The sequence below is a fragment of the Calliphora vicina genome, chromosome 1 (assembly GCF_958450345.1).
Source record: "Calliphora vicina chromosome 1, idCalVici1.1, whole genome shotgun sequence".
Lineage (NCBI taxonomy): Eukaryota > Metazoa > Arthropoda > Insecta > Diptera > Calliphoridae > Calliphora > Calliphora vicina.
This window is the reverse complement of record NC_088780.1, coordinates 123,549,976-123,655,313: the sequence shown is the minus strand read 5'-3', so window position 1 is coordinate 123,655,313 and position 105,338 is coordinate 123,549,976. Positions and strand designations below refer to the sequence as shown.

Below are 105,338 nucleotides of genomic sequence, written 5' to 3'. Positions count from 1 at the left end.
AAAATGTAAAGAAAAACTAAACTTAAGCTTTGAAATGATTGGAATATTATTCACTTACTATTAGAGCGTTCAAGCAAGAAGGTCGTTGTAGTTAATTTAGCTTTTAGTATTTGAATACAACAATAAAAAAAATACAATAAAGGAACTTAATCCTTACTCACACACAATAAACCAAATAAATGTTAATAAAAAGTAGAAAAATAAACTGTAATTAAAGTTTTGAATAAACTCTTTTTGCTATATATACAAATTTTAAACTAAAATATTTAAATAATTTAAAAAAAAACAGCAGAATAAAAATTTAAAAAAGGTGTTATTAAACAAAGAAACAAACCAACAAAAAAAAAACTAATAACTAATCTGTTATATATCAAAACTGATTAAGAAAAAAGTGTCTCTGAAATTAATATCAATTCAAAATGCAACCCCTTAAACGTTTTACACAGTGTGGCAGTTTGACCATGTTATTTGGGGTTTTCATTATTTTGTTTGGCGTCAGTTCAACAGCTTTAACCACATTTGGCAAATCCAGCAATAATCCACCACCCACACCCGGTCCGATTGGTAAGTTTAAGTCTAACTTCCAGTGTGTATGCCGTGGAATAAAATGAATTCTTCTCTTTACCTTCATTATTATTGATGTTTTATTTATTTTTCTTTTGGAGAGAGGGCCTTTTAAGCCAAAAAATTAGGCGTTTTGTGAACAGACATGACTGGCGAAATCTTTAATTTTTTTTTCAAGAAAAAACTCGTTAATATTAATTGAATGTGTTTAATTCATTATTTACATTGGATTGTGTGAAAAAAGTGTGCAATTTGAGGATTTTTTTTTTGTTGATTTTTGTTTATGTATGTCATTGTTGGTTTATAAAAATAATACAGAATTGTCTGATCATTATTTATTTTAAGGCTATAAACAGTGGGTTATTATAAAGAAACTAATAATAGAAATTGAAAATTAATACAAATAATTTAGTACGACCATTAATATTATAATTAGTCAAATGCGTTTCACATATATATTAAAGTTGTGAAAAAGCTACGTGGGCTACATTCACAACCGTTAAAAGTTTAAATAAACTTTAAATATTGGGTGTATAACTTAAAAATGCGTATCTTTTGAACGCGGTTTATATTCTCACTTAGTTATTGCTTTACTTCATTTATTTTAAGTAAAGCAATAACCGATTTTTACTCTTTGCGGTTGGGTGGTTAGTTTACTAACCACATTTTCTATAGTCTTTGAAACATAGTTTATTGTCTTCTATTGCCATTTTGCTAAACAATTATATTTTTTAAAGTCATCATTTATGATTTTTTGCAAAACTTTGCCGTATGGGTGCTCAGGTTAGATAAATATATTAATTTGAAAATATTGTAAAAATCAGTTTTTTTAAGAGACTTGCGTTCTATAAAAAAGCACAGAGTGTTTATTGTTCATCGAATTCAGTGTTACTTTGTTATTTTGGTTGTTTGGTCAGAAAATTTAGTCAAAAATACTCGATTTCAAAAAAATTTATAAGAAACAAAATTTTTTATCTTAGGTATTTTTAATGCCAACCGCCACGGTGCACACTGTGGTAAATCACAAATCTAGCTGGACAAAATTAAAAAATAAATGTCTGGCAACATTCCTTCTGATCATTTAATGAGCTTCTCAATACAATAGGGAACTGTAATTCATGTTTTGTTTTTTTGGTTTTTAGCTCCGATTAGGAAAAACTAAGCTTTAAAGTCAGTTGTTGTCAACAGGTACATAAAGATTTCAAAGAGAAGTGTATTTTTTGTGTGACTTTGGTTTATGATTAAAAAGGCTACGGTGATTTTATTGTCATAATTTTTTTATATTATTATTAAGCCCTATTTCAAGGAAATATGCAACAATTTTCATTTAATTATTTCCATTATAACTATTAAATAAAATAATTTTTTGTGAGAAGATCAGAAATTGGAAAAAATAAAATATTTCCTTTTTTCAAGTAGAGTTAAAGTTAAAGTTATTCCGCATAGTTCCGCTGTAAAACTATATTTGTGTTAATCTGTCAAGTATTCACTTTAAGGTAAATCAAAAACATATTGAGCATTTATAAAATATTTCCTTTTTTCAAGTAGAGTTAAAGCTGTTTATTCCGGATAGTTCCGGTATAAAACTATATTTGAATTAATCTTTCAATTGTTCACTTCAAGGTAAATCAAAAACATCTTGCGCATTCTTGCGACCGCCATAAATTTTTTTCACTTTTCCAGTATGACTTCTACTTTTTCACATATTCACCATAGGCTTTGGTGAGCACACCGATTGCTCACCAAAGCCTATGGTGAATATGTTTCAATGGTTTCAAAGTGCGACAGAAGATTTATGCGGTTCAGATGTAGTGATTTTGACACTGAAAACAAAGATCGCCCAGGCCAGACAAACAATTTTGAAGACCAAGAATTGTACGCATTACTCCATGAAGATAGTTGTAAATCTTTACAAGAGCGTGCATAATCATTGGTAGCTACTCAAGCAGCAATTTCGAAATGTTTGCGAACAGCAGGATTCACCCAACAGCAGGGAAATTCGGTATCATATGAATTAAAGCCGAAAGACCTTGAAAGGCTATTTTGCAAGTCCGAAATAATACTTGAACGCTATAAAAAAAAAACAATTTTTGCACCGAATTATTACTTGCGATGAAAATTTTATCCATTGCGATAACTCAAAGCAGAAGATATCGTATGTGGCCCACCAGTCGAATCGACACCAAAGCCAAATATCCATGGCACTAAGGTAATTCTCTGTATTTGGTGGTAGCAAAATGGCCCTATATATTATGAGCTGCTGAAATCTGACCAGACCATCTCAGGGATCCTGTACCTAACGCAACTAATTCGTTTGAAGCGAGCATTAGCCGAAAAATGCCCAGAATATGCGGCCAGACATGAAACCGTTATATTCCATCATGACAACGCTCGTCCACATTATGCAATACCTGTTAAAAACTATTTAGAATGAAGTGGTTGGGAAGTTTTGTCTCACCCGCTTTATAGTCCAGACCGTGGCCCGTTCGACTACTATTTGTTTCGATCTATGCAGAACGGTCTCTCTTGGATACGCTTCACTTTGGAACAGAGTATCCGATATTGGCTTGATTCGTTCTTGGCCTCAATAGATGAGCAGTTCTTTTGTCTCTGAATCCATATGTTGCCGGAAATATAGGAAAAGGTCATAGCTAACAATGGCCATTATATTGAATTAATTTATATTGTACAGATGTTTCAAAATAAAAGCTAAAACGCAATATAATAAAAGACTTCCTTAGACCAACATATTTTGAATACTTTAATTCAGGATGAAATTACTGTTATCATTGAAATACCGTTGCCGAAATAACTGCATTTACCGTTATTGCTGAAATACCGTTACCGAAATAATCCATGTTAGGGCTACCTCTGATTTCGAATCCGTAGCCAACCTTGAATAAAAGCAAAAAAAAAGTAAATCGAGTAAAAGATATTGCGGAGTATTGTAGAAAATGTGAAAGGTATCCTCTTCTCCCTTGACATATTATATAAAGATTTTGCAATTTTTTTACTAATTGTGACAATCAAGATTGGCTTCCGTTACCACTAAGTTACCATTACCTCTATAATACACTTTCAGCACAACCACCGTCATCGCAAAACTACCATTATCGATATAACTGCAATTACCGTTACCGATATACTCGTAAATACCGTTACCGAAATTGCAGAAATAATTTGATATAATGAATCTATGTACTATATAAATATATAAAGGATTTATGGTCCGATCGTCATAGATGGTATGACTTCTGTATATATAAAACTCATTTGTGTTAAATATTATTTAGTTGGTGTCGTTTTCGGAAGTGGGCTTTATATCGGAGAAGTCATGATTTTTGTAGTGTGAGTTTCATTTGGATCTAGTGACTTTTGTTACCTCGCTTACAATTGATCGTTAATTCCCTTACCCTACTACATCTAAGAAGCGCTATTTTCAAAGTGGAAGTAAAAATTCTTTTCGGTCACTTTGTTTCTTAGATATTTCGAAAAATATGTTAAATTTTTATAGAGAACCCATCATATTAACATTTTTTTAAGTTAATTTTTTTCCGATTCAATTAATCGGGTTTCTGGTTTAATCGGTTAATCGAGCAAATAATTAGTCGGGTTTAGATTTATTTGGTTAATTAAAAATTATTCGATTAACCGAATAATTTCTATTTTAATTTTAAATTGAAAATACAACAACGAATTTTGTGTACAAAAACATCAAAAACAGCAAATAAGGTATTTGAGATAATTTTTGTAAACATATCGCCTATTTGCTGCAACAACGTCATAACTCAAAATCCATGTTTTTTGAACTGAGTAATATAACCTTTCATATAGTTTTATAAGTTTTCAAAAAGTCAATTATTTTTTCTGTTAGAGTGTTTTTTGTTGTAAACATCAAAATTAAAATTCATGTTTTCTCGTATATTTGATAAGTTAAAATTTGGATTAAATACAAATTAGAAAGATATTAATATTTACTATTTATATTTCTGAAATCGCATGATTTGTTGAAAATTTATTTAAGAAATTGTAAAATGTCATAAAACATTCAAAGACGTTTTTCTCGAAACGACTTTTTTTGAATTATGACGCTGTTGCAGTAAATGAGTTGTTTAGGGTTTTAGTGAGATCTTCTGAAATAATTTGTTTATAAAAAGAATATAATTTAAACGATTTTTTTCTTTAGATTTAATAAAACTTTTCTTGGAAAAAAACTCTTTCGCTAATTGTATATGTTGGAGAAATCAAAAGCATGATAAAGAATATTGTTTTAGATTTTGATTAATTTAATAGTTTCGTTTAGTTATGATAAAAGTCTCATTTCAAAAAAAAAGTTTCGTCTATACATGTAAATATAAACAAAGTTTCAAATACATGTAAATTAAATATGTCAGTTGTTATACATACTCACTAATCATGTTTATTGGATGTTCAAAAAATATCTAATTTTAATTTGAAATTTGTATTTGAATTTAAAGGGAAAAATAAATAAAAACAAATTTTTTAAAGTCCAAAAAAAGGAATTTCGTTTAATCGGTTAATCGACACAAATTAATCGGTTTATTTGTTATTTGAAAATCGAAAATCGAACAGTTAACCGTCCAAAATTAATCGGTTAACCGATTAACGGTTAATCGATTGAATACCCTAGTATGTATGTATATTTTACCAAACAATTTGTATCCCTGCTATTACTAATGTAAAATGTACCAAAACTACTCATTACTTGCCAACAGAAATAAATATTTTTAAATTAAAAAACATATTGTTTTCAAACGATAAAATAATAGTTTTTTATTATCTATTTTCTTTAGTAAAAGACAAGACAAACAAATATTGGTATCATTTAGAGTTATAACAATTGTGCAAACAAGATCTTGCAACAATATGTTTGTAACAGTTGTTGTGTATTATGCAGTTCAGTAATAAAATAAGTTTAGTGTTTAGCATCTCACAAGAGGCTCAATGGTCTAGGGGTATGATTCTCGCTTTGGGTGCGAGAGGTCCCGGGTTCAAATCCCGGTTGAGCCCAATTTTTTTTTTTTATAAAAATGATTTGATATACTAATTAAAATAATGTGGCACATATTTTATTAGTTTATTTGAAATATTTATGCTGAATTGTTGGATTTGTTAGATTTACAGTTTTTAGTTTTAATTATATCAAAATATAGTAGGTATTTTTCGGTATGAATTAAAGCTAGCATAACTTTTAAATGAAACAACGTATGTTAACATTTTATACATGAAATTAAAGGTAATTTATTAAGCTTTTAAAAAAATATAACTATAGGTTTATGTATCTTTATTGCGAATAAATTTTGAGGCTTTTCTTTTTATAACTCCCATTAATAGCTTCACAACTTTTTTTCCCACTTCTACCGTTATTCCGTTTACTGTAGCTGCACTCTTCTTCAATTTACGTTTAACAATTGCCAAATATATCTCGATTGGACGAAGATTTGGGCAATTTGTTTAATTGATGTTTAATTTGACTCTTCAAACCGCAGCTGCGGATTGCCTTTAAAACTAAACATAATGACTTGCAATTCATTGTAGAATAACGGTAGGTTTGTTGTTAAAAACATACAGTTGGTAAACCAAATAATAGCACCACTATGACACTTTTTTTATTTTTCCAAAAACAAAAAATTAGTGTAATAAGGCCGGGTAACTTATCAAAATTTTAAATATAGTTTAGGCATAATCAATGCCCTTAGTATTTTTACAAATGTTGATATTTAATACATAGCTTAGCATGTCCCATATATTACAAATTTTGTATTTCTCTTGGAATTGTTATAGTAATTTTTTTTTTAAGCAATTTGAAGTAAAAATTACAACAAAAAAAATCCGAAAAATAAAATTGTTTCGCAAAAGAGCTTTAATGGAAAGCACATGTTTAAAGGATTTGATTTTTATTATTTCGATCATAAAGTTTAACGAAAAGCAAATATTTTAAATAAAATGGATCGTGAAAAAGACTCCATTGCGGAGAAATGCGAAATAATCAAAAAACTAATATCGGATGTTAAATCTTATAGAGAAGTTGGTCGATGGGTTGGGTTTTCTAACAAAATGATTCACAACGCAATTTATTATAAAGAAAATACTGAAAAACGTAGAAGAAAACGAGTTCTGAACCCCCCTTCACGCCAAAAGATTGATCCGCGAGAGCAAAAGGGATCGCACATGTCTCAGAGAACATAATTTAAAAGCGTGCATTCCAAGAAAGGCCCCTCTTTTAAATGCAAGACATATCGCCAAGCGCATGAAGTTCCCAATGAAACATCAAAATTGGCCAGTCCAAAAGTGGAAGAATATTTTATGGACAGATGAGAGTAAATTTGTCATGTTTGGTGGGGAAGGTTCTGGCTTATACGTCAGACGTCCTCAAAACTCGAATACAATCCAAAATATACAACAAAAACCATTAAACATGTAGAAGGTTTTTTTTGGGTGTGGTGCTATTTTTTTTCGCAACTGTATGTAAATCTTTTTCCATTTTGATAACAGGGGGCGTTGTTATGATTACTACAGTGCGTACCGATTTTAATTGGCCACTTCTTTAATTATGCAAATCAATTTTATTTGTATTTTCGGTTCAACAACATTACAAGTAGATATATAATAATGACTTTCTCTTCAAAAAAGTTATACAGTGGTCGACATAAGTCTACGTACGACCACAATTTTTGCCACTTTATGAGAGAAAACCCGGTAAATAATAAAATAATAATGCAGTTTTGTTTGAAATCTATTTTTATTGCTATGCACCAAAAAAAATTTGTTGCAATGTAAACTTGCAAAATTATGCATAAAAAACAGCATGTCCTGTTATTTTAATATTAACAGATAAGCAATGCAATTTATTAAGCCTACAGTTCAAAAAATATTCAGTAACCACTGGTAGAGTTAAAAACAAGCTGCGAAGTTGTCGCCCAAAGAAACTACATCGTAGAGATGTAATCTTCATTTTAAAAGAAATCAACAAAAACCCAAAAGTAAATACCACAAAATTGGCCAAAGAACTCGCAACAAGATCAGCAGATATTGTTTATTCACGAACAGTTCAAAGAACTTTAAATAATAATGGTAATTAAAGCAGAAATCCTCGTAAATTAGCGAACGGATCGCAAACTTCGTTTGGAATTCGCCCAAAAGCACTTTGAAAATGACATGCAATTCTGGAAGCGAGTTTTTTTCACTGATGAGTTGAAGTATAACATATTTGGAAGTGTTGGGAGAGATAAAGTATGGCGCAAAACAAATACAGCAATGGATCCGAAAAACTTACTTGCTACAGCTAGGCATGGTGGTGGCAGTGTGATGGTTTGGAGTACTGTCGCTGCTTCTGGAGTGGGTAAGTTAGTGATTATTGAGGGTAATATGGATCGTTATCAGTACAAATCCATTTTGGAACAAAATTTGAGAGCATCAGTTGATATTTTAACTCTTGGTTAAAGTTGGATATTTCAGCAAGATAACGATCCGAAACATACGTTTCAAACTGTCAAAGATTGGCTACTCTACCATGCCCTACGACAATTGTACACACCACCTCAAAGCCCGGACTTAAATGTTATTGAGCGCGTGTGGGAAATTCTACAACGGAAGATCTGAAAACATCAATGTTAAAGGAGAAGCTTCCAGAAGAATGGCAAAATATAACGTCCGCAGAACTGGAAAATTTAGTTACTTCGATGCCCAGACGCTTGTATATGCCCGTGGTGGCCCAACGAAATATTGAATTTAATGAAAATTTGTATTCGCGGAAAAATGTTTATTTAGTGTACAGATCGTATGTAGACTTTTGTCAACATATTTTTTTAATTTTTTGTGAATAACAGTTTAAATTAATTATAAATTTAGCGATATTTTTATTACGTAGACTTTAGTCGGTCACTGTACATATAAATCAATATTGTCCTCATATTAATAAAATAATTTGAATAAATTAATATTTTGTATGACTTAATTGGATTACAATTATATACCTGTGTAATTATTTTTGTTTGTGATTCTTTGATTCGTATTTGATTACAATGTAAATATTGTCATTATTAATAATGGTATGTCAATAAAATGACACACTAAACATATGTATATTTCAAATAACCAAGAAGTATTTTAATAAAACTAACAGACATAAATATTAAAGATATTAAATCTTGGCAAGGTTATTTATGTTTGCTTACAGTTTTGTCACTTGTAACCTTTAATTTATAACTCATTATATATTTTACAAAGAATGTATGTCATTACAAATTATTAAAAATGCTACTTTTGTATAGATAATTAAATGGGAAAGCCAATTCCTTTGTAATTGTTGTAATTAGTTTAAGGTCCCATAGTTAACACAAATCAATCATATTATTACAATAATAAATAGTTAATGATTACAAGTAGATCATTTCAACTCAACTAGTTGATAAACATACATATGTTTCCGTTTGAACTGCCACTGTGCAAGATTACAAAAATAAAAAATTAATATTTTTTTATAAATAGAACGAATTGTTCAATTTGAATTTTTTTTTTGAGATAAGATCTACATATTATATTACTGCATGAAATGCTTTTAAATTTAATTGATTGTTTAATATGTATAAATAATTAGCTTTAATAAGCGGGGAATTGTTTTAAAGTTTTGAAAAAAAATTAACCCATATGTTTATTACAAAAATCATGGATAGAAAACCTTTTTCTGTACCAACATCAACTAAATTCACAACCAAGCAATAACTTAGTAATAATTACTTGCAATTATATCTACATATTCTTTGTATTACATAGAAGTAGGCTAATAATGATTTATTTCAATATAATTCTGATTTAGTTAAAAATATTTTCCGCATCAACAAGTACGAAAGTATAGTCGATCAAGACGACCAATATGATACAAATACGTTGTTCTCTTAAAATTTTAGTAATTTATTTACGTGAGTGAGACTGGGAAATGGGCCTTATATGGGGGCTATGACCAGTTATGTACCGATCGTCATGAAAATAGCTCATGTAATTTATTTCTATATGAAAACTTTTTCTGTTAATTTTTTGGCTCGTTAAAGTGATTTTCGGAAGTGGGCCTTGTATGGGAGCTTTGACCAATTACGGACTGATCGCCATGAAAGAGTTTTATGCATCTTAAAGTAAGTTTTGGAAATGGGCCTTACATACAATTAAGCTGTGATTTATTTGTATACTAGTTGACCGCCCAGGCTTTGCCCGGTAGCTATTTACTAATGTTAGTTCTTCAAGTTTCACCAACCCACATACACCTGCCTGTTCTTATTTATTTGCAAATAAAATATCTAAATTTGTACTGCATACTTTAGGGAGCTTTTTTATTACAGTTGACTGGACTCAAAAAAAAATTCCGAGTTTTTATCGGAATTTTTGATTTTTTTTCTTTACAAACCATATCCTGAAAATTTCGAATCGAATAAACAAAAATCAGCCAAATCGCTCCAGCCGTTCTCACGTGATGCCATTACATACATGGACCATGGACCAAGATTTTTTTTAAATTTTTAGCTTTTATTTTGAAACATTTGTACAATATGAATTTGTTCAAAGTATTGGGAATTGTTAGCTATGACCTTTTCCCATCTCTCTGGCAACAACATCATAACTCAAAATCCGGGTGTTTTTAACTGAGTAATACAAAATATGCGCCGTCTTTCATATAGTTTTATAAGTTTTTAAAATAGTCAATTATTTTTTCTATGAGAGTGTTTTTTTGTTGTAAACGTCAAAATGAAAATCCATATTTTCTCGTATATTTGACAAGTAAAAATTTGGGTTAAATAGTAATATCTACTATTTAAATCAGGTTTTATTTCTGAAATCGCATGATTTGTTGAAAATTTACATATATAAGAAATAGTAAAATGTCATAAAAACTTCAAAGTCGTTTTTCTCGAAACGACTTTTTTTGAATTATGACATTGTTGCAGCAAATGAGCGATATGGATTCCAAGCCAAAAGAACTGCTCATCTTTTGAGGCCAAGAACGAATCAAGCCAATATCGGATAATCTTTTCCAAAGTGAAGCGTATCCCACAGAGGTCGTTCTGCATCTATCGATACAAATAGCAGTCGGACGAGGCATGGTCTGCACTATAAAGTGGGTGAGGCAAAACTTCCCAACCACTTCATTCTAAGTACTTTTTAATAGGTATTGCAACATGTGGCCGAGCGATTTCGGTCAATACTCGCTTCAAATGAATCAGTTAAGCTCGGTGCAGGTTCCCTGATTGAAATCAGCTCATAATAGATAGAACGCTTTTGCTCCCACCAAATGCAGATAATTGAATTGAATAATAATTGAACGCCATGGATATTTGTAGTAGGTGTGGATTCGACTCGATGGCCGGGCTTCACATACGATCTCTTACGCTTCGGTTTATCATAATGGTGCACAAATGGTTGTCTTTTGTAGGCTTCAAGCATTATTTCGGACATGCAAAATCGTATTTCAAGGTATCTCGGCTTCAATTAGTATGGTACCCAATTTCCCTGCTTTTGGATGAAAAAACAACTTAAAATCAATAAAAACAATATTGAATCAATAAGAAACATTAATGAAAGTCTAGCAATGTTGAAATTTTTTATTTCAATATGGAAAAATATTAATTTAAATTTGAAAATTATGGATTTATCATATTTGTGTATGGGTAATAGAAATAATATGACACGTTCTTATTTTTAAGTTGCAGTTTTTCCCTTAGTGCTCTTGTCGAGTTTTAAAACAATCTTCATGGAGTAATGCCTCCAATTCTTGGTCTTTAAACTTTTTTGAACGTTTAAACCGATGGAACACATTCACCATAAGCTTTGGTGCTTCTTCAAATTAAAGAAGTTAAGCAATACTTACCGCAAATTCTTTGTTGTTTACACTATAATGTTCAATAACTAAGTGAGAATAAATGACAGAATGGCAAAAAGACATATGTCAAATATGCAAAAATAAGCTATAAAAAGCAAAATATGCATTAACAAATAGATGGCAAAATAATTAGTTATCGAATTAAAATATTATTTCAATTTTATCTACTTTAAATTTACAGTAAAAGGACGTGAATGCAACACACACGACGACTGTGCAGCGATAGAAAGATCAAGTTGTGTAAAAGATCCGGATGATTTAAAGCTGAGATGTTTGTGCGGTGATGATACACCACCCAATAATGGCCTATGTGCAGATGTTTTAAAGGGTAAGTTCACAATACGCAGAATCGGTGTTTATTAACAAAAGAAATAAAATAAAATAAATAAATTTGTTGTATTTGTTTAATGCACAACGTAGGTAAAGAATCTAGTTGCATCTGTTAAATTACGTCAAGTTGTGAATATACAATGATTTTGTTTGTTATGTTCTTCAGAAATGTGCTAATTATGTGTAGTAGCATTAGTGCATTTTTAAAATACTTGTACTTAAATATACATACATATGTAACTACATATTAGTAGTATGCAGTTTGTGTAGTTGCATTTATCACAATTTTGTATACACTGAAAATAATTAGAGATAATTTTATATAGTTAAACAACCAGAGTTGGCCTGATGATCTTAAGTTACTATCAGAGCAGACGTCTCAAGGCTCCAAAGTAGTTCAAATCGCTTATGAGTGAAATTAAGATTCATGTATATTTTAGACACGATTTAAAAGATTCTAATATGCATCTACTAGTTGAAGGCTAAATAAGTTATCTTAACAGATCGTCATATCACGAAAACTACAGTAAGACTTGTATCACTGACTTTTCCAGGTGTAATAAAAAGGCATTAAATGTTGTAAATGATAATTAAACAAGACTTTTGTTTATTTGTTTTTGCATAGAATATATTATAACAGAAAAACGTAGTTTTGTCAAAGGAGGCTGGCTACATTTTAATGTAGTTCTAATTTTAGTTTACATTATGTTCAAATAAGCACATATGAATAGACATATACACTGGTGCATATTCCTATAAACGCACTTAATTTGTTTCTGTATTTTTGTTATATCTTTGTTGTTCTCATCCAAATGCAAAATTTAACTTTTTTAATGAGAGACAACATAACGGTACTTTTTGAAAGTAAACAAGTTTTTTTCTTATTCTTGTTGTTTGCCTTAATTATGCGATCAAATCTTCTTGGTGCTATTTTAAGTCGAAGATTCGTATAAACGCAGACGTGAAATTTGTTTTTAAAAATGTTACCAAAAATAAAATATTATCAATTTTAGTTTTTTTTTTTCAACCAAAGAAACATTTCTAATAGTAACATCTCAATTTACTGCAACTTTTTCTATTTGAATCAATAAATTGCATCACTTTTAAAGATGCCCAAGGGAACTTTTTTGTCCGATCAAGAAAAGATTCAAATAAAATTTTTTCACGACCAAGGATGTTCCAATAGAGAAATTGGACGTAAAATCGATCGTTCGGAAAGTGTGGTGCGAAATTTCTTGAAGAAAGGTCAAAATTATGGGGTTCGCAAACCTACAAAGGGAAATACAAAACTAACAAGAAGACAACTTAATCTAATAAAACAAGAAGCAACCCGCAACAAATTGAATTCCACACAAATAAAGAATAATAAATTGAATCTTCCAGTGACTTCCAAACACGTTGCACACATTTTACGAAACTATGAAAACATAAAATGGAAAAAGCCGAAATGTAAACCAATGCTAAAAAAACACCATAAAGAAAACCGTCTAAAATTCGCAAGAAAATGTATGAAATGGACAGATGAGTGGAAAAAAGTAATTTTCTCTGACGAAAAAAAATAAATTTAGACGGTCCTGACTCATACTCATGCTATTGGCACGATTTGAGATCAAACGATGTTTGGATGTCAAAACGTAATTTCGTTGGTAGCAGTGTTATAGTTTGGTCAGCGTTTTCTGCAGTTGGCAAGTCGAAAATATGTTTTGTTCCGACAAAAATGAATAGTGCAATTTATAACGAACTGTTGGAAGATGCTCTTCTCTCATTTATGGATGAAAAAATGGATGAAGATTGCATATTCCAACAAGATAATGCTGCAATCCATGTTTTTAAGCAATCGAAATCTTGGTTTAATGAACATACCCTTCCTCTGTTGGACTGGCCGGCTTGTAGCCCAGAATAAAAGCATAATGACTGTGACAGAGCTGAAACTAAGAATTAAACAAGTCTGGGAGGAAATTGATTCCAATCTGCTTAAAAAATTAGTGGAATCATTGCCAGACCGTATTTTTGAAACAATCCATAACAAAGGATCAAAGGATCCATAACAAAGGACACACATTATTAATAATGCTACAGTGGCCCATAAATTAAAGTGCGTTTATAGGAAAATACCATTAAAAATGGCTATTAATCTCGAAATTTAAGTAAAAAAAATAAATAAAGCACACTACTTCTTAACAAAAAAAGAGAAGTAACACTCAGGCAATTAATATGCCTATATATATTTGTGTTACTTTCTTTGGAAAGGGGTTAGACTGTAGAAGAAAAGGTGGTGAAAGGAGGAAAAAAGCTTTTTAATAGACAACTCTGCAATTGCGCGTTATATTTGTTATTAGTTTGGTGGCGTTTTAGTGTTATACCACCGAAGGAGGGCGCTGTGATAAATATTAGTTATTAGTAAACTAATAATTATTATAAACTGATGTTGTTTGGCAGCGGCTGGGAATCGAACCCAGGCCTCAAATACCATATCAAGCTTAATGATTAAACGCGCTAACCAATTAAGCCACAGCACCCACTATGTTTTGCTGTTAATTAGGGTTTCTGATTTAATCGGTTAATCGAGCAAATAATTAATCGAGGTTTAGATTTAATCGGTTAATAATCGGTTAATTTTAAATTATTCGATTAACCGAATAATTTCTACTTTAATTTTAAATTGAAAAGAAAAACAAGAATTTTGTGTAGTTATATAAGCATTTTGTTAATAAAAAGAACAAAAACATAAAAAAACAAACAAAACATAACATTTCAACAAAACAATAAATAAACATGTGAGTTTTTTTTAGGATTTTAGGGAGATCTTCTGAAATAATATTTTAAAAAAAGAATATAATTTAAATGATTTCTTTTTAAAAAAAACTCTCTCACTCTCAGATCTTGTAGAAATCGAAAGTAAGACATGATAAAGAATATTCAATTTCTCAGTTCTTTTTTTAGTTTTTTCTAATCATATAAAATCTTTCATCATACCATGGATTTTTGGATTTTTTTAGATTTTGAATACTTTAATACTTTCTTTAAGTTGTGATAAAAGACTCATTGCAGTAATGTCTTCAGTTTCGTCTATTACCATTAGTGTTTATAAACCGGTTAACCGGTTAACCGAAAAACCGTTTTTTCTTCCAAATCTCGGTTTTTTGCGAACCGGTTAATTTAAAATGTTGATTTTCGGTTAACCGGTTTACCCGGTTTTTATCACTCGGTTAACCGGTTTTTAAAATTTGTGACTAAAACTAACAAATCTCACGTTTTACTTCATTTTTAATATTCATTGTATACACATTATTTGTTTGACTTGAAACCTAAACTGCTGATTTACAGTACAAAACTCTTTAGATTAATATTTTTAAGAATTACAATGATTCTAAATAATAGAGGACGATGAGTTTACTTAAAAACTTTTTTGCACATAATGAAACTATTCAAAATTAAAATTAAATTCCGCATAATTCTATAAGTTTAGGCTAAATCTTACTAATGATTCATTAACAATTTAGTGATGATCTTACCAAACGTTAAATTGAATTCGATGTACATACCTTCCTTCAATAAATTTGACTTTATTAGTGTATTTTGTTCTTAAAATTTTAATTTATTAATCATTTCGTTAGCTTTTCAGAAATATTACAGGAGAGACAAAAAACGTTCTAAAATTCATTATTTGAAATATTTATGAAATCTGATAATGGAGTTTTTTATAATAACAAATAATCACAGATAAGTGGAAGTACGTTTACATCTTATAGGTCCTTTTTTGGGACTTGGAACATTTTGTCATTCATATCAGAAAGTACTTTTTTGTACATTTTATGTTTTCTACACATATATGACGGTTAACCGGTTTTTTCGATGTCGGTTAACCGAAAAACCGTTTTTTTAAAAAAGGCCATTTTTCGGTTAATCGACAAACCGGTTTTTTAAAAAGTCGGTTTTTTATAAACACTAATTACCATAACGTCCTCCGACTCATTAGGACAACTTAGTCAGTTTTCGTACTATACTTTAAAAAAAAACAAGAGAATAATTTAATTTTTTACCAAATCCTATTTGTAGCACTTTTTAATCTTCAAATTAATTTGTAAAATAATGTACGCAAATACGTAATATTTTTTTTAAAGAGAAAATATTACGTATACGTAATATAATTATCTAAAGATAACATTTGCGTATACGTAATATTATTTACTAAAGAGAAAAAAGTGCGCATACGTAACTAATAACATTAATGAAAGACATGGTTTATTGCTTGTTAATTTTTATTTTTAATAAAATGTGTTTGTAGATTTGTTGAAAAGCGGAAATGGAATATGCATATAAGCATTCTAGTACATATGTACATATGTATATTTTATTTGTACATAGTATGTGCATTTATAAAAGCACCTTGTCAATGGCCTGCACTCGCATAAGATTTGCTATAAAAAGTCCTTGCTGCTATATTTCATTTTATGATTTCATGTTTAATGAAAACTATAGCGAAATTTCTTAAGCACGATTAGTATTTTGTATTAACAAATATAGCGTTTCGTTTTTTTTTATTACAATATGAACCTTAACCTTAACACAACCCAGGGGGTCTAGATGTGAATTACTAAATCTAAATACATATGTATAAGGAAGTAGAAAACAAATATTTTGAGGCTAGCAATCAGTTCATGTGCAAGTTAAAAATTATATTTTTAAATGTTTCATCAAAGATCATCATTGGCAAGAGTATCACCACAATCAATCTAATTTAATAAACTATATTTTTATGTTGTTATACTTATTAAAGAACTATAAATGTTGTATTAGGCTAATATAATGATAATTTCTTTAAATCTTTCTTTCATAACGAAGAGAAGGTAATAAACCAGTTTTATGGCTTCATTAAACAAATATGTTAATTTTACAATAATAATTTTATTATTATTTGCTCCTACTCACTTCCTGTTCTATTTTATATATTTTTTCCTTGCAGGTCTGCGCCACAAATGCGTCAGTAGCAATGACTGTGAAGATGGTCTGGTGTGTCAATATGAAAATTCGAATCGTACCATTGGTGTTGCCAAGTTTATGTCAACAAAAGCTAAAATATGTTTATGTGACAATGAAAATGGTTATTTCGAAGATTTAGTACATGACATTTGTAGTGGTGGTAAGTAGTTAAATAGCCAAAAAAAAACAAAAATAAATACAATACAATACATTTTCAAACACTCTTTAATTTCAGCGGCAAACCTTGTTATATCACTTTTGACAGCTGTGATGCCATTTGTTATTTATGCCAGCTTAAAGAGTTATTTCTAAAACAAATAGCTGCAAATATTTTTCTTTTTTCTTTTTGTGTATTTTATTTAAATGTAGTGTAGTAAAAGCACAATTTTTTTCTATTCCCATTAAAAACAAAAACAATAAATAAACAAACAAACAAAATAAATACATACATATATGAAATTAGTTTAGAAATTTTTGTCAATTATCAATCATCAGTGCATAAAAATCAAAAGGTTTTTAGCAAATAAATAAGTAAATAAATAAATAAAAATATATTAAAACAAACATTTTTCTATTAGCTTGTAAATTTAAATAAATTGTGTATTTAACACTCACTCTATAGCAACCATTAGCATTACATATTTATAGATATATTTGTCTTTAAATCAAAATGCATGTTATTTTAGGTACGTCGTACATACATATGTATGTATATTAAAGGTATTTATAGACGGCAATACTGAGTATTAATATTTGTCAAAAACGCAAGTATCATAATACAATTTCATCGTCTAAACAAAATTTGTATTAGATTTTCAAAAAATACAAATGATTTTTTTGATTTACGGTCGGTATTGAAAATTTGTTTAAAACAATTTAAAAACTTTTTATTTTTATATGTATAAAAACAGAAAAATATCAATGAACAAAGAAATAAAATATTTGTAATACTATCGTGTAAACAAGAAATATATTTTTCGAAACGATTTCTTGACATACCGAAAGATTTCAATAATATTTTAAATTTGAAAAGTGTTAATACTCAGTATTGCCGTCTATAAATACCTTAATTAACATATAATAATTTGTCGGTATTTATCGACTATAGTTAATATTTTACATTCAGTTTAAGAACTGTGTATGAATAAGGATTTGAGATAATTAGTTTTTATGCAAAATATTCACAGTATACAAAATGTTACTGTAAATAAGTGTAGAGTATTAAAGCCTCGAAAATATCAACGTGTTTGTTTTGATTTTCAAATTAAATCCTTATGAAATATATACTTTTACGTTTTATTTCCTTTAAATAAACCTGATTCGCTTAAATTGCTAATAAAAGCGCCAAGTAGTTTTAAAAAGTTGTTATTATTTATTTAAATTTACCCAAAAATTTAAATAGTCACTGTCTTTTAATAAACACATGTAATGTTAACTCTAACAGCGCCTACGATAAACTGTATCATTTAAAACTCGTTGTTAGTATTTATATATACAACGCCATCTTTTAGAAGTCTCATGAATAATATAACGGAAAAAAACTCGAATGTTCTATTTCCATAATGATCACTTACCACCAGTAATACTTCTGGTTATACAAAAAAAATGTTAACCGACAATATAACTGTTAGTTAAGGCTTAACCAGACTTCGTGTTAATGGGGGTTAGAGCTTTTAAAGCTGCTTCACAGTTAATGTTGTCATACTTCTAGTTATCAAAATTGTTGATAACTTGAAGTTTCTAGTGATTATAGACATGATATATGTTGCAAGCAGCCGTAACAGACAGTTAAATTCAAATTAATAATGCAATTTTGTAAAAATAATGTGTCGATTTTCTCAACTAAAATTAAAGTTTAGTTTATTTTGTTTGTTTTGGTGTAAGTATTTGGTGAAACAACAGATATTTTGTGTCAAAGTAAATTTGTAAATAAACATGAAACATACACAGAAAAAACTATTTCTTAAACCGTTTCAATTCAAATATTTGTCACATATTGAAAAATATCAAGAAATTTTGTTTTTGAGCAAATGAATACTTGATTTAATAATGAAATAATTGAAACCAGTTCAATATGGGATAAATGTTTGAATTGAAATATAATTTTTTCTGTGTATTATAAAAGTTTTGAATGGGAAAACAATAAAATTAATTAATTCCACAATTTGTTATTATTTTTATGATTTGAAGGAAAAAACGTAAATTGATCAGTAGCTCGTTTCTGTATTTCTCGCATCGTAAAATTTCTCACATGATGTGTGAAACAAAAAGTTCTATCGTTTCTCAATGTGCGAGAAAAAAGTGTTTCTGTATTTGAGTGCGAAAACAGACAACACAGATTCTGTTTTTACTGGAATATTTCCAGTCATTAAGTGTCAAATGCAAGAGAAACTTTAACGAAAGAAGAAATTATAATAAAAACAAAACAGTGAAAAGCTAAACAAATTTAAAATGCAAAAACATAATAATTGTGTTTTTATTGATTGTCATCATTTAAAAAAAAAACAAAAAGTATAGCGCTTATTACTGCTGAATATAAAAGAAATAATTTAGAAACACATTTTTGTGTACTTTATATGTGTATTAGAGTGTCCCAAAAAAATTTTTTTTTGGAATTTTGAAACGCATACCCCCTATTTTTTTATATATATAAAACTATAGTTACATATGAAATTTTATCTTTCTATCATGATTGCAACCCGTGCCGACCTGCGATTTAGTTTTGAGGTGCATTTACAAGGAGAAAAATTGCAAGTTTTTCAGTTTTTGTAAACATTTTGCCATTAAATAACTACTTTTGCAATTTAATTTAAAAGAATCGAAATGCTTACGTAATTGTCGTTCTAATAACATATAAAACACAAAAATTGGTTAAAAATTGTTAAAGTTATTCAAAAATCGCCAGGCCATTAACGTATCTCACGCCACTAGAACATGAAATGTAGGAACAAAATTAACATATTTTGAGAAATATTAAAATAAAAGCTAATTTTTACTTAAAATATATCCATATTTACTTGTATATGAGTTTTTGTCTTCGTAGGGTACCGTTAACCTATTCGCAGGTATGACCAAAAAACATTTTCAAATTTTTGAAAATTTTGTTAAACTAATTTTCGAAGTTTTTGATCATCACATTGGGATTTATTTAGAATATAATAGAAAATAAAAATGTGAAAAAATTATGAAAATATCTCTTATAGTTTTTCCGTGCCTGCGAATTAAATTTTGAAATTTTCGAGAAAAACCAACTATTTGGCCATTTTTTGGCGAATGTTATGAATTTTAACTAAAACCTATTCAGACTGTTATAGTCCAGATAATTATAAATATACTTTGAAAGGTTTACTATAATTTGAAGACGTTAAACCTTAAATCGTGAAGGTCAAAGGTCAAATTTTTCAATATTTGGAATTTCTCTTGGAATTTCTCTCGTTAAAAAAACGCATAAAAAACATACTTTTTAATTTTGTTTTTAACAAAACGTAATTCTTTTTCTTTATTTTTTAACAAAAGTTTCTTTTTTCGATATTAAAATGGCTTTATATCAAACATCCTTAACATTTAATGTGGTGACTTATGGCAGTTAGATGTATCTATTGATAAGTAAGAAACTTGTTACCATTTCCAGGTTCATGCTGTTTTTTAAGGGGGGCGAAATAAATAAAACTCATTTTCCCAAAAATTTTAAATGTGCGAAAAAGTACCTTTTGTTCTGCGGCTCCTCATATGTATATGTTTGTCATTCCGTTTGTAATTTGTACATTTTTCATTTGTATATATATTTTGGATCGTTATAGATAGCGAAGTCGATATAGCTATGTCCGTCTGTATGTTGAAATCAACATTCCGTTGCTATTTAAAATCGACAAAATCGGCCCACAAATGGCTAAGATATAAGGAAAAAACCGGGACAACCTCAATTTTTGGCCAATTTGCATCTATATCTGGATTACTAAGTTATGTAGACAATATGGCCATATAAAAATGCCAAAAAAATGTTTAAAATTAAAAAAAAATTCTAAAATTTCTTTTAATAAAATGGCATGTATTTTGTTGTTGCAAGAGTTAGGTTTTTAACAACAGTCTGAGGTTTTCGCCAATTACTCATCTCTATATTACCCTATGTATATCTTAGTTGTTGATATTAAGTCAATTGACTAGAATGTTGAAACTAAATGATAATTTGTTAACTTTTTCATTAGATCTTATTATCTTATCTTCAACCAAAAATGTTCTTAAGCCACTTGAAAAATAAAAAGTTTATATATACATATATATGTAGGTGAAAAACAGTAAAACAAACATATTAAGCACATTTTACAAAAATCTATGGCACTTCGAAAGAATTAATTCTTAATTCAATTTTAAAAATCAAATAACATTAAATTTTATTACGAATTCATTCATTGAATTTTTTTTTAATTCAAAACCATTAGAAGAAATCCTATTTGTAATGTTTCGAATATATGATTCAGTTTTTCTTTAATTCAAATCTATTAGAAATAGTTGAACAAAATATGTATGCATGATTAGTAAAAATAATTATGGAAAATTTAAAGCAGTGTCATTAAATTTATTCGACTAGTAAGGTTTTGTTTCTAAAGATTCTGCCTAGATGAAAAATTAGTTAATAATACATACATAAAATAAATTTAAAAAAAATGTCCAACTAAATTAATTAATGATTAATAAAGACACATTCACATATATGTTAAAAGCTTATTTTGAAAAATCATGTTGGATTAAATCAGCAATTTTAATTTAAACTAGTATAATTGTAGGATATCTTAAAATATATCGACCCCTTTTCCCTAAATTATCGTATGTTACAAAAACCAAATTTTATAGGAGAGCTTTGTTATTAAATTTCTTTGCTTTGGCTGGTATCATCAATACCAAATTTTAAATGCGATACTATAACCGATTTAGTAAATTAAATTTCACAGACGTTAAAATTAACTTAAGTAGTAATATTTCTACAAATATAGCGAATATCGGTTATTTGTACGATAATTTCGAGCAAAGGGTTCGATATTCGTTAATTTATACATTGCATTTTAAAAATGATATTAATCTCATTTCATGACACTAAGGCCGGGTAACTTATCCAAATCTTAAACATAGTTAAGGCATAATCAATGTTTAAATATATTTTTTTCATACAAAAAAAAATATTTAAACATTGATTACGATTAACTATGTTTAAAATTTTGATAAGTTACCCGGCCTAAATATATTAATAATTATAATTAATTGTTTTAAATTAAAAAAATATAAATAAAAAAGTAAAAAATAATAATAAAATACATATATATAAACATTACTAAATAATTTTATCTTTTAAATCCAAATTATAAAACAAAATATCACGAATACAATCAAAATTCATTCATTTGTGTAAGTTTTGTCAATAAATAAGTATGCTTTAACTTAAATTTTTATTAATTTCTCAAAAAATATTATAAATTGTACACAAGATACTATCAGTGTTATAATTCCTCTAAATATAAAATATTGTATTGATTGTTAAATTTAACTAGAATACACATAAATTCATATACCATAGATTGAAACCTATACATAAATACATATATAGTAATAAAATATTGTAAACAAATTTCATACCTTTAATTTTTTAATAAAAAGTCCAAAAAAAAACCAAACTCAAAAAAGTATTGAAGATTTTGTGAAATTTAAATAAAACAAAGTGTGTATGAGATATCATCGAAATTCTTTATTCGATATTATGTATGGAATAGATATATATACTTATCTGCAAAAACCATACAAGAAAAAGTCTAACGGGGTCAAGCGGTGGCCACTTCACATTTTCCGCTAGTCAAATTTATAGATATGTATAAAATCAACAACAAACGGAAAATTTATAGAAATTTGCTGTTTTGTAATATATTTTTGACCACTGCATTGCCGATAATCTGCATTACCAAACATGCGAGACAACTACAAGATGAAGCTAATTTCTGCGAGTTATGTATTTGGAAGCCATTAATTTGACTAGCGGAAAAGAAAAGATATACATGTTATATATCAACGTGTAGGAAATTATGTCCTCTTTTCAAAAATGTACAAAATTTTTAAGAATTAAAAAAATTATAAAAGACTTCCTTAAAAATATGGGAATAAAAAATTATAGCTGATTTTTTTTTGGAAAATTTTAATTTTTAAAATGCAATAACAGTTTTTTTATGAATCGTTTTTAATGAAATTTTACACTTATATAGAAACTTTCGATCCAAAAGTGAAAATGATATTTGTGAATTGTTAATGACAATCCCACAATTCCCAAAAAAAATTTCCAAAAATCCCAAAATTGGGATTTTTTTTTGATTTATTGAAGGGACCAATTTGAGAAAATGTTGTCTAAATTTGAAATTTATATAAGAAATTGGTCTACTTCGGAAGGCTCTGGACCACGCAATAATACGAATTTTGATATTATTTTGCTTTTATAATATTTCCCGAAGTATTGTCTTTCAGAAAAATATAAATACACTATTTATCTTTTTCTTATTTTCTGTATAATTTAAAATTAATGTAAGTACTTTTTTCGAAAAAAATTGCGAAAAAACTTTTTTATTTTTTTTTTTAAGTTTGAATGCACATAACCTTTGACTCAGTAGAAGTTTTTAAACAATTCTTTCTTACTATTATTAATAAATGTCTTGTTAATTCAAAAAATTATATTTCAAGAAAATAGGGAAAGAATTGGATCCGTTATTAGCCAAAACCAAGGTGAGTAAATAAAATAAAATTTTACTTTTCAAATGCGAATAGCTCTTAAACTATAAGGGATAATATATGGCTAAAGCAATGTTTTTAGTAGATCTCGTCTAGTAGATTCCATATATATATATAAATTTTTCAAATCGGATCGCAAACAAAAATTTCGTATCATTTTTAATTTTTGATATACCCGAGGTGCCCCACTTTGGGGCATTGTGGCTCGGGCTAGCAGCTACAGATTTATTATTTAAAATATTTTATTTCGTATACATTTTTTTGAAATCAAATTTTTTGACAAAATTTTCTGACCAAACAACCGAAATAAACTAACCACCCAACCAAATATTCAAATTGACGTGAGCTGTGTGGCACGTAGCGCAGTCCTGTTGAAACCACATGTCGTTGGTGTCCATATCATCCATTGTTGGTGGGAGCTGTGGCTTAATTGCTTAGCGCGTTTGATCATTAAGCATTATATGTTATTTGAGCTCTGGGTTCGTTACCCAGCTGCTGCCAATCAACAACATCAGTTCAATATAATTATTAGTTTACTAGTAACTGGAATTTATCACAGCGCCTTCCTTCGGCGGTATAGCACTAATACACCGCAGAAGTAAATTAAATAATGGCTATAAATTGCTAGAAACTAGCTATGAATAGTGCGTTTACTCACCGCCAGAGGCGCTTCAACCTGTATTAATATAAAACATAACGCGCAATTACAGAGTTGTCAAATAAAAAAAGCTTTCTTCTCCTTTCACCACCTTTCCTTCTCCAGTCTATCCCCTTTCCACAAGAAAGTAAACACAATTAATATACATATAGACATTAATGTCTGAGTGTTACTTCACTTAAAAAAAAAACTGAAAATAGCAGTATCCATAGAAAATTCAGCAAAAATAAGTTTCGTGGTAAACAAAATTACATTACTAAATTTTTTTTGGATCGGCCCATATTTGACCATAGCCCCCATATAAACTACACTTCCGAAAATCTCTTACATAAGCATAAATATCTTATAAATGTCGCTATCAAGTTGAAATTCAACATATTGCCGAAAAACTCATTAATCGGCATAAATATCTAAAAAATATGAATATCAAACCAAAATTTTACACAGATCCGTAATTTATATTTGAAAATCATACTATAGGATTTTGTGGATATCGGTCCATATTTGACCATAGCTCCCATATAGAAATCACTGTAATTTTATGAAGATCGGCCCATAATTGGTCATAACCTTAATAAATATCTAAAACATTTCGATATCAAAATGAAATTATACACAGATCAGTAATTTGTATCTATTTATCTTACTACTAGATTTTGTGAATATCGGTCCATATTTGACCATAGCTCCCATATAAGGTCCACTACCGAAAATCCTCATCAATTTCTTAAAAATAGAGTTATCAAGTTGAAATTCGAAACAAAAAATGTCAATATTTATAAAAATTGCTCTAACAAATTTTATGATGATCGGCCCATAAAAAAAAATACTGTACTGAACTAAAATTTTACACCGAGCAGCAATTTGTATCCAAGAAAATGCTGTTAATAATTTGTATGAATATAATTTTTGTATATAAATATTGAAATATTACAATTATTTATATATCGTCACTATAATTTTCATTCCCTGAATGTACAGCCCAATGCACTGTGGTTCCAAATCAAAATCTAGATGGACAAAAATATTATATAGAATTGGTATCTCCGATTCCAAAAAAAAAAAATTTAAAAGATCAATATAAACTTTTTTTCAAGTTACAGTAGGGTCTAAAAATTCCATTCCGTAAAAATTAAAAAAAGTACTTCGGCGGGTGCTGGCGGCTACAATTTTTTTACAAAGAAATTCCCCAGAAGTTTCTTTAAATGATGTATATAGTTATTGGACGGGCTTCGACGGTCTTTTGTTTTGACAAGCTATATAACATTCTTAGAAAAAAAAATATCAGTATATTTGAGACCCAAGTTGAAAGGACTATAACAGGAAAATGGAGAGGCCCATAGATATAAGATATACACCCAATAAAAGTCTATAGTAATGTTTATCTATGTTTTGAAGTATGAATTTCTATATGGTAAAACAATTAAGATATATCAAATTTATTAAAGCAGTAAAATATTAAAAAAAAAATAACGAAAATATGATTCAAAATTTGTTGAACTTCTGGCGCTTCTGTCGAGAAAACGAAATGTCCAATTGAAAAACCCATTTGTATTGGAGGAGAGCAGATTGTCAGCTTCCGAAAAAAACTTAATTTTTCTAAATTCTGAAGATATCGATTTTCATAATTTTGATTTGGAACCACAGTGCAATGGCAAGAATAAATTTCGATGAAACTTCTGAAAAATATTTAAATACATGCATTTCAAATAGAATAAACCACTTAACATGACTTCTTTTATAAAGAGAGTAAAATAAAATAAAATTCTTTTACACAGCACGCGATTTACCAGGAATAAATGTCACGACCGTTATTCATCCAAACGATTAAGTATTTCGTTGTTCCATAAAATAATCTGTGTTTTAATTTTAACAACGTCAGAACAAAAATGACAAATTTACAACAACAACAACAACCGCATGAAACATTCTGAAGGATGAGTTCGTGGACAAATCTAGAGGATTGCATGTTAAGACAATCAAGACACAATAATAACTTACATGTGTTGAGTCCACCAAACTCGAAATGTCGTGTGGTGGTCTTTGAAATAAATACAGATTTTCAAGAGACGTCACAGTTATGGTGGCCACCATTGAATGGCGTCATTAAAGTTTAAAGGGGGCAAAAGAGGGCTGACTTAACTGTGAGGTTGAGTTTTAACAATTAGTTTTTATTAATCATCAGTTTTCAGACGTCTGGTGTAGTGATTAATAATAATTGTGGCCTAAATACATTATTGTGTTGTTCGTTCGGCTGGAGTTTCTGTTGAACTTTAGAAAATTTTTAAAAGCATGTGGGGTTTTATATTGAAAGAGGAAACACGTTTGTTGGATATTTATTACAACACAAAAGTAAATAGCAGGGGTATACAGGCAGATAGAGAATAAATAAATGCGAATATAATATAATGTACAAAAAAGTAGAATAAAAATAAAAACAGAAACTGACTAAAGATAGGAAGAGTAGTCATTCGGAAACTGTTCTATTCAGAAACTGTCGAACAACTTTTCTATACGAAATTGACTTACAGTCAGAAAATTACTTAGAAATTGTGTGTACGAAAAAGTAGTCATTCAGATACTGACTAATAACACTGTCAACAGCTGTTTTGGAACAGAATAGCGACCCTATAATTCTGAAAGGGCATGTTGAGCACATCATTTTTGTAGAATAAACTAATAGTCCACCTGGTCTGAATTTTTTTTTACAGTAGGTCAAAGTTTTCATTTTTTGATCGAAGGAAGATGTAAACTAACTGAAAAAAATTTTGTAAGTTAATGTCTAAGAGAAATCTTATTGTCAGAGTTATATTGAGGAATTTTATGGGGATAATTTAACCCTATAGCTCCTCTCCTTAGGGGTCAATTTTAAAAAATCCTTTCAAAAAGAACATTTAAGTATTAAAATATTCTACAAAAACATATATACTTTTAGGTCAAGAGTTATTTAGGTTTATTTATTTTTTTTTAATTTTGTTCGATGTTTTTTTAGATATGTCGGGCCTACTGAGGTTAATTTTTTTTTAAATATCATCTATATTTGCGATCAAATTTCGAATACTACAAAAATAACTTGATAACGGTTATCTCGTCCATATAAAAAGTTACAAGCACTCAAAGTTGGAACATGTAAAAATAACCGTATTTTTTTTACCAAAAAGTCCTTCTTTTGTAGAAAAAAAATTTCTTCGGGACTATATACAATTTGTATATGATCCAAAAAGAGAACCTAATGCAAAAGCGTGTAAAATAAAACTTGGCTAACTTAAGCGAACCTAGTCGCCCCCAGAACTATCCAAACTTCGCATATTTAAAAAAAAATTCGGTTTGAGTAAAAAATTCTAAAAAGGAAAAACACATATCCTCGAAAATGCTCCACGTTTGTGTAGCCCTATATCTTATTTAAACACGTACAAAGTTATTTTACTATCGCGCGGTAAATAACGTCCCAGTAGGCACTTTAAAAAAACTCATTTTCCCCCTTTTAAGAATTTTGATATTTGAAATAAAAACTGTCAATAATTATAATGCCATTGATTTAAGAACATTTGGGTATACAATATTTCCAAATTTTGTTATAATAAATTTATCCGTTAAAAATGTACATTAATTCAAATTTTATATTTTTGTTTATGGAAAATCCATATATTAAAATTTTTTAGTTTCTAAGGTAAATGAGGTCAGAAAAATTCATAAAATTATTTTATTTCACTAAACTGTTAATCTTCAAGTCCTAAGGTTTTCAACAATACCAACTACTTATACAAAAATATTGTATTCATTCATCAGGAGCTCCACAAACCTTGCTCCCTTTTGAAAAATGTTAACTTTTTTTATATATAAAATACGGCAATTTTTACATGTTCCAAGTTTGGATGCGTGTAACTTTTTATATGGACGAGATAACCGTTATCAAGTTGTTTTTGTAGTATTCGAAATTTTATCGCAAATATAGATGATATATAAAAAAATTTGAACGTCCGTAGGCCCAACATATCTAAAAAAGTTTCAATTTGTTGGACAGTGTAATTATTCTATACGAAAAGAAGTTAGTCACAAACTGAATAACAACTTGTTTATATGAAAAGTTAGAAACTGGCCAACAACTGTTCTATATTGAAAGCTGTCAGTAGGAAACTGACTAACAGACACCTCAGAAAGTATCGAACAACTTTTCTATACGAAAATTGGTCAGTCAGAGACAGATTGACAACTTTTCTATACGAAAAGTGATCAGTCAAAAAGTGACTAAAATTTTTTCTATACGAAAATTAGTCAGTAAGTAAGAAACTAATGAATTTTCTATTGGTCAGTTAGAAACTGACAAACAGACTTTTACTAACTATACAGTTTGAAACTAACAACTTTTTTCATACGAATAGAAGTCGTCAGAAGTTGTGCAGTGGAGTGAATTTTTTCCGTGATGTTTTATTTTTTTAATTGAAATTCTTAATTATCCCTGACTTAGAAACAGTTTTCAAAACTTATTTACAATTTCTATTATTTACATATTTTTATTAACTAACAAAAATGTCGTGCATTTGTCAATATTTTGTTCATACCAAAGATCGTCAGGAAACCGAAGATCCTTTAACAGATGCTTCAATTAATCAAAAAGATGTCCTTAATGCAGAAAATGCTGAAAACAGGTAAACACAGTTACCAGTAATGCGAGGATATCAATTTGTTTACTTAAGAAATTCTATTTACAGCATTGAAGCTTTATCCAATAACGATGTGTCCGCTAGCGAATTGGCGGCTGCCCGTGCAGAAAATTGGCTGCTAAACAAAAACCTAGAAGAAGCTCGTATCACCATAGAAAATCTAGAGAGTTTGATAAAAACCATAATGGACAAACAGAATCACATGCTAACGGAAATGTACAATTTGAAACGTTTGAATCAAGAGCTGGAAGAAGAGTGTCGTTTACAACGTGACTACCATGCCATGGAACGTAATGCCATGATAAGGGAGTTGCATGATGTTAAAGAGTTGCTGCAGCAGCGCTCGAAACTATTGGTAGTGGTTTAATGTTTACTTAATAGTTGATTTAATCATTTTAAAATTATTACAACATTTAATGTCTAGGAGGAGTCTCTCCAAAAGAATAACGAGTTAAGCAATGCTGTCGAAGATGCCAATGAAAAGATATATTTAATGGGCGTCAAATATTTACGCTTAAAAAATGCACGTTCTTATCAATCATCTGAACATTCTGATATCGCCCAATCGTCTGATGAGGAGCAAACAGAGTAAAAGAAATATTTCTTTATGGTATTTATTTTCAGTGTTACTTAAATGTATACATACTTAATATACTTATTTATTGTAAAATAATATTAATAAAAAAAATTAGATAATTGGTACATAATTTGATTCATAATAATTATCATAACAAAGATTGTCATAGATGCATTCGGAAGACTGAATGAATATACTATAATAACATACTTGAAACTAGTGATGTCGTAACTACTTCTAGAAGCAGTTCTATCATTGTATTATAGTTTTCTAGAAATCAGTACATTGAATCTAAATATTTTGGAAATAAATCTGTCATTTCTAGCTGGCATGAAATTTCAAAAGGACTCCATATACCCCTCAGGTCTTAATTCTCTACTTTAAGACCTCAGGGGTATATCTCAGACAAATTTTTAAACCCTCAAGTAGGCCTATAATAAAATGCATAGTTCTAAAATACGTATATAAAGTTATGCGTATTTTAGAATTTAAACTTTTCTTATTTAATTTTTTTTCTTAAATTTAGATGATATTGAAATTTCGTATTTTTTGAGATGAAAAATAAATATTATTCTTTGCTTCATAGAAATTTACTAACAGGGGAATGATGTAATAAGTAAGGTGAGAGCTTTTCGGAATTAAAGAGATTTTAATTTTTGTTAGAATTTTTAAATTTATTGGCCTATAATCATAGTCAGAAATAAAGTATATTTTAATAGAAATAAAGTCGTCTTTACTTAAGAGTGGACTTTAGGTCTACCATAGACAAGTTAAAGTATATTTTTGACGTTAAAGTCGACTGTAAAAATAAAACAAGCTGAAGCTGTTATTAACTCATTTAACAACAGCATCAGCTGTTCTTCGCCATGTAAAAAAGTTTGGCAAAAAGTAAAAAAAAATTAAGTTACAAGAATTTGGGAGAGATTTTGCAATTATTGAACAGTTATCAATAAAATTAGTACCAAAATATTCTAAATATGATACTAATCTTATCTTTTCCATTTTTCCACCACAAAAAACTGTTTTTCTTTAGTTTTCCCGGTTACTTTTATTGTTTACCTTTTTTGGTTTTTGTTTTAATTTTCTATGTCAGCTGTTCAGCGGTGCCACTTGTCTGTATTTCCTTGTATATTGTATGAAAACATTTTCTACATGTGAGGTGACACCCAGTTAAAGTCGGTTCAATTTAAAACATACTTTAATTTTGACTATAGTTGGGAAATAATATAAAGTGGGTTTTTAATTTAAAGTTGTTTTTAAAAAGAACCGACTTTAGTGTTTGACTATGATTATGGGCCATTATTTTTTATGTCAACACTAGATATGCTAATCGGGACTGATTTTTGAAAATTATAAGAACGAAACGTAAATAATAATGTCTTTATAGCTTAAAATACTTGCATGAGTACATTATATAAGAAGAAATAACAATAAATACATTAGGGTGGGTCGATTTTTTTTTACGAAAAATCGTATAGCAGAAAATTCTAAGAAAGTTTCCTCAAAAACCATAGGTCTAAAATCAAATCATATCTTGCGAATTTCGTCTTTTATCCAATGATATTTCAGTATTTTATTTTTAATAGTTTTTTTATTGGATAAAATACGAAATATGCAAGATAGGATTTGATTTTAGACCTATGGTTTCTTGAGGAAACTTTCTTAGAATTTTCCGTAGATTGCGTTTCTGCTATACGTTTTTTTAGTTTTTGATCGTCCATACAAATCGACCCAGCCTAATGTACATACTGGTAAAAACAGTACCTTATCTTTTATCTTTTAGCAATCGAAATATTTTCATTTTGTTCCAGCTCCTCTTCTGAGATAAAATCTACTTCATTTGAAGAGGATTTAAATTGAGTTTTGTTACACAACTTACAAAAAAGGTGAAGAATTGATTTTCTAGAGCCCCACTCAAAGAAAACCAAAAATACGGTTTTCCTTTATTAGCTATATTGTAGCAGTAGTTGAGCTTAACAACTTTTCTGAGCATCACTTTGTGATATTTGGGCATGTAGAATGTCAAAATGCATGAAAAAGGCACACAAAAATTACAATTTCCCCTATTTATTTATGAAAAACGGGATTTGGAAAATCCCGAAAATCCCGGGATTTAAATTAAAAAATTCCGGGCTTTTCGAGAACGGGATTCCCCGTTTGGCATCTCTAGTCAACACACAATGTAAATAATCTTTGACAAAACCGTTACCAACGTAAACACAAAGCTTTTGTTATTTTTGCATATTAACTAAAAAACGGCCGTTAAATTTAAATTATATTTGAAAAAGAACAACGGTTTAAAGAGCTTTATCCAAATTTCATTATATGAAATCTTTTTATTCACATTTTCATTCATGTTTTTTGATTTAAATTTTTTTTCTTTGAAAATAAAATTTATTAATTTTTCAAAATAAATTCTGTTTTACAAAACTCAAGCACTTTCAAAATAGATAAATAAAAATCAGCTGTGTTGTTGATTTCACCTTACTTAGTGCATCCTGAATAAGGGTTTCTCTAGAATTTAAGCACGAACAGCTGATTTGCTTTATTTATGTTAATATATGGGGCATTTCATGTCAAGTGAACCAACTTTTGAAATCGATGTCTTCCGATGGCACTATAGGAAATTTTCCCCATTTCTTGGCCAAAATGTAAAATTTAAATTTTTGAAAAATACATTTTTTATGCTTTAGTATAAATAAAAATATAACAAAGTAAACATATATTTTTAAATTTTGCAAAAAAGTTGATTATTTGTCACTTTATCAGTTGTTTTATGTTCGATTTCTAAATAAGTTTTCATATAACGATTGAGTGCAGCTAATTTTGATACAATATCTAATAAAAGTTTTCATAATAAATATATAGAGTTTTTAAAAATTAAAAAATGGAAAATAATGTTGAAAGTGAGTACTTTATTAATATATAGAGAGATCTTGGTGAACTCGGCTATTAGACCGATTAAATTGGAAAAATTAAAGTGACCTTACGATGAAATAATAAAATTATGAAACTGAATTTTATTTGGACTTACAAAAAAATGTTAGCAGATGTTAGTTATAACATCATAACAGTTCTTTAGGACAGTCAATTACCTACAGAATTTTTCATATTTCAGCTGCATATATTTGCATACTTTTTCAAAAAATGCATTTTTTCAGGTAAATACAGTGTGAAAAACTCAGAATTATTTAATGTATGGCATGAGAAATACGGTGAAAATGAAAAAAGAGCCGCTATATATGCATATTTCTTGTCACATATTGATGAAAGTGATTGTTCAGAAAATCTAAATCAATGTTTAGAGGAGCAGTCACGAATGTTTTGTGCAAATATAAAAACCAAATGGAGTAAAACAACATGCCAATGACAGCAACTGTTCATAAAGTTTTTCTGCATTCACGTCAAATTATTGAATCAACTGTGCTTCCCGTTGGATGCTTCGGTGAAGACGCCTCTGAATCGCGTCATAAAATATATAAATCTGATAGATTGTTGCATGCACGAAAAAGTAGCCGTGTGAATAATTTGACCGACGTTTTTAATAGAGCATTGGATACGTCTGATCCTTTCATTTCCAGTATTTCTCTGAACAAACGGATTAAAAAACAGAAGAAATAAAAGTTTCCTACAAAAGTAATCAATATGCTGAAATCTTATCCTATTTCTTTAGAAAATTACCAAACAGATGAAGAGCAATCGGAAAGTGAAGAAGAAATAGAATCGAGAGGTCTTTTGAGCCCTTGTTTTTTAAATGTGGTTGATAATTTAGAATTAGAAAATCAAATTGATGAATAAATTAAAATTTTAAACATAACTAGTGGATCGTGATGAAATTACTAACCAAGGTTAGTTATATTGGATAGTAACTCAGACACAATTTTTCAACAAGATCGGTCGAGAACTCTCTGAGTTATAGGGGGTCAAATTTTGACATTTTGGTCAAACAGGTGTTTTTTCTTATCCATGTAACTTATTACCTATTGTTCTTAGCAAAATCTATCCCAAATAGTTTAGATAGCTCTTTCTTCAATCTTTAGAAAAAAAATATTTAAAAAAAAAATAAAAAAAATTTAATATTTTTTTTCCGAAATCAAAAAAGATATTTTCCTTGAACACCTATTTGGTCGCTGAGTGGGATATCCATCAAAATTTGTAACTCAAAACATACAATTTTTGACTTTTTTTGCAAAATCAAAAACTTTGTTGACTTTTTTAATTTTTTTTTAGCTCAAACAAAAGCTTAGATATTATCCTTGAAGACCCTTTTGGTCGCTTAGTGGGATGCGAGTGGGATATCTATCAAAATAAATATTTTTTAACTCAAGACTTACAATTTTTGACTTTTTTTTTGCAAATACGATTTTTTTTTCAAAATGGGCCCTTTTTAAAAATTTTTTTTTTAGTCAAAAGAAAGCTTAGGTCCATTCCTTTAAGATATTTTTAGTCCCTTAGTGGGTAGCTCTAAGTGTTCTAAGATCCTAAAGAATTACAAAACGGTAAATAGTTTTAGATGCTACCATGTATTTAAAATTATTCATATTATTATTTTACCAGTTCCCAAATTTTTGTTGGGTTTTTTGGAAATTGTAATATTGGCTTTTACTAAATTCTATATTTGTCTTCGCTTTTACAATTGCTTTCCACAAATGTATGATATGCTAATGAACAAACCTTTTATTGATCATTTTATATTTATGAACAAAGTATAGATATATAATTATAATTTGTCCATAATTTCCAAATTTCACAATTTTTGTCTAAATATGCAGTATATTTTAAAGTTTGCTACAAATTCCACTAAAATAATTTTTTTTTTTTTTGAAAAATTACTATCTTCGATAACACAGAAAAATTATAAATCAATATTTTGTACAAGTCCAATAAATAGGGTTAATATCACACAAATTTTGAATGTTAAATCTTAGCCCCTGAAAAAATGTTTACAAAAGTATAATGAGGGTATTCACACGGTCTGCTATTAGTCATATTGTCATAATGTCCTAATATATTATAATAGTTGTTGTTGTGTTTTAAACAAAAAAAAATATTATTTTATGGAAAAACAATAAACATAGTTCAAATAGTCTTATTAGTTTAGAACTTTTTTGTTTGAAACACAACAAAAATTTATTTAAACTATCATAATATATTAGGACATTATGACAATATGACTAAATAGTACACCGTGTGAATACCCCAAATATTTCAATTATACTCTACACCACAATAGTGAGAGGGTATATTTGATTAGTGCTGATGTTTGTAACGTGCAAAAATATTGTCCCAAAACCCACCTTAAAGTATACCAATCTGCTCAGGATCACTTTCTGAGTCGATTAAGGACTAAGATTTTTGAATTTGGTTAGAATCTGTCCATTATTTCTCCTAGCCCCCATAGAACAGCTCTATCTGGAAATAGTTCAGCTCTCATAATTATCTTAATTATAAACATATCCAAACCAAATTCAGCACAAATAAGTTCTACATAAGTTAAACTGGTGCTACCAAATTTGGCACCGATCATAGCTTCCATATAAGCACCATTCACAAAAATGTCATTAATCCCTGAAATACCTTAGTATCCAAATATAATTTAACACACATCATACCACCAACTTTTGTGATGATCGGTCCATAATTTGTCATAGTTCCCACATAAGACCCACTTCCGAAAATCACTTTATCGACCATAAACATCTTAAAAATGTTGGTATTTAAATAAGATTCACTACAAATGAGTTTCATATCAAAAAAACTGTTTATAACCATATAGTCGGTGTAGGGTATCATATGGTCGGGTTTGCCCGACTACACTTTCTTACATGTTTTTATCTTAAAGATATTATTTCAACATAATAAATGTGTTGTATTTTAAAAGTGGTTCTTTATAGACCCTTCCAAATTTAACCCATTTTGTGTCTGCACTAGGGTGTAGGATATAATAATATATATGGTCTGATATATAGGATTTGTGACAGCTTATAGACCAATCGTTATAAAATTATGAGGTATAATTTAGTGTTGAATTATATTTGGATTCCAATATTTTTAAGACATTTATGCTGGTTAAGTGTAACAAAAAAGTCCTATTTCGGGAGGGCTACGTGAAATAATAGACCGATTTAAAGCAATTTCAATAGGATTCGTCGTTGGAGTGAAAATATATATGTGCAAAAAGTGATTTGTGGGTGTTACAAATATCAGAAGTAACGCTTAATATCATAATTACTTGGGATCAGCTACGACAGCATCTTAAAAAAAAAGTTCCTTTCATTTTAAATGTATTTTATTTCATATTTAATAACTTCGAAAAAAGTATAATATATTAAATAACTAAATACTTATGCATAAAAAATTATTAACTAATTAACTGGTTTTCCATTTCATTTTAACTAAACTCTAGAAAATTTTGAACTAAATTTTTGTGTATTCTTATTTAGGATTATAAGTAAGAATTAAAGTTAGAAATCTTTGTTTTTTTTTATTATTACAATAGAGTTTTTCAGTTGTAGATGTTGATTTTTGTTATTTTTTTAAGGGTTTTATGTTTAAATTAATTTTTAGTATATATTATACTAATAATTATCTTTTAGTTACAATAAATATTGCTTTAATTAAAATGACTGTCTGAAGTTTTTTTTTTTTCTTACAGTAAAATAAAAATTCTACAATTTTGTATGATTTGTTTGTTTTTGCTTGTTTAGCTGTAGCAGAGTGTTATTTAAATTTTAAATAAATTATTATTAGAGTGCATTTAATTTAGAAATGAAATAAATTTAACAATTTGCTTTCTGGTTATTTATTATTACATAGTACTAATTACAATTTGTTGATATTGTTGTGGGTGTTTTAAATGATTGTAAGAATTTCATGAATTTTAAAATAATTTATTTAAATATTTTTGTTGTAAGTTTTCAGTTCCAATTTTCTTTTGTTAATGTTTGTAGGTTTGTGTGTGTTTTTGTTAAAAAGGATTTCGTTTAAATTAATAATAGGCTTGTTTTATAGCGGCACTAGTGATGAGAAATGCTGAACCAATTAACATGAATGTTATTATTTTAAGAGCACTTGGCCTTCCGGAAGAATCTGTAAATAAGTAAAATATTTATTAAAGTTATATTTATGTATAATATACAGTTTTGGTATTGACAAAACAATGGAAACTAAAGCTTCATTTTCACAAAAAAAAAAAACATTGAACCAATTTAAGAGTTTATGTTTTGTGATCTACAATTTCCCATACGATTTCTATGGGATTGAGATCTGACGATTGGGCAGGCCTCACAAACTGTAACCACTTGGTCATTGTCAGTGTTTTGCTAGAATCTAGAATTGCCACCGCCAAACTTGACTGTCTTATTTGTGTTCTTAGGGTCCAGACTTTTTCCCCTAGGCCCCCTCGATCTTACAAATGCTGTAATTGAATTCATCTGTCTCGACAAGTTTAAATATTCTTTGTATATTTTCATACGAGCAATACTAATACGAGAACAATAGTTTACAAGGATCATGTGATAATGATGTTAAAAATATATGGGTTTGTTATTTTAGGTCGGCTAACTTCGGGAAAAATAGTTTTAAAAAATCCAGGACGTAAACATTATTTGAGATATTTACTAAGAATGCAAATTACATTACATTAAAATTGGAACAACAAAAAAAAAATGAACGTGTTAGTTATATTTTCATTTGTTTCCCTTACCGCACTCCAACTAATGTCTCCTATTATATGCCGGGGTCAATAACCCTGATAATACCGTTTAAATCCGACACAGTGGGCTCCCTTAAAAACTACAGGTTCGATTGCAAAATGATACAAACAAGTAGTACAGGAGGACATATAATCAAAATTTGTGACCACCCTGTAGAATACAATGTGAGATACTGGGTGTATTTTGCACAGCTTTGTAGAGCTTAGTAATTTTTACAAATATGGATAGATATTAAATGAAAGAAATAGGATAATAAAAATTCCTGAGTTGTTACAATTTTTAAAATACTGATCGCTTTTATTAGCAATTAAGAGAACCCAGTTTATTTAAAGGAAATAAACCATCGTTTTTAAAAGATAAATTTTTTTTTGGTAAACATGTGTTATTGATAACCTTTCAGGCAATAATTTTTGAGAATTTCTTAAACTCACTTGTTATTAAATTATCTAGTCTTGGAGTAGATTTGCAATGACATCCTCAGAATTTTTATACCCTTCACCTTCGTGAGAAGGGTATATATAAGTTTGTCATTCCGTTTGTAATTTCTACATTTTTCATTTCCGACCCTATAAAGTATATATATTCTGGATCCTTATAGATAGCGGAGTCGATTAAGCCATGTCCGTCTGTCTGTCTGTCTGTCCGTCTGTCTGTCTGTTGAAATCAGTTTTCTGAAGACCCCAGATATCTTCGGGATCCAAATCTTCAATAATTCTGTCAGACATGCTTTCGAGAATTTTGCTATTTAAAATCAGCAAAATCGGTCCACAAATGGCTGAGATATGAGGAAAAAACGAAGACAACCTCGATTTTTGACCTATTTTTTTACCTATATCTGGATTACTAAGACATTAATATAGACAATATGGATATCTAATGATAGATATTTCAAAGACATTTGCAACGACGTATATAAGACCATAGTAAGTTGGACCTACAATGGGTCAAAATCGGGAAAAAAATTTTGAACCCGATTTTTTTTTAAAAATTTTAAATTTAAAAAAAAAAAAATTTTAAATTTAAAAAAAAAAAAAATTTAAATTTAAAAAAAAAAAAATTTTTAAATTTAAAAAAAAAATTTTTTAAATTTAAAAAAAAAAAATTTAAAATAACAATCCAAAAATTTTTTTTCCAAAAAATTCAAAAAACAACTGGAAAAAAAATTAAATTTTGTTTACCTAAAAATATTTAAAATTTTGAAGTATAATTTGGTGAAGGGTATATAAGATTCGGCACAGCCGAATATAGCACTCTTACTTGTTTTTTATACTTTCATAAAGTAATTAATTTAATATTTTTGCAGATAGTGTTTGACTCTAGTCATTTTTAATAATTATATACAGTAATCATGTTTATAAAAACTGAAATTACGGAATATAGTTTTAAAAATAAGCTTCCATTGTATTGTCACTGACTTTCATTTGTATTGTCCAAAAAAAATACATTTTTTTGAGACAGATGATAAATTGTATATATTGAATTAAATTGTGCTAAATTTGCATACAATTTAAATTATACAAATTCCTTTATATACGATATATCTGAATAAATAACACTCACTTTTCTTATTGGACGCAACACAAGACCGATGTCCGGTATCACTTCTATAACCAAATTTACACTGGCACACCGAATTACGGCACTCAACATTTTCAGGTGCCTTCTCCACGTAACACTCACTAGCGGTTGAGCAACCCTCACCAATAGCTTTAAAATAAAATATAACATTAAAAGATAACCTAAAAACTTTAATGATAACAATAACACAAACCTTTTCTAGTTTCGCAATGACCATTCTGGAAATGTTGTTTATCGCTGCAGGAACATTTATTGTCAACACAGGTGGCCAACAGAGGTTTACATTGTTCGGTCTCAATGCATTCCTCCTCAATATCCTCGGCTATAAAATTAAAAACAAATTATTTTAGTAAAATCATTTATTATCATTTAGTTTTAAGTTTAATTACCTTCTTTAATACACTCATCTTTGAAGTGTACAAAACCTTTGCGGCATTGACAGGACTTGGAATCATCCTGAGTGCCATTGGAAGCAGAAGTTGTGGCACACAGTGAATTATCTACCAAGCACTCATCGTTTTCCAAACATTCAGCACCAATGCCTGCAATAGATATTAATCGAGATTTGATGTTATAACCAAACTGTAGTATTCCAAAAGAAAAATCCGAAAAAGCTAACTAAGAAATCGCCAGCATGTTGTATAGATCTGCTAGTAAATATTTTTACCTGGCAGACATTCATCCCCCTTCCTTATATAAAGCGGCTTGCAAACACAATTACGATTCGAACACATCGAATGATCGACGGGACAACCATCATCGCTCTCACACTCGGAGCCCAAGCCCGTCTTAAACACACACATCTGCAAGAGTTCGTCGTATTCGGCATATTCTTTGCACGTACAACGTCTTGGTATTTGAGAATGACAATAAGCGGCACCAAATGGACTGCATTGATTATCTCCGGTACAGGATAAATGATATTGTATAGCTGCAATACAATAAATTCATAAAATTAACAATTATTTTTTTAATCAGAGATAATTTATTTGAAATACTCGGATTAGTGGTTACTTACGTTTACGACATTGTCTTAGATTAAAGTCATAAAAGTAATTCTTTTGGCAAATACATTTTTTCGTTTCAGCATCAAATTGGTTTTCACATTCATCCGAACTTTCTGCTATCTCGCCCAATTCTGTAAAAGTAATAAGGTTTTATATTTATATTATTAACAAAACTTGTTGATAGGGGCCGGTTCTAGTTCATATACTGTATATGAAGGGGACATTTCAGTTTAATATGACGATTTTAAATTTTATGCAAATATCAAAATGGCCCTATCATTTTTATATTTATTAAAAAAAAGGTTTTACTTTTTCGCGGTTGTCAAAATAGTTCACCCACAACAAAACGCGGTAAAGTTTGGAGATAATTTTTTTATATTTTTTCAACCAAAAAAACGTAAATTGATTCTTTTATCAATATATCAATCTTGCTTGTATCTATATTTAAAATTTGCGGTAACGGGAAAGAATCCGCTGTTTTAATATAAAAAATTTAAAAAAATAATAAAAATTTGGTAAAATTTTTACTTTAAAAAATCGTTTTTGTGAGTGAGGTTTTTATTTCAAAATGTTATCGTAAATAACACAACATTTGCCAGGACCAAAATTTGGTTATAGCCCTACTGGTCATGGAAGTAATCCAAATAAGCTTGTTCTGTTTTAGGTATTTTAATACTGTTCATACAATTTTATTGAAATTATTGTGGAAGCTTCAATTGGCCGTCATTTATTCAGTTTGTTTTGCCAAAACACCTTGGAGAGATATATGTAGATACATTTTTTTTATCTAAATGGATGTTCTGTTCATTTTTCATCAAAAAATCATCATTGGCGAGTCATTGTTTGGTGTGAATTTTGGGCGGTTAATATTTCGACGAGCGCTATACACGGATCATTACCAATATTTGTTGGACTGATCTTTTGATGAGAGAAAATCCCAATACAAAGGGATATTCAATTCAGTAGAATCATCCGAAGGTTTTCAACCAAACGGAACTGTCATGTCAGTCGTAAACGTGCAGCAGACCCAACAAGACTCCAGAACCGAATTGAGTGAAACACAAAAAGTTATCAATGACAAATTATACTGTTTGACCTTCTTGATCACGAAATTATTAAGCAACGGTAAAACCTGTTCTATAATCAAGTTCGTAAACAAGATAAACCTTGCAGATATCGTCCTTAACCCTCTAATGCCCAAGCACACCCAAGGCACTCAACGCAAAAAAGCCAATAAATGTAAATATAACTGATTTTGCATTTCAAAAGTTCATGTAACAATTGCTTAAAAACGCACTTAAATTATTTTAAAAAGCTTTCAACGTTTTTGAAATGTCAGTTATATTTGCATTTATTGGCATTTTGCGATGAGTGACTTGAGGCACGCTTAAGCATTAGAGGGTTAAATTTATAAATTTTATTATACAAATCGTTACCCTCACAGGTATATTCGTCGAAATAACCAGCATCGATTGGCCAGTGGACCGCACAACACACTACAGGGAAAATTCATTATTTAGCCGTACTATCCAAAGTTCAAATCGAATGTCCTCCCTCTAAAAACCTATTTTCTTAGGTCCAACACAATGCTTTGCATGAGTAGGTCATCCCCTGAGTGCTGATTCAAGATGAAAAAAATAACTAAATTAGCCAAAAATCTTTAGATAATAATAAACATCATCCGGAATACGATCAAAAACAGCAAAAAAGTGCATCCTTGGAATACAATATAATTGCTTTCACGATCGCTATTGTATTTCAAGAATGGGCTATTATACCCTTCACTTTCGTGAGAAGGGTATATATAAGTTTGTAATTCCGTTTGTAATTTCCACAATATAATTTTCCGACACTATAGAGTATATGTATATATTCTCCATCCTTATAAATAGCGGAGTCCGTATGTCTGTCTGTTGAAATCAATTTTCTGAAAACCCCGATATCTTCGGGATCCAAATCTTCAATAAATCTGTCAGACAAGCTTTCGAAAAGTTTCATACTTAAATTAAATTTTAAATTTATAACAAAAAAAAATTCTTTTTCCAAAAAATTAAAAATACAACTTTGGAAAAAAAAATAAATTTTTTTTACCTAAAAATATTTAAAATTTGTATTTTGAAGTATAATTTGGTGAAGGGTATATAAGATTCGACACAGCCGAATATAGCTCTCTTACTTGTTTTTTTATAGGGAATTACTTCGAGTAGCTAAAATTGAAGCTCTGAATAGTTTCTATTTATGAATAATGCATTCAAATAAGAATTTTCTTTGCTGGAAGTAGAGCATGTTTTTATATGAAAACTAACTAAATAATCTAGTTCACTTAAGTAGGTTAGTTTAATGACATGTTGTAAAGATGAGTCTCTTTCGTAAAACTAAAACCGGTTTCTATCTCCGAGGAACTATTCACGTTAATTACATTCCTTCCCTCTACGGATCATACTATTGAAAAATTAATGTGCTGTTTTTCTATAGCGAACGACTACTTTGAGTGTAAATTTAACACGTATTTTGTTATTGTAACAAAAACAAAATACATGTAAAACGTCCACTCAAAGCACTCGTTCGCTATTGAAAAACAGCACATAAATGTCAATTTTGTTTTCATCTTCACTAATCATTCGTTTACTTACCGGCAAAACATTTCCTATTTCTTTGATAGTAACCTTGACGGCACAAGCAAACTCTATTGGTACATATGGAATGAGGAAGGCCAGTGCAGGGTAAACCGCTATAGGTACATTCATGACCGTCTAAAAAAGCAAAACAACAAATCAATTAAAACTATAAACTAATATTTGTTGCACAAAACTTACATTCTTGATTCTCACCATCGTCATCAGAGTTCGACACAGTTGATATAGTTTTTTCATCATCGTTAAAACGAAATACGGTTGGACGACGTCTTTGTCTTTGCTGTTGTTGTTGTTTTGAGGGTCTACGACTGCTGGAGCTGGTCGATGCTGTTGTGGTAATTGTACCAACATGTTTCACTTTCGGTGTCAATACCTTCAATTCAAAAGCATCGACACTTGTCTGTACGGCGATTTCCCGACTCTTTTGTGGTTCTTTGTTTGCGGCGTCTGATGTAGCTAATTCCTGTTTAGGTTCCGTATTGAAATCTTCACCATCTGTATCGCTAAAAGTGTTATTGTTGTTATTTCTGTTGTGGTTGTTATTGTTGTTGTTACTTGATGTACTACTCAGACCATTGACCAATTTGGTGACGACATTAAAATCACTTTCACTGGGTGAAGATTTTGATAGATTCGAAGTGGTTTCAGTTGGCGTGGAAGTTTGTCTTTTTGTTCTAGTATTTATTATATTATTATTGTTGTTATTATTATTATTACTACTTATGTTGTTGTTAATATTTGAATGGTTATTGTTGTTATTAACTTTGGATTTGATTTCATTGACATATTGACATTTCAAACTTTTACATTTCACGTTTTCACCTAAATCCTCGCAGTCAGTGTCAACGACACAAACATCATCAATTTCTGAAAAGAGAAAAAGCGAAATTACATTAAAAAAATAATTATATTTTACTAATTAACAACTAATAAACGTTTTATTGATCGTTGCAAGTAACAAATATTTCGAGTATTTTAGCAAATTTAATGAAAATTCTGAAATATAATTGGAAATTTCAGAAATTCAATTAGAAATTTCTGAAATACAATTGGTAATGGTGTAGTTCAGAGAATGACAATTTTAAACCAAAATCACTGATGAAACAATTGGTTCTAGAACTGTTCCTAAGAATTTGTGCTAGCTCCGTAAAGATTCCCTAGAACTAGTTCCGAGGGTTATTATTGTATTTCAGAAATAATTGATTAAAGAACTGGTGCCAGAACCATTCTAAATAACGTAAGCTGGAGGTGATAATTTCAAACTACATACATATACATATATTTTGTTCAAATTTGTGTTATATCACAATTTTAAATTTTTTAATAAATATTTTTTTGCTTTTTTCGTGATATTTTTTTTTTTATTTTATACTGATGTTTTTTTTTAGCTATAAACTCCGAATTTTTGTAAATTTGTTTGCACTCTCTGCTAATAATACTCACCCATTGATTTACGTCGGCATATGTTGCCATGTCTATGATAATATCCATTGGCACATGTACACAAATTTTCTTTACACTGAACTGAGTCGCGATCATAACCAAAATAACAATCCAAATCTGTATCACAATGCTGATTGAGACCATTTAATGTCCGACAACGTCCACGCACATATGTTTCGCCATCGGCACAATCACAGACCCCCGATTTACACTTGGCTCCCGTTGGCATAAGATTGCATTGAATACTTTCTTCGCATTGGTCACCAATCAGTGACGTCTTCAGACATGTCGAGAAATCACTGGAAAACACAATATCGAAATCGGTGCATTTGCATTCACTAGTCGCCGATGAGCATGATGAGTATTTGGCCGTACAATCGTCATGTGTATCACATGGCCAGTAAACAGCACTTGTGCCTGGAAAACAAATTAATGAAAATGTTAAACGGAATTGCTTAGAAACTGAATTTGAATAATAAAATTTTACGATGGTTGTTGGGGGGTTTTTTTTTTTGCTTCAGAATTATTTACTTAATAATTATTTCGTGTTTTTTATTTGCAGTGATTAATCATTAGTTAATAAAATATTTCCAATATACATATTTATATTTTTAGGAGGCAGTTTAGTTTCGTTTTTTTTTATTTTTATTCCATGCAGGTTGGTATCTCTTATCAGTAGTAAATTTTTTGTTTGTGTTTTAGTTAAAATGTAACTTTTTTATCATCATGTATTATAGTTTTTTTGGTGTTTTTTCTAGTTTTTTGTATTTTGCCAGGTGTTTAATTGTTTATTATTTGAAATTATACGCGATTATCAACAATGAGCGATAACAAATTTGTTTTAACCTCCGCCCAAGTAAATGAATGAACATTAGAGTCAGTTGTTTCGCATGGAGATTAGTGAGGGAATTTTGTATAAAAAATATCTAAATAAATTTGAAAAAATTAACAAATGAGTTTATACAAATGAGAAATACATTTATTGGGATAGATCTGTCATTTAACTCAAAAACGTGTACAGTGGTGAAGATTTTGTAATAATATTGTTACGTTTTAACCTTTTCAAAACGTTGGTTTATTTCCTTTAAATAAACCGAATACTTTTGATTGCAAATAAAAGCCGTTTAGTAGTTTAAAAATTGTAACAACTCTTTATTTATTTAAAATGTACAACAACCACAGAATTAAATAGTCACTCAATGTTTTATTTTATACACGTTTATAAATTCTCAGAAATACAAACACATTTTATAATGTACAAAAATTCACTTGAAAAACACATCACTCTTTAAGGCACTCAGTTGATGTTTATTCAAATAGCGTCTCTGATAAACTCACTCACGACTGCAACCTTTGCCACTATTTATAACACTGCATTAAAATCTAGAAAGCTCTATTTCTGCAATGTTCTTTAACTAAATATTCGAATTCGAATATACGGTCGCAGCAAACAGTGTTGCCATACTTAGGATCAATGGTCAACTGAAAGCTTTTATTCAATGTTAATAATGCCCACAGATATGTTAAAGTTTGGGCACTGCTATTTGAAAGCATTATGCAACTTTAAATCAGCCGTTAAAATCTTTATATTTGAATTCAAGTACAATTTCGCAATAATATGTAGTGAAATTTTAGCAGAATATTATACAACTGCATAACATTTATACTAAAATGTATTTCTTATAAATTAAATTTAAAAAATTATTACGATATTACGATTTAGATGATAAATAAATATATTTGAAAAAAAATACTTCATATACTGCAGTACCTAGCAAATATCCGTCCGTCTGTCTGTTGGAGGCACCTTTGGTATTAAAAATGGGAAAAATAGGTGTCCAAAGTGTCCAACCTAACTTTGTCTCTCTCTCTCTGTCTGTTTACTAATTAAGAAGATGCAAATTCGTGCGTTTTAGACTAAGGGCGGATAGTAGCTTAGTTTGTAAGGTGTCGATGTTCCCAACTAAAACCAAACTTTAATTTTTTTGTGGAGATCATTTCTCAAAATTTTTGTTTCGGCTTTAGTATTTTCTGTGCTGTATCAAAGGATAAATAGATGCTTTTTTAAGGTTTTTATAATTTTTTTCATATTTCAATATTGTATCATGAAAGGCACTTTCAAAATTCCATCTAGTTTGGAGTTTTCAAAACCTATTTTCCCCGCCATCAATACGATTACAATATGAACACTTTATAATTTCACTAGGTTATATAACAACCAATTGACAGTTGGCACTTAAGTGTCTCTAAGTAATGTATAGTGTAGTCACTTTAAACGTTAATTGTGTAGTACATTTGCCTCTAAGTAATCCAAAAATTCAGCTTATAACATGAACTGGTAGCTAATATTCACTTTTTCAGGACAGTCTCCTAGAACTGCTGGGATTCTTATGAATGTTTTCGATACATTTATGAATTTTTTAAATTTAAAAAAAAACTCTAAATTTGTTTGAAACAAAATCTTTTGAAATAATAACACGGTGCTACGATGGAAAAAAAAAACTTGGAAAATGACCTAGCGTGGGTTATAGGTCTTGCTGAGTACAATACAAATTGTGTCAAAAAATTTCAAAAACACCCTCAAATTCAGAAGTTATTCTGAAAAAACAGTTTTCAGTGATGTTTGTCAACTTATCGATCTGTAACTCAGTCAATTTTTGTCCGATTAAAGCTTATAAAAATGTATATCAATGTATAAAGAAAATTTAGTTCTTAACAAGATATGGTTTTACTTTTTCAAATCGGATGAAAACTGTAAAAGTTATTCAACTTTTCATTAATACCTTTTTGCAGTGTTTAAAAAGCTACGATAACTAACAAATTTTTAACTGTTGCTACAACTACTGCTTCAAAAAAGTGTATGTAGCGGTAGCAGTAGCATTTGTCTTTTTTCGTTTTCTTGTTTTTTTAAAACTACTGCTACCTTCAAAATATAAAACTCTTAACAGAGCAGTAGTAATAAAACATGAATTGTAAATGGAGTAGTAGCATAAAAATACAAATCATTGCTACTGCTCTATATCGAGTTTTAATTTTTAAGGTAGCAGTAAAGTAGCAGTTGATGCAGCAGTTAAGGTAGCAATAAAAGTAGTCAAAAAAGAAAATCTTCAGTCATAACACCAAAATTGACAGAATTAAACACTGTGTGTTGTTTTTGTTTTGAGAGAGTTTGAAAGAATTATTCGTTTTTATTCGTCTCAGATGTTCGTGTTGCTAACAGAAAGATCGTGTTTTCTGTGTTTATAACAAAACTTTTGTTTACGACACGACCAACTTACACAAATATAAATTCACAACAACAACACATAATATACTTTTTTGGCTGAAGATTTTTATTTTTGACTTATTTTATTGCAACCTCAACTGTTACTTAGCTGCTACTTCATCTGCTACTTAACTGCTACTTCTTCTACTAAATCAACTGCTACTTCTATTACTACTAAATTTTAAAAGTAGCAGAATTAGTAAAAAACTAATGACTGCTACATCAAAACTTTTTCTTTTTTAAGGTAGCAATAGAAAATAAATTACTCTGCTACTTTTAATTTTTGCTTTTATTAGTACTACTACAACTACTGCTACCAAAATGTGAAGGTAGCAGTAGTAGTAGTAATTATTGACTCCGAGCTTTTATTAATTTTTTAACTAGACTACTTGTGTCTTTTCGTTGCTACTGCTACTTGTAGTCTAGTTTTTTAAACACTGGCTTTTTGAAGGTATATGAGTAAAAATAAACAAAAATTCATCCACAAAAAAAAATATTTCTAAAATTTTTAATTTGCGAGATAAATTCTTTTGAACTTTACTCGAAAAAGTTTAATAACTTTTGCAAATATAAACCGATTTTAATAAATAATATCACGTTTTTGTCTATATAAAATTGTCTTTAAAACACTGTGCAAAAAAAAATTGGTTTTCTTAGACAAAATTTAAATAACTATTGTTGAATTTGAAAAATTACGAAGAAAATAAAAAAAAATTTTAACTTTTTATAAAAACTTAAACAATTTCTTGGATTATATATCTTATGCCTACATAAAATGAAAGCTCAATTCTTTGTCTATTCATAATTGTTTAAAATTTGGAAATCGGTCTAAAAATGTGTGAGTTAGAGGTACTAAAGTACTACGACCTACCCTAAAACAGTTTCTTTCAAAATAACTCAAAATTTTGAGGGTGCTTCAATATCTTTGAAAACGGTTTTAGTATGTCCTCACCTAGGCCTATAACTCCCATTAGGTCGCTTTTCAAGTTCTGACAAAAAGTGTCATTTTGTAGCAGAGTGTAATTTTCAATTGCTGATAGAGAAATGAAGATGTCTTAATGCCAGTTTCTCTATGTCGAATGAAGTTAGTCGATAACATTTAATGTTATTTCTATAAAAATTCGACAAAAAACTTTTTGTCCAGACAATATGTTACCCATTGATGACAAAAAATTATATTTTTATTAAAAACTTGAAGTCAAATATAACAAAATATGCATTATTAATAAAATATGCAAAAATATTCCCTATCAAATCAATACCATTTTACAGCAAAATGTGCGATTCGGATTGATAATGGACTACATTATGTGTGGACGTTCGAGAAAAAACATGCATTCAAATTCAAATAAAATTCGCAATAGATTGAATTACGAAAAACATTTCAGCAAATTATATGGAGATTATAATCTATTATTTTTAATAATTATAGGCAAAATTTAAAAAAAATGTTTGAAAAAAATTACAAAAGTTAGAATTTTTTGGACCTATATCAGATACGGCATTGGAACCTCATTTCAAAGGCCTTTCACACGATACCAATATTAAATATGTGTCCTTTGTGTTAAATATGAAATCATAAAAACCTTAAAAAGGTCTTTTTTATTCTTGATCCAGCTCACCAAATAATGAACTCAAACATTTTGAGAAACGGTATCTTAGAATGAATTTAACTTTTATTTATAGATGCCGAATCTTATGTACGCTTCACCAAAGTATACTTTAAGATAAAAATTTAAATAAAAATTTAAAAAAAAATGTTAAAAAAAATTTGGTAAAAAAGGATTTTTTTAATAAATCGAGGAAGTTTTTTGGTTTTATCTCAGCCCAGGACTATACCCGATATATTTATGTATCAATCATGTTTTTCAGTAATTTGGGGGCTTCAGAAAGTTTATTATAATATATATCTGTGGACTTTTGACAAAACAAATTAAGTGGAATTTTCCAAATTTTCAATTAATTATTTGTCCTTAAATAATTTCGAAAGCTTTGTATAATTCTTTGAGGGCTTTCAAAATTCTTTAAAGACAAATAATAAAATAATTATCGATCAATTCAACAGTTTTTACGCTCTCAAAAAAAATTTATATAAATAGTAGTTTTAGAATAGTTCAAATTTGACCACATTGGATGAGAATAAATTTATATTTGAAAATAAATAAAATTTACAAAAAATTACCAGTTTTAAAGACGTCATTATCGTTTAAATATAGTTAATTTTTTTTTTTTTTTAAATTCCAACAAGAGAACATTTGTTACAATAAAATTTCCTACCACCAACTGTTACAGAAAATAAGTCATTAAATTGTCCTAGTTTCTTTTTTTAACATAATAAAATAATAAAATTTCGCTAGCAACTTGCTGATTTTCAATGGCATTATTCAGTGTTTGCTTTCAGAAAAATTTCCGTTAATAAATTAAATACGAATAATTTAAATTTTATATTTTGTGACAGTGAAAAAACACTTGTAATGAAATTAAAAGAAATGGAACAAAATAAAAACAAAAACAAATTTATTTACAACCATTAAAAGTGGAGCACGACACTTCAACATAATTTTGGTTCTCAGCGTGAATAAATGTGGAAATAAACCTCCCTACAGCTAAGGTACTTGAAACCAAACCCATACCAGGTGTTCTTAAATTCAAATGAAATAAATAAATAAGGAAGACGACAGGAGCAGTACAGTGTACATTTTTGAAGAAATTTATAGTATATATTGTAGTAAAAAATCTAACAACTAAATATTCAAAGTCGTTGGTTGGTCAAGGAAAAAATAACTAACAAACAAACAAAAATAAGAAAAAACTAGTAAGAAAGTATGGTCGGTCAAGCCCGACCATATAATATCCTACACTAAGTAAAAGAGCAAAAACATTTTTCTTTTAAAATTTCAATAATTTATATTTTTGAGTGATTTTCGGAAGTGGGCCTTATATGGGGGCTATGATCAATTATGGACCGATCACCAATATGGACCGATGAAATTAGGTCGTGTGATTTATGTCTATATGAAAGTTTACTATGTTGAATTTTGTGAGTATACCAACATTTTTAAGCGATTTATGCACGTTAAAGCGATTTTCGGAAGCGGGTCTATATGGGAGCTATGACTAATTATGGACCGATCGTAACAAAATTTGGTGACATGAATTTTGTATATATAAAACTTATTTGGAGCGCAATTTGTGGAGATACATTTATAATTTAAACATTTATGACCGATAAAGTCCAATTTCGGAAGGACATTTGTATGGGGGCTAGGTGAAATAATGGACCGATTTCAGCCAGTTTCAATAGGCTTGGTCCTTGGGCTGAAAAAATAATATGTACCAAATTTGATCGAAATATCTTCAAAATTGCAACCTGTACTCTGCGCACAAGGTTTACATGGACAGCCAGTCAGACGGACATAGTTTAATCGACTCAGCAAATGATTTTAAGTCGATCGGTATACTTTAAGGTGGATGTTACAAACATCTGCACAAACGCACTATACCCCCACCATGTTGGTGTATGGTATAATAACAAAAATAAATATATAAGAAATAGAAAAATTAAAGGACTTGACCTTGATAACAACAATTTGTAGTAATCGAGTTTTGTTTTTGTGTTTTTTATTTTGAACTACATATTTTTTTTGGTTTTTTGTAATTCATTTAATAAATAAAAATTCAATTGTCCTTTTTTTGGTGTGTCATTGTATTTAACATGTTAATGTTAAAATAACAAATAAAGCACAACGACAACAATTATATTTGATATACTATATATTAACTAAAACTAGTAGTATTAGGTAGGCTGTTAGTTAGTTATTAATAATAACCCTTTTTCTAACCAAATACCGGTATTAGTTAGTTATAGTCATACAATTTAATTACTTATGTTACCCTACACTCCTAAAACTATGCTAATAATTTGTTGAGTAATATCATAAAAGCCAATAAGGGTTCGTACTTTAACTTTCTAATTTATTAAAACTAGGTATTAATACAAATTTTATTGTTTAACAGATCTTTCATTTTGTTTGAGAATATATACAAATTATTTGTGTTTTATTTATGCATTCACAGTTCGATAACATGATAAATTAATTACAAATAATTAATATACTTTCAGGGTCATTTATTGTTATTAGTATGGTGTATACTTTTCTGGTGTGGAAGAAGTAACTATTTCTATATATATGAGAGTTTGGAACAAATATATATCGTTACCTTAATATAGAAACGCCCTAACTCGTGTTTTTTTTTTAAGTAGAGATTTTTTGGCCATTTCTCGAAATAAACGAAAATCTGGGCTTACAAAAAAACACTAGTTGGGGCCTTTCTATATTAAGGTAACGATATATAATATTTTGAAAATTTTATAAGTATATTTTTATTTTTCTTCAATATTTTTTATTATTATTAATTAATGACTTAATTTACTACGCAAATATAATTCTCTATAGAAAACAAGTTAGCAGTTCCCTCGGGAGATGGAGTATTTCCATTAATTTTTAGAATTGTGCGATTAATCGATTAATCAAACGTCCAGAATCAGCAATGGAATATGACAATTTTGTTCGGTATCAAAATAATATTCACATAGTACTAGTTACGCCATCAGATGCGACGACAAACGTTAAACATTTTTTTTTATGGAAAATTCAAGTTTAAAACCTTTTTCCCAGTACTCTTTCATACGAATTGCATACGTTTTTGAACGCTTCGTTTTATAAAATGAGTTATACACAAACGTTTCTATACAAAATATTGTTATACACAAAATATTTGGGGTATTCACACGGTCTGCTATGAGTCATATTGTCATAATGTCCTAATATATTATAATAGTTGTTGTTGTGTTTTAAATAAAAAAAAGTATTATATTATGGCAAAACAATAAACATAGTTCAAATAGTCTTATTAGATTAGAACTTTTTTGTTTGAAAGATAACAAAAATTTGATTAAACTATCAAAATATATTAGGACATTATGACAATATGACCAAATAGTAGACCCAATTCTATAGTAAATAATGTTATACTCAACATTTTCAATAGAAAATACTATTGCATACAAAATTGCCCATATAAAATACTGTTTTTTTTATATTTTTGCTGAGTCTCAAGAATTTTTCTTTTTACATAAAAAACATGAAATTGTTTGAGAATATCAAATTAGTTACGGGATTACAGCGGTACTTTTGAATGCCTGATTTGGATCAGTGTTTAAAAAACTAGACTACAAGTAGCAGTAGCAACGAAAAAACACAAGTAGTCTAGTTAAAAAATTAATAAATACTCGGAGTTAATCAATTACTACTACTAGCACATTTACTAACTACACATTTTGGTAGCAGTAGTTGTAGTAGTACCAATAAAAGAAAAATTTAAAAGCAGCAGAGTAATTTATTTTCTTTTTCTGCTACCTTAAAAAAGAAAAAGTTTTGATGTAGCAGAGTCATTAGTTTTTTATTAATTCTGCTACTTTTAAAATTAGGAGTAATATAAGTAGCAGTTGAGGTAGTAGAAGAAGTAGCAGTTAAGTAGCAGCTAAGTAGCAGTTGAGGTAGCAATAAAATAAGTCAAAAATAAAAAACTTCAGCCAAAAAAGTATATTGTGTGTTGTTGTTGTGAATGTATATTTGTGTAAGTTGGTCGTGTTGTAAACAAAAGTTCGGCTTTTTTGTTATACACACAGACAACACGATCTTTCTGAGACGAATAAAAACGAATAATTCTTTTAAACACTCTCAAAACAAAATCAACATACAGTGTTTAATTCTGTCAATTTTGGTGTTATGACTGAAGATTTTCTTTTTTGACTACTTTTATTGCTACCTTAACTGCTGCATCAACTGCTACTTAACTGCTACCTTATTTCTAAATAATAAAAATTAAAACTCGATATAGAGCAGTAGCAATGATTTGTATTTTTATGCTACTACTCCATTTACAATTCATGTTTTATTACTACTGCTCAGTTAAGAGTTTTATATTTTGAAGGTAGTAGTTTTAAAAAAAAACAAGAAAACGAAAAAAGACAAAAGACAAATGCTACCGCTACATACACTTTTTTGAACTGTAGTTGTAGCAACAGTTAAAAATTTGTTAGTTATGGTAGCTTTTTAAACACTGATTTTGATGCCAGATCCTGATAATTCAATTATTTGATTAATCATTGTTTGAGGAGAGCTCATCGTAAAAAACAAATATTTGTTCACCATGAGTTGCAATGGTTTCAAATGTTTGTCATTGCATTTTTCATTTGCGACCCCACAAAGTATATAACATCTGTATCCTTATAGATAGCGGAGTCTTTTCAGCCATGTCCGTCCGTCTGTCTGTTGGAATCAACTTTCCGAAGCTCCCAAATAACTTACATACATACATGATTGCTACATTAATCTAACCGCTATAGTCCAACTTTTGCTATTTCGAGAAAATCGGACCACAAATGGCTGAAATAATGGATCTTTCATTAAGCGCTTCCTTTCTTTAAATCTAAACAAACACAGTGTTTGTGAGATATCATAGAAATTTTTTTTTTTTTGAAAGATGATAACATTGTGCTTCGCTGTGTGTCGCGAAATGACAAATTTTCTATGACTCTGGCTGAATTTGGTTATGATGATTTTGAGTTTTTTACTCAAGAAAAAAAAATTATTGAAATTTTAAAGAACAAGTAAGAGAGCTATATTCGGTTGTGCCGAATCTTATATACCCTTCACCAAATTATACTTCAAAATTAAAAATTAATTTTTTTTCCAAAGTTTTTTTTTTCATGTTTTGGGAAAAAAAATTTTCGAAATGTTTTTTTTTTGTTTTTTCAATATTTTTTTTAATATTTAGAGAAAAAAAAAACTTTTGTTGAAAAAAAAAATCGGGTTAAAAAATATTTTTTCCGATTTTGACGAATTGTAGGTCCAACTTTGTGGACCGATTTTCTCGATTTTAAATAGCAACCGAGCCGGAAGAATTGCGGAGATATTGATGTATGAATCGTGTATGTAAGTTATTTGGGGGCTTCGGAAAGTTGATTTCAACAGACAGACGGACAGACAAACAGACCGACATGGCTTAATCGACTCCGCTATCTATAAGGATCCAGAATATATATACTTTATAGGGTCGGAAAATTATATTGTGGAAATTACAAATGGAATGATAAACTTATATATACCCTTCTCACGAAGGTGAAGGGTATAAAAATGGGTATTATATGGAGGTACTTGACCGTCTGGTTGTTAAAATGTTTACATGTAAGGTAACTCCACAATTCGTTGTTTAACCACTGTAATTTTTATAAATTTATTGCTATTAATACTAGCACTAGATTTTGTTATTAGACATGCATTTCATTTCATTATTTGAAATAGAATTTATTAGAACTGCATTGGACACTTAACTAAAATTGCACATACATACGTATTTTAGTTACAATTTTATGTTAATTAAATTAGAAAATTTTCCATTCTTAAAATATACGTTGTTTTTTTTTTTTTTTTTTTTTTGAACAAACACTATTTTTTTATACATATTATTAAAAATTTTTTGTACCTGTTACCAAAAGACAAGTAAATGTTAAAATATTTAAAATTTTCATTATTATTTTTTTCTTTCTTAGAGAAAAATAAAATAAAAATTTTTAAAATTTGTAAATTTTTAAAATTTGTAAATTTTTAGCCAATCTATTAAGGCTACTTTATTTATCACTCAACTATTTTTTTTTTTATTTATTAAACGAAATTTCAAATTGTCTTTAACAATGTGTGAATTGCAACTGATTTTGATTGATTGAAAATTGGCGAATTTGAATGAAAATCATAGTGCTGCTTTACTATTTGATTTCTAATCAAATCTTATCTACTCTACTAACGCTAAATATTTCGTAGTTATCTGCTTCTGTTTCTAAATGTTTCAACGGCTCATATTCGGAGTATTGATTATGAAAAGTACACGAAATTTTTGGTTTTCTGACTATTTATTCATTTAATTCTTATCGCAGTATTTTTTATTTTTACAAACAAATTTCAGGTGGCTTTCAGTTGTAGTAAAGTGACAAAAAATGTTAAAATATTGTATGTAGATGTAGGTACTAATAATATATTTTTATATTATTCAGGTTTTCTTTTTTTTTGGTTTTTCGTTGAACACCTGTCTAATTTCTCATTTAATAGAAAATCATAAAACAATAATGACTATGGACAAGAACAATGAGAACTATAACAACAAAATATAAATACATACATACATATATACTTTTATTCTTAAAAATTATTATAAAATCGTTTGAAAGTTTGTTTCTTCATGATTATATTTTTATTGTTATTTATTGTATAACCTAATAAATGTATGCCTTTTCAATTAGTATACTCTTTAAACATGAGTGGCAGGGATACATTTTATATTGCAAGCCCAGTAAATAGTAAATATATTCTTAGTCGTTATATATAGAGGAGTCAATATAGCCATGTCCATCTGTTGAAATCAACTTTCCGAAGCCACCCTAAAATAACTTTCATACTCGATTAATATATCACTATATCCGCTATAGTCCAACTTAGGTAGCTACGCAACTTCAAGGAAATATGGCTGAGATAGTACCTCGATTTTATACCAATTTTTTTAATTAAAAATATTTTTTTTTCACCAAAAATAGTTTTTAATATTAATGGGATTAATGTAGAATATTTATCACTGATAAATTACTCGGTGCTACGATTGAAAAAAACATGAAAAACTAGCGTGGGTTATAGGGCCTGAAATTCAGGCTCTATAACCCACGTTTTTTCAGTTATTCTGAAAAAACAGTTTTCAGTGATTTTCGTCAACTTATCGATCTGTAACTCAGTCAGTTTTTGTCCTACTTTAAATTAAATTATTAAAGGATTTGGAAAGAAAACTGATTACGCTTAAATATTACGTGCAGTTTTTTATACATTTGTATGTTATAAGCACTATTTTTCTTAAGAATATCTAAAAGAAAAACAAAATTTATCAACTTTTTTGATTTCAGTCGCTCTTCATTGCTTATTTTGATATTAAAGTTTATAAAACTTTATACCAACATATATAGGAAATTTAGTTCTTAATAAAACATGGTTTTAATTATTCAAATCGGATTAAAATTGTAAAAGTTATTCAACTTTTAATTAACACCACTTTTAGTATTTTCTCCCCCAGCGCATATGAATAAAAAAAAAACAAAAAACTTTAGAAAAAAAAATATTTGTAAACTTTTGAATTTACAAGGTAAATTTTTTTGAACATTTTTCAAAAAAGTTTAATAACTTTTGCAAATATAAACCGATTTTAACTAGTAATATCTGAGTTTGTTCCCATATAAAGTTGTCTTTAAAACACTGTGCAAAAAAGAATAAGTTTTTATAGAAAAAAATTAAAATAACTATTGTTGAATTTGAAAAATTATTAAACAAATAAAAAATAAAGCGAAACTTTTTATAAAAACATACGCAATTTCGATATACATTTTATGCATACATTTTATGAAAGCTTAAGTCTTTGTCTATCCATAATTGTTTATTTGGAAATCGGTCTAAAAATGTGTGAGTTAGAGGTACTAAAGTACTACGACCTACCCTAAAACAGTTTTTTCAAAATATCTCAAAATTTTGAGGGTGTTTCGAAATCTTTGAAAACGGTTTTAGTATGTCCTCAGTGAGGTCACTTTTTAAGTTCTGACAAAAAGTGTAATTTTGTAGCAGAGTGTTATCAGTATGTATTGTAAGTTGTTTGATACTGAAAATCAACAATATAAAAAAGTTTTTCGATTTAAACCTACAATTCTAATGTCATATCAAATTCATATACATATGTATGTTCCGTGTGTACTTAAAAATGGCTGGAGCGATTTTGATGAATTCACGGCATCTTCAGAAAAGCCTAGCGGGTATTTCTGATTTTCGGTCTGTGGGCGGAGGGGCGTGAAAAAATCAAATTTTTACATTATACCGCTAATGACATAAAAAAAAAGATTATTGCAGATCAATATTTTCATCAATTCTTATAGATAGTTTATTTAGTTTCCTACATACAGTAGGGTGACAGCCTAGTTTTTTTAGATTTCAAAGAGTGCCGGGTGGAATATTGTGACACTAAGTCTAAAAGTAAATTGCGGAAAATTTGAGCTAAATCAGACAACAATTTCGGGACGTGCATCGAGGTCAAAGGTCAGATACATTGGGACCTCGATTATCCATATTGGTCGGGACCGGAAGCATTCTGGATAATCAATTTTCCCGGTTAATTAAGTACTAATTTTGAGTAGTTTTTTTCGTACATATGCACACACCCTTTCATTTTCTGGGCAGAGTAAGTTATTCTACGCATTTTCAAAACTGCAGAAGTAACAGCGTTCCAAGCATTACTTATTGACAACAGTGCTTTCTTGGTGTTAAACGCCTACTGAAATTCTTATCTATTGACTGACATGAATAGTTTTTGCACTATAGTTTTTCGATAATGTCATTTAGAGCTCCATATTGCACCCTGATCAATCGGTTGGATCAAAGAAGTCACATTTGGTGGAAAATTTTATAAATTCAAGTGAGTTTTTCTATTAATATGAATTCATTTAAATTTCCCCAGAAAAATTGTGGCAGCTATATAATTAGCTGAAGATTTGTCTCCTAAGTATGTGAATTCCATGACGCTTTTTTGTTTAATTTTGATTGGAATATTTTAGCCTTTTGATTCAATATTAATCCAGAAATTGGTGTTCGTTCTTTCCAGAACCATTCATAAACTGCGAAATCTACTTTTGGTTCTTCAGCAGTCTTTAAAATATTCAGTTTCTAATGGGGAATTCCTCTTTTTCGTTTTGTTCGTATTGTGTTTGTTGTTCAAAAATAATCGAAAAAAAGTTGCTATAATCCCGGATAATAGAGGTAATTACGGTTAATCGATGCAAAAAAGTTGAAATTGATCCAAAATTTGTTTATGTTTCTTTCACGGATAATTGATGTTGCCGGATAATCGAATCACGGATAATCGAGGCCTCACTATATACGCAAAATTTTACTATTTATATGAAATAAATTTTGTGAAACTGCTTAACTTTCTGCATTATTTTACAGAAATATGTAGATTTATTTATATTAATGAAAATTACAGCAAAAAAATACGTTTTGGAAATTAACCCTATATCTCTTTTGGATCAAAATGGCCCACAAACTGTATTATCTCTAAAATTCGTTTACAGTTTTTGTAAAAATGTTCAACAAAATAATTACTTTTGCAATTGAATGAAAAATAATCGAAATGTGTTCGTAATTTTTGTTATAATGAGATATAAATGACAAAAATTGTTTAAAAAATTTTAAAGTTATTAAAAATTCCCCAGACCATTAACGTGTCTCAGGTCACATGAACAATAAATTTAGGAAAAAAAATTATCATATTTTGAGAAATATTAAAATAAAAGGTAATTTTTTCTGAAAATGTATAAGTATTTACATACATGTGTAACATAATTGCAGGTATGACCAACAAAATTAATTATTTTAAACTGCAGTTTCAAATCTCCATTTTCAAATTTTTAAAAATTTTGTTTAACAAATTTAAGAATATGTTGAATAAAAATATGAAAAAAATTATGTCAATACCTCCTACAGTTTTTCCGTACCTGCGATTTAAATTTTGCGATTTTCGAGAAAAACTAATTTTTGACCATATTTTGGCGAATGAACCCAATTTCCTTACTGTTATGAATTTTAAGAAAAAAAACTATTCATACTATTAAAAATCCAGGTAATTTTAAATATAGTCTGAAAGTTTTACTAAAATTGGAAAACGTTAACCTTTTTATCGTGAAGGTAAAATTTTTCAATATTTGGAATTTCTAAAGAAATGAAAGCGAAATGTTATATATTTTTGGACCGATTTAATGAAATTTCAGAAAAATATAACATAAAGTCCATCATTTAGCACTTGGGGTCAGAATGTCCCTCAATTTGACTGTTTTTCGTGATTTTAAAATTTGGACCCCAATTTAAATCACAGGTGCGGAAAAACTGTAGGAGGTATTGAAATAATTTATTCATACTTTTATTCCCTATTAAAAAAGCTAAAATTATTTGCTAGTCTAAATAAAATCCCAATTCATAATACATCACACTCAATCGCTTTTTGCCAAATTATTTAGAAATTGTTATTTAGAAACCGCACAGCCGAATATAGAGAGCTATATTCGGCTGTGCCGAATGTTATATACGCTTCACCAAATTATACTTCAAAATAAAAATTTTAAATATTTTTAGGTAAACAAAATTTATTATTTTTTTTTTTGCAGTTTTTGGAAAAAAAATGTTCGAATTGTTTTTTTTTTAAATTTTTTAAATTTTTAAATTTTTTTTTTGTTATTTCATTTTTTTTTTTTTAATATTTTTTGAAAAAAAAACTTTTGGTGAAAAAAATGGAGTTAACAAATATTTTTTCCGATTTTGACCCATTGTAGGTCCAACTTACTATGGTTTTATATACGTCATTGCAAAGGTCTTTGAAATATCTATCATCAGATAACCATATTGCCTATATTAATGACTTAGTAATCCAGATATAGGTCAAAAATAGGTCAAAAATCTAGGTTGTCCTGGTTTTTTCCTAATATCTCAGCCATTTGTGGGCCGATTTTGCTGATTTCTCGAAAGCATGTCTGACAGAATTATTGAAGATTTGAAGATATCTGTGGTCTTGATTTCAACAGACAGACAAACAGACGGACATGGCTTAATCGACTCCGCTATCTAATGAAAAATGTAGAAATTACAAACTTATATATACCTTTCTCACGAAGGTGAAGGGTATAAAAATATTAATTTCGAATTTTTAAAAAAAGTAATAAAATTACCTATAGTGCTCTGTTTTGAGATAAAGCTACAATAATAATAATAATAACAATTGCATTTGCTAGGGTATGGATAAATGGGCGGAAATAAAATGTGACGGCTGTGATTTATGTAGTTCTATTTGATAAATTAAGAAAACAGTGCAAAATCCTTTAAGAATTAATATAAACACTTGCAGAATGTGCCACAATTTTCTTGGTTACCCAATATTAAAATTATTGTAAAGTTTACTTGTTACTCTGTTGTTTAAATGTTTGTATTAGATTTTAACTACAGAATACAATAAATCCCAACTTGGTTAAATATTTGTGTGGCATATTTCAAGGCTGATTTTAAAACAACCGGCAAGGCTGCCTTTAGGCGGCTATGTTAAATGTGTGTAATGCTGCTTTATTTGGTTATTTTTCCCGTTGTTACGGTAAATATGTGTAAAGAGATAAACAATTTACTTATTGTGATAAACAAGAACGTGCACTTGTCTTTTGTTTGTTTTTATTCCAACGTATTTCTTTTTTTTTCAAACAATAACCTGGTATATTATTATACCTCGAAATAAAATTGGCTGGTTAGAAGGTTAAATATAGATACAAAAATATTATCGATCAAGTTAGATTAAAAAGTTCGGTAATCAAATAAGACATTCTGAGTCCATGTATTTAATAAAAGGTTGACTTGTATCTTAAAAGTGTATCGTCTCTATGTATAATTCTCTATGGTTTTAAATCACATTTAATGAAATATATTTAATTTAGTAAAAAAAATTGTCCTTGTAAAAAATAGTTTACTTTTTATATTTTCGATAATATTTTTTATATGAAGACTGAGTTCAAATTTTCGAGATCATTTAAAAAGATTTGAGCTACATAAAACGAACGACCTAATTTTCGTAAAATTGTTCGTATTTTCGAATGATTTTTGAAAAATTCTCCTTTATTGGAACAAAATAATTTTTTACAATAAAAGTTTCACAAAAGTAACAATTATCTAGCATTATTTACAGATTTACTGACCTTATAATTTTGATGCACTTCAAAATGCTAATTTTTGATGGTTTAGGTTGTAAATACAACTAACAGTAATCAAATGAGATCAAAGGATTATCTGAACAACGTTTGGGCAACAAGTATTTCAGCCAATAATACCATTCAATACTACCTGTATTTTTGAATAAACAGAATGCTAATTATGTGACCTTAACATTTTTACACGCATCTTATATGGAAATGAATCACAATGGGTCACCTTAATATAGTTATTATTTTACATGTATGTATATAGGAATATGTATACTAAAGTGGCCACCCAAAAAAAATGTTATGGAGGTTCACAACTAAAACAAGAAGTCGGTCAAGCCCGACAATAAGTCCAATTTCGGGAGGACATTTATAGGGGGCCAGCACTCCCCACTATGGTGGTGTAAGGTATAATAAGTCTAATTAATTCGAATATATTGTTTCTCAAAATGTAATGGGACTGTCTGATAGCTCATCGAAAGTAGTCAACGCTTCTGGTGGGTAAAATAAAGTGCAGTACAAAAAAAAGTTTGAAGTGACTTCACCATAGGTTACTAAGAGACACCAAAGTGACTATTGACTTCATACTTAAGCAGAAATAAAAATAAACTGTATGAGAATTACATCAACACAATTTGTATTTTTCAAAGGATAAAATTATCTTGCAAGTCCAAAGTGCATATTCGAAGACGGAGAGAAAATAGGTATTACAAAATAAAAATAAAATTCCAACTATGCGAGAAAACCTTAAAAAAGGTTCTTTATATCCTTAGAACCGGCTCACCAAAAATACTGACACCAGGACAAACATTTTGAAAAATGTTCACCTCAAACAAGCTAAACTTTCATTTTAATTGGAAACTTAGACACGTTATTTTCTCTCCATACAAATGGGTATGTGTACATATGTATGTGTTAATGCACGCGATATTTCCCAGCAGTTCTAGGAGTCATTCCCGAACTAGTGATTTTACTCATCATTTAGGGTGGGAACTAGTTACTTCAATAGCTACGCGACTAGTTATTTTAACACGTGCATGTCCTAAGCCTTTATGATTACAATGGGACTGTCTGATAGCTCATCGAAAGTAGTCAACGCTTCTGGTGGGTAAAATAAAGTGCAGTACAAAAAAAAAGTTTGAAGTGACTTCAACATCAAACTTATACAACAAAATTTGTATAAAACCAGTTTGTACGAATTACTCACAATACGTTTAAAGTGACTACACTCCAGATTACTTAGAGACACTTAAGTGGCAATTGTCTTCATGCTGGATTACTTGGGTTCTATAAAGTAACCAATTGTCTTCTCTCCGCACTACAAAGAGCCCATACATGTCAAATGACCAAAATATATAAATTGGAGCCAGCCAAGTGATAAGACATTTGTGACAATTACTGTCTTTAAGGGATACATTGACTACTTCCTTAACTGCTGGGTTGTTAATACTTTTTTTTTTTATTATTGGCTACAATTTCTGGCTAAAAAACAGAAAATGACTTGAGCTACAATGACAACAAATGTGTTTCCGTTGTTGAAAACTTAAATCAGTTTCAATAAATACAAACACATCGCTGATGCAGCAACAAAACGTCCTATGTGTTGTTTAAAAATTGTTCAGGGGAACAAAATAAACTTAGAATTACTTTCTGAGTCGATTAAACGATGTCCGTCAGTCTGGCTGGCTGGCTGGTTGACTGGCTGGCTGGCTGGCTGTCCATGTAAACCTTGTGCGCAGAGTACAGGTCGCAATTTTGAAGATATTTCGATAAAAATTGGTACATATAATTTCTTCGGCCCAAGGCATTGAAAATGGCTGTAATCGGTCCATTATTTCACCTAGCCCCCATTCAAATGTCCTCCCGAAATTGAACTTTATCGATCATAAATGTTAAATTTATATAGGTATCTTCACAAATTTTGCTCAAAATAGGTTTTATATATACAGAATTCATGTCACCAAATTTTATTATGATCGGTCCATAATTGGTCATAGCTCCCATATAAAACCCACTTCCAAAAATCACTTTAACGTGATTTCATATAGACATAAATCACACGACCTAATTTCATGGTGATCGGTCCATAATTGGTCATAGCTCCCATATAAGGCTCATTTCGAAAATCACTCACGAATATAAATTATTGAAATTTTAAAAGAAAAATGTTTTTGCTCATTTACTTAGTGTAGGGTATTATATGGTCGGGCTTGACCGACCATACTTTCTTACTTGTTTTGTAATGCAAAGTAGTAATTGAAAAGTAGCTATTTTACCCACCACAAGTAATTTATTGGCTAATTGTCGGAGCATGGTTTGTTTACATGCAGAGAAAGCGTTCTGCATCGATCGTAATACTAGTCGGACGGGTCAAGGTCTGGACACTTATTATACCCTTAACTTTCGTGTCATTCCGTTTGTAATTTCCACAATATAATTTTCCGACCCTAAAAAGTATATATATTCTGGATCCTTATAGATAGCGGAGTCGATTAAGCCATGTCTGTATGTCTGTTGAAATCAATTTTCTGAAGACCCCAGATATCTTCGGGATCCAAATCTTCAATAATTCTGTCAGACATGCTTTCGATAAGTTTTCTATTTAAAATCAGCAAAATCGGTCCACAAATGGCTGAGATATGAGGAAAAAACCAGGACAACCTCAATGTTTGACTTATTTTTGACCTATATCTGGATTACTAAGTCATTAATAAAGACAATATGGATATCTAATGATAGATATTTCAAAGACCTTTGTAACGATAGTATGTTGGACCTACAATGGGTCAAAATCGGAAAAAATATTTTTTAAACCGATTTTTTTTATCACAAAAAAAAATTTAAAAATCAAAAAAAAAAAATTTTAAATTTAAAAAAAAAATTCTAAAATTCCAAAAAATTAAAAAAACAACTTTGAAAAAAAAATTAATTTTGTTTACCTAAAAATATTTCAAATTTGTATTTTGAAGTATAATTTGGTGAAGGGTATATAAGATTCGGCACAGCCGAATATAGCTCTCATACTAGTTTTTTATATAGTTTTTAATAGGTATTGCAATATGTGGTCGAGCGTTGTCATGATGGAATATTATGGTTCCATGTTTTTGTGTCAGTGCTCGCTTCAAACGAATCAGTTGCGTTCGGTAAAAGTTCCCTGTGATGGTCTGGGTTTTTAAGTTATACACCTAATATATGAAAGCCATGTAAAAATACGCATTAATCTCTTTGGAGCCAATGGACATTTGAAAATAGTTTAGTATGTAAATAGTCTATCAATACGGTTATCAGATTGTCGAATAAATTGTAAAAATTAAACATGAGACTTTTGGTTGACACAACTACGATATGTATGTATGTAATTATATTTTTTACATATCGCTCACTTATAAATACAAAAATACAATTTCAAAGTAATTTTAAGTTCAACTAAGTTTTACTTTATAAAAAAGTTCTGTACGAGTGAAATTGAAGTTTCGGGACAAAAAAGTATCCTTTATAAATGAAATAAATAAGTATGAACATATGTATGTAACTAGACTGAAAGTGGCCAATACATTGCATTGCTCAGTTCATAAATTGCCAATATAGTTATATCGGTATTGTCGTAAATGAGCCATATGTATGAAAGTGTTTTCATAAGCTAGTACATTTGTATATCTTTTTTCTTTATTCTCATGCAATTACAGGGTACTAATTTCCACCTATAGGGTTCCTAATTTCTTGGACTTTTTTCATTCCCGGAAAATAATAAAAATTGGTCTGAACCAATTCTTTCCAAATAGTTTTTAATAGGTATTGCAACATGTGGCCTAGCGTTGTCTTGATGGAATATTACGGTCGGTTCAGGTTCCCTGTGATGGTCTGGCCAGATTTCAGCAGCTCATAAGTAATAGATAAGACGCATTTGGTCCCACCAAATACACAGAATTACCTTAGCATATTGTCGATTCGGCTGGCTGGTTGTCCGGTCTTCACATAAGAACTCTTACGCTTCGGGTTATCGTAATTGATCCAATTTTCAGCAGATAAACGTAATCGTCTTCCAAGGTCTCTCGGCTTCAATTCGTATGGTACCCAATTTCCCTGCTTTTGGATGAATCTTGCCATCCTTTTGAAATTACAGCTTGAGTACCTCCCAATGATTTGGCAAGCTCTTGTTGAGTTTTACAACAATCTTTATTGAGTAATGAGTCCAATCCATGGTTTTCCGTGTCAAAATCACAACTTCTGAACCGCAAAAACCATCTATCGCACGTTGAAAGCATCAGCTTCGGTGAGCAATCGTTGAGCTTCAGCGGCGCTTTTATTCAAATTAAAGAAGTAAAGCAAAACTTCCCGCATATGATGCTTTGTTGGCACAAAATTACTAAGTGAGAATAAATGACGGATATGCACACTTCACAATGAAATATAAGTTATTAGAAACAAAAACATCTATTGTAAATCCTTTATTTTTAAATCATACACCCAATATTTTTGGACCTGAAAGTCTCGAGTCAAAAAGTCTATAATTTGATAAACACTTGCAATACATAATCAGCCCAATTATGAATAAAAAATTCCGTGGGAGTTTGTTCCCAGGGAGTTTTTTCCCATTGAATTTGAATAGGAAAAATGAGAAAAGGGGAAAAACTCCCGGGGAATTGTTATTTATAATTGGGCTGAATAACTGTCGTAGATTTAAAATCGGAAATGAGAAATCCGAAAAGTGCTGTTTTGGATTCTCCCATATACATTTATTAAAATATTTAAGATGTCCGATTAAGTTAAATCTGGAAAAAAATTCATAATTCGTTTCGAATTATTTAATTAAACAAATTTAAATAATTTTCCGTAAATATTTATCGTTTGATATTTTAATGCTAAGCTTAAAAACTTTCAAATTGTATTAAGTCGACTTACTAGAAAAGTTAATTTTTTTGGTTGAAATAATTTTTTTTTTCTGTTTTTGTCACACAGAGAAAATAGCTTTAGTTGTAACAGTCTAATTGGAAAAATATTTTTTTTTGGGGTGACAAAAATTCAGTTATTTATTCGCAATTATTCTGTGTCAATTGATATTCAATTGCTAGTATCGAATATTATACCAAAGCAGTTTGTTTTATCCAAATAGAAATAATCTCTAACTTGAAGAAGAAAACTTATAAATAATTTCTCGGGAATTTCCAATTAGGAACCCTAGTTCATATGCTTGTGTTGGATTCAATATATTCAATGTGTGGCTGTTTATATAGTAACTTTAAATACTACTTTGCTTTTATACTCGCTCAGTTCAAGAACAACAATATTATTAAATAAATAATTTATATATGTATATAAGTACATAGTCAGTTTTTACCATTTGCTTACTATGAAAAGTGTTATGGTCAACCTGTAGATTTTTTTTATAAATTTTTATTTAATTCAATTTTTATTTTAATTTATTATAATAACTGGTTATAAAATCTCAATTAAGTTAATCATTTAAATCTGTTTGTATGTTTAAACAGATATTTATTTCAGATTACACACATTTTACATTACCATGCTTGATGTTATAAAGGATTTATAAAAAAAATACCATTTTGTGTCTTGCTCATATTAAATTATACATATGGAATCGTTTACACATTTCTATTTATATATTTGGTCGATTTACAAGGTATCCTATCATGTCATATTGTCATAATGTTCTAATATTTCACGACTCTTAGGCATTCGGCGCAGGTTTCTGATAACACAATAAACATAGCATACAGAGCAGTATTATTTTAGGAAATTTTTTGCTTGAAAGACAATAACAACATTTTCAAACCATTGTGAAATATTAGAGACCTTGTGAATCCATAAATTTTTTTCTATAAAAAAAAATTATGTATGTTGATGGTACGGTAAGGCCTAGAGGGAAGCATGTAGGGGAATGACATTTTCCCCAAATATTTGATGTTGAAAATGGACAACATGCATTTTACTCATGCATTTTTTGATACATTTTTAAGTTATAATTATTGTTTTTGTTAAGAATATCTAAACAAAATTATCAACTTTTTTGATTTTAGTAGCTTTCAATTGTATTTCAGCTTATTTTGATATGAGAGCTTATAAAAATGTATAAAGAAAACATGGTTTTAATTTTTCAAATCTGATGAAAATTTTAAAAGTTGTTCAACTTTTCATTAACACCTTTTTAGTATTTTCTCCGTCAGTGCATGTGAATAAAAAACAAGTAAGAGTGAGTTTTTTCCCATTGTAGGTCCAACTTACTATGGTCTTATATACGTCGTGCAAATGTCTTTGAAATATCTATCATTAGATATCCATATTGTCTATATTAATGTCTTAGTAATCCAGATATAGGTCAAAAATCGAGATTGTCCTGATTTTTTCCTCATATCTCAGCCATTTGTGGACCGATTTTGCAGATTTTAAATAGCAAACTTCTCGAAAACATGTCTGACAGAATTATTGAAGATTTGGATCCCGAAGATATCTGGGGTCTTCAGAAAATTGATTTCAACAGACAGACGGACATGGCTTAATCGACTCCGCTATCTATAAGGATCCAGAATATATATACTTTATAGGGTCGGAAATGAAAAATGTAGAAATTACAAAAGAAATGACAAACTTATATATACCCTTCTCACGAAGGTGAAGGGTATAACAAGTAAGAGAGCTATATTTGCCAAATTATACTTTAAAATAAAATTTTTAAATATTTTTAGGTAAACAAAAATTAAATTTTTTTTTAATTGTTTTTTCGAAATTGTTTTTTATTTTTTTTTTTAAATTTTAAAAAATTATTTTTTTTAGTGAAAAAAAATTTTTTGGATAAAAAAAATTCGGATAAAAAATATTTTTTCCGATTTTGACCCATTGTAGGTCCAACTTCCTATGGTCTTATATACGTCGTTGCACAGGTCTATGAAATATCTATCATTAGATATCCATATTTTCTATGTTAATGATTTAGTAATCCAGATATGGTTCAAAAATTGGTCAAATATCGAGGTTGTCCTGGTTTTTTCCTTATATCTCAGCCATTTGTGGGCCTATTTTGTCGATTTTAAATAGCAACCGATCCGGAAGAATTTCGGAGATTTTGTATGTAGGAATCGTGTATGTAAGTTATTTGGGGGCTTCGGAAAGTTGATTTCACTCAGACGGACATGACTCCGCTCTATCTATAACGATCCAGAATATATATACCTTGTGGGGTCGCAAATGAAAAATGTAGAAATTACAAACGGATTGACAAACTTATATATACCCTTGCCATTCATGGTGAAGGGTATAAAAATAAATATTTGTACAGTTTAATTTACAAGGCGAATTTTTTCGAACTTTTTTCGAAAAACTTGAATAATTGTTGAAAATATAAAACGATTTCAACAATTGATGTCTCATTTCTTTAAAACACTGTTCAAAAAAGTAGGTTTTTATAGAAACAATTTAAATAACTATTGTTGAATTTGGTAGAAACTTCTCCTTATAAACAATGTTGATTGATAACACACTGCTATTAACAATTGTTTGTAAGTATGGCAACATTAACATTGAAGCTGCTAAAAGCTCTAGAAATACAACATTATAGTTTTGTCCGTTAATATAATTCATGAAACCGCAGCAGAAGATAGTATAGCACTGTATATAAGTAGTGGCAGCGGTTGCATTCAGTCAGTCACAAGCGCTGTTAGAATTAATCTCAACTGCATTACCAGAGTATTCTTGTACATTATAAATTGTGTAATATAAGTGTGGGTATTAAAAGAAAGTGACTATTTAAATTCTTCTGTAAATTTGAATAAATAAAGAGTTGTTACAATTTTAAATAGCTTTTATTTGCAATCAAAAGAATACGGTTTATTAAAAGGTAAAAACGTATTAATATTAAGAAATTAATCACTCTATAAAATTCTGTATAGTTCGGACTATTTGAGCCTGTCGGGTAATATTAACCAATTATTAAGTATATAAATTGTTAAATATCTTACGTTATAATAGAAATATTTAAAGGACAAACTATGTTGGCAATGGTAAGAATCTATAGTTATTATAAATTGCTGAATTAGATAAACATTTTTTACATTTGAAATAAAATATCTTCTGCGTAAACTAGTATTTCTAACAATATATAAAATGCCAATACTCCTAATGGGAGCCAATAACAAACATTGAATATGGATATTAAAGTGTTTATACCAATGTAATTTCTATATACGCAGAGAAAAAATATAGTTGTGCATGTTTACTGTAACTATTTAAATAGTGTTGCAAGTTTTTTATCAATGTTATAGTCACAGTAACTAATTACATGATTGTGGTAACTATAATATGGTTAAATTACGACACACATGATTGTATCAACCATATATATGGTTACAGTAAACAAGTATATGTTTGTGACAACCATATTTATGATGAAAAATTTTATGGGTATCTCTGATTATGATACCCATAAGCCGAGAGCAACATAATATGGTAAGTCCTTTATCATATAACAAACATATACTTGTTTATTGTATATGGTTGATACAATCATGTGAATCGTAAATTAACCATATTATTGTTATCACTATCATGTAAATAGTTACTGTGATTATAATATTGTTAAAAAAACTTGTAACAATATAGAAATGGTTACAGTAAACATGCACAACTATATTTTTTTTCTGCGTGTAATTCTCGTTATATTTAGGTGAAGGTATTTAAGATTCGGAATTTAATACTTTAACTTGTTTTCTATATATTTTGTGTTTATTATTTGAAAAAATACTTCACGCATACACATTATTTTCTATCTAATTTTGTCTAGTAAAAATAAAGAAAAACTGTACCGCTATTCTAAATAAGCAAGACAGGTTTTTTCAGGCAAACAAAATTTAGCAAATATTTATTTATGAATTATCTGTTTAAATCATTAAATCGTTTCACCACAAGAAAAAAAACTATTTTACCATAACCATGAATGACCTGGAGTCTATTCAACTTGTGCCACATATCAAGAAAAAAGAAATAGGTCAACCCACAATTAAAGAAACCCAACTAAAATAAAAGTAACGCCTAATTATTTGAATTGCTAGCAAAAGTTGATGCCACATACATAAAAAACTGGCAACCAAAGACACACACACATACGAACTCACATACATACAACAAATAAATGCGATTAAACAATTAATTGGGGTGGGAGAAAACTAAGGGACACTATATATGTATATGTATGTACCCAGCTGTTAAGCAAGTAATCAATGTATCCCATATTGACAGTAATTGTCACTAATGTCTGATCACTTGGCTGACTCCATTGTATATTATATATTTTGGGTCATTTGACAGGTAGTACAGAGAAAAGCCAATTGGTTACTTTATATATCCCATGTAATCTATCGACACTTGAGTATATCTAAGTAATCTAGAGTATAGTTAGTTTAAACGTTTATTTTCTACTACACTTTTTTGTGAGTAATTCGTACAAACTGATTTTATACAAATTGTGTTGATATAATTCTCATATAAGGAGTGAGATCGAAAAATTCTTAACATACATATATGTTTATAAAAAAGAAACCACTAAACTTACAGCTTTAATTTTTTTTTTATTTGATTGAAATTATTATTACAATTTACAAAAAAAATTATTTTTATAGTTTTAATCACTAGTGATGAAATTTTGAACCTTTTTCGGAAACCCTTCCATTAACGTTTTTATAGTGCTTTCTGTCACTTTGCTCGAACATGTAGTCCATCTCCGTTTAAAATCTACCACACTTTTGGACACCTTTTTTGTACTCTTCAATTCTCTTTTAACAAGAGCCCAATATCTCTCCACTGGCCTTAGCTCCGGGCAGTTTGGAGGATTTGCCTCTCTTGGTACAAATACCACATTATTGTTCTTGTACCACTCAAGGGCTTGTTTGCCATAGTGACAGGATGCCAAGTCAGGCCAAAAATAAGTGGACACATTATGAAGTCTTATGAATGGAAGCAGCCTTTTTTGTAAACATTCCTTGATGTAAATTTCGGTATTTATAGAGCCCGTTGTAACAAATGAGTGGCTTCTTTTGCCGCAACTGCATATTGCTTGCCATACCAAGAACTTTCTGGGAAATTTTGTCTGCTTTTGGGTCCTAAACTTTTCTTCAACATTCCCTCGAGCATCAGCAACATAAAATTTTTGACCTGGAAGTTGCGAAAAATCTGCCAGAACATACGTTTCGTCATCCATTATGCAGCAAGAATATTTTTTTATAAAACTTGACTTCAATTTCCGTGCTCTGTTTTTGGCCTCTAAATTTTTAGTAGCGTTCCTGTCAGGAACTTTTTGAGCCTTGTATGTTTTTAAACCTGCATTAGCTTTAACTTTTCGTACCAAATAGTCCGAGCACTGAGCTAACCGGGCTGCTTTCCTACCGGATGTGTTGGGAGCTCTTTTGAAAATGCGTTCTATTTTTTTGGCTTTAGAAACATCATGTGGACCATTCCTTCTACCTGAACCAGGTTTTCTATCAACTGACAAGTTCTCCCGGTACTGTTTAATAACATTGGAAACAGTTTGACGGCAGACCTTTGTATGCTTGGCCAACTTTTTGTAAGACCAAGTTGGGTTTTGTTGAAAATATTTAATAATTTCAGTACGCACTTTTTTCTGGTCACTCATTTTAATCAGATTAACAAAAAAATTAATATAATTGACATTACACATAATAACTGACATGTTTTTCAAAGGTAACTTGATCAAAAAAAAATTCAAATAATACTTGGGTTAAAAAATGTAATGAAAAACGTGTGTTAAGAATTTTTCGATCTCACTCCTTAGGTCATTTTCTTTATGTTAATGTATACTGATTTCCCATATAACCTAGCGAGAAGTCATTTGTCACTTTAGTGTCTATATGTAACCTAGAATGTAGTCACTTTAAACGTTTAGTTTGTACTGCACTTTAAAAAGTAGTTATGCATTTTACTCACCAGAAGTAATATATTGTAATCGGTTATTGGAGTGTCTATGAGATGTATTTTTAACTGACAATTGGAGGTTAATTAGCATCTGTACTTGTTAAAGTAACTACACCATTTCCAATTGTATTTCAGAAATTTCTAATTGGATTTCCGAATATTCCAATTATATTTCAGAATTTTCTAATTGAATTTCAGAAATTTCCAATTATATTTCAGAATTTTCTAATTGAATTTCAGAAATTTCCAATTATATATCAGAATTTTCCATTTGAATTTCAGAAATTTCCAATTATATTTCAGAAATTTCCAATATTAAGTTTCTGATTGAATTTTAGAATTTTCCAATTATATTTCAGAATTTTCCATTTGAATTTCAGAAATTTCCAATTATATTTCAGAATTTTCTAATTGAATTTCAGAAATTTCCAATTATATATCAGAATTTTCCATTTGAATTTCAGAAATTTCCAATTATATTTCAGAAATTTCCAATTATATTTCAGAATTTTCTGATTGAATTTTAGAATATTCCAATTATATTTCAGAATTTTCTGATTGAATTTTAGAATATTCCAATTATATTTCAGAATTTTCCATTTGAATTTCAGAAATTTCCAATTATATTTCAGAATTTTCTAATTAAATTTCAGAATATTCCAATTATATTTCAGAATTTTCCATTTATATTTCAGAATTTTCTAATTGAATTTCCGAATTTTCCAAATGTATTTCAGAATTTTCCAATTGTATTTCAGAAATTTCCATTTGTATTTCAGAAAATTTTAATAGCAATACCATTGGAATTTTCTGAAATAAAAATAGAAATTTCTGAAAAACAATTTGAAAATTTCTGAAATAGAATTATAAACTTTTTAAATATAAACTAAAAATTCTGAAATTCAATTGGAAAATTCTGAAATACAATTAGAAATTTCTGAAATATAAATGGAATATTCAGAAGTATAATTGGAAATTACTGAATTTCAAGTGGAAATTTCTGAAATTTAATTGACATTTTCTGAAATATAATTCGAAATTTTTGAAATTCAATTAGAAATTTCTGAAATACAATTAGAAACCTCTGAAATACAATTGGAAATGGTGTAGTTATGTAGCTGATCAAATAATCAGTTAGGTAAGGTAAATGACTCTATATAAACGGTATGTGAATCCGGTATGTGAATCCATACAGTCGCATTGTAATCAGAAAGGATCATTATTAAAATATAACTAGTCCCTAAATGATATTTAAAATCTCCTAGCACTGCTGGGTAGTTAAAATTGTATGTAGTTGGGTGAGTAAAAATATGTAGACATTAAACATTCGAATTTGAAATATTTATGTTACATTTTTTCCAATATCCAATGTCCACAAACAATGTCTGTCTACTGTCTACAAATTCAACAAAATCTAGTAACTAACTGGTCATGTTAAATACCTTTTTAATTAAAGGTTTTCGTTTTCAGTATTTTTTTTTTTGTTGGTATTTTACACCATTTAAATCCAACACTTTATGATTGCTATCATATTACAGTAATTCGACTTTATATTAGGAGAGCAGACGAAAAACTTAACTTTCTTTACACACAAGCGAAATTTGTTAGCTTTTTGGTTATTGAATTAGTCACTACTGTTAGAAACGACATGCATGCTAGTTAGTTTCTAACAGTTTCTGACTTTCCTAACAAGATATTACGAGACCTATAGAGAACATTTGCAGAATTTAAAAAGTTTTCGAAAATAATTGCATTCTAGGACAATATCGTCACTTTTCTTCATTCGATTATCCTTATTATCCTTACTCTGAACAACTAAACAGTATTGAATATGTTTTCAAAAACATCTGAAACTTAAATTAAGGGTCAGTTAAAATTGTGAAGGAGATTCGAACAATTTGTGAAACTTTAATAAATAAATTTACTGAAAATGCTACAAAATCGTGCGCACTCCTTATTTTGTGTAACTGAATCACCCCAACATTTTTATTTAAAGCTAGAAATAATGAATTTTATTTTAGTTTATTTAGTTAATGTTATACGTACCTTTTTTAAATCCCAATAAAATGTTGTTTCTCGTTAGTTTTTAAAGAGTGAATTGTGTTGTTTCTTTTAAATTTTGTGGTTTTATTTTATGCTTAAAATCCGTTTTAGTTTTTCTTTATTTTTTTCTTTTTTGTTTCTATAAATAATTTAATGAAATAATTTCGTTTCACTTTTTTTTTAGCGGTATCAGTTTAAGTTTTCGTTGTTTTTATGTATTTTTCATGGAATTCCTTGTACGAGTATTTTTAACTTTCCTTTAGACATTCTTTAGATCTGAATAAATTATTTATTTACATGAATCATTTGAAAATTCTTAGCAGCACACAACGTTTTGTATGTAAGTCTATATGTGCATATACACGCAGAGAAAAAATATAATTGGGCATGGCAACCATATTTATGATGAATAATTTTATCATAATATGTTGTTCTCAGATTATGATAAGCTTTAAGCCGAGAGCAACATAATATGATAAGTCCTTCATCATATGAATGGTTGTCACAAACATATATTTGTTTACTGTAACCATATATATGGTTGATACAATCATGTGAATCATAAACTAACCATATTATTGTTACCACAATCATGTAAATAGTTACTGTGACTATAATATTGTTAAAAAATTTGTAACAATATTGAAATGGTTACAGTAACCATGCCCAACTATATTTTTTCTCTGCGTGTATATAGTTTACGTGTTTTACTTATAGGTTATTATTCTTCTTATATCTACATTGGTGGTTTACAAAATGTAAATTTTAATAAAAAAGCAAATTTTCCTTTTACCACAAAAAAAAAAACACTCATTAAAAGTTTTAATATTTGTATGTTAGGCTTAATTTCCAAAAAAAATGTCTATCCTGCTTTTGTGATATCATAACTGATACATTAAGTTTCGTTTAAAATGTATGATATCACAAAATCAAAAATTTTAAACGAAACTTAATGTATATGAGTAAATTAAAAGATGTTGAAGAATTTGACAAATTTTTTAATTTTTCAAAAAATGCTTCTTATGAAACTATAATGTCAAACATTTAAGGATATTTTTGAGGTTTTAAAAGTATATTTTGGTGTATAAAATGGTACGTCCTTCAACAATATTTTAACGCCCACAGGATTTTGATATCAAGTTAAATGAAAGTTTTCATTTGACACCAATTTGTATAGCATACATCGCGGCAGTTGGCTGAAATCAAAATGTGTTTGGTGATAAATGCTACTGGATTTATCAAATATAACAAGAATCTGTTTTTGAAATTTGCCAAACAACTTAAAAATCTTGAGTTACGCACTTATTTGTTGTTGAATATAAACTGATTGTAAGTTTCTCAGCGGATTTAGAAACAAGAAACTGAGGCCTTTCGACTGGTATAGGGGCATTTCCTGGGGTCACGAACGTACGTTCGTATGCTTTTGATGTCCAAAGAATATAGGAAACAAAACTTTTCCTAGCATTTTTTTGCGATTCGATAGCATTTTGGTAGCTCTATGTTTAGTGCAAAAGATGGATTTAATAGAGTTTAAGTTTTCATAATGATAGTTATAAACATGTGGTAACGAACGTATGCAAAATATAAGTCAACTTTGGCTGACAGTAGAAAAATGTAAAAATCTGTGCAATGGAACGGAATATTTAAAAAGCGATTAATTTATTTTAAAAGTATATTAATTTAGGTCTCTAACCGGTATTTACACAATAAAATATCTCTATTGGTTTTTGTTTAATTGGCTTAAGTACCGGTAGCGAACGTACGACTTTTCCATATGTTTTTTTATTATTATCACCATGCGTTTTCCCACACAGAGAAAACAGATTCGTGATAGCAACCGAATTTGTTTCCAATCGAATGATTCGGTTGCACACATACAATTTTTCAGTTCTAACAACAAAAAGTCACTTGATAAAGAAGAATTTCAGTTGAGGCAACCAAACTTTAGTTACCCCTTCCAAAATATGGTAGCCACAACTGTAAAATTCGGTCACTATGATAGTATCATTCGATTGGCAATAAATTCGGTTGCTATCACGAATCTGTTTTCTCTGTGCATAAATATCTTAAAATTTCCTTAACAAACAAGTAAGAAAGTATGGTCGGTCAAGCCAGACCATATAATACTGAGCAAAAACATTTTTCTTTTAAAAATTCTATAATTTATATTCGTGAGTGATTTTCGAAGCGGGCCTTATATGGGAGCTATGACCAATTATTGACTGATCACCATGAAATTAGGTCGTAGTTTATGTCTATATGAAAGTTATTTATGTTGAATTTCATGTGTATACCAACATTTCTATGAGATTTATGAACGTTAAAGTGATTTATTGAAGCGGGTCTTATATGGGAGCTATGACTAATTATGGACCGATCATAATAAAATTTGATGACATGAATTCGGTATATATAAAACTTATTTGGAACAATATTTGTGTAGATACCTACATAAATTAAACATTTATGACCGAGGGCTAGGTGAAATAATGCACCGATTTCAGCCAGTTTCAAAAGGCTTCGTCATTCAACCGAAAAAATTATATGTACCAAATTATATCGAAGTATCTTGAATAAAACAAGATGATTATCAACATTTTAATTTTCGATCCTGGTTGACTAATCGGAGAAAATGTCCATGTATGATATTTAAGTAACCTTGAGAATTATATGAGTACTAGCGGATACCCGGCGTGTGCTACTACGCTAAAAATTCTTTATTAATGCAGGGGTTGTATGAAAAATATTTTTGTAAAAAAAGTACCAAAAAGAAGTGTCAATATTCATTTGGAATTTTTTAAGAAGGGCTGTAATTCCATTTAAATTTAATTTCTGGGAAATGGGATACAAAAAAGTACTAAAACTTGGGTTTTGCCCTTTATATCCCCTTAAAAGTACAAAACATACCACACACCATTTTCCATTTTCTTGCTTAAATTAAGATTAAGAGGGATTTTTGGTGGTACCTTTATTAGTTCCGCAGATATAGAGATACCCGTCTTTACACAATTTTATCCCCTTAGTGGATTTACACATCGGTAGAGGTTACCAATTTTCATACAAAATTTCAAGATAAACTAATTTTAAAAAGTTTAAAATTGGGAACAAATTTTGTATGAGAAAATTCGAAAATCCGGTTCACGAATGGACCGAATGCATTGCTTTAGGTGTCTTCACAAAATTTAAGATGGGTTCTCCAGCAACTAGATTACTGACCATATTGAGCAGATACAATAATTTAAAAAAAGATCAAAAATGAATCCCTAGTCTTTCAATACAAATGTCTATATTGAGATTTACACAGATACAATTATGGAGTGTATGACTTAAAAATGCGGGATTTACAAGAGATGACGCATCTTCTGAACGCCATTTATATGTCATTTTGAGGGGTACATAACTGTCAACAAAGCGTCATATGCTGGAAGTTTTGCTTTACTTCTTTAATTTGCAAAAAGGGCCGATGATGCACACCGATTGCTCACCAAAGCTGTGTTCCATCGGTTTCAATGTGCGAGAGATGGTTTGTGGGGTTCAGAAGTGATGATTCGCACAGGACAGCCAAAAAAGTTTAAAGATCAAGTTTAGGCAGCTTCTAAACTAAAAACTATTTTTTTACTGCAAAAATTTGGAATTGAATTTCAGAAATTTCTATTTGTATTTTAGAAATTTCTAATTATATTTTAGAAAATTCCAATTGAATTTGAGAAATTTCCAATTGTATATCAGAATTTTCAAATTGTTTTTCAAAAATTTCCAATTATACTTCAGAATTTTCTAATTGAATTTCAGAATATTCCAATTATATTTCAGAAATTTCCATTATATTTAAGACATTTCCAATTGTATTTCAGAAAATTCTAATTGCAATGCCAATGGAAATTTCTGAAAAACAATTTGAAAATTCTGAAATACAATTTGAAATTTCTGAAATTCAATTTGAAATTTCTGAAATTCAATTGAAAATTTCTGAAATTCAATTGAAAATTTCTGAAATACAATTAGCAAGTTCTGAATTTCAATTGAAAATTTAAATACAATTAGAAAATTCAGAAATACAATTGGAAATGGTGTAGATTAAAATTAAAAGTTTAAAACTCCTTCTTTTAAAAAATTAAGTAGAAAATTGTCTACAAAAACGTTTAGTAATAAAATCAATGAATGAACGTGGTGCGATGATATGTTTTTAGAGACACATTCCCATTTGCCTTATAGGGACTTCGTCGGTCTTTAGTTTTTGGCAAGCTACAATGTACAAAATTAATAAATGTTTTAACATAAGTATTTGTTATTTGAAACCCAACTTTGGCGGACTAAAACTGGATAATGGTTAGCTCCAATCAAATAAAATATACATTAAATAAAGGCTAATTTCAATGTCTATATAAGCTGAAATATAGGTTATTTAGTTTAGCAGAGATTTTGAAACAAAAATATATGTGCTTCTTCCAATAAAACCATATAATCAAATAAAAAATTATATGAGAGCAAGTTATTAGATATTATATACATAAATTATATTTAAATTTCTTCTGAAGACATAGATTTTTTTTAATTTTGTCCAGCTAGATTTGGGAACCACAGTTCGAAATTCAGTTTTTTCTGTGTACATTAAAGACAAATCGAGATTTTTCTAAAATTTACACAAAATATTCTTAAATTTGACTTATGTAATTATTTGTTAAGCACCAGTTTCGATTGGCACAGAAATTGTGCAACGAAAATAAATCCATCAAAATGATTTGTTGTAGTTGCTAGATTTTAGCATACATATTTTATTTTCTTAAACACAAAAAAAACTTTAACAATTCAAAACACAGGCGCTCATGGTGAAAACATGTTACATGTTGTTGCCTTTTCTTCTGCCACATTCTGTTTTTATATCGTACAGCAATGTTTTTATTAAAGTGCACGAGTATCTAAACGTACATATGTGTATTGTAGAGATAAAATACCTACACTTCCGTTTCCTCTTTAATGTTATTATATTTTCTATTTTTTTTTATAGCGGGTTTCTCACTCACACACTCACTACTCGCTCACTATAGTGTAGTGTAGTTACAGTTGTTAGTTTTGTTGTTGTAGATGTTGATGTTATCTCTGTTTTTGTTGTTTGTTGTAGTACGAGTGAGTATTCAATCGATACTCATTAAATTTTCCAAAAATTAAAAAAAAAATATTAAGAAACACACAAAAAATTACTTAAATAGATTTAATTGTAATTAATGACGTTTTAGGAAAAAAACATGTTTAAGCTCTTTAAATTTTTGTTGTTGTTTAAAAAAACTTCTGTTGAGGTTTTCCGTATTCAGCAGGGTGGGGTTTCTTTTTAAACTTGGTAATGTATAATTATTATTATTCTTATTATTTTTTTAATTAAAATTTATTAATTTTTTCCCATTTGTTAAAATTTTTATTGCTTTATTGTAATATTTTTCACAAATAATTTTTCTTTAAAACTTATGTTAACTAACTGATTGCCTTAGTTTAGTATTTGTTCTTTTTATATATTTTTTATTTTATTTTTTGTAAATGTAAGTTTTAGTTACATTTTTTGTGAGTTTAACCGCGCGCACTTTAACCGTTTTATTTGAAAATTTCCATCCTTTTCGAAAAAGTCATTTAGAGCGACTGATATGTCGCCAAACAATATTCGCTTGATAGCGGCATTCTACCCTACAATCTATTACGATTACTAATACTACTACCACACTATATTACATATATATGTATATACATATATGTATGTATATTCCTCACCGCCCATGTCAACCAACCAACCGACCGACCAACTAACCCAATACAAAATACAAAATCTATCTCTCTAGCATTTGTTCGTTCGCTCGTTCTTTCGGACATTCACATATTTTTTTTTCATTTTTGTCTATACATTGTTGTTTTTACCTTAATTTTTTTGTTTAATATCGAAATATCTTTACCATATCTAGGAATATTGAAGTAAGTAAGTTTGTTTGTACCCAGCGGGTAACAGATGCAGTAAATAGGCCTTCCTAAAGGCCTTATTTTGCAGATACAAGGACATCCAGCCCCATTGCAAAATCGTTTAAATTTTAGGGCTGCTAGAAGGTCTTCAGTTGATGGACTGTACGGAGACCTGACGCCTATTAAAAGGCTTGAAAATTAAAGCCTAATTAAAGCAAGCCTCTTTAAAGGTCAATTTATTATTATTAAACTAATTCAAAGTATTGGCCATTATTAGCTATGACCGTTTCCACATCTTTCTGGCAACATATGGATTCCGAGCCAAAAGAACTGCTCATCTTTTGAGATATTGTTCTGCATCGATCGAAATATATAGTAGATGGTGTGAGGCAAAACTTCCGAACCACTTCATTCTAAATACATTTTAACAGGTATTGGCAACATGTGGCCGAGTGTTCTGGGCCTCATATTCTGGGCGTTTTTCACTTCAAACGAATCAGTTGCAGATGATGGTCTGATTAGATTTCAGCAGGTCATAATATATAGGACCCTTTTGGTCCCACCACATACAGACCTTACTGCCATGGATATTTGGTTTTGGTCTCGATTAGGCTGGTTGGCCGGGCTTCACATACGAACTCTTACTTTTCGGATGTTTGAGGGTCTCTCAGCTTAAATTTGTATGACTCCCACTCGCAGAGAAAAAACATGGTTGTGGTAACCATAAACTGAGAGCAACATATTATGATCAGATTTAAGCTTATAGTCCAAAACATATTATGATCATTATTGGCATCATGAAATATCATAATATGTTCTGAAATAATCATATTATGATACAAACCAATCATAACATGTTCTGAAATAATCAAATAATGATATAAATCAATCATAATATGACGCAAAGTAAGCATATTTATGACCCAATTAAATCATATTTTGATCCAATGAAATCATATTATGATCCAAAGTAATCATATTATTTTTAAAATTTATATTTATAAATACAAAATTTTATTTTAATAGGTTTTAGTTTTTAGGTACTAAATTCTCAAATAAAATATTATTGATAAATTCACTGAAATTTATTGTTATTCGCTCCAGGAAAGTTAAAGATAATATACAAATAAAACTATAGAGCGAATGGGAATTACAGACACTTAAAATTTTCTTGTAAAAATAACACAGCTTAGACAAACACCAGCACTCACAAATGGTGTTAAGAAAGACTATTATAAGAAAACATATTTTGTTTGAATCTTAAACATATTATGACTACGCGTATAGAAACTTAACATTTAATGGTTATTCATAACATAATATGTTTACCTATTTATCATTATTTAGTTGTCCGAACCATTCGGTGAACCATATTCATATTTATAACATTTAATGGTTACAGTAATTAAAATATTGTTTAAATTAAATCAAAACAACAATTATATGTTTACGACAACAATATATTGTTACAACGAACATAGTATAGTTGTCGTAACCATGTCGAACCATGTTTTTTCTCTGCGTGCAATTTCCGTGCTTTTGGATGAATTCTGATGCTCGCAAATGTTTTGAAATTGCTGCTTGAATAGCTACCAATGATTTTGCATGCTCTTGTTTAGCTTTACAGCAATCTTTATGGTCTTCAAACTCTTTTGCCTGGCCTGGGCGATCTTTGTCTTCCCTGTCAAAATCAGCACATCTGAACCGAAAAAAACACCACAAACCAAAATACAACATACTACTCTGCTATTTCTTTAGACATAGTCCAGGCCTTCGACAAGGTATGACATAGGGCTTTGATACATAAAATTAATTACAAGACTTCTCTCACAGAGTCAAATGCGATCGGATCCAAATAGAGCCGATCTACCATCCCGTTAAGATGGGGCCGATTTATTAGTTTTAAAACGTTTCTAAAAAGTTTCGTAGTCGCAACTGTATATCATGTAGAAGGCCTACAAACTGAAGCCCTAGCATTCATTCCCTCTGGGTATGACTGTCTATCTGTCAGTATGTGTGTAACCCTATTTATATGTACAATAATAAAATTTTGACTTTCGTGTACTTCGCTGTGCCTGTGTACTGTGAACTTCACACATACACTAAATTCTATGTGTGCGTATGGTGTTTGTGAATGTAGTAGAATAAAGCAACAATTTTTTACATAAAACTGTTTTCTTGTACTCATATCAGGGTATTTTGCTAAAGGAAGCAAGAGTTTATTTTATCATACTCACTTTTCGCTGTGGGCGGTGATGAACAAACTTAAATTGAATAAACTAAATGTTTGACAATTTAATGTGGACAACTTGAAAATTAAATAATGCTTCTGTTAAAACTTTCCGAAACCGGGAAAAAATTGCAACAAAAGTTAAACCAAATATTATTCGTTTGCACTGTTTGGAGTTCGTATTTGAGTTTCATGAATCAGCTTTTAATTAAAAAAAATCTATAAACTCGCTTCTTTTTAAGAAAATCTAAAAACCCTAAATTCGTGTTGATTTAAAATCACTGGAATATTTGTTTCACTTTAGAAATGCAAGGACTTTTAAGGGGGGCTGAAAAACACAATTACATTTTCTATATCATATCAATAAAATCGAAAAAATTTTAGAAGCTTTTAAACCACTACACAATTTTGATGTATTGTGGTTCCACTAGTAAATAAATGGTTAATTTTTTTAATTCTATGGATAGATTTTTTTAAATTTTTTTTTTAAAATTGTGAATTTTTGTTAGATGTTTCTCCACATAATTTATGATAACTCAAAAAGGGTTAGACCGATATTATTGAAGTAAACTTAGAAAAGTTTAAATTTACATAGCCTTTAATCTAATAATATATTGCATTTTAATCGGCTCAGTAGTTTCGAAGTTATAATACCAAATTGAAGCAAAAACAAGTAGGAAAGTAGGACCATATAAAACCCTACACCAATAATTTATATTCGTGAGTGATTTTCGAAATGGGCCTTATATGGGAGCTATGACCAATTATGGACCGATCACCATGAAATTAGGTCATGTGATATATGTCTGTATGGAAGTTATTAATGTTGAATTTGGTGTATATACCAACATTTTTAAGCGATTTATGCACGTTAAATTGATTTTCAGAAGCGGGTCTATATGGGTGCTATGACTAATTATGGACCGATCGTAACAAAATTTGGTGACATGAATTTTGTATATATAAAACTTATTTGGAGCGAAATTTGTGTAGATACATATATAAATTAAACATTTATGACCGATAAAGTCCAATTTCGAGAGGACATTTGTATGGGGGCTAGGTGAAATAATGGACCGATTTCAGCCAGTTTCAATAGGCATGGTCTTTGAGCCGAAAAAATTATATGTACCAAATTTTATCGAAATATCTTCAAAATTGCGACCTGTACTCTGCGCACAAGGTTTACATGGACAGCCAGCCAACCAGCCAGCCAGACGGACATCGTTTAATCGACTCAGAAAGTGATTCTAAGTCGATCGGTATACTTTAAGGTGAGTATTAGACCAATATTTTTGGGCGTTACAAACATCTGCACAAACGCATAATACCGCATATGGTGGTATAAATATATTTTTTACGTGAAAATAGTAAATTTTTGTGTTTTAAAAAACTCATAAAAAATCGAAAACTACAGAACTTGTTCAGGTTAGTACTTTGTCGCAAAGCCGCATATAATAGCAACAAAATGAGATATCGATCATATAAATCGATGAATTATTTTCGAATTTATTCACAATTAAGTGAATTCGCACATTTTCATAAAATTTGACTTTTTTGTTTGATATACATAGAATTGAGTAGTTAATGTTCTTCTTTCGATTGATTGAATTTTAAAAACATTGTACATCCCCATGCTATGTACAAATTTTCACATACATATATGTATATTGCGTTTCAATCGGCTTAGTAGTTTTGGAGATATAATAACAAATTGAAGCAAAAAATATATATTTTACGTGAAAAATTAAATTTTTTTGTTTTAAAAAACTCATAAAAAATCGAAAACTACAGAACTTGTTCAGGTTTTTTACTTTGTCGCAAAGCCGCATATAATAGCAACAAAATAAGATATCGATCATATAAATCGATGGATTACTTTCGAATTTATTCACAATTAAGTGAATTCTCTTATGAGTTTTTTAAAACACAAAAATTAGCTATTTTCACTTAAAAAATATATTTTTTGCTTCAATTTGGTATTATAACTCCGAAACTACTGAGCTGATTAAAATGCAATATATTAACTGATTAAAGGCTATGTATTTAATTTAAACTAAGTTTACTTCAATAATATCGGTCTAACCCTTTTTGAGTTATCATAAATTATGTGGAGAAACATCTAACAAAATTCACAATTTTAGAAAAGAAAAATTTAAAAAAAAATCTATCCATAGAATTAAAAAAGTTTACCATTTTTGTACTTAGATAACCATGATGCATCAAATCCATATAGTGGTTAGTGAAGCGTTTTTTTGCTGTTGACCTGTGTAATAGGTTAATTTTTTTCCAAAAAAAAAAAAATGTAAGACAACCTCCAAAAAAATTGAAATTTTTCAAAAATATTTTCTTATTTTCTTCAAATAAATTCATAAATGCGTACTGAATAGCAGTTTCCATACAAAATTCAGTGAAAATATGTTTAATATAAACTGATATCACAAAAATATATTTTGTTTGGATCGGTCGATATTAGACCATAGTCCCCATATAAAATCCACTTCCATTATCCGGTTTAAATTAGACATAAATAGTCCTTATAAAGATCAGCGCTAAGTCCGAATATTTAACACTGAATAAGGATATTCTAGTCTAGTTTCTGTTATTCTCGTTATAATTATGTGTATTTAAGATTTGAAAAATTTCCTGAATTTATCAGAATAATAGGTCCACTCTAAGAAGCACTGAGTGTGGCTTCGCATTGGTAGTATTGTAAATAGGTTCGGCTGACTTTGTAGTTTGAGTATAAAGATTTTCTAGTACAAAATCGTTCTGGGGTGAATTTGGTGGGCCACAGTTTACCCACCACAGTTTTGCATTCTATTAGTACGTCTCATTATTATTGTTGTTATTATTATTATAAGTTTTTGTTAGTTCTCCAACTCGTTCTTGCTGAGTACTCGTAGTCTCTTTACTACTTTCGATTGCTGCTACTGTTGTTGTAGTCTTCGTATAATGATTATTACCAAATTCAACACTAACAACAGGCGGTTTTTTGTTTTCTTCATTTCAACTATTTCAACACAATTTGTAGATTCAACAATTGAGAAGGAAACAACCAACACACATTTACATACATTTATTTATTTTTTTATTTTTTTTTTATTTCTGTATAGTAAATTTACAAGTTAATTTGGAATTAGTTGTGGTTGTTATTATCAGGATAAGTTTTTCAAGCTTTTTGCTTGAGAAGTAAATTTATTTAAAGTATTGGCCATTGTTAGCTATGACCTTTTCCCATCTTTCTGGCAACATATAGAATCCGAGCCAAAAGAACTGCTCATCTTTTGAGGCCATGAACGAATCAAACCAATATCGGACACTCTGTTCCAAAGTGAAGCGTATGCCAAAGAGAGCGTTATGAATCGATCGCAACAAATAGTAGTCAGACGGGGTACGGTCTGGACTGTAAAGCAGATGAGGCAAAACTTCCCAACCAATTCATTCTCAACAGTTTTTAATAGGTATTGCAAAATGTGGCCGAGTGATGTCATGATGAAATATTACGGTTTCTTGTCGTTTTTCGGCCAATGATCGCTTCAAACGAATGAGTTGCGTTCGGTACAGATTTCCTGTGATAATCTGATCAAATTTCAGCAGCTCATAATAGATAGGACTCTTTTGCTCACACCAAATACAGAGAATTACATAAACGCCATGGATATTTGGCTTTGATGTCGATTCGGCTCGTTGGACGGGCTTCACATACAATCTCTTACGCTTCGGGTTATAGGTATTGATCCATTTTGCAGTATTTCGAACATGCAAAATCCTCTTTCAAAGTCTCTCTGCTTCAATTCGTATTGGTACCCAATTTCGCTGCTTTTGGATGAATTGAATTTGCTGCTTGGGTAGCTCTCAATGATACAATATTCATTTCACATTCGGCATATTGTCCCTGTGAACAAAACGATCAATTTTTGTTTGTATTTCAACAATAGGATCAACTCCACTCGCTCCTCGAAAATAAAGTGTTTGCTAGTCAATTGTTTTGTAGATTGTTCTGTATTTCTGATGAAAATTTAATGGTGGCCTTTGTTATCGAATGTTTTTTAACATTATCAATACTTGAAACGTTAACTTTAACGTTACTTTTTGTTTTTTTTAACAATGAAATATTAAAAAACCTTCATCAAAAATTCATTCTTTACTTGTTTAAAAAAATTTAAATTATTCGAATAATTCGATTTATTCGTACAAGTTAAAATCCCTTATTCGAATTATTCGTTTTATTCGAACAAGAGAAAAATCGAATAATTTGAATACCCCCTAATAAACACAGAGTGGCCATTTAAATTGTTTTAAACTTTTATTTGTAATTAATAGAATCCGGTTTATTTAAATGAAATAAACCACCGTTTTTAAAAGGTAAACTTTTTTGTTTGCTTATTTTTTATTTGTTTGTGGATATATTAAAACTTTCCCTGGTTTTTATTATTATTATTCTAACTACTTATGTGTTTTCTAGCACAAACATACTTACATTTTCCTATATATATGTAAGTATATATTTACTTGTCTATGTATATGTAAATAGAGTGTTTATTTAATACTGTAAAAGTCAGTAAAATACTCAATTTAATTTGTAATTTACAAGGGTTTTTAGGCAGAACATAATATAAAAAAAAACTGGGACAAAAACATTTTATTTTATACTTAAAATGATGAGAAATAAATATTGGCAATAATTGTATTTGATGAGTTAAATAGTTTATTGTGCCGTTTTTCTATAGCGAACGAGTACTTTGAGTGGAAATTTTACATGTGTTTTGTTATTGTAACAAAAACAAAATACATGTAAAACGTCCACTCAAAACGCTCATTCGCTATAGAAAAACAGCACATATATTTTTAGTTTTTGGCAAATCATTTTTTGTAATTTCCCAGCTAAAAAATATATTACAGTAGAATTAAGTATACTAAAGATACGGTCACACATGTCAAAAAAAGTGCACGAAAAATGTATTTTTTGGAATCAAATTGTAACAAAATTTATTTGGCGGAATCTTAGCTATATTGTTGCCATATAAAGTTAAGCCGTATCACAAAGTCTGAATTAGCTGTTAACCAAAAACTGATGACACCTTTTTTAGAGGCCCCACTGATTTTCAGAAACTTTGGGGGCCCATAAAAAAAATCGGTCACCAAAATGGACAAACTGAGTATAGGCTTTTACTACCCTTTGGTAGTAGAGTCGAACCTATACTGTAATGATCTTGTGTTTTTCCAAAAGTCTTCATTTGTTGCATAGTGTTATCGACCGATCGCCATGAAATTAGGTCGTGTGATTTATGTCTATATGGAAGTTATATCTGTTGAATTGTATCTTTATACCTGCAGTTTTAAGAGATTTATCCTCGTTAAAGTGATTTTTGGAAGCGGACCATTATATGGGAGCTATGACAAATTATGGACCGATCATCATAAAATTAGGTGACATTAATTCGGAATATATATAACTTATTTGGAGCAAAATTTGTGTAGATACCTATATAAATTAGTCATTTACTACCGATAAAGTCCAATTTCGGGAGAACATTTATATGGGCTCTAGGTGAAATAATGGACCTATTTCAGCCAGTTTCAATAGGCTTCGTCCTGTATGTACCCAATTTTATCGCAATATCTTCAAAATTGCGACTTGTACTTTGCGCCAGTCATATGAACAGGTAAAATAAAAATAGCTAAAAATTTAAGAGTAATTTCATTCAAATGAAAAAAAAACAGGTCAACAATATATATATAGGCTTAAAGAGGACACTTTGGCCTTTCTGCTGCTAATAAAATCTGTTTAACCCCTTTTGACTTCTATTCCACTGAAATTAAAATTTGACTAAAATGTAGTACCTGATAAAAATTTTAATAAGACAGCTGGTGTAAACGATATAAAATATTTGACTTTAACAGCATGCCACGCCCACAATTGACAATATTTTTATCTAATTTTTTGGTTACCTTAGTTTCAATGTGTTTATTATTGAACGGCATTAAAATTTTTGAAATCGGAGTTAACAAAAAGTTGGACTTTTGGCCGATGAAATTAAGTTGTGAGCCAAAGTCGTTGGTGTTCATATCTTCCAATTCAGGATAAAAGAAGTAGGTAATCATTGACCTATAGCACTCGACGGTCATTGCCTGGTCAACGTCATTCTTAAAGAAATATAGACCGATGACGCCGCCAGTCTAAAATCCACACAAATCTTGACATTGTTGATTGGTATCGTCCCAAATTCGACAAACCCATTGATCCAGAAATGGGACTCTTCGTTAAATGGACAAAGTGCGTGGAGCGTTGATAAAACCATTTTATTACTACATATGTAACATCAACAATATGGCCACTATCAACCGTCAAAGTTCGGAAGTCCCTATATTTTATTTAGTGATTACTAGGGTATTCGAATTATTCGATTTTTTCTAGTTCGAATAAAACGAATAATTCTAATAAGATATTTTAACTTGTTCGAATAATTCGATCACACGTTTAAAATTAATTGAATTATTCGAATAATTTAAATTTTTTTAAAAAAGTAAAGAATGAAGTTTTGATGTCGATTTTTCAATATTTTATTGTTAAAGAAAAACAAAAAATAACGTTAAAGTTAAAGTTAACAATTCAAGTACTGATAATGTTAAAAAACATTCGAAAACAAAGTCCATCATTACATTTTCAACAGAAATATTCTGATCAGATTAACTCCCGAACAATCTACAAAAAAATTGACTTGCAAACCCTTTAGTTTCCGTTTTGGAGCTATGCTTTATACAATATAAACGTATTAAGAACTTTTTTATGTCGTTCTTTAATTCGGGTTTTAAATTGAGTAACTAATTCTTTAGTAAATTAATTATTCACTATTTCTAAATTATTTATAACAAATTGTATTATTTATCAAGCTCTATCAACGTTGCCGAATCTTTGCTTAATAAAGTGGTCTTGGGGAATTACACAATAAAGGGAATCTGTCCAAAGTTTGAAGTTTGATATCATTGTCAGTGAACGTGGCTAATTTGAAGTCAGGCAGTGCATGATTGACGCATTTACAAATACGCAAAAAGTTTATTACCATGTTAGACCATGTTAGTTCAACGATGTTCAAAATCATGTATAAGACGAACTCCATTCTTTTCTTGCAACAAAACGTAATTTTGCAATATTTTGTGGTTATCATTAGAGTTATTAAATATTTTGCAACACTTACGTACGCGGTTAATAACATCACTTATATACATATATTTCATCTATTTCAATGTAATCATTATAAATGTCATCCTCAATATCACTTTCGACGACCGTTTCAAAATCACATTCTCCATCACATTCAACTCCACTTTAATCTAAGTTAATATTTTGATTATTAATTGCGATTCTTCTAATATTTCGCCAGCTAAATAACAAATATTTTATTCCGTACCTTTTATTTTCATTGGTTCAAGTCCTAAGTTAAAAATTTTGAAAGATTTGTTTTTAGAATTGTAACTTCTTGCAGTAATATTTATATATTTATAGAAGGAGCTATCGGAACACTCATCTACAGTGATCGAAAGTCCCTTTGTCTTTAGTTATTTGTCAAATTTCAGAAACAATAAAATTTTTGTGAGTCATTATTACTTATCTAAATTTGAAATTATGAAAAATTTTAAGCAATTTAATAAAATTAAAAATAATGAACATTTATTCGTTTTATTCGATTATTCTACATAGAATTGTTCGAATTATTCGTTATTCGAAAATGGTTATTTTTAAATTGTTCGAATAATTATTCGTAAGAAATTATTCGATTAATCGAACGATCATTAGTCGAATGAATACCCTAGTGGTTACGTTTTTTAACTAACCAGCAAAAAAAGGGGGGATTATTGATTTTGTCATACCATTTGTAATGTATGCTGGGTCCTATACAATCCTATGACGATCTAGCTATGACTGCCCTTCTGTCTGTTGAAGACACGTTAGGACCTCAAGGGGATTTGATGCTTGAATTTCGAGTCTTTAGATTTTTCCATGTCATTCATTTAAATGTTTGTAGCATATTTATTTCAATGCAAGTATGTATTATTCCCTTGTTAATTTCAATTTCCTTTTACGGTGTGATGACATTTCGCTTTTATATTTTTTTTTTATTTTTCCTTTCTTTATTAAATAGCTTGTTTATGTGTTTTTAAATTGGGTCAAAAGTCTACGAGAAACCTAGATTATAAACACTTATAATTGGTTATTCCTCTTTAGGTTCACCTTTTTAAACAGAAGCGTGAACATACGTTTTTTTTATGAAACTCTAATCTTTTTACAATGCCACAGTTAAAAATACAAGAACGTCTCTGCAGGGAGTACCCTACTTAACTAAATATGTACCTATTAGCAAAGCTATAAATAAGTAATAGTACTTTTAAATGATGTTAAGAAACAACTTTTAGGATTTTGAAGACTAGATCAATGAAATGAACTGATCCTCAGTAAACCCTGGAACTTCTCATTCAATTCCAGTTTGAAATTTATGAAAAATTATATTTTCATGTACGGAATTATAAAGTCCTTGCGGTCATCCTGGCACAATTTTCTTGATTAATTTTTAGTTTCTTTTCAATTGTCAATTAAAGTGACCACAAACAAGAACAGCAGCAGTCACAATAAAGACAACCATTGTGAGCCCTGTTATCAAGCCAATAACTATCAGGGGACAGAAGCAATACGTTTCTCAGTCACACACACTCACTTCCCTATAGCAAAAACCCTTCCTGTCAATATTAAACCCACTGCTTAGCTAATTTTCCTTGTTGAAAGCTGTTTTATTTTCATACATTAAAGTTTATATATTCTAGAAAGTTATAGATAGTGAGAACGATATAATCATGTCCATTTGTCTGTTGAAATCACCTTACAGAAGCCCACAAATATCTTCCATATATGATTGATACATCAATAAATCCTTTATAGTCCAACCTAAGTTGATTTTCAATTTGGACCAGTGTTTATCAACTTATAGCCTCGATTATGTTTCAGTTTATTTTCATATGATCACAGATCTCTTTTACTTATTGACTATTAATAACCTTACAATTATAATTTGGTGTAGATATAATAATTATTTAAACCTAACAATACTTATAAGTAAAATATTATACAAAACTATTTAAAAAATATTGTAAATATGTAAATATTAAACGCATTTGAGTGCCCGATTTTGGGACTATATTTGCAAAAAATGTATTTTATTAACTGTTTGTTTATTTGCAGTTTAAGTTAATAATTTTTTTTGATAAATAAACGAAAAAAAAAAAAAAAAATTAGTGATCACAGATTATTTTTTTTCCAATTTGGAACATTATTTACCGACTAATAACCACGATTATATTTCAGTTAATTTTCATATGAAAAATCGATTTAGGTTTTAAAATATAAGTGATCACCAGGGAAACCGAAAATATGCTCTAAAAAAAGCGTTTTAAGCGCTTTAAATATGCAGTAAAAACTTTAAAATATGCTCTTAAAATTTAAAAAATATGCTCTTAAAAAAACAAACTTTTACATAATTTTTAACCAAAAAAAATTTACTTAAATTTTCAAATAAAAATCGTTGTCTATTGGATCTGAAAACATTTTTATACATAGAAAATGTTCTTTCGACATCAACTAATGTTACAGGAGCAAATTTAAAAGACAATATTTCTTTAACACTTAGAACGGTTAAGTTTGAATTAGAACTAAAATTTGATATTTAGATGGCGCTATTATTAAAATAGTGCTTATTTTTTATTAAAACAAGTAAGAGAGCTATATTCGACTGTGCCAAATCTTATATATCCATCACCAAATTATACTTCAAAATAAAAAATTTAAATATTTTTAGGTGAACAAAATTTTTTCAGTTTTTTAAATTTTTGGAAAAAAAAATTTTCGAATTGTTTTTTTAAATTTTTTTTTAAATTTAAAAAAAAAAATTAGTTTTTTAAATTTTTTTTTGGTGAAAAGCCATCTATTTTTCAATTTTGAATTTTAAACAAAGGAGGTAAAAACCTGTAACACAACAGCGAAAAATAAGTAAACCAAACTTGTTTTTGATAAAGTCAAAATATGCTATTAAACAGTAAAATATGCTCTAAAAACGCAAAAATATGACATAAATATATGCAAAAATATGAATTTAAGGGTAAAATATGCAAAAATATGCACTAACAAATCGATGCCAAAATTCTTAAATAGTTCTGAAACGTGTAAATATCTTATCCATGTGCTCATTCGACTCACCAGAAAAAACATGCATTTGCATATTTTGGTTTCCCTGGTGATCACAGATGATTGTCCTTTTTCCATTTGCACCACTTACTTACAGTCACGATTATGTTTTAGTTCATTTTAAATTTACTACAATTGGGCGGCGAAGCGTAACAGCTTAGCTAGTACTGTATATTACAGTTTCGTAAACTGGGTATTTTTAAAGCCCATAACGGTTTTAGCTTTTTAAACTATTTTCAGTTGAAAAATCTAAAATTTAGGTATGAAAAGTAAACTTTTTATTTAGTATATTGTTACGTTTTAACCTTTTCAAAACGTTTGTTTATTTCCTTTAAATAAACCGGATACTTTTGATTGCAAATAAAAGCCGTTTAGTAGTTTAAAAATTGTAACAACTCTTTATTTATTCAAAATGTACAACAACCACAGAATTAAATAGCCACTCAATGTTTTTTATACACGTTTATAAATTCTCAGAAATACAGACACAATTTATAATGTACACGAATTTACTTGAAAAACACAACGCACTTTAAGGCACTCAGTTGATGTTTATTCGAAAAGCGTCTCTGATAAACTCACTCACGACTGCAACTTCTGCCACTATTTATAACACTACCATCTGCACTCGAATATTCTAGATCATACTAATACAACGCCATCTGTGGTGTACTTTCTACAATGTTCTTTAACTGAATATTCGAATTCGAATACAGCGTTGCCAACTTACGATTAAATCAACTGAAAGCTTTTATTTAATAATGCCCACAGATATGTTACAGTTTGCTATTACAGCACTGTTATTTGAAAGCATTATGCTACTTTTAAATCAGCCCTTAAAATCGTTATATTTAAATTCAAGTACAATTTCGTAACAATATTATAAGGTAATTTCCAAAGCAAACCTAACAGTATTTTAGATTCTGATGATTCATCCAATTTCTCTAAAGTCAAATCGACGAAATAGTATTACAAGAATGACTTTCACTCTTTATTAAAAGGAAAAATTTATTTTTTTTAAAAAAAAGTTTTTTCCAAATTTTTATTTTTTTTAATTTATTGAAAAAAATATCTTTAGATATCCACATTGTATATATTAATGACATAGTAATCCATACATAGATCAAAAATAGGAAAAATCGAGGTTGTCCTGGTTTTTTCCTTATATCTCAGCCATTTGTGAGCCGATTTTTTCGATTTTAAATAGCAACCGAAACGGGTCTATAACAGATATATTGAAGTATAAATTATGTTGATACGGAAAGTAGATTTCAATATACAGACGGACATGGCTATATCGACTAAATAATGAAACATTTTTAGTTATTTTAAAATTTTTGATAAAAGTATTATTGAATATCCAAATGAAAATTTTCTATTTGTATCGAATAATCAAAAGTAGTAGTATTTGATAGCATTAATTACACTGTGCTAGTTGAAAAAACTGTCAAGCGGGGCACCCAGTGGGTTAAACTAATTTAAGTACGCTGTTTTATAAAACGGCATAAAAAATTGGAAAATGCTGGAAAAAAACTTTATATTTCTAAAACGACTGCGCAGATAAAAAAAAGCTTCAGTCTTACTTAAAGTTAATTTTATTGCGGAATTGGGTTTTTTTAGTTTATTCAATAAGCTAAACAGTTTTTGAGTTACACGAATATATGGCACACCCAGTTCAAAAGTGACACAACTCAAAATTTTAATTTTTCAGAAATCGCAAAAAATTATATATCAATTGAAACATAATGAAAGATATAACTGTTGTTTTAAATTGGAAACTAAATTATGTTAGTGCAAATTTTATTAAAAATCCAATTTTTGTTTTACAAAAAAAATTATAGAACTACAAATTTTTTCATAAAATTCGCAAAACAGAGTATTATAATTTTTTAGTAATGAATAATCATAAATCCATAAAAACACATCATTTTAGAAAAAAAAAGTTTAAAAACAAAATTTTTTTTAAAACCCATTAAGCGCATTATTGTTTTTTGGAAAAAAGATCTTAGTTCACAATTTATGCTGTAACTTTTGAATAGAAAGCGATAAATTAATGAATAAAATTGAAAATTAAAGCAAACTTAATGTGCTATTAAAACATTCAAATAATAAATTTATTAAATGTAATTTACATTAGTATAAATCTAATTTTTGTTTTTCACAAAATTTTATAAATGAAAAATTTTTTTAAAAAAAGTCACAAAAGAGAATATTATATTTTTTTAGTAATGAATAGATAAAAACACAACTTTATAGGCTGAAATGTCATATTTTAATAGCATTTAATGGAATTTATCCGATCTCTCCCTGGACTTTTTTAAACTTAATCTATATATCGAAACCCCAATAATGGAGCACTTTAAAACAAAAACATAAAATATATTTGCAAAACATTTATGTAAACAAAGATTTATGTTCTCAAATACCTGAAGTTTATGGTTCCATTTCAATATTTCTACTTTTAACAGACTTAACAAAAAATATAAGCTCTCGAAATATTACAATTTTCAATTTTAACCACAGCTCGCAAAATTTGTAAAAATTATTTGACTTTGACCGCTCACTGCCAATAAAGTAAGTTACTAACAACTGTACTTTTAACAGTTAGTAATGTAGAATTTAATGCACTTTAACCCAATACCAAACATGACTGTGGCAGATAAAGTTCAGCTTTTGAATTAATCGCCACTTTTGGTACATTTCAACCCTCTGTGCGCCGGGTGCCCCTCTTGACAGAGAAAAAAAGTGTAAATTTCGTGCACAGTGTTATTATTAGTTTATCTGCATTACAAAAGGACTCTTAATGATAATTGACTACACCCTAGATTACTTAAAGACACTAAAGTGACGAATAACTTCACGCTACATTACCTGGGATATATAATATAATTAACTGACTTTTCTCTGCATTACATAGAGCATATACATGTGAAATAACCTAAAAATATATAAATTAGAAGCAGCCAAGCAATAAGACATTAGAAAAACTTACTGTCTAAATGCAGAACTGCTGGGAATTGTAAAATTTTATAAACTATATCCCTTTCAATCATACAAACATTTCTGTGTATGTGTGTAAACTTATATACAAAAATATGTATGTATATATTTCTTGATATGTTTGTATATAACGATAATTGTACAATTGTTTCTACATTCGAATAACAAACCACAAAATCAAAAAAAAAAAAAAAAACTATTAAAAACCAAACAAATTCATTAAATCTAGAGCACATTTAAAGGAACAGAGAAAATAGTCAGTCATTTGTTTCTTTTATTTCGAACTCTAAAGAAAACAAGGAAAACAGTCAAAAACACTAAACCAAATACCTAAATATTTCAAATACATAGCCGTATTTAATTCAAAATACAAACAACTATACACTCGTATCGTACACTTCCAAAATAACATTTCGAAATTGATACTGAGCGAATGAATGAATACACACAGGTGTGTTAGAATCAACAAAAACCAACAACAAGGGACCACATTTTCCAAAATAAAACCGAATAGAAAATAAAACAAAACAAAAACAAAACGTAATAAAGAAAGCACATAGTCCATCATACAAATTCTATACTCAAAGGACAAATAGTGGTGTAATGTCTCTAAACATTCCCAGCAGTTAAGCAAGTAGTCAATGTATCCCCTTTATAGACAGTAATTATCACTGATGTGTGACCACATGGCTGACTCCTGTTTATATATATTTTTTTGGAACTGCGTGTCAAATGATCTCTTTGTAGTACAGAGAGAAGGCAATTGGTTACTTTATACATCCCAGGTAATCTAGCGGCACTTAAGTATCTCTAAGTAATCTAGAATATAGTCACTTTAAACGTTTATTTTTTCTGCTTAGGACATGCACTACTTCGGGAAATGCTGGGATGTATTTGTATCTTTATTTATGTGAGTGCGTGTTTCATGAGAAATATGAATATGACAACTGGTCAGTCATTACTGACATCTGGATGAATGATTGTTTAGCTTTTCGTTGACCATGTCCATAGAGGGTTCATTTATAGGGGGTTGTTTCTGTTGATTTTGTATTTTTCTGTTTGTTTTATTTTGAACAACTGTTGTTTATTTCTTCTGACTTTCTTAGCTTTAACACAGTTGGTCAATGTAAAACAAGTTAAATTAGTTAGTTAACTTAAAAATTTCCAAAATTTTACTGACTGACTGATTATTCAACGCCCAGTTAAGCTACATGTTTAGAAGTTATTGCACAATTTAAATAAAAATCCACTACTTTTCATAGAAAAACTACCATAACTTTTCAACCCATTTGAATTTGTAATTTTCACACAATAATTTTAATTCAGCTATCTATTTTGTGTAGACAAATTAAGAAAATCAAAAGATTCGTTTTTGACATATGCAAGGATAAAGGATATTCCGATGTTGGAAGACCTTTTGATAAGAAGAAATTTAGTTTTTTATAAAATATACATACATATGTAATGGAATTACACAAATAGATACAGGGATTTTTTGTAAATTACATTATTTTGGGTGAACATGATGTAAACACAATAACTTTTAATTACAAAAGATTTGTATTTTGAAAATGTCACCCGGCAAGAAAAAACTCTAGAAAAGGTTTAGTATAAAATACCTACAAATCGGATAGTAAGGTATAGTGATGTGGCACGGGATATAAATGTTTCAATTACTGAGAATACCAGGTTCGGGAATAATAAAAAAAAATAATTTTTTTTTGGCAAAAAAAATATTTTTTTAGAAAAATTTCGAAATTTTTGTATTTAAAACGGCATTAAAAATTGGAAAATGCTTTTTTCACACATATAGAATCTAAGTTATAAATAAAACAAGCTTAAAATGATTAAAGTCTGTCCACAACTTTTAATTTTATTCACAAAAGATAAGACACATAACTCGTAGTAATTAGCTACATCGTGTAGTGTTCTTCTATGTTTAGTACTGCAATAGTCGGCAATGCAGTGCCGTTTTTACAAAACGACAAGATTCTGTAAATTTTCAGTTTGTTGTTGATTTTGAATCCATAAATTTGACTAGTGGAAACGATAAGATATATACATTATATATCAACGTATAGGAAATTGTGTCTTCTTTTCAAAAATGCATATAATTTTTAAAAATTAAAAATTTATAGAAGACTTTTTGTGAAAATATGGGAAAAAATGTTAGAATGTTATTAGGGGATATTGGCTTGATCTTTTGTTTATAAAATCAAAATTTGTAAACAGATTTTAATCACTTAGATCTTGTTTTGTTTGGAACTTTATTTTCTATAAACTTAGAAAAAATTAACAGTGTAGCTTCATTTTCCACTTTTTCATGCCATTTTGAAAAACAAAAATTTCTAAATATAGATAAAAAAATGTTTGTTTGCCAAAATAAATTTAAGTTTCTAAAACGACTGTGAAGATAAAAAACATGTTAAGTCTTTCTTAAAGGTAATTTTATTCAATAAACTAAACCGGTTTTGAGTTACGCGAATACAAGGTCCCCCTCAGAAAATGAATTGTACATTCATAACACTATGCGACAAATAGTAGGGTCAGTGATCGGCGGGGGTTCTGCCCAATGGGAAATGTTAGATCGGTAAAAAAAAAATTATACGTGTCTAGAGTTGTCAAGCCGGTTTTCGAATTATTCGAAAAACCGGGTTTTTTCCAAATTTTCCGGTTTTTACAAAAGGACGGTTTTCGAGTTATTCGACAAACCGGTTTTTTTGTCTCGAATTATTCGACAAAATCGAATATTTTTTAAAATTTTTTTTAAGATTTTATGCGATTATTTTCAATAATTTTAATACAACAAGTAAGAGAGCTATATTCGGCTGTGCCGAATCTTATATACCCTTCACCAAATTATACTTAAAAATAGTTTTTTATTTTTTTTTAAAAAAAAGTTTTTTCCATTTTTTTTTTAATTTTTTATTTTTAAAAAATCTTTTTTGGGGAAAAATAATTTCGGACCAAAAAATTCAAAAAAATATTTTTCCGATTTTGACCCCTTGTAGGGTCCATCTTATGTATATGTCGTTGCACAGGTCTTTGAAATATCTATCATTAGATATCTATACTGAACATAACTTTGCAATATTCGGACATTTAGATGGTCAAAATGCATGAAAAAGGCAAAAGAATTGGAATTTTTCCTATACGATATATTCTAATTTAAAATCGATATATCTCGATTCCTAGACCTGACCCAGAGAAACGCCGGGACACGTATAACTTTTTTTTATCGATCTAACATTTCCCATTGTGCAGAACCTCCGCCGATCACTGACCCTACTATTTGTCGCATAGTGTAATTGTCTATAAAATCGTAATAAAATTTGACAAAAACAAGACTTATATGGACCTAAATCTTTCCACCAACTTTCGGTCCATTATTGATCCTACCCTGGTGGGTATACAAGATTCGGCTTTTATTATCTACTTATACAATCACTGTTCTTTAATTTTTTTTCTCAACCGAATGGTAGTTAAAAATTTAAAACAATCCATTACAATTTTTACCCCCTTTAGGTTTTATTGTTCAATATGACTGTATAGTAATAAAATTAATTATACTATCTCCTAATAGTTTTCATTGGAAGTTAAATTTACGTCAATTTATTTATTTATTTTTTTCTGAAACAAAGTGTCATATTTAAATTAAATTAAACAAAAGTAAGTAATTTACCATTATAAATAATATGTGTGTATTGTATTGTGTTCTTTGAAATGCATTTCAAATGCAATTTTATTTCTATTCTTGGTTGCCCATTAATTGAAACTATTTAAATAAAGAAACTGCCCTCAAAAGACTGTATTATTACCATAATTTATTTCAATACATACACAAAACATTTCACATTCGGCAATCGTTAGAGTCGAGACATGTTTCTGTGTAAAAATGAACCCGTTGTCCAAGTATTACAAAAATATATTGAGAAATATTAAATATTCAATAGATTCAAATCGGCAAATGGTGAATTTAAAGTATAAGTAAGTAGTATGTTCTTTCCTGCAGTATATGATGGTCTTAGTGGAGCATTGGTGAAATCATTATTCACTATAATCGAATTAGGTAACTACCATTAAGTAAGTTTTAAAACTGTAGGGTCCTCATCCTGTCCATTCACTCAGACAGACAGTCATTTAGTCGTTTAGACTCTCCGTACATTTGCAAAGTTTAAAAATAAAACTAAAAAATTATAATGGTCGTTTTTTTTTTGCTATTCCATTAAATAATTAACTACGCGCGATTAGAGCTGGTCAACCCACTATCGAGAGAAACCACAAATGAATCAAATGTCCCACACAAATGTCCCATGGACACACTTACACATAGTAAGTGCATGATTGTGCGATTGTTTGAAAAGGTACGGAAATAAATAATTAGTATCTGGACGTATGATAAATATTATTTATAATAATCAAGATTACTACTAAATCCGTAGTCTGTACATAGACAGGGTAATCTTATAGTAGTACATAGTACTTAGTAATAAACAACATTTTATTATTAATTTTATCGAATCCTTTTGGACTCAGGAAAAGGATGGACATTTTTTTAAATAAGCTCAATTATTTATTTATTTTTTTTTACATCGCTGTAAATATGGTTTTGTAGACCATACCTGTTCTGAATTCAATAATGAATAACTTTTCCAAGATTATATACAAATTTGAGTTCTTAAGAATTTAAAAATTCGCAGTAATTTGTTTTTTATAGATGCTCAAAGTTTATATTTCTTAAACTACTCATTTATTATCCATTATATTTGGATTATTTAGAAACACTTTTACAATATAAATTTATTCAAAGTATTGGCCATTGCACAGTGGTTTCTTTTTTTTTTTTGGAAATAATTCGATATCTCGGGAACTATTGCAGATATTGTTACGAAATTTCACATGGTTAGAGCTGTAGTGTTTTCGAATTGTTTACAGTTGTTCAGCTTCCTAGGGGTAATGGGGGCCTGTACGTGGCCCCTCAAAGTTGGTCACCAAAAATTGCTGAAATTATAAATATAAATAGCCCTTTAAAAGATCTACAGAAAATACGTTTACATGTGTAGGTTATCTCTTTTAGTTAAAGAGATATTTTAGTTTATTTTTTTTTAATTTTGATCGAATTTGTTATGGATTTTTAGATATTTCGAATTTATTTTTAAAAAATCGTAATAGTATATAAAAACTATATAAATAAAAATCAAATGTCCTTCGTTGGTAATTGCATCAGTTGAGAACGGCCGGACCGATTTAGATTTTTTTTTTTTTAAATATGTAGGTCATAGTCCAACTTAAGTTTTTACTGAAGGAAACATTTTCCACACCCACTTTTACAAACACTTTTTTCGATTTATCTAAAATCGGAAAATGGCTACACCGATTTGGCTAATTTTTTGTTTAAATGTTCGTAGTTATACAATTTAAGTTTTTACTGAAGGAAAAACTGAAGGAAAAATTAACCACGCCCTCTTTTACGGCCACTTTTTTCGATTTATATAAAATCTAATCAAGAAAAGGAGCTGGATCTGTGAACACTCATATTTCTGGCCAAAAATCTATATTTTTATATAAAAACACACAATATATAAATTCGCTAATAACTTGGCCAATAAGCGTTTAATCAAGAAAAGGAGCTCGATCTGTGATCACTCATATTTCTGAACAAAAATCAATTTTTATACAAAATCTCAAACACTAATAACTTGGCCCATAAGCGTTTAATCAAGAAAAGGAGCTCGATCTCTGTTCACTCATATTTCTGAACAAAAATCGATTTTTTATATAAAAACTCAAAATATCTAAATTCGCTAATAACTTGCCGAATAAGCGTTTAATAAAGAAAGGGAGTTCGATCAGTGATCACTCATATTTCTGGCCAAAAATCGATTTTTTTTACAAAAACTCAAAATATCCAAATTCACTAATAACTTGGCCAATAAGCGTTTAATCAAGAAAAGGAGCTCGATCTGTGATCACTCATATTTCTGAACAAAAATCGATTTTTTATACAAAAACTCAAACACTAATAACTTGGCCCATAAGCGTTTAATCAAGAAAAGGAGCTCGATCTGTGATCATTCATATTTCTAAACAAAAATTGATTTTTTTATATAACAACTCAAAATATCTAAATTCGCTAATAACTTCGCCAATAAGCGTTTAATCCAGAAAACGAGATCGATCTGTAATCACTGATATTTCAGACCAAAAATCGATTTTTATATAAAAACTCAAAATATCTAAATTCGCTAATAACTTGGCCAATAAGCGTTTAATCAAGAAAAGAAGCTCGATCTGTGATCAGTCATATTTCTGGGCAAAAATCGATTTTTTATACAAAAACTCAAACACTAATAACTTGGCCCATAAGCGTTTAATCAAGAAAAGGAGCTCGATCTGTGATCATTCATATTTCTAAACAAAAATTGATTTTTTTATATAACAACTCAAAATATCTAAATTCTCTAATAACTTCGCCAATAAGCGTTTAATCCAGAAAACGAGATCGATCTGTAATCACTGATATTTCAGACCAAAAATCGATTTTTATATAAAAACTCAAAATATCTAAATTCGCTAATAACTTGGCCAATAAGCGTTTAATCAAGAAAAGAAGCTCGATCTGTGATCAGTCATATTTCTGGGCAAAAATCGATTTTTTATACAAAAACTCAAACACTAATAACTTGGCCAATAAGCGTTTAATCAAGAAAGGAGCTCGATCTGTGATCACTCATATTTCTAAACAAAAATCGATATTTTTATATAAAAACTCACAATTAGGGTTTTTATCCCGGGAATTCCCTGTACAAATTTCCCGGGAATTTTGCCAATTTTTCATTACCCGATTCCCGGGATTTTTATTCGTGAATCCCGGGAATTAAAAACTGACGAAAATACATAGAAAACAAGTTAGAACTCTTTTTTTAACAAAAAACAGTGAAAAGTTTTTTGCAGATATCTTGGCAATAATAGACCGCTTATTATTATTATTATTATTTATCTGGGGTTTTTCGTATGAAAATTTAAAAAGAGAATTCATTATTTATAGAATTTATTTCTTATTGAATCATTCTAATTTCTTTAAATTTCTTCTTGAAATCCATAACAAAATAGCTTCAAAAATTTATTAAATGATTAAATTTTTCTTCAATTAAAATCTAGTACAAAAAGGTTTTTTCAATTAATTTTGGAAATGATTTGATTTAACAAAAATTTAATCATTCAAAGTTTGAATAAATTCTCTTATTAAATAACTTTAAAATTAATTCAGTTTAAACAAAAGCTTTGGAATGAATCTAAAAAAATGAATAGTATTAGGATGGGATTTATGGAATGAAAGGCTGACATTTTTTAATTACGGATTAAGATTTTAGTGAATTAAGCTCAAATTTTATTAATAAATTCGTAGATCTGATATTTAATAATTATAACACTAAGTTTTTATATGAAATTTGGCTATAATATTCCTAATTTACAGTATCATTATATATTTCGGGAATAGCCGGGTACCCGGGAATGTTGAAAAAAATTTCCCGATTCCCGGGAATCAAAAAAGGTCGGGAAATTAAAAACCCTGCTCACAATATCCAAATTCACTAATAACTTGGACAATAAGCGTTTAATCAAGAAAACCAAACCTATATACATATATAAATAAAAATTATCATTCAACAATACGTTTCTTTTTCTTCTTTTTAACTATTTTTACCCATTTCAGACCGCTTCTCACAAATTCACAAATCGAACACAAGCATTTTTTTTAATTTGGACAGGACAACGTCTGTCGAGTCAGCTAGTTCTAGTAAAATAAAAGCAACTCCAAAGTTGGAACATGTAAAATGGGCAGTATTTTTTATGTTTTTTCCCAAAAAAGTCCCTATATTTTTTCTTTTATAGAATGAAATTTTCTTCGGGACTATATAAATTTTTAACACGATCAGGAAAGATAACTTAATACAAAAGCGTATTAAGTAAAATTTGGCTCTTTTCAGTTGACCTAGTCCCCAACAGTCCTATTCAAACTTGTGCAATTTAAAAAAAAAAATTAGGTTTGAGTAAAAAAATCTAAAAAGACAAAAAAGCACCGATCGTCGAAAAAGCTCCATATTTGTATAACCCTATATATTGTTTAAATATGTACTAAGCTTTAACACTTGTACTAAGCTTAAACACTTTTCTAAAAAAAACTTACCCCTATATGCATAAACAGTTTATAAATTTATCAAAGGTTTATGAAACAGATTTTGTCTGGAAATTTTGTTTTATAAACCTTTGATAAATTTATAAACTGTTTATGCATATGGGGGTTAGTTTTTATAACACATTTTCTTCGTTTTTGGAATTTCGGTATTTGAAAATAAAAAATTTCAAAAATTATAATGCCATTGTTTTAAGTTCCAAATTTTGTTATGATATCTTTAATCGTTAAAATTTTACATTATTTTAAATCCATGGTAGGCGTTCAAATTGTTCAGGTTACGATGATTTTCGTCAAACAACCCGAATGTGAACAAAAGAGCGTAATAGAGCGTAAAAATACACACATTTCATTCAGTTGCTTGATTTTGTTGTGGATATTTTATTTTTTACCCAAAAAAGCACACAAATTAAATGCCTCTATTTGCCTACCAATGTTTTAAATTTTATATGGGAAATCGCCATATTATCATTTTTTTAGTTTTTAAGGTAAATGACGTCCGAAAAATACATAAAATTATTTCGTTTCACTAAAATATATAATCACTTTGTAATCAATTTGGCCATTCTTGGCTTACAGATTATCAATAAATAAATTGAATTGAATTGAAAATTGAATATCAATCTCCAAGTCCTAAGGTTTTCACCTTGCCGCCTTTGAAAAATTTGTACGCAAATGTAACTTATGAATTTAAACTGATACTGATTTAAAAGAAATTTTTGTGTAACACATTTTTCATCGCAAGATTCGGTGCAAAAATTATTTTCTTTTATAGGGTTTAAGCAGTATTTCGAACATGCGGATGGTACCCAATTTCTCTGCTTTTGGATGAATCCTGCTGCTCGCAAACGTTTTGAAATTGCTGCTTAAGTAGCTCCCAATGATTTAGCAAGCTCTTGTTGGGTTTTACAACAATCTTCGTGGAGTAATGCAGCCAATTCCTGGTATTCAAACTTATTTGGCCATGGGCGATCTTTGTCTTCCGTGTCAAAATCACCGCTTCTGAACCGCACAAACCATCTCTCTCAGGAGCTTTTCCCCCGAAAAGCTCTTTTTTTGTCTAAAGGACGTAATTGTCAAAAACCTAAGTCTATTGTCAAACACCTAACTCTTGCAACAACAAAATACATGTTGTATAAGACACATGATTTGTTGTTGTATTTTTGTTTGACATTACACAGTATCTCGTCTCTATGTATAATTCTCTATGACTAAAGGCAAAATGATCCAATGAAAAATCTCCCAAAAATAAAAGATATTTAATAACATAAAATTGGAATGCTTTTCAAAAAACCTTTTTTTGTTTGGAAATTATTGGTAAGTAGATTATATGTAAAGATTTCAATGTACAATTATATTAACTCATACATTTGTTATCTCTTCATAATCTTCCAAAACAGTCTACCAAAAATGTTCAGGCCACCCTAATATGTGTCCAAATAAAAGTATTTATGTATTATACGTTTAGACAAATATTTAATAATTTATTATAAATATTATTTATAAACACACAAAAATAAATGGTTAATACAGCAAGGAATAATAAAATACGTGTATAAAACAGACCAAATAAAAACCATGAAATAAATAATAAAACAAAAAAAAACTGTATACAACACAATACAATTTCATATTTCATTTAACCATAAAACAAACAAAAAAATTAACAACAACAGACAAAATAATAAATAAATAAATAAAACAAAAATATTGTAAATATTATCAGCCATATGCTGGTTTTTACATGAAATCTATTTTTAGAAACATTACTTAGAAACTGTCACACTCGCCGGCTGTCTCACTG

General features: G+C 29.1%; 3 protein-coding genes and 1 non-coding gene across 4 annotated transcripts; 3 read left to right on the top strand and 1 right to left on the bottom strand.

Moving 5' to 3' along the window:
- The first annotated feature begins 323 nt into the window (after positions 1 to 323).
- On the top strand, positions 324 to 17,086 carry sosie. Its single transcript, XM_065507489.1, has 4 exons — positions 324 to 564; positions 11,637 to 11,783; positions 16,752 to 16,928; positions 17,004 to 17,086. The coding sequence occupies exons 1-4, from the start codon at positions 420 to 422 to the stop codon at positions 17,078 to 17,080; spliced, it is 546 nt and encodes a 181-aa protein (XP_065363561.1). The 5' UTR covers positions 324 to 419; the 3' UTR covers positions 17,081 to 17,086.
- TRNAP-UGG (transfer RNA proline (anticodon UGG)) lies at positions 5,524 to 5,595 on the top strand. The gene has a single exon. It is a non-coding gene; the product is annotated as a tRNA-Pro (tRNA).
- Positions 17,087 to 28,718: 11,632 nt separating the features above from the next.
- On the top strand, positions 28,719 to 29,445 carry LOC135952560 (uncharacterized). Its single transcript, XM_065502568.1, has 3 exons — positions 28,719 to 28,837; positions 28,901 to 29,207; positions 29,277 to 29,445. The coding sequence occupies exons 1-3, from the start codon at positions 28,719 to 28,721 to the stop codon at positions 29,442 to 29,444; spliced, it is 594 nt and encodes a 197-aa protein (XP_065358640.1). The 3' UTR covers position 29,445.
- A 6,899-nt stretch (positions 29,446 to 36,344) lies between these two features.
- On the bottom strand, positions 36,345 to 44,221 carry LOC135956874 (uncharacterized). Its single transcript, XM_065507478.1, has 9 exons — positions 43,809 to 44,221; positions 42,546 to 43,232; positions 42,363 to 42,482; positions 39,741 to 39,860; positions 39,390 to 39,653; positions 39,112 to 39,264; positions 38,916 to 39,044; positions 38,705 to 38,851; positions 36,345 to 36,518 (listed from the first exon to the last, which is right to left on the bottom strand). The coding sequence occupies exons 1-9, from the start codon at positions 44,035 to 44,037 to the stop codon at positions 36,418 to 36,420; spliced, it is 1,950 nt and encodes a 649-aa protein (XP_065363550.1). The 5' UTR covers positions 44,038 to 44,221; the 3' UTR covers positions 36,345 to 36,417.
- Positions 44,222 to 105,338: the final 61,117 nt, after the last annotated feature.

Coding starts and splice junctions, on each gene's coding strand:
- sosie (XM_065507489.1), top strand. CDS start 420: ATGCAACCCCTTAAACGTTTTACACAGTGTGGCAGTTTGACCATGTTA. Junction 565..11,636: donor ACCCACACCCGGTCCGATTG/GTAAGTTTAAGT, acceptor TTAAATTTACAG/TAAAAGGACGTGAATGCAAC. Junction 16,929..17,003: donor ACATGACATTTGTAGTGGTG/GTAAGTAGTTAA, acceptor CTTTAATTTCAG/CGGCAAACCTTGTTATATCA.
- LOC135952560 (XM_065502568.1), top strand. CDS start 28,719: ATGTCGTGCATTTGTCAATATTTTGTTCATACCAAAGATCGTCAGGAA. Junction 28,838..28,900: donor GCAGAAAATGCTGAAAACAG/GTAAACACAGTT, acceptor TTCTATTTACAG/CATTGAAGCTTTATCCAATA. Junction 29,208..29,276: donor AGCAGCGCTCGAAACTATTG/GTAGTGGTTTAA, acceptor TTTAATGTCTAG/GAGGAGTCTCTCCAAAAGAA.
- LOC135956874 (XM_065507478.1), bottom strand. CDS start 44,037: ATGCCAACGGGAGCCAAGTGTAAATCGGGGGTCTGTGATTGTGCCGAT. Junction 43,233..43,808: donor ATGCCGACGTAAATCAATGG/GTGAGTATTATT, acceptor TTCTCTTTTCAG/AAATTGATGATGTTTGTGTC. Junction 39,045..39,111: donor AGATGAGTGTATTAAAGAAG/GTAATTAAACTT, acceptor TTAATTTTATAG/CCGAGGATATTGAGGAGGAA.